At 41.7% G+C, this 144179-nt stretch overlaps 3 protein-coding genes and 16 non-coding genes across 19 annotated transcripts; 17 read left to right on the top strand and 2 right to left on the bottom strand.

Moving 5' to 3' along the window:
- Positions 1–53681: 53681 nt before the first annotated feature.
- On the bottom strand, positions 53682–53754 carry trnar-ucg (transfer RNA arginine (anticodon UCG)). Its single transcript has one exon. It is a non-coding gene; the product is annotated as a tRNA-Arg (tRNA).
- Positions 53755–53877: 123 nt separating this feature from the next.
- trnai-aau (transfer RNA isoleucine (anticodon AAU)) lies at positions 53878–53951 on the bottom strand. Its single transcript has one exon. It is a non-coding gene; the product is annotated as a tRNA-Ile (tRNA).
- Positions 53952–60845: 6894 nt separating this feature from the next.
- trnai-aau (transfer RNA isoleucine (anticodon AAU)) lies at positions 60846–60919 on the top strand. Its single transcript has one exon. It is a non-coding gene; the product is annotated as a tRNA-Ile (tRNA).
- A 360-nt stretch (positions 60920–61279) lies between these two features.
- Positions 61280–61353, top strand: trnai-aau (transfer RNA isoleucine (anticodon AAU)). The gene has a single exon. It is a non-coding gene; the product is annotated as a tRNA-Ile (tRNA).
- A 364-nt stretch (positions 61354–61717) lies between these two features.
- Positions 61718–61791, top strand: trnai-aau (transfer RNA isoleucine (anticodon AAU)). The gene has a single exon. It is a non-coding gene; the product is annotated as a tRNA-Ile (tRNA).
- A 367-nt stretch (positions 61792–62158) lies between these two features.
- trnai-aau (transfer RNA isoleucine (anticodon AAU)) lies at positions 62159–62232 on the top strand. The gene has a single exon. It is a non-coding gene; the product is annotated as a tRNA-Ile (tRNA).
- Positions 62233–62798: 566 nt separating this feature from the next.
- trnar-ucg (transfer RNA arginine (anticodon UCG)) lies at positions 62799–62871 on the top strand. Its single transcript has one exon. It is a non-coding gene; the product is annotated as a tRNA-Arg (tRNA).
- A 380-nt stretch (positions 62872–63251) lies between these two features.
- Positions 63252–63324, top strand: trnar-ucg (transfer RNA arginine (anticodon UCG)). The gene has a single exon. It is a non-coding gene; the product is annotated as a tRNA-Arg (tRNA).
- A 170-nt stretch (positions 63325–63494) lies between these two features.
- On the top strand, positions 63495–63568 carry trnai-aau (transfer RNA isoleucine (anticodon AAU)). The gene has a single exon. It is a non-coding gene; the product is annotated as a tRNA-Ile (tRNA).
- A 366-nt stretch (positions 63569–63934) lies between these two features.
- trnai-aau (transfer RNA isoleucine (anticodon AAU)) lies at positions 63935–64008 on the top strand. The gene has a single exon. It is a non-coding gene; the product is annotated as a tRNA-Ile (tRNA).
- Positions 64009–64367: 359 nt separating this feature from the next.
- trnai-aau (transfer RNA isoleucine (anticodon AAU)) lies at positions 64368–64441 on the top strand. The gene has a single exon. It is a non-coding gene; the product is annotated as a tRNA-Ile (tRNA).
- A 356-nt stretch (positions 64442–64797) lies between these two features.
- Positions 64798–64871, top strand: trnai-aau (transfer RNA isoleucine (anticodon AAU)). Its single transcript has one exon. It is a non-coding gene; the product is annotated as a tRNA-Ile (tRNA).
- Positions 64872–65238: 367 nt separating this feature from the next.
- trnai-aau (transfer RNA isoleucine (anticodon AAU)) lies at positions 65239–65312 on the top strand. The gene has a single exon. It is a non-coding gene; the product is annotated as a tRNA-Ile (tRNA).
- Positions 65313–65878: 566 nt separating this feature from the next.
- trnar-ucg (transfer RNA arginine (anticodon UCG)) lies at positions 65879–65951 on the top strand. The gene has a single exon. It is a non-coding gene; the product is annotated as a tRNA-Arg (tRNA).
- A 170-nt stretch (positions 65952–66121) lies between these two features.
- On the top strand, positions 66122–66195 carry trnai-aau (transfer RNA isoleucine (anticodon AAU)). The gene has a single exon. It is a non-coding gene; the product is annotated as a tRNA-Ile (tRNA).
- Positions 66196–66560: 365 nt separating this feature from the next.
- Positions 66561–66634, top strand: trnai-aau (transfer RNA isoleucine (anticodon AAU)). Its single transcript has one exon. It is a non-coding gene; the product is annotated as a tRNA-Ile (tRNA).
- A 6991-nt stretch (positions 66635–73625) lies between these two features.
- Positions 73626–95408, top strand: LOC138213968 (ubiquitin-conjugating enzyme E2 E2-like). Its single transcript, XM_069175310.1, is given in 7 exon segments — positions 73626–73810; positions 75340–75433; positions 75435–75524; positions 76326–76376; positions 88751–88883; positions 92358–92505; positions 95047–95408. Coding segments are annotated over 6 exon segments (606 nt in total). The 5' UTR covers positions 73626–73810; positions 75340–75347; the 3' UTR covers positions 95145–95408.
- A 2681-nt stretch (positions 95409–98089) lies between these two features.
- LOC138213969 (ubiquitin-conjugating enzyme E2 E1) lies at positions 98090–106005 on the top strand. The gene is made up of 6 exons (XM_069175311.1): positions 98090–98285; positions 99456–99643; positions 100142–100192; positions 103300–103432; positions 104596–104743; positions 105728–106005. Exons 2-6 carry the CDS (start codon positions 99489–99491, stop codon positions 105823–105825), a joined length of 585 nt encoding a protein of 194 aa, XP_069031412.1. The 5' UTR covers positions 98090–98285; positions 99456–99488; the 3' UTR covers positions 105826–106005.
- A 3452-nt stretch (positions 106006–109457) lies between these two features.
- On the top strand, positions 109458–115493 carry nr1d2a (nuclear receptor subfamily 1, group D, member 2a). Its single transcript, XM_069175352.1, has 8 exons — positions 109458–109815; positions 111652–111888; positions 112000–112088; positions 112181–112325; positions 112450–113189; positions 113281–113466; positions 113791–114001; positions 114130–115493. The coding sequence occupies exons 1-8, from the start codon at positions 109785–109787 to the stop codon at positions 114327–114329; spliced, it is 1839 nt and encodes a 612-aa protein (XP_069031453.1). The 5' UTR covers positions 109458–109784; the 3' UTR covers positions 114330–115493.
- Positions 115494–144179: the final 28686 nt, after the last annotated feature.

Raw genomic sequence — 144179 nt, 5'->3', positions numbered from 1 at the left:
ATTTAGTCACCATTTTTGGCGATTTGCACGTGTTGTATTTTAATTATTATTATATGATTATTATTGTAGAGTTTTGTAGTTGCAGAAGTGGTCTATGTCCAGTAGGACGCGCCGATTCCTTATGGGGGGGTTACACCAGGCTGCCGGGTTTAAGGATTTTTCCAGGTTTTTGTATCTTTTTTTCGTAACGCTTTATCATTTTTCACATCCAACATTTCCCTGAATTGCGCACGAGGAAACGTGGAAAGTTCCCAAAACCGTTGATACTTGAGTAACCAGTTGTACCCTACTTACACTGAAAAACATCCTGCGACTTGGATGTTCAGGACAGCAGTCGCCTTCACTCCAACTTGCTTTGCAATCTCTGGGTTTTCTTGTTTCTGCTCCGAGTTCTCTCCTCGCTAACAATCACAGCGTCCATCCAGCACTCTGTAACTCCTGCTATCTGTTTCCAATTACTTCATCGGGAAGAAGTGTGTGTGTGTGTGTGTGTGTGTGTGTGTGTGTGGGTGGGTGGGTGGAGGGGTGGGTGGAGGGGGCGGGGTGGGGTGGGGTGGGGGGGGGTTGGTGCTGGTGCTGGTGGTGGATGTTGAAAAGTGTTGCGAGGACACTTTGATCCTCTCTGCTGAGAAACTCTAAGGCAAAGAGGAAGAGAAGAAAAAAAACAAAAAACAGGATGGAAGTCGGATCAACAGTTTGGCGAGCGGTGGAGCGTTGCAGAGTATGCAGCCGCAGCGTTTTCAGGTTGATTACCTGAAACCCCACTTTCTATTCCCATTTTCAATCTGCCGAACGTTACTTCTGAGGGTTTTTTTTTACGTGTCATTTTATTTCTTTACCGCTGCAGGCGGCCGTCCATTGAAGCACGACGTGCCAAAGATAGGAAGAAAAAAAAAAAAGGCTGACACTTTCAGTGTCATATAACATTGATGATATCCTCAAAAAGTAAAACTGTTCTCAAAGAGGGGTTTTTTTTTAGTGACTCATCGCCTCTAAGTGGAAACAGTTACGTGCTTTAACTTCGTGCCAGGTTGGTATTCAAAGCACTACCACTTGTTTGAGACGGTGTATATCGAGTTTCAAGAATAAAAAAAAGCTCCTTCCGACTGCTTTGCTTTTAAGCCGGTCTATCCTGCAGGTATACGAGCGGTTTATCTCCCGGCCTGTTCGCCGCTCACCTCGGTGATGCAAAACACATGGCGAGGAAATGGTGGGAAACCAGATTCAAATCCCGGGAGGCCTTCGTGGGAGGGAACGCAGGCCGCAAATTTGCCTTCAGCGTAACATGTAGGTGGGTTACGCAGCAAAAAGTCACATCAGACACGGCGGAGTTAGTAAACGCTCCGTCACCGTCACCGTTGGCGGCCGGCGGCGGCACGCTCGCTCTTCCAAGCCGGCGGTTCGAGTCGACGTGGTTCCACGACTCTCTCTCTCATCTGGTGTCGAGTTTCCACTTGTGCAGTTGTGATATTTCTCCCTGCGAATGACTCATAATCTCTAAGCAAATAACTGTCAAAAACGATTCAGCTTATTCATTTTTCCTTGTTTTATTTACTTCATTTTTTTTTTGCCGGCTCTCCGTTGTCATGACGTTTCTGTTTCGGCAGCTCTCAATAGGCGTGGCGGTAATCCTGTCGATGTTGCAACGTATTGCATTTACTCTGACGCGTCGAAGTAAATATTTATCTTGTTTTTTCTTCCCCATGAAAATAAGATTGATTGCCATTCATTTCTTATTAAACTTGATCTGTTCCTCACGTAGAAAACAGGGTGCCAAAAGTTCTCAATGTACTTCTTTCCTTTTTGTGTTGTAATCAATCACTCAAAATTACTAAATAAAGAAGATTACTGCACAAAAAACAAGTAAACAACCCTTAATGTTGTAATCCATAAGATTTCACTCACTGCTTGATTTGGCTTGTGGTTTATTTTTACAAAAAAATCCTTAGGAAGCCAACATTATATTTTGAATGACATCGTGGCAGCACAAGCAAGAACGTTTTATTTTACCGACTGAATCAAACAGGAAATGTAAGATTTTTGGGAAAACTGCTCTTTACAAATTTAAATTCACCATTTTTCATTACTTAAATTTTTGGTAAAGCTGTTTATCTAGTTAGTGAAAGTTAGTTGGAATGCAGTTATGTTGTCTGATAGCAAATGTATAAAAAGCCAAAACACAACATGTAAAAAAAAAGTCCTCGCTTCACTTCATCTCATTTTGTGCCTCCATAATTTGAATTAAGCAAAAAAAAAAAAAAAAAAAAGAAATGCAAAATTTTCTATAGTCTGGGACCTTTAAATATAAATGAATGCCAGTTACATTGAAGCCAAGCAAGTTCCCAGCGTATTGATTATCTTTCTGTATTTCACAGAAAACAGTGTTTCCTTTAATCTTGTGTCCGGTGAGACATTCCCGCTGCCAAGATGTCAGCGTACTGAGCATGCTCTGTGGACACAGCATGAACACCAGACAGCTGGCCAACTCCTGGTTCAGCTCTATGCTAACTGGGAATGGAAAAAAAAAAAAAAAAAAAAAAATCTCATCTAGCGGATATTTCCGGGCTTTCCAAATGTTATCGGGCCGAATGTATCAAATTCTGATTGTGAAATATGTCATTTTGCAAGAGCTCTGACACCTTTTTTTTATTGAATTTATCCGCCATTTATGAAATATTGTAGTTAGGTCACAGTGGAGCCGGTGATGCAAGCATGTGTCGACGGTATTTCTGTAATTACTGTCCCTGGCAGAAGAGGGAGGACCAAAAGCTGCAGTGGATTCACTGCAGGATTAAGTCATCCATCCTGTGGTTCTGGTCTGGTGTTAAAACCGAGTTGAGGGCAGGAATTGTTTTAGTTTATGTTGATAAATATTTTCTGTGTGAAGTGATTAACACTCAGAAAAACATGAGGGAAAAGCAGAATTACCATCGGACTACAACGAGGCTGACAAACCAACAATAACCTTCAATTATTTTCTTTCATAACGGATTGTTTGGGGAGTAAAATGTTGGACATAATTACAGTTATAGGAAAGTAACAAATAGTCATTTTTTTGACATTTTTGCTTCAAAATAAATACTTAAACCAAAATCAAAACATCATTTAACTTCCTCTCAAATGACGTATTAATTGATCCGACTTGTTCATTTCAGCTCTTGCGTTTGGTTTCAGGATTGCCGGTGGGGGGGGGTGGAAATAATGACTTCGCCGTGTCCAGTGGGGGGTAATTAGTGGCCCAATCACACATTTTGGCTCAAGGGGACCCTCAGCAGGTAAAACCGGCATGAACTGTTGCGAATTAAAGTCGAGTGCAGCTGCTGTCCTCCAGGAAGGAAACGTTTCAGAGTATTTATCAACCCCCCCAAAAAAACCGATTTTGTGTCAGCAGTTCAACCCTGTAACTCCACTGTAAATCCCCTTTTTTTTTTGCACATATTTAATATGTTCAATTAATCGTTGAGTTGTAACGACCGACGCGCCGTCTGCAGAGATGAAACGAAGTAAGAGAATCCTCTGAATAAATAAATGACGAGGAATGAAACAGACACTCTTCCCTCTGGTACAGACGAATGCTTTTTATCAGACTTCAATTATACTGAATGTTTTGGTGGTGAACCCTTCTTTTAAAAGCCTAATCTGTTCCAGGGATTCCTTATCAGACTTCATGTGGGTCGCCCTCCCTTGACAAGCTGCTAATCTTTAGAAAAGAAATTCGATTAGTCCGACTTTGAGAGGAGAATTGAGTCTGACTGATGTTTCGCGTTTTTATTTATTTATTTATTTAGTTTTTTACCCAAAACGTTCGGCGTTTGTTTTAATAAAAAGGAGGTGGCATTTATGACTAATAGGATAAACGTTTTTTATCTTTGAACATTTCTCGGTGACGTGCCATTTGATGGAGTAACAATAGTCCCGAAAGTCCGGTATCCTTGATCTGAAAACATCACACAGGCCAAGCAGAAAACATCAGGGAAGTCATGCTTCAGCAATAAAACCAATTCCAGATTTACTCGGCAGCTCGGCTGCTGTGATTCCCTCCACCTCTATTTCCCTTCTCTCCTTTCAATCTCCCTCTCTTCTTTTCACTTTATCTGTCTTTACAGCTTGTAAAGCCGAAGCAGCCGGAGAGAGACGAGCCGAGGTATTGATCTCTGGAGGGTGGGGGGGGGGGGGGGGGGGGGGGGGGATCGCTGCAGTCTAACGAACACAAATTGATGTCAAAGACTCATCGACGGGCTAAAAGACGAGTTTTGCCTCGGATAAATGTTTACCGCCGCTCAAAGGGAGACGCCACGGAAAAGACCAGATTAACCAAAGTTCTTTAGACGAAAGGAAAAAAAAAAAAAGCATCAAAGTTTAAAGATTATCAAGAGGAGGGGGGTAGGGGAGAGGGGGGGGGCTTAAGATCTAAACGCCGACTCGAGTGTTTTCATCTAAAACCACTTTCCTTCTTTCCTTACGTGTTTTGACATCATATTGACGTGCGAGGCTGTAATGAAGGACTCCGGCTAAGTGTGAGTCTTCTGGGATGAAGTCACGAGTTTTCCTCACGAGAGAGAGAGAGAGAGAGAGAGAGAGAGAGAGAGAGAGGCGAAGTCAAAACAATGGTTCGGCGAAATCTCAGTAAATTCGGTGGACGCCGGGATGATGTGATCTAAGACAACAGGCGTCCAAAATGAATTTTGTTGGTCTGCACTTCGACCGCCAGCGGCTGTCACTCCCCCAAAACTACAGCGGGGATTATTCACTCTCCACTCCCCCTTTTGACATGAGAGCAAGTAGGGGGGGGGGGGGGGGAAGAGAAGCAACGGTTGAACCTCTTCTTCTGCCAAACTCTACACGCAAGGTTCCCAGTTTTAACGGCATCTAATTGGATACCGATGTGTTCCCCGACGACCTCCTCCTTCGCGCTGCAGTCTTTTGAAAAAAAAAAAAAAAGAAAAAAAAAAGAAGCCATCGCCGGTATTAAATCAGGAAAATAGCAACGTGCGCAAGAGATGGCAACTATCTAAACATCTGTTTTTACAGGGAACAGAAAGAGTAAACTGTGGTTTGAGGGGTGAGGGGAGCGGGGGAGTGTGTGTGTGGGGGGGATATGCTGTTTGTAACTCCTGGAGATGCAAAAAACAGAAAAAAAAAAAAAAACGATTCGACAACCGGGACACCGTTTTGTTAAATTTGAGATAAAGAGCAGGCGTTAAAAAAAAAAACGCATCGAAGTAAGGCAAAGGTCTCGGCCGCAGCTGCAACATTATGAAATATTACTGTAGGCCTTGCGAGGCCCAAAAAACCCCTCATCTGACTCTGGTTATGTTGAAAGACGAGGAGGTATTAGCAGAGGAAGGCCGTCAGCAGCACAACCTTTAACACGCTCCGGTCCACCAAGGCTGTCGCGGCTCCGTCGAGTCTGATGGGTCAAAAAAACTTCAAAAAGGATTGTCCACGACACGGCTCTACATATCCTGCTTGATCTCTAACTGGGAGTCCCCCCCCACCCCCACCCCACACCTACTGCCTCCCACCCACCCCCTGTTGTTGTTGGCTGTCTCAGGGCTTAATTAAAGCTGCCAGGGACGGCGCGTCTCTGTGGGAATAAATCAGCGAGCTCGCCGAGTAACACGCAGACCTGTGGCACTAAAGCCGATCTGATGCGGCCGTATCGATTGCAGCCCTCGCGGCTCAAACGAGCCTTCACGCCGGCCGGGTCAATGCGGATCTGATTTGCATCAACGTCTCGGAAAAAAAAAAAGACCAAGTTGGAAGTCCCCCCACCCCCCTCCTCCTCCACCTCCTCCTCCTCCTCCTCCCCACCTTTTAAAATCTCCAGCTGCTTTGCTCAGTGTGTACCGAGGTCATTACAGGAAACTAGAACAAATAAAAGCCAAGACTTATCTCCTCTGCACTTAACGTTTGATTGCTCATCCATCCAGATAAAAAAAACAAAAAAAAGAAAAAACAGGGAAGTTGCTAAATATCAGCCAGATATCCTGAAATTCAGCTTGTTTGTTTGGTTGCTTGGTTGTGTTGTAAAACAGGCTTCTAGCCAATAGACAGTTTATCCTGGGTTTTTTGTATGTTTTCATGGAAAAAGATCATCGGACTAACTTACCAACACAACAAACTCTTGCAAGCTTCCATAAACTTCATTATGTAAATATTTCATTCCCCTTTTTTGTTTCTTTATTTTTGCTATTTTTTTTTGTGCTTTCATTTATCACTTTATCTGTGTTTTTTAGAAACTAATTAGAAGTAGCATTAGCAACGCAATGAGAACATCGTTTACCCTCCTAGTAATGAGGACGTTAAGGTCTTTTGGTTGCCTGTAAGTTAACGCTGATTTATTTTCTCAGTGCAAGTGTCCCATTTTTCAAAACTGTGGAAATCTCATTGCGGGACAAAAAAAAAAACTCCTCACGAGTCGTGAAAATCCAGAGTTTTAAAAGATCAATTTTCCTATCAAATCTGTCTTCATTAGTTCGTTTTTTCGAGAGCCGAGAATTTCCTTCACATCAGGAATGCACGGAGGCCTGAGTAAGCACTTCACGGCCCTATACAAGCATGTCATACATCCACTCTTGCCGTGCTTAAAATGCATTTTGTGAGCCGATCCAGAATTTTCTTGGCTGGCCAACAAAGGCTGCCTTTGTAAACCATCTGAGAAAATGTTTGCTGTATTTTCCAGCATCGCGCGGATTAAGTCGAGCCCGAGAGGAGCGAAGAGGAGCCGCTGAAAAATTAGAGCAGAAGGACGGGACGACAACGTGCTTCGGCGAACACATCAGTGAGACCTGTGCTTAATGAGTCATTTATTCCCCGTCAAAAAAGGGGCGAGTAGCGAGTGCATTTGTACAGCGGCCCCGACATCTCTTTGTCAAAACTGATATTTCAGCTACACCGAGTGTGAATGTTCAACTGCGCAATTATCATGCAAGGAGATGGTGTAATTTTCCTGTTTCTGCTGAGTCAGGAGAAATGACTACTTGTGCACACAAATGACAAACTTAAGTGCACAAATTATTCATGAATAGCCTTAAAATGACTTATTCCAATTATTCAGTGAACAAAATCAAGTTATTTTTAGTGGTAATGTATAAATTGTGTTTTTGAATGTTAAAGCAGAGAGAGAGAGATTTTTGCATTGAACTAAAAATTACCCGTCGAAAGAGTAAATTATTGATCACCACAAAGTCTACGGACTTGGACATACATTTTTTTTTTTTTTTTTAAGTTAGGTTTTGCTATCCTGAGTCGTGCGTGGTTACGTTCAGTCATCTTTCCCGGACCTCTAAGTTCCACTTTGTGCCGAAAACGTGTTCCTTTACTGTGACGTTTGACCATCTCCAGCAGAATTTCACCATAAAAAGGTTCAGTCCAATTTTTTTTTTTGGGGGGGGGGGGAATGGAAATAAAGTTGCACGCAGCAAAATCTGAAAATGAAGTTGTTGCTGCTGGGAAACGTTGCATGTTTTCAACGCGCCGTTGTCGTGTTGGAGAACCCTTGTCGCCATGGCGCCACGGTTCAGGCGGTTCGCAGCGAACGTTTTCCCCCTCGGACGCCTCAAAGGAACGTCACACAAAAGAAGTCGGTGTTGACGGTCTGACCCGCCGGGGGATGAACGTCAAAGAAAACCCACCTGCTTTCTCACCTCCCTTGATCTTCGTGAGTGAAGTTGAACCCTTTATTGAAATGCAAAATGTCACTCAAAAACAACCCGGCGCGGCTCGTTGCTTCACGGCTGCAGACGCTCTGAAAACATCTCAGTTCACCGCAGGCTGCTCAAGTGACAACATTTGGAATACGTACTCGTGACGGTTACAGCTTCCCGCTTCTCCCTCTTTCTGATCCACTCTCGTAGAGATTCAAGGAAACCCAGAAGTGGCACAAAAACAGCGTATATCAGGGCTACGACCATTACAGCCCCCACCCCAAAAAAGAAAAAAGAAAAAGAAAAAAGATTCTACTTGTGAATGATTTCAGATGCTTATTTTCCAGTCTGACCAAAAGTAAACACAAATCAGATGCCTGGAATAGCTTTCTGGTGTTTCTTCTGACACGATGTACAATGGTCCTCCGCCGCAGTAAATACAGCGAGCAGCCGAATGGCTTCAGACACTGCTTTTATTGCACGGGTGGCCGGCAATTACCGAATCCATTCTCTCATTCATTGCACCTGTCTTTGTACCTTAAGCCGTCTCTGACTCGTGGTTGTTGTTTTTTTCTGAGGGACTTTGGGTGGAAGTTGTTTCAGGACTCATCGCTTTCTTGATGTTGTCGATGTGACCAAATTTTGATTTTGGCATTAGATGAGTGGAAAACATTGGCAAAGATTTCACATCCTTTGTTTGATCTGCGCACTAATCACGTATCGTATAATGAGAAAGGATCGTACGCCGACGACATGCCGGTCTGCGTGCTCGTTGTTTGTGCCTAAAAACAAAACTCGAATGCATTCCCCCCGTCGTTCCTTCACGCTTCACCGGGAATCCATACTTGTGTATTCTTTTTTATATTCTCGTCCATACGGGCCTCCATCATAAATTCAACACAATGTATAACTCAATAAAAGACATAACCTCCGGGGTTATTTACAAGGGAGCCTCCGACCGGTATCATCTGGGCCCATAATGCACGGAAAGAATGTGCACCTTGTAACGGGATGGCACCCAAAGCCCAATAAATCCCGCCGCCACCACCGTACCGCAAGATAAATGGAAACCCTCCCCCCGCCCCGCTCCACCCGAAACTACCTGCTACCGCCACCCCCGCCCTCCCCTACCCGCCTGTCCACCAGCAGCTATTATCAAGGTTATCCAAAGCAGCGCACTTTGTGAGGGATCAGCACTCTTTATTTTCCATCATCGCGGCCCTGAGCTTCTGTACAGTGAAAAGGGGGAGGGGGGAGGCGTCGGTGTGTGTGTGTGTGTGTGGGGGGGGGGGGAGGTGGGATATCAAAGCATTACGTCTGGGAGACAGCTGAGCGAACTGACAGCTGCCCTCCAGGAATCGCAGCAGAAGAAAAAGAAGAAGAAGAAGAAAGCTATTTATTTATTCAAGTTCCCGTTTAATTAATATCATGCCAGAGGTTAGAAGCTATCCGTCTCCGAGATAGTAACGAACGATCCGTCGCACCTCTGCCGCCTCCCTCGGCTGTCAAATCCAGCGCTTCTCGCGCCCTCTGATATGACCAAACTCCCCAAGTCTATTTAATCTTCGCCGTTTCCATCGTTTAATTTCATCGTCAACTAAAATATTTTAAATCAAGGCATCCGCTGACAATAAAAATCAGCCTTTCATTCATTTGTTTTTCATTCCCTCGTCACGCACAATGTCGCAGCCGCAGATTGGAGTTTTTCTTATACAAACACAAGCTGCATTGGGAGCAGAAACAATCGTATTGGTTGGTTAAACCTCAGCAGATGGAGCCAACAAACCGATGTTATTTTTTTCACCAAAACCCCAAGAAAGCAAAATATCAACCGACGGAAGAGGAACGCTGATTAAAGTTCAAATAAAAAGGCGACATAAGAGCTCGGTTTTGGGAAATATACGAATAGGGGAGCACCTTATCGTGTCATTTACATTCATAGTGTTATAATTTTGGATGGATCGTTCGTCCTTATTTCCCGTTTTTAGCTGCGCTTAGTTGCAATACCTTAATCTTGTCAGAAGGTGGCGGTAAAGCACCTGAAAGCTGTTTTGTCAAACCATCATTAAATAACATAAGAAAAAGAAAAACATGTTGCTACTAGGCAGCAAAACAATGACTAAAATTACAAGATAGAAACTTACCAGCGAACAGAAATGGAACTTCTGTGGTCTCCGCCTGGAAATGGAAATGGTTGGAAAGCGATAACATCAGATGTAGAGAACGCTGATAACAGTTAGTTTGTGTATTGTAGTCGTGTGTTTTATGCTTCAAATACTGCTTCTTGAACAATAATAATTAAAAAAAAGACACCTAACGAACTGTGCAATTTAAAAAGAAAAATAAATATATTTTCTAATTTCTTCTGAGCTATAGCTAGAGTTAAGTCAGACAACGAGTTATTAAGGCTGCAGTTTCCACTTCAAAAACGTTTCTCTTATTTTCTACAGTTCTTTGCCAGACAAGATTCAGACAATCTGCAGCTAATTTTTGCTTTGATTAAAAATAACAGGAGCAACGGCTGCTGTGTTGTGAACCTTTCAAAATGTACCACCTATCGCTCAGCTCTGCTTTGAAGTCCTTTCACGGAAGGAGACAAAAAAACAAAACAAAAAAAAGAAAAATGAAAGATACTTCTTTCTCTTGAAGTCCCAACCCAGACGAAGGCAGCGGCTAAATAACCTGTAGCAGGATGCTCATTTGCTGCTTACTCGTGTCGCCTTCACAGATGGGAATCGTTGCTCGCCGTGTTGAACTTTTCCGGAGGTGTGCATAATGACCTCAACGCGTGTAACTTGCGGTTCGTTGTCTTGCCATTTAATAAGCCCGAAGCTGGACTCGCATATTTTAACTATTTTGCCCGTATCAACATATCTGTAGTGCTTCCCTCCCCTTTAATATGTCAAAACATGTCTATAGAGGTTAATAACTGACTGTCTCATTCACATTGATGGCTGCTATACTTTAATATCCTGTTTTAAGATTTTTTTTTTTTTTTTTTTTACAGAAATCAGGGGTAGTGCTGCTGTGTCAGCTGGTTTTTATTACTTGTTACGTAGGATGTATAATGTGTAGTGTTGGGCCTTTACGTAATAGACAAAATAAAATCCTAAAAAAAACTGAAGTAAAATATTACCCCTCAAATTGATGCCATATGGATCCCGTTAAGCAAAATTAAATTGACCTTGTGAGTTACAGTAGAGATTTCAAGCTCTGACTTGGTAATATGGGTGAAGGGAAGAGAGGCTGAAGGACTTGGATAATAGCTTTGTTTATTCAAAGAAAGATAAATAATAATTTGATAATTCCCTAATACAAGGATTTAATAATACGAGCCTCAGTGAAGTAAGAAGTTGCCCACCGCTGGCTCCGTCAAACGCAACGAGCCGCCAAGGCCGACTCAGCACAAATCGAGGGGAAAAAACCTCACCGGACCCGACCGAGAGGCAAATTATCAAAAGCGCTTACGACATAATGAGAGCGAACAACAAATTAGCAGCAAAGTTCATTAAAAATCTTTCAGTTGGTCAATAAAAGCTTGTGGTTAGCACGACTCCGGCCGAATAAACGTCAAGTTTACACCAATAACAGGTTTCACAGAAGTTAAAAAAGTACAGAGCTGTGATCAACAAAGTGAGCATTAAAGTGGTTAAGTATGTGTCTTACAAGGCTTTTAAACCACCATTTGATTTTCTGCCTGGTTTTGTGACTCAGATTTCAGCTACATTGAACTCTTAACATGCAGACTTCCACGACGGCAGCGACAATTTTATCGTACAAAAAAAAAGTTAACTTTGATTGACATCCTTTGTTTTCCTGCTATTATTTGATTATCTCAAGAAGGACAGAAAATATAAAAAAGATAAGGTTGCAGTTTTGATTCTGCCCAAAGTACTCTGTTGTCTATTTGAGCATTAAGGCACTACACGTGTGAAGTTATTTTTCTTTACATGCTTTATTTCAATTTGAAGGAATAATATGATATTTTGAGAAATTTACTGGCCTCAAGTCTGGCATTTTTATCCATCACCGTCTTGTTTGTTTTGGAGCCAGAAGTGACCGTGTTTGGACGAACTTGGGTACTACAACCGCCCACCTATCGCAGAAACCTGACTGCACCACAGGCCTGTCAATCAAACCAGACACGCCCCCCCCCCAAACCTACTGCATTTTTGAGGCCTTATAGCTTATTAATAGTGGACTTATTTTCCGATGAACCACCAGAAACACTCATCAAAATTGAGCTAATGACACCATAATGACTCGTCTATTGGAGCCGGATGTTTTCTGGGGCCAGCCCCTAGTGGCCCTCGGTGGTACTGCACTTTAAAGCACTTCTGCATTGGCTTCACTTTTCAGACCTACAGACTAGATCCATTATTATTTGTATTGTGTTTCTGGTACAGAGTTAGATAGTTCAACATGTATCCTGACCTTTCAATGCAACTAGCAGTTTTCAGTTAGCGTAGTTTAGCACAACCCTGGCACTGTCCTGTAGTAAAATGAACGGCCAACAGCAAATGTAAAGGTTATGAATTAACACGTTATATCTCATTTGTTGTCAATTTGGTGTTTATTTGCTGTTTTACAAAGAGCTATTTATTGTCTGGGACTAGTTCCTTTTTGGGGAGATTACTGCGCAGGATCACATAACTCGACATAAAACAGCTAATTAATGTTCTTTTTCACAGATTAAACGGCCGGTTTAGTTTATTTCCTTTTGTTCTCTTTGCTAAGCACATTTTTCAGAGATTCAATTGGTCTTAAAACAAACTAGTTAAATTCACTATTACCGTTTACTACACATTGTTAGAAGCATTATTCGTGTCTTCTTTTGTTTTGTGAAACCTGCAACTTCCTAATTACATGTAAACTAAAATTTAAAGATCATTTACGGATCATTTTTAGAGATAAAACCACCAAAATAAGGAGTAAAAACTTTGAGCCATACAGAAGTTGGACTTTATAACAGAAGATTAAACTGGAAAATGTAATAAGCTGTTGGAAAAAATACAACTTTGTCATATTTCATTTGCATGCGAAAAGTCAGCCATATTTTAGACCAAACAAATTGCAAGTGGCATCAAGAGAAAGATAGAGCAGCTGTGCTGAAAATACTTTTTCCTCTTTCTAATCCTCCGTGTCCTCCTCTTGACATCAGCCAATTCATCCAACGCAATGAGACAAATACAGACTCGAAAGACAACAACTAGACCCAGAAACAGGCAAAAAAGTACGTCTCATTCAACAGCTGCTTCACGCCGTGTTGTGTGCTCACCTCGTCTATATCTGCTTTCCTGCAGTGAAGCATTCAAACCGGAGCCCTGTGAGCACCGTTATGGTGATTTTCAGGTGAAAAAGATGCCGCTGAATGTTTTGCTAAAAAAAAAAAAAAAAAAAAAAAAAAAAAAATCTTCCTGAGGCTTAAGACTTCTTTTCACCTCTCATTAAAATAGTCTTTTGCGTTGGTTGCGGCTGGCTGAGAGACCAGCAGAAGAGATGAAACACAGGAAGGCAAGAGGATGAGGGCCGATACAATCAAGAGTAAATGGAAGAAGATAGGATGCTCTCTATAGATGCTGCACGGCCTGGAAACAAGGAAACTAAAGAAAGCCGTCAGTGGCTTTGTTTATTCCTTTTTTTTTTTTTTTTTTTTTTTTTTTTGAGGTCGTTTAGAGGGTGGAAACCTGCGGTGTCTGTTTTCAACAAGACATCAAGTGTTATGGACTATCATTAGTGTAAAAATAAAAAGCTATCACCATCAGATTAAGAGCAGAAAGACACCAAATGAAAACGAAGACATAAAAAGAAGAAGGCTTAAATGAGGCCGCCGCCGAGGTGAGACTGAAAGGAAGAAGCTCAACTCAGCTCTTTTTGTTAAAAAAAGATCTTTTTTTTTCTTTTTTTCCCTGAGATACCAGCAGGGCGACAGCGAGACACCATCTTATTTCACCCTCCTGTAAAAGTGATGAACGCAGCATTTCCTTGAAGCCTTATCTGCAGCGCTCCGGCTCAATATCTGAAATGTGACAAGTCGCTTGTAGACCCGACTGCGCTCCAGCCATCATCACACCGACAGTGGGGTAATGTGTTAAAACACCGCTGCTGCCCTTTTATTTTGGAGGGGCGGGGGGGGGGGATTCCTTCCTGTTTCATCAGATGTCATCAAAAAAACACCTGATAGTTGAGTTAAAAGTCTCACAATGCGCTCGTTTTACATACACAGGAGCCCACAAATCAGAGCCGACGGCACGAGACGCCCGTTCATTTATTATCAGCGGAGGGACAAAAAAACAACAACAATAAAACACTTCTTTTTGCATGCAGATGGCAAAGCCTTATGGGGGAGTCGCTCGCCAAAGGAGGCACATCTGCGGCAAACCAAATCAGAAATTAGCGGTGCAGTCTGCAAGTTTCAAGCTTGGTTTATTTTTCTACATCTCAGAAAGCAGATGCAGTAAAAAAAAAGGAAAAATTCGGGAGCTCTTAACAGATTTTAAATTCCTCGTATTTTTAAAAAACGATTTGGAGTAAAAAAGCGACATCAGGCGAGGAGGAAAAACAAAAATAAAAAAAGAGAGAGAGAGAGAGAGGCATCTGGTCTGTTTCAAAGAGTTTTGATAAATTGCCACTCTATTAGACACATTCTGCTCTGGGAGTTTAGCATCACATTTTCCTGATAGGTGTAACGTAATCTCAGAGAACATCTTCGTCGAGTTTGCCCCCCCCCCCCCTCCTCTTCCATCCGTTTTTTCCCAGCACGGCCAAACAGTCTGCTTTTTTTGTTTTTTGTTTTTTTGCTGCTCTTATGAGCGCCGCCGCTTCGTCGCGGTAGCGGGAAAAACAAAGCATTATTAATTTATTTTTCCTTCTAACCGCATTTCCCCCTCAGCCGGTCCGGGAACGCCGCGACATCGCTCCGATCTCTCCCGCCTGATCTCTCAACCGCCGCTTGTTTCGCTCGTTCCCGAAAATACGTGCGCTGAATCGCATTTAGCATTAAAAAAAATATATATATATATTTATTTTTAGCTCAGTGTGCATTTGTGAAAACTGACTCTCCTCAGGCTATACGCAGATCATTTGCAAAGTTACAGGACTATCTGCGGGAAAAGATAAAAAAATAAATAAAAAAAAGCTCCATTTGCTGATATAATATATGTAGCGGTTAGAAATGAATCATTAAATGGATGAATTAATGGTAATTAACATCAAATACGAGGGGGGTTTAATGAGCAACGAGAGCCGTTGTGCTGTTTTAACATTAGCGACGCTGCTAGAAGATAAAAGTTTTGATTAACCGAAAGGACCTTTTTATGTTTTTTTTTCTATTCATAGAGCTTCGGAGCAGTAAAAGTGTCTTTCTGGCTCCGATTTCAGGGGAGAGGACAAAAAAAAGAAGATAACAACAGGCTCATTTCACAGCGTGGACGCACTTATATTGCCTTGTAGAGGTGGATTCTTTTTAAAACACAATACCAACAACAACAACAAAAGTAGACAGCCCAATCCATTACAGCACCTCTAGGATTACATTTTGCTCAGATACCGTGGAGCTTTGGGTGACCCGATATACTGTGTTCCTGGAGATGGAAACAATTTAGCCGGGCTTGGCTAATACTCTCAGACTATGTACTGTACGTACTGACAGCAAAAGATGATGCAACACACTCACACTCACATGATCAATTTATTGGACATAACTGGACATAGCTGCCCCTCAACGCAGACATGAAAACACCTGGCCTTCCCGCACAGCTGATGAGCGAATTTTAACCTCCAGTCTGACATCGTGCTGCAATTTCTACGTCAGCGCGTCGAGCAAATAAAAAGGGGGAAGAAGAGTCGCGTTTCAGTTACAGAGGAAAAAAAACAACAGAGAGCGAGAGAAGAAAATTAATTTAAGGGAACAGATGGCTCCCCTTGAGAGTGGCTGAAGGGTGCGATTCAAATTACAACAAAATTAATTACATGAGCTTTTTGTTTTTGACTGAATTGTACCCGAGTGACTGTTAAAAAAAAAAAAATATATATATATATAAAAAAAATGAAATGGGAAAAAAAGCCTCGTCTGAAGTGCGGATGTGGATTTTTGATTTACGACTTCTCCTCCTTGAGCTGCTCCGGAGGTGAAGAACATAACGGAGAGAGAGAGGACGCCGCCGGGGCTTCGTCGCAGCAGCTGTTTTTTTTTTTTTTTTGCTTTGATGACATCAGCACAAAAGACGTCGGGGCGGTCTACGGAGCTGTGACGTGATCCGGAAGAAAAAAAAAGAAGCAAGCGAGCTAATTCTAATGCATTACTAACGTTATCTACGAGAACAGAGGAGCGAGCGAGGAAAGAAAAAGCTGCAAATCAGCGGTCTGGAGGGAGACGTTATTGCTACTGTATGTCATTTAATGCAATTTCCTCATCCCTGCTGCAAAGAATTGATAATATGTTTACACTTTGAAAGACCCACAGGATCTATCAACCCAACTGGAGCACTTTATCTAACTGGGAAAACAACACAGCATTATAGCAGCTTCATGGCTGCTGCTTATACCATGTCAGACTTTTTTCAGTTTGATCCAACCAAAAAAAGAGGCGGTCTCGAGCCACGACCAAATTGAACCATAGTTTTGGCTCTTTTATTGTCGTTAAGTTTATTTTTTTAGACCGAATATATTCATCTCATAAGCAGAGGAGATGATCTGTGCCAGATTAAGCTACCAACTCTGCAGGATGAAAACACTTTTGGTTTTGGATGGTTTGGACTTTTGGGACCAATTACAGGCAGCGGAGGCAAGCTATCATCACCCAAGGAACAAGAAAATAAAAGAAGAAAAACAACCGCAAACCAATCAATGTCAAGTAGGAAGCAGCAAACAACATCTTTTATAAAGACAGCACATAGACGCTGTCATGCAAAGTTCTTTAGTTAACTCTGGAATTGCAATATGAAACCAAAACTACCTGGATTAAATGTGCCACGACACGACAAAAACATGAGCCTGAAAGCATACGTTAGTTTAGCTCTAATAAATACTTATCTTAAACTTAATATCTTATCAGATATTTGGTCCTAAATGGAGTTAAATGGTTAATGACCTGATATCGGTGCTACGGGAACGTCTATTCATCAAATCCATCCAATAGCTGTGGACACGTTTCGCTCAAAACACCAAATGCGATCGTCACGGTGACGCTAAAAGAAAAGTCAGAGGATCGGCAAAATGATCGGGATGCATCACCGAGGTTTCGTGAAAACTTTGACCTACTGTGGGCGGCTGGAGTAAAGGCCAAGAGGTCAAGAGGTCACCAAATGTCCTAAAGGGCCAGTATTGCCTGCGTTACAAGCTTATGGGAATCCATATGAAGGTTTTGGAGATTTCCTGCATTTCTAAAAAATGAGGCTCATTGGTTCTGCTTTATATGAAAGAAATTTGAGTTTTGTTTCCTTTTTTTAATTTGCTTAAAGTCTCGTTTTTATCCAAATAGTTTTTTTCAATATCTCGTCAGTCTATAAATCACCACAGTTAACACACTCTGTCATCGTTCATCGCTAGTCATCGTGTTTGGGTTTTTTACAGTTTCTAATTGGTCACTGCTGTTTCTGGTTTAATAAATTATAGTAACATAACCAACTATAATGGAGTCTTTGATGCTCTAATGGCAGAGAAGCCGCACAAAGTACTTACAGATTTGGAGCATAACAATAAGAAAATGAAATACTTCATGCACAATAAAAAAGGTTTTCCCACCAGAGGAGGACTTTGCAGCGTCAACTAAAGGCTTTAAATTCCTGAAGACAACCTTCACTGCCGGTCTTTGGTTTTCCCGTGGTTGGATTTTTTTTTTATATTTAAAGTTTTGTTGATTGATTTTTGACCACAAGAATACAAACTAGCTTTAAAACATAAGCATTTTGCTGGACTTACTTTTTTTCTCGCCACCTTTTAAAGGTGACTCATAATTCACTGGTGTTGATGGGACCAACGTTGAAGAAAAATAACCTAGTTGTGGGCTTTTCACTATTTTTACATCATGCTTGTCAAATATACGTGATAAAACAAAATTGCAAACACCTGCAGACTGCAGTGTTGACTTTAGCACCTTTAAGATTGCGGGTAACTCTTAATAAAGGAAGCTTTCACTCGTCTCGCTATATTCTGTCAAAAGCGTGAATTACTTCGTTTTTTTCAGTCTAAAATGAGCTGTTAGCCAATAAACACGTATTAAACAGAAGAAAAGTGTAAGTCTAATTCATGCAATTATCACATCCAGCCAAGTTCATAGAGAAACGTAACGTTTGTCTTATTCCATCTGTGCTGTGACTTTATATTAACTCCACATTCATTTTATTCGAATAGGGATTTGTGTAAAAACAAAGACCTCTTTTTTTAACACAATCCCTGCATGTGCCAAATGTGTTCATATGAATATTAAAGGTGTTGCAGTCACTTCAGTTTCTTCTGTTTGACGTCTAAAGGAGGAGAAAAAAAAAAGGTGAGAAATAAATGCAATTTCCTGTCAATCTCCCTGAAGTGTTATGACGCTAATTTAGCATTCCTCTAAAGTTGGAGATTCCAACCACTTAACGGGGTTAGACACATGAAGCCACTCAAGCGAGACGAATATAGAGTTTGATCCCAATAATTCATTCATCCTGTACGAGGGTGGATCAAAGAGTTCCCAGACTGCCCGTTTCCAATGAACACACCGTGACATGCACGGAGCAAAGTAAAGCTAAAACCTTCGTGAGGAAGTAGAAGTCAGAGTCAGCACCTGCGTTGCAGTATCTCCACTACCGCACTATTTACTACGCCAGAAAAATACTTAGTATGTTAAACGCCAAAAGCACCTGGTGGCGCTGATGCTCCGCCCACAAAAGGAAGAAGGAAGAGAAGAAGAAGAAGAGGCAGTGATAGGGAAGCCTCGGTCCAGATCGCATCCTTTTTCTTTGTACTACAAATGTCCAGGTGGGTTTTTTTTTCCGACGTTGGCGGGGTCGTGTCACCGTAAAATTCGTCCCCCCCGAAGGGTCAGACTGCCAACACCGAGTTCCACTGTGACGTTCTCAGGACAAAGCATTCGCCGTGAACCACCCGATCCGTGCACCGTCGCACTTTGGTTCTCCGACACGATCCTTCGCCTGCCACCGTGTCGAAAAGCTTCTCATAGCCCCCCCCCCCCACCCCCCATTTGTCTAAATAGCATTGTAGAATAAACCGCTTGAGAGAGCGCTAATAAAACTTGGTTACGCTCATAGTCGAAACAGTGTAAATGGTGGTCGAGCATCACGCTGCGTTTAGAGCTGGGAAGCTTTCCAGAGCCAGCAGGAGATCCCATGTACAGAAATGAGTAGCGGTGGTAGTGGTGGTGAAGGAAGTGGAGGGGGGAGGGGGAAGGGGGAGGGAGGGGGGGAGGGAGTACAAGAGACGCCATTTCCTGTGTTCCTAACCAGCACTGCATTCACCAGAGCCTCGAGCTTGTCAAAGTGACAGCTCCATTTGACAGCACGCTGTAGTGACAACATTGAACCGAAGGCGAATAATAACAGAGTCAAACTGAGAAATCGGCTGCTCCAGTTGTCCTTTTGTCAGCGAATCCATTAATATTCAGAGAGAAATAGCTGGCTGAAAGACTTGTGTGCAATTACTTGTGTGGATGCTGCAAACTGCAAAGCGGAAATGAAAAAGTTCTAACATGATAAAAATCTGTGCAGTTCAGCAGCTCAGGTCAGAATTTATTGTCATTTTTTTTAAACATAAAGTTTGCCTTTTTTATGTCAAAGTGCAGCGATACTCAGAACAAATTTGCAACCGAGCTGCACTTTTTTTTTTGGACCTCTAATCCATATATACGTGGCTAAAATCCCCCCCCCCCCCCTCACCCCCCAGTATAAACCTTGTGGATGCTATGTGTTTTCCCTCCCTCCTCTCCACGGGGTCACATCGTCTCACTTCTTGAGTTCCAGCGCACCGCGGCCACGGGGGTTATTTATCATCCCTCATTTCTTCTTTGATCCCGCTGCTTTTGGAGGCTGAGCCGGTTCAAGCCATCCCCGTCACCCCTGGTTTTTTTTGTAATTAATAACAGGCTCCTTTCAGGGGAATTCTCTACTCATTTGTTTTCTTCTTCTTCTTCTTTTTTTTTTTTTTTCCACCCCACAACCATCCAGCCGTGTCTGCACGAGTCCCACAATAATCGCTTTTTCTGGCATTCACCGGCGCGCGGCAGCGAGGAAATGCATTTAAATGCAGTTTGAGGGAGGGAAAAGAACGAGGGGGGCGGAGCGGCTGTTGTATGTTTGCGCCAGTGGGCAGGGGGAGGATTGTTCTGCTTGCTTTACGGGCCCACCTTGGACCTGCGATGATGTAATTTTCTATTAAAAATAATTGGTCCTGATAGGAACCATGAGGGCTTTGATATTCTCTTCATCCAAAAAGTATGAAACTAATTATTATTTGGAATCAAGCGCGCCTGCTTAGTTGGAAAAATTCAAAAGGATATTGCTTCCTGCGGGGATAAATACTCTGTTATTGTTCACTTATCTCTCGCTTAATAATTAGAAACAAAGTTTTAATCAGTAAGAAGGTATTATTTAGAAAAAGAAATTGAGCTCACAGAACACCAGGAGCAAGAAAAACATTAGCTGCAAGTGCTGTGTTTTGCCTGGGAAGCACGCCAGCTTGTGTAAACTGGGACTTTTGTTCTGTGCGCAGCATGTGGTGTTCAGTTGTGTCCAGGCTTCCCTTTTCCAGCATTGGACTCGCGTAAGAAAAAAAAAAAAAAAAGGCAAGAAAATTAGAATTAAAATTACAGCCTACTTAAGATAATGTTTTAGGTGAATCAGCTGATGACAACAAGGTCGCAGTAAAAATGATTAATAAACCAATTTTCAGCTGCCGTGGAGTCTGCACCGTGTTCCAGTAATCTTAAGGTGCAAATGAGTTAAACACTTGGAGACCTTGAAATGTTTCAGAGCCAGAAGAGGCCCGCACGGAAAAAAAAAAAAAAAAAAATGTCACACTTGGATTTGGACCTAAAACCTGGAGGCCGGGGGGGAAGGCAAACAAACTGGAGCGCGGCCGAGTCCAAGTTTGATGAGCTCACACGTGTAGTGAAGATAGGAAGTCGTGCCCAAAGTTTGGAGTTTGGTGGCCAAACGGCGCCGTCACAGTCCGTCACTGTTGGGGAAAGAACACGCTGAGGTTGGCATTTTGCGTTGTCATTGTAGGAATAGCAAAAGTAATGCATTTCACAGTGGGGAGGGTTTGCTTCTTGCACATGTTGGTACAACAGACTTTATATAAAAGTGGATGTAGCGTCCAGATCTGAAAAATTAGGCCATTTGGTATTGCCTTAATCTGCAATACCACCGAGAGCCACTAGGGGCTGGCTCCAAAAGAAAAACTTCTGCTCTCCATAGACACCCACTCAAAAAAAGTACAGTCACTCCTTAAAAATAATCCCGTCATTAATTCGATATTAGACCTCAAAAAGTGGTATGTTTGGACGGTGTGTCTGTTTGATTGACAAGCCTGTGGTGCAGTCAGGTTTTTGCTGCAAGTGGGCGGGGCATATAAATAATCAGGTTTCCAATCAATCCGGACCGTTCTGCTGTTCACTGTTCAGGCTCTTTGGGGCCATTAATGGAACTCAGCCATCATTAATACACCTGTGCATCATCTACTGTGAAAAAGGACAAATTTATAAGGTAAAAAGGTCGTGTGTAGAATATGAATGAATATATCCATTTGGAGAACTAGTGCAACCGATGACTGAAAGCCAAACCTGAACTATAAGATGAATGGTTTTGTGATATATGTACATTTCTTCTATCGACTACGGCCTTATCACACTTCGGTCCCGCAAATATTTACTCCCAAACTTTTATTCACAATCTTCCCGCTGACAGCAACAAATTCATAAATCAGACTTCTGTCCGGGTTCTGCCGAAGCAGACGCCTTCAATATCTGCATCGTGTTTGTTTCCTTTCAGATTATCTACAAGTGGAGTTGAATCCCCGACTTCCTTCTCATCTCGGCGTGACTCAAACATTTTGACTCGTCACGCCAGGAAAAAGCGTAGGTGATCCAAAACATTTTTTTTTTTTTTTGTTAACCACGGCTTGAGTGTCCCAGGAAGCGTTGCCAGTCAGCCAGCAGGTACAAAAGACCGCTTCCACTCGTCACGTCGGGGAAAGAAAAAAAAAAAAAAAAAAAAAACGGTCGCAATTTATGATACTCACAAAGGCTCAGTTCCATTTAGTGCCAGCGTGAACAATCCCAGAGCCCCGAAACTGGCTCCCCTGAATGGGACACGGCCATTGTTACTGTAATTACAGCTGTAAGCTTCCTGCTTGGGCTCGTCAAAAATGCGCTGCTGTCAAAAGGGTTCTGTAGCAACAGCAGCAGCAGCAGCAGCCTGGAACTGGCTCGCCTCAAAGCAACGCTGGGCTTTTTTAAAAAAATTTTTTTTTATGCTTTTAATGATGTCAATTACACCTGTGCTTTTCCCGGCTACGACAGGTAAAAAAAAAAAAAAGGACCCGTTGTGAAAAATCACTGTGAAATGTGTTTTTTTTTGTTGGTGAACCGAGACAGGAGGATTAAACTTCATCATATTATAGAGAATTTATGAGCGTTTGAAGCATATGTAGCATATAGATGGATTTTTAAAATGCAATAAAAAAAAATGAGCTGGAAACAACCATTGTTCTCTACAACGAATAAAACTACAAACTTTTTACCATCTCTTTAAACCCACAGGGGATTTTCGGGTTTTTTTGTGTGCATTCATTAGAGATACATTGGAGGGAAGAGAGAATCGGTTTATGTGTTGGCCCCTTAACATCATTACATTTACAAGATCTGATATAAAGTTGAGCCCAGAAGTAAAAAAAAACAAAAACATAAAAAAAAACCTCAACAACAGGACAAAAAAAAAAAAAAAAAAAAAAAAAAAAAGGGATCATGTAAATCTGGACTTCTTCTTCCAATAGAAAAAGGCTGAAGAACATTTGCGCAACATTGAACGCACCGCGGCACAAAAACAAATGTCAGCAGCGAAGACAATCACAGAGCAGCCTGCAGCAGACTTTTCAAATCAAATAACCGACGAAGGCACGGAAAAAAGAAACCCTGTTAGTGTTCCTTGATCGTTATTATATAAAAGATGCAGAAACGAAGGAGGGAGAAACAGCGAAGTCCTCTCGCTGCAGCCTGCGTGATTAGCAGAACTGAAGGAGGTGAATTAGATCCAAAGATATGACGGATGTGATGAAGCTAATATTTCCTCCGGCTCATCCACGTGTTTCTTTGAATAATACCTTTTTGTTGTTCGGATGGCAGGAAATGAATCTGCACACGTTTTGTTTCACATCTATTCTGATTGGTCGGGTTCAAAAATGTCCCTAAAATCACGAACGAGGCCGCGCGTTCACCAAAGTGTTTTTGTTTTCGGCTGAAAACGCCCAGCCGGGAGGCGCTTGTGAGCGAATTGGAGGGGAAGCATTTTTCTCTCTCGCTTCGGTTGCTATGATACCAAATATCTGCGGAATAAATAAATAAGTCAATAAATTCGTAAATGCAACAACCGTTCTTCTTTAGTTCCCGTTTTTAAACAGCGTCTGGTCGGAGTGCGTTTACTCCCGACAGAAGGGGGCGGTAGTGCGCCTGAAAGCTGTTTGCCAGACGCCATTAAACAACAAAAAGGAAAAAGAGGAGAACACGTCGCTCCCGGTCTCCAGAGGTTTGCGGGTAACAAACAAAAAAGATAAGGCGCAGAGCAAACTGGGTATCAGCATTGAACCCTCGATGTTCCTGTGAGTGAATTACGGAGCTTTGAGCGACATACGTGTTGAAACGAGCGGAGCTCTTGACGTCACGCCGCCCTGTTTAAGCTCGTTACATGAAAACATGTCACGAACAGCTCCACCTTTCGCTCCCGTAGTGTTCTTCGGCTCGTAACCGTCCGAGAACAAGACGACGAAGACCATCGATTGAAATCCTGCCACCTTCAATCGCCTCGGCCATTACTCAAACCTCAGATAAGGATCGTCGGTCGGGATGAGCTCGGATAAAAATGGAGTACGCCATTATTCAACAGTGTGAATAATTGAAGAGAGCTCGGGAGCAGTCAATTTCCGGAAGAGAGGACTCCAGCGACCGTCCTTATCGGCGGCGGGAGCAGGTCGCCGCCGCCCCCCCCCCCCCCCCCCCCCCCCCGACGGAGGCGAGTCTGCCTCGCCGACGCGCTTGCGCGGGGGGGGGGGGATGAAAGAGGACGGGTGGGGCGTCCATCATCCGTGCAGAAAGGACAGCAGAGAACCTTTAAGTCAGCGAGATCCATTGTTCAATGAAGGTCAGCGGGGAGGCAGAAATGAAACGGCGGGGCGACGCCGCGGCGAGCGAGATCGGCGCGTGACGGCGGAGGTTTGTGACTCGCCGCCGCGCTCCTCCTCCGTCACCGAAAGCAAGGAGTCCACTTCAACTTGAGCAAGGTCGCGCTCGTCCGAAGTGGCGGCGCACGGGTCTTTGAAAAGTAACGTGGAGGTCGGCGGAGGATGAATCAGAGGCGACTTCACTCACAGCGTGGGGGTGGGGAGGTGGTGGTGGTGGGGGGGCTCGTGAGTTGACGGTAAATGTACACAAACAATAAACCATTTTTTTAATTTATAAAACCACTTCGACACGCTGAGTTTTCCACCGTCGGACTTCGACGTCTTCCTGCCGTGCTTCCAGTCGAGGCTTCTCTCGTCAGGCCGCTCTCGTTCGGGAAATATATTCATTTAACGGTCATAAGCTCAGACGGGGACGACAGGAGGTCGGACGCGCCTTTTATATTTTGGCAGCGGGGTAAATAAAGACGTTTAAGACAAATTGTGAAATATGCGTGTCATTCACATCTGCGTCCGATTAACCAAACATTACAGACACAGAGTATTTTTTTAAAAGAGGCCAAATTTGAACCGATGAAATGTGTTTGATTCGTCTATAAAATGACAAGTCGCGATATCCCAAAGCCGAACGTATCACGACGACAAGTTATATTTTTGTAATAAATTAAAAGTGGTAGGAACTGTCAATTCTGTTTTAATTGACTTGTCAGTAAATGGTCTTGGCGCCATATTTGACATATTTAACTTATAGGAGGTCGAAAAAGATGTAGGAACGTGTGCTCGTCTTGTGACATACAGAGACAACGGGGTGTGATCTGCATGTCCGCCGCATTTCATGCACGTCAGGTAAATGTATTCTGCAGTTCAGGGGGCGCTAGCGAGCCATTTGGCCACGCCCACTTGCAAAGTCTTACAGAGACAGGAGCTAAAAGGAGTTGAAACGGCTTGTTTCAGACAGAGGATCAACAAGTAAGAAGATAGTTTTGAACTCTGGTGAAGCCCCTGAATATACTGTACAACCCCTCCAAAAAATAAAAGGGAACACTTAAACAACACGTCCTAGATCTCAATGAATGAACTATTCCAGTTGAAAATCTTTATTCATTACATAGTGGAATGTGTTGAGAACAAAATAACAGAAGAATGATCAATGGAAATCAAAATCATTATCCATGGAGGTCTGGATTCAGAATCATACTCAAAATAAAAGTGGAAAAATCAGATCACAGGCTGATCCAACTTCTGTGGAAATTCCTGAAGACAAGTCAAAATGAGTCTCAGTAGTGTGTGTGTCCTCCACGTGTCTGTATCACTCCCGACAACGCCTGGGCATGCTCCTGATGAGACGACGGATGTTCTCCTGAAGGATCTCCTCCCAGACCTGGATCAAAGCAGCAGTCGACTCCTGGACAGTCTGCGGTGGACGTGGCGTCGGCGGACGGAGCGAGACGCGATGTCCCAGATGTGCTGGATTGGATTCAGGTCTGGGGAACGGGCGGGCCGGTCCGTAGCATCGATGCCTTCATCGTGCAGGAACTGCTGACACACTCCAGCCACACGAGGCCGAGCATTGTCCTGCATCAGAAGGAACCCAGGGCCCACTGCACCAGCAGATGGTCTTCAACGGGTCTGAGGATCTCATCCCGGGACCTAATGGCAGTCAGGGTACCTCTGGCTAGCACACGGAGGGCTGCGCTGCCCTCCGAAGAAACGCCTCCCCAGACCGTCGCTGACCCGCCGCCGACCCGGTCCCGCTGGAGGATGTTGCAGGCAGCAGAACGTTCTCCACGGCGTCTCCAGACTCCGTCACGTCTGTCACATGCTCAGTGTGAACCTGCTCTCGTCCGTGAAGAGCACAGGGCGCCGACGGAGAAGCTGCCGATCTCGGTGTTCTCCAGCAAAGTCCGATCGCCCCGCACGGTGTTGGGCTGTGAGCACAAACCCCACTTGTGGACGTCGGGTCCTCGTACCGCCCTCACGGAGTCTGTTTCTGACAGTTTGAGCAGAAACATGCACATTAGTGGCCTGCTGGAGGTCATTTTGTAGAGCTCTGGCAGCGCTCCTCCTGTTCCTCCTCGCACAAAGGAGCAGATAGCGGTCCCGCTGCTGGGATGTTGTCCTCCTACGGCCCCCTCCACGTCTCCTGGTGGACCGGCCCGTCTCCCGGTATGTCCTCCGTCCTCTTGACACTGTGCTGACAGACACAGCAAACCTTCTCGCCACAGCGTGTATTGATGTGTCATCCTGGACGAGCTGCACTACCTGAACAACTTCTGTGGGTTGGAGACACCTCATGCTCCCTCTAGTGGTGAGGACACTGGCAAAATGCAAAAGGGACCAAAAATCATCCAGAAAGGACGAGGACAGAGAAACGGTCTGTGGTCACCACCTGCAGAACCGTTCCTTTATAGGGTTGTCTTGATAATTGCCTCATTTCCACCTGTTGTCTGTTCCATTTGTACAACAGCAGGTGAAACTGATCCACAACCAGTGTTGATCCTAACTGGACAGCTTGATCTCCCAGAAGTGTGATTGATTGGAGTTACACTGTGTTGTTTAAGTGTTCCCTTTATTTTTTTGGAGCAGCGTAAAACAAAAAATTAGCACTTTAAGATCGCTAACCTGAGTATTTAACCTTCAGCATGGGAGATGATTTCTTTACTTTTTATCTCTTTGAAAAAAACTCTCTTTTCACTTTTTCTCCAGCGGTTTCTACTCCTACTTTTTACACTCTCTTATTCCAAGATTGCAGCAATAAATTATTCATACTTATGAGGTATGAGTTATTCATACAATATGGAGGTCAGGAAAATGCCTTTAAATGAGTTCATGGGTACAAAAAAAAAAAAAAAAAAAAAAGAAGCTTATGAGCCTCATTTAAATGTCGTTACTCTAAACCCGCACGCTCATCGAACAACAGTGACAATCAGGGAAAAGACATTCACTCGATTATTTCAAGGGTTTCGACAACGAGCCTCAATCAGGCCGACGTCGCTCCCACGACTGCTCGCGAAGCCGCTCGAGGAAACGCTTGAAAGTCGTCTTGACGAACATCGAGCTCAGCTTCCTGTGAAAAAGACCTTTTTTTGGCTCCCGTGAAAGGTGAAGACTCGGTGATTCATAAAGATTTTGAAGGCACATTATCCACCAAAAATGAGAGCCATTCTTCAACGTGACAAGACGAGAGGCCTTTTTCTTTTTTCTTTTTTTTTTTTTCAGGTCCTGTTCCCAACGAATGTTGACAAGAAAGAGCAACGCCCGAGTCTCATAAAGAGAGCACATTCCCGAGCTGTCAACACACCACCGGCTCTGACGCACACACACACACACACACACACACACACACACACACACACACACACACACACAAACAAATCATTATGCTTGCAGGGACGGACGCTCGAGCTCACACAAGCAAAAATCGAATGTATTGTCCCGTCAGAACTTCCATTGTCTGCGCGCACTTTTAAAAAAATTTTTTTATTTATTTAAAAAAAAAAAAAAAGTTATTTTCAAAACGAGTCTGTCATCTGTCCTCCCGAAGAAGATAAAATCGCCGATAAAAAAAAAAAAAAATTAAAACGTAAACCCATTTAATTAAACCACGGCCATAATCAATAACCCTCTTGTGCGAAGACGGCGGATCGCAATCGGGCCACAAATGGGTGGACACGACTCGGCGCAAATCATTTCATTTTTGAACCGGTATTTATTGAGGACAGAAAAAAACAAAAAAAAACAACAACAAAAACAAAACAATCAAAGGCTCTCGAAAGACTTCCCAGAAGCCCCGGGAGCTGGCATCCATTAGATTCGGTAGATTCTGCTCTGTGATACTGGCAATGCCCCGAGACAGAGCGAGAGAGAGAGGGAGGCGGAGATTCCATCTCCAGCCTCGTGACTAATCTCTGACAACGATCTGTTCTTTATAAGGGATTATATAAATGTGCCATCATTAGTCATGTTCCATGAGCCATATGTTGAGCTAACTGACAATAATGGCAACAATCGGACCCAAGTGGAAAAGCTGTGGAAAGTAGCACACCGACCAGAAACACGTGTTTTTTTTGTTTTTTTTTAGGAAATTCAAATCCCCTTTTCCTTAAAACAAAAAAAAACAACAAAAAAAACAACAACAACAACACATCATTTAGTTTTTTTCCACTTCAGTCGGACTTCTGTGTGATTTTCTGAACCCCCCCCCCCCCCACCACCACCACCAAAAAAAAAATAACAGCCTCTTCAACGGTTTCGGGGTCGAGCTCAGGACATCGTGTGCTGCTTTGTGCGCCGTCCGATGAGGCAGAACTGTTTTTTAAGTGTCGGTTAATAATACTGGAAAAAAAATATTCTCCACCGGAGGAGGAGTCTTCAGGAGAAACGGAGGACGGTTAAGAGAGTGCAGCTTATCAGGAATAAATGATGTTATTCTGAAAAAAGACGAATTGAGAGATTTAATTTCAACATTTTTTCCCCTCTGATATACCGATTACATTTTTTTTTTCCCCTAAAAAATAACATCGTCGGCGTTACTTAGCAGAAATTCTGCTGTCTACCGGATCATATTAATCATTGAGGTATGTTACGACCACAAGTCTCCAAAGTTCAGTCAGTATTTTGTGATTGTTGTGATAAAAAAAAATGTGTCATTCTCCTAAAGATTTGCAAAAATTGTGGGAATTAGCAAAGAAATTTCAAATCTGAGGCGAAACAAAGAGCTGAAAATTAAAATTGACACATCAAAGCAACGATTCATCAAAAGACTCACGATCACCTTGAGTTTAAACTTAAATGAGAGATGGATCCCGACAGGAGGATTTACTTTTGTCCACGTGGTGGAAGCTCCTGTAAATCACAGAATCGGATTATTTTCTCAATGTGATTGCAGTTTTCATTTTTAATTAGTCTTGTGTCGATGGTTTGAATCTGACGAGCTTCATATTTACCGACAGCTTCTAGAAATAATTAGTGAGGGTGAGGAGGGGGGGAGGAGCGGGGGGGGGGGGGGGGGGCTCTCAAAGCTCTGAAGTTTTCCTGGGGAAAGTCCACTGGGGTGAATTTCGTGATCAGTAATAAACATCAGAACAAGTTGTTGTTTTTTGTTGTAGATTTTTTGTTGTTGTTGTTTTTCTCCTTGTAGGAAAACAAACATCAACATTGTCTCAGAAAGCGAGATCTGAGTGGCGCGGCAGCAAAGTGACGAAGAAATTTGAATGATGGAGGCAGAAGCTAATCGGAGCAGATGTAACTTCCCCAGAGGAAAATGTCCCCCCCCCCCCCCCCCCCCACCACCTCCACCTCCACCTCCACCCTCCCCATCCCATCATCCCTCACTCACCAATGCAGAGATGAATGTTTCCAAGGCTGCTGGTTGGAGAGCCAGCGATCTGTTTTGATCATCACATTTCTGACAGCACTACTGATTGTAGATCACATAGCATGTTTGCAGCTCCAGTACCTCCCTCCTCCTCCTCCTCCTCCTCCATCTCCTCCTCTTCCTCCCCCTCCTCCACCTCCTCCTCTTCCACCTCCTCCTCCAGCTGCTCCTCCTCCTCCTCTTGATTTGTCATGCTTGCAGATTTTCCTCCATATGCAGCACTTTTTCTGGATGTCATGCATCTCCTGATGAATTGGGAGGGGGGGACCTTTGGCCCCCCCCTCCCGCAGCATCGTCCGAATACAAGCGTAAGCCGCGCGAAGCTGCCGGCGATACGAGCGGCGTGCGAGAATTCACCAGCGACGTCAAAAACACTCTTTTGAAGAAAAAGCATCGTCTTCACGTCGAAAATAAATTGATGCTAATGATCAACATCAGCTGCTTTGTATTTCCTTCAGTGTTTCACTACCTCATAATATAAAGAAACAAAACCAGAAGAAGTCCTGCAGCCAGTGTGCTCACTCTCCCAGGGTTTTTTGGTGTTTTGGGGGGGATTTTTTTGCCCCGGGGCTATAAAAATCAAATCTTGGACCGTATTCTGTTTGTATTATTCCAAGCTCGAGAAACACCACGCCAGGTTTACTCAACCCGAACAATTAGAGGCGACCCGTAGTCACGGCATCGCCGCCGGTTCGGCCCCCCCGAGCTTCGGCACGGGGGGGGCCGGGAACGGAGGGAGTTAAGGAGCGCCGGGACAGTTTGGGGGCTTTCCATCACCTCAGCGAAGTTCAGGGCTCTGAGGATCCATGTGGGACCCATATGGACCGGCCGCCATCAGCCCGAGTGGGTCCGGTCACGGGCAGGTTGTCGGGGGCACAGAAGGCTTTGACGGAGCAGCCTTTTTTTTTTTTTCCGGTTTTAACGGCACCATCGCCGGGAATCGGTCGGGCGAGCGCCCCCCCTCCCTCCCCACTCCCCCCCTCCCCCCTCTTTTTTTTTTTTTTTTTTTTTTTTTTTTCCTGGACCATCTGAGGTATGCGGAGGGACTTCGTGCCGTGTTTTTTTTATTTTGTGGAGCGTTTGATTTAAGACATTGTGTTTCTGTTGTCTTCTTGGAAAATCTTCACCTGATGATAAGCGCCAAAAAGGTTTTTTTTGATTTTGTTATGTTTGAACATTTTTGCTGCATAGAAAATCTGATTTATGCCGCCGTCGTGCTGCCGTGACCGTTTTGTTTCTTTGACGTGGAAAAAAAGAAAATAAAAAAACGCTTTCCACCTCGTAGCCTCGCGGCGCTATAACTCTTAAAAAAAAAAATAAATAAAAAAAAAAAAAGGAGTTCACGAGCGGCAGAAATGGGCTAATTGAGTGGAAACGTGTTGACATTTCACCAACACGTCTCTGCAGTCCAACGGTAGCATGACACGCGTCCAATCAATTATTCAGACGATCTGGGCGCGAGCAAGACGAGCATGCACTCACCGGACACACACACACACACACACACACACACACACACACACACACACACACACACTGCTTGGAAAAACTAATGGTTCATTTAGGGAGCATCTGCTGCATCAGCCTGGCGTGCCGCACAAAAAAAAAAAAACCCTCCTCGTGCATCACCTGGAACTCGGAGAGAGAAAATCTTTCTACTCAGGAAAAGAAAACACTCACTACGATCCGGGAAGCCCTTTTATGTTCACATGCTAATCACGTTAGCTCCACGCTGGTACACGGCCGGGATTACGACAGAAAATATCTCCCTGTTACCGCAAGATGGGAGTGTTGGGGGGGGGGGGGGAAGAGGAGGAGGAGAGAGGAGGGGGGAGGGGGGGTTTAAAGGTACAAAAACCATACAATAAATATAAAAATCCAGAAAAAAAAAAAAAGTCCAGTTTGGTGAAAATGGATTTTAAAAGAGCTCATCAGACCAAAAAAAAAAAAAAAAAAGAAGTTGCACGAGAGTTTTGTTGGCACCGGTCGGTGTTCAGCTCCTCCAGCCAGCGGAGAGATAACGTCGCTGCTGGAAATCCTCCCGACTTCACCGTTTGTATGATACGATGGAAACAAGGCCAACCGGAGATAGAAGAACAAAATCATTTCATTCATGCTGCCACCCCCCCCCCTTCCCCCCCGCCGCTCTTCTCTCGATAACCTGAAAAAAAAGAAAAAGGAAAGTGTCTGATTTCAAAAGCCTGATACGAAGCCTCACATTTCCAACCATCTCTAACCCCCCCCCCCCCCCCCCTCCTCCTCCCCCCTCCTCCCCCTGCCTCCCCACCTCTTTCGCCCGTCCTTGGACAGTCTGATAAGTTCCTCACAAATCCAATTTATCACGACGATGATGCCTTTCCTGCGAGCGGCCTTCCAGCCCATCATTCAAATGAGGACGCGTGCCGGAGAACCGAATCGGGCGAAGTCGGCGGCGAGAGAAAAAAAAACACCAAAAAAAACCCGATCTTTTACGTTTGTGTGTGTGTGTGTGTGTGTGTGCGTGTGTGTGCGTGTGTGTGCGTGTGTGTGCGTGTGCGTGTGTGTGTGTGTGTGTGTGAAGGGATGCTGATGGGAGGGGTCATGTACAGGATACGGCGTGGCAGGTCGGGTGGAGGAAGGGGGCGGCGGGAGGGGGGTGGGGTGAAGGGGTGACGTTCATTACACGCACCGGTGCACACATAACCCCCGGCTCAGACACACAGCCATCACTCACACACACACACACACACACACACACACACACACACACACACACACACACACACACACACACTCCTGCAGGCAGCCCGTCACACGGACCAACACCAATACAATTACCTGCCTTCTCACAGAGCTGCACCTGTACAACAGCATCCACTCCTTCCCCTTTCACGTCTCTTTCTTCTTTCACGTCCCCCTTCTCGTCTCCTCGACTCCTGTTTTTTTTTTGTCTCCGGTTACAGTCATACGACATAAAAAGGTCAACAGAGTCAACGCTACAACCAAAAACTAATCAGTCACGTCGCCTCACTAAAAAGCTCTCCGGAGCGGTTACCTCACTCGGTTAGCTTAGCAGCTCGTAAAAAAAAAATGAAAAAAACCAACTTCTGAGAGCAAGTCGGGGCCTTTAAAACACACACAAATGTCCCTCTTAGGGTTTTTTTTTGTTTTTTTAAAGAGAAAGTGGTGGTCTGGTGGGGTTTTTTTTGGTGTCTGACGCGCATTAAAGTAAAACAAACAAAGCTGGAGAAGTTAATGAAGTCGGATGTGAACCGGTGGGTCTTTATGAGTCGCTTAAGAAACAAAAAGAATTCACACGGGAAATATCCGGACGTGTGAGTTTCCTTACGCCGTGTGAGATTGTTTTCACGTCATCTGTGGTATGATATACAGCTATCATATAAATCCATATAAAAACCACACCAGGGAATGCAAATTGTGTTTTATGTGTCATTCACAAACTTTCCGTTTAAAGAAAATCACTGAATTTGGTCGTTTATTTGATCTTGATTTGAACTATTTTAAAAGCTCCAAAAATAAAAAATAAAATAAAAAAAATCCATTTTGCAGCAGTGTAAAGTCCAGAACATGAAGACTGGCAAATACCTTCACACACACACACACACACACACACACACACACACATACACACACTATTCATTGAATCGGCAATTAACTGTACGTGCACATATTCTACTGCTGCTGTCAGTCACTTTTATATTGTCGATTAAACTCTTATTTAAATGTCATTCACTTGCAATAAAACACAATGCTCTTCATGACCTACAGTTCAGTCACTCCAGGATCGCTGCTTTCTGCACAATACTGTACATTTATATTCAACCCATTTCTGTTCTTACTCTTTTATTCTTTTATATTTGTTTAAAGTATGTAGATTTCATTTTTTAAGATACATTTTAAATTATTATTGCAGGTGAAAGGTAGAATTACAATCTCATTGTACAAGTGTAGCCGCTTTTGTTTTTACTATGCATGTGACAATAAAAACCTCTGATAAAAATAACACAAAAGTTTATGTGAACAAGATCCTAAAAACACAATCGGTACCAAACAAACTGCTATTATTAGTTGTTTTTTTTATTATTATTTGGACTACGATTATTAGATGGACCACGATGCATAATCATGAGCTTAAATGTAGTGTTTCTGCACTTTTCATGATGTTTTTAAGAGCCTCGTCTTCAGTATAAACTACAGCGATAACGAGAGCCTTCTTGCGGCAGACAAAAATAACTTTCAGGTGGACTTCAAAAAATGAATTTGAAGTGAAAACAGTGAAACATCTTTCTTTCGCCCCGCGATCGTTAAGTTAATCCATCCCGCGAAGGCCCGCAGCCGCGGCTGCCGTCTTGAAAACTATCGACCGCCGAAGGTGCGGGCGAATCTTCGTAGCTTTCCATCACCGCGACTCGACTCCATCCCATTACAGCAGATTCAGGTCAGGGAACTTGACAAACGACTGGCCGAGTCTCGGTGACCCCGCGGCCCAATCGTCGCGGGACGTGGGGATGAAATTGCGGGGCAGATAATGTCGCTGGCAGAGTATTCATTAATTACTGCCCTTCTATCAATATCTAATTATACCGGCTGTCTGGCGGGAGCACGAAAGGAAGATGAACCTCATACTGGAAGTCTTTATATCGGCGATACAGCCACCGAAGCCGCCAGGTCGCCGGTCTGAAAGCAGCTGCTGCGCGGCCAGGTCATCGCTGCCCTCACAACGCTGCCAAATTTCATTTTAGCCGTTGAAGAGGCTGTTTTACTCTCGGGATGCAATGCAACCGCAATTAATTTCCATTAACCACCTGGCGGGGAAGATAAAACAGCAGCGGTGGTGGATTGACAAACACAGCTTGAAAATAAACCCTCTCACTCACAGCTCGTATGTCTATATTAATCCAATTAATGTTGGACTCGTTTTCCCCTGATATTTTTAACCACTTGACAACTTTCACCTGAAAAACAAGATTTATTTATTTATTTATTTATTACTTTTAAATGGAGGTTGTTTCTCCATGTGCAGGCTGTTGTCTGTCACAGTTTACTACAACAACAAACAAAAAGAGAAAATTCAGAAACTGGGGCTGAAAGGAGGCCATAGACGAGACGTTATTCCCCGAGGAGGACGCCAAGGAATTTCTTTTTGACTTGCAAGCAACCAAACTCTGTGCATTTTTTCTACGAATTTAAGAAAATCACTTTTTTTCTTTTTTTTACAGTTAAATTGTATTTTCTGGGAATGTTATCTTTAAATAATGCAGTTTGGCACCACATGTGAAATTCATCCTGTCATTTGATTGCACTTTGTTGGAATAAAATATCAAACTGATCTTACCAAGACAAGGACCTCGATGTCCCCATAAAAAAGAACAGTAAAAAAAAACAAAAAACTTTTACTATAAAAATGTAGATATGTATTGCACCATATTGCACAATGCTAATTTGCATCTGTCGTCTCTCAGCATGATATGCATACATACATAACAAATAAAAATGATAATTTAAAGATGATTCATACACCGACATACAACAGCACAGCTTAAAAATAGGTCCATTTAACATATAATGTTGATAATTGACAGATGCTCTGAAAATATCATGGTTTGTTGATCCAAGTGTTTAATTGTAAGGAGTAAGAAAAGTAACATCAGCTGACTGCCAGTGATTTCCACGGACGACATCTCCAAAAAATCTTCAAAAGTTATGATATAGGTTATTTTATTTTTTTTATCAAAAAAAGATGTTTTTTTTGTTACACAACGTCTCAGAAATGAAACTCTACGTCGATAAAACAGCTGAGGAGAAAAGGCAGCGGCAGATGAAAGTTTGGACCTGTAACAAAAAGCCCATTATGGTTTTAATCAGCGTGCAACGGGCAGAGACACAGTGCATTAATCGAGCTACGTAGCGCGGAGCGGGCTAGTTATTTTGGCAGTTAGATCATTGTTCGCATTAATGTGTTTCCCTCAAGAGGACGGTGCAGCTGTCCTTGAGCGAAGCACTTAACTGCTATTGCTTCGGTAAACACTCGGCTGTCGAGCGGTTCAAACGGGGAGATAAAGCTCTGCAGATGGACGAGGACCTGCTGTTTCGTATAGCGGAGGAGAGGGAGAGAGAGAGGGAGAGAGAGAGAGAGAGAGAGAGAGAGAGAGAGAGAGAGAGAAAGAGAGAGAGAGAGAGAGAGAGGAGAGAGAGAGAAAGAGAGAGAGAGAGAGAGGAGGGAGAGAGAGAGGAGAAAGAGAGAGAGAGAGAGAGAGAGAGAGAGAGTCGGGGGTCAAAGGACGCGGCGGCATTTTAATAACGCGCGACTCACCTGAATCCAGACTGTACGAACGAACGAGCAAACAAACTGGGGAAAAAAAAACAACAACCCTCAACTCGTTATCCGCCTCGAGATCCTCCGCCGGCGAAGAAAAGAAGCCCGTAAGCTTCGGTAAACAACAAACATGCCGTTTAACGTCAGAACAAACAAACACCAGACTTCCACAATATGGTGCGAAGTCAAACTGAACTATGTTCAACTCATATTTAAAGATATTTTGATCTCAACTTTATAAAGCGACGCTACCAGCAGGAAGTAAAACACGTCTACAGGACTACAGGGGATGTATACAACACGTATTCACATATATATTTATGATATTAATTAAACTAAATATATATTTTTGGGTCATCGGTAAACGGTTTGACTTCCAGGGCTGAGAATTTTTTTTGATTTAAGTAACTATCAGTGTTAAGACTGTTACACTACAGAGAAACACGAAACAGCAACAATGAGCCTTTTAAAATACAACTTTTAATGAGTACATGAACAAAGCGAACAACAAAAGCAGTAAGAATGAAAAACGTCTTCATAGAGCTGCAGTTACGTCCAGTAACCACTTTCTATTTCATCAGTTCCCCTGCACCCCGTTTCATTTCAGTCACTAATGGTTCTTTTTTTCCCCACCCCGTCACTTACGACGGCGCTAATTTGCCTGTTTCTCACAGGTGAACGTTACTCGAGTTTTATGACAACGGACACTCGTTACGTGACTGTAAAAAAAACAAAAAACCCCGCTGAGTTAAGCTATTAATGGACAAACCTTAACCTCAAAACTGCTGAAAATCAGACCAAAATATCGACTGCTAGTTATTAATAGTCGACTATTTAGTGGCAGCACTGATGTAATGAATACGTAAACATGTTAAGAGTAATTTCAGTTATACAGATAAGGGACTGAAAGTGAGCGTCAGCATGTGATAGCGCTCACTAATGACATAACACTAACATGACCTTCTTGATATTTTTGTTTTAACCAGAAGCTTGAGCCGAGATGAGACGAGTTGTTTTGTTCTTCTGAGATAAGCCCAGAGTCACATAAAGTGGCAAAGACACGTTTTCTGATCATAAAAACATGTTGTTTTTTTTTTTCCAGAATAGCGGTAAGCGCTCGGCGGTGGAGGTGCGCGAGGTGAAATGTGTGGGTGTGCACAGGTCTGTTGAAACATCAACGTAGAGATCGGGGGGGGGGGGGGTTTGTGTTCGATGCCGACAGTCGAGGACAAAGGTCGCACTCTTTGCACAACATCCAACGATCATAAAAGGCAGAAATCCACCGCATCCAAGCAGATTTTGATTGGAACTCCAGCAGCTGGTTTACATCTAGGAAACGTGGAATGAGATTTTGTTTCTGCCAATCACCAGCAAATTGGGAGAAAGCTGGTCGTCCCAGCAGCACCATGAGAATCAGATGTGGTTGCCGCCTCCTTGCTGTCTTACCGTCCTGCATAAGTGCTAAAAAAAAAAAAACCTCAGGCACATGCAGTTCAATTAAGTTCAGTGAAGCCGGGAGCACAGATTCTTTCACAGACGACGTCTGGGAGTGATAATCAATGCTCCCGGCTGTCGGCGGAGTTATTAAACAAGACCAGCAGAATATGTGGAGGGCTTTTTAAGAAAAAAAAAAAAAAAGACTTATTCAAACTATTCTCCTTCCTCAAACATCACATTTTCCAGTGAGGCTCCAACCAAAGAAAAAAGAACAAAAACAAATTCAATTCTTGTGTGCAAGAGATGTCTGCGACCGTTATTATTATTATTATTTTTTTTTTTTACAAACAAACAATGTTTACGTGAGATTCACTACAATAAGACTCAAAATGACTTGTCTGCAGGAAACTGGGTCATTGTGGCAGCAAAGACAGCGAAAGTTAAGGATGCGTTTAAAAGCCACTGTGATGCTGAGAAAAGTTTCATGGTGACGTTATCCGACGAGACTGCACACTGCAAACGTTTACCGAAAATGAAAAACTTGATGAATCGGTATTGGGCCTGTGTCTTTGTTGTGCAGTTATCCGGATACAAACTGGAGGGTTATAAAGATCTCTACGTAAACAAACTCACTTCGTCTGATCTTATTCAATTTAATTCAATTTAAAAAATCTTCCTTTCTAAGATAACACTCACACGAGTCTGGAGGAAAATAAAGCCGTGCAGTGAAATACTAAAAACAATTATCCCTCATCTATAAACGCAGTTAAAACAGGGCCGCAGGTAACGATTAGTCTGATAATCAATTATCCCGCCAATTCGTTTTCTAGACTAACTGAATAATTGTTTGGTCTGTAAAAACTCTGTCGTCATTGCATGGTAACTAAGTTTTCACTTGCAGGCGGCCAAAACAAGCTGAGAACAACAACAAAAAAAAAGCTGGTCTCAAATAGTCAGACTGATTTCCACCGAGCAGTGTCGGGGCACAAAAGCAGGTCTGGCTGGACCCATGAATCCTTCTTCTATAGGGGATCGTTTTTTTTACTTATTTAAACCAATCGCAGTCATATTGGGTGGCGCTAATAGTGTAATACACACACCCTTCCACCAGGGGGAAGCGTGCCTTTGACAAATAAAACAAAGTGGCTCCTTATAAGGAGGTCGGACCGCTGGGAAGACCGAGTTCGAGCCTGGGACGTTTTTTTTCTCCCTGACCATTACCAGCACGAGGTTTTCCCGAGCGCGAACCAAGGTTCGTCTTCGACTTTAACTACGTCGCTTTTCACCGTCGTTGCGCGGCCTCGAGCCTCGAGCCCTCGCAAAACGCCAAACATAACCGAGCAGCCCTCGGGATCACAAAAACAAATAACACTCGCTTCAAATAGTTGGCCAACGGCGGGTTTCTACCGACATCCATCCGGTGACTCAGACTAAAACAAAACTGGCATATTTACACCTTTTTAAGTTGTCACAGTTGATGCAGACCAGCTGTCTATTAACACGAGCGTCAGTTCACGCAGCATCTTTCATCCCTTATCTGGGGGCTCGTCTGTCCCGCCGAACAAATTCAAGCTCTTCTTTTCGCACAGCGTTCGACTCTTTTAGCCACTAAACGCTCCCATTATTCTCACTGTCGAGCCTCCGTCCGTGTCTGTCTGCTGTTTTGGAGCCGAGCAGGTAACATCAAGTGGATTTATTAGAGCTTGTGGGCCTGCTGCGATGCTGAGTGCAGTCACAGCGAACCAAAAAACAGTAAAGTCTCAGGGCAGGCAGAAAAAGCAGCGAAGCTGAAAACTTCAACATCCGGGTCTAGTTCTCCAGTTGTGGATTACGAGCGACTACGAGCGACTCCTCTCCCGTTGTCATTCGATCCATTATGTTGATTTACATCTGCTTAATGGGGTTTTGGCAAAAGTTTGGTTTGGAGGAAGAGTGTGATTCCGGTTCATAAAAACACAAACGTTAATTTGACACCTCGGACAGGTCGCCCAGTCCATCACAGGGACAAACACAGAAAGAGATGCACCACCTACGGCCATTTTAATTTAACATGCATGTCTTTTTATGGTGGGATGAAGCTGGAGGAAAAACCCAAGCAGGCACAGAGGAGGACGTGAAAACTCCCCAGCGGAGGTTCGAACCCAGAACCTTCTTGTTTGTGAAGCGGCCGAAAGGGAAAAAATACTCAAGCTGACAGCTTTATAAAGCCGGTTTTCACTGATCAACAGTCACAAACCCAGATATTTCCCCGACAGACAGGAGTCATCATTAGCAATTAGCCGGGTTGAAGTAAAACATAACGTGTTGAAGCATTTGAGCAAAACAAAAAGCTGTCTTCTTTCATGTGGTTTTGAAAAAAACTAGTTGGGGGCGACAAATGCTCCCATTTCAGAAGCTTTAACCAGCAGATGTTTCACACATTAACAAAAAAAACGTCCAGTTGATTTTTCTAATTATTCTCCTAATGTACTTAGCCGGCATGTTTTTTTTTTTTTTTCGGGTCTGTTCCATACCGCTTACAAATCCAGCTCAAACCGAATCCATGCCTGCAGACGATTAGCCGACCTCTCAGCTGAGAGTGCTCTGTAAATAATATAAACTCTTTTAAGGGTTTAAAAATGGCGGCGCTGATGCCGAGCGAGAGGGACGGAGGGAATCTGTGATGTTTTAATTCTACTAAAATCCTCCACATTCACACTAACCGGTAATCTACAGATTTTTTTTTTTTTTTTCTGTCCAAGGATCAAAAATGACAAAAATGTGAAGCAGGACAAATTGAGAGCTGCGGCTGCAGGCGACTGAGCAGAGGATTAAGGTTCATTGTATTCCACTCGCTGCTGTGTTGAGGGAGAAAAAAAAAACAAAAACAAAAAAAAAATGTTGAGAAATGAGAAGCAAGAAGAGCGGCGTTTCCTCGTCGGCGGGATTATCTCGGCCCGGCCGTGTTGTATGAAGCACTCAGACTTCCTCGTGCTCCTGCAGACACTTGACCTTCGGAGGGGGGGTGGGGGTGGGACACTTGACATCTTCGAAATCCACGTCTTTGACGAGCTCCATCTCATGCAGTTTGTTTTATGGATTGTGGCTCCGGTGAGGATTGTCGTGTGAAAAATCGCCGAAAGACCACGGCAGGGAGGAAACACCGGGACGGGGTGATGACATCGTTATGTCCGTCAGCGCTCAGTGAGTGATAACGCCATCGACCCGAACCGACGGGATCCGTCGCTTTTTCGCTTCCAGGGCTTCAAATAATGCCGATTTGCGCTGCACAAGGTGACTTTTGGCGTATCTGTATAAAAGCAGGCGCATCTTCCCGGGACTGAAAACTGAGGCTGAACGCGGGAAGTGCTTTAAACTGCAATACCACCGAGGGCCACCAGGGGGTCGGCTCCAAAAAAAGCCTCCGGCTCCATAGACTCCCATTCAACTACTCTTGTGAAATTTCTCTACTTTTTTGTAGTTTTTCTGGAAGTCCATTTGAAAATAATCCCGTCATTAATTCAAAAATAAACCTTCAAAAAAATTGTTTTTTTGTGTCTGTGTGATTGACAGGTTTGGGGAGCAGTCAGGTTTCTGGTGTCGGCGGGCGGGGTACAGTGTCCTCGGTTTCACAACGTAACGACACAAAACGTTGGAATAAACTGACAATCTTTCATTCCTAATGCTAATTATTGTTCCACATTGAATGCACTGGACAACAGCTGAGAGGACAAACTTCATAAAAAAAAAAAGAGGTTAAATGATAAATCTGTATTCGCCCTTTCATAATAAAAGCCTTCGACGATAAAAATTAAAAGCGTTAACTACTTAATTGTCCTTTGTGTGTGAGTTTGGTATCAATCTAATCGCATCCAGCACTTTACAACAGTTCAGAGTGTGCAAGTACTAGTTATTAACAGACTTCTGGGATTATTTATTTCCTGTCACATTCATTGTCACTCATTACGTCACCTTTCCACATCGCTTCAACCCCATTAACAGTTACAGTCTTCCGCGGCGGCGGCTTTTTTTTTAATGCGACCATTTATTTCCGTCGCTGGAGAAATGTTTGGGTCCCGTCTGTGGACGTCCTCTGAATGTAAAGCTGCTCCGGAGACCCCCGGACGTGTCTCCGGGTCTCTCGATGCCCCGAGTCACCGGGCCCCAAGGACGAACCGGCACAAGAGACACATAAAGCCCTGAGCATTAATTATTCAGGAAGGGAGATGGATGTCGAGGGGGGGGGGGGGGATAAATGTGTTTTACAATTCCACTCTTGCTTCTCGCTGCAATTGAAGCCGGAGGGAGAGAAGGAAACGAGGAGGCGCGGTGGTCCATTATTGTGCACTTTATCTCCTCAAAATGAACAAACCTCCTTGAAACTAAATGCAGTTCGGTGAATTAAAGCGGAGGCAGACGGCCGCGGGAACATTTCGTTGTTTTTTCTGGGGTCAGGTGTACTTTCCACCGCGTGGTCAGACTATTATATTGAGACCAAAAAAAAAAGAAAACAAGCAATATAATTGGAAGCGCAATATTACATTGCAGCCTGTTTGTTTTTTTTACGGCTGCCGGACTCAATACTGGACCAATTGTTTGTTTTTTTTAAATTGTTGTTCCCATTGGTCAATTAGACCTAACATGACGGGAAAATAGGGTCCAGGGTTGAAATAATTATCCTTTCAATTGTGCCGAGTCCTTTAATTTGAATACACTACTACACCCTACAGTTGCTTTACATGATAATCCAGTGTTTGACTGTTAGTTATGAGTACCACACTTTCAACACTTTAGAGGCACCAACCGAAGCAGCAGATTTCTGGAGGGGAAATATTCTTAGTTAAACAATGAGTTGGATTTGGGGAGTTTATTTTCTCAGTTAGACTCTTTGGTGGAGTAATATTTTTGGCGAGTGTTGAGGAAGCACGATTCAAACACGACTCCCGGTGTTTTACTGCTGCAGCTTTGTTGCCGTATTAGCATTTCCCAGCATGCCTTAGTTATTTATTCGTAACCTTTGAGACTTACGCAACCAAATTAAAATCAAAATGATTGGGCAGAAATTATATTTATATATTTGTTTATATATTTGTATATATTATACTGTTAAATATAAATGTGATGAATATTCTGTTATCTTGTCGTCAGTCTCACCTAAAACCTTTTCTGGTGTGATGAAATTTGAGCACTATGAATGTCTAATAATACACAATTCTTTAGGTGTTGACTGTTAACATTGTGAAAGAGTTTCACATAAAAGTGGTAAAAGATCAACTTGTAGAAAAAGAGTAACTTTCACTGCTTGAGAGTGAATTCAACGGTCAACTCACAGAGAGTTTATTTCAAACTTCTTTGGGTACCAAACTTCAACAGCGTACCTACATCCAAGCATTTGCCAACTTTTGTGTTACATTTACACGAGTAGATCTCATCAGCATCAACGAGCCGCAGCATTTCGCACACAGAGCCTCTTTTATTTTTTTACTTTTAAATCCGACACCTACATTTTAACACGTACCTGTAATAGCATGCGAGGCGTTTAGGGAACATCTGTTAATTGCAGCTACAGAAAACAACCCCGGTTCACACTCCCCTCCCTCTCTCCCCTCTAAAGTGCATGCAAACTAAAAGATTTGTACAGTGATCGATTTTTTTGTTGTTGTTGTTGCTGTTGTTAAAATACTTTTTTTTTATTAGAATTGGTATCGAGGAGAATAACAAGCATCATTCACGGCATTGAATTCAAGGTTTGGCTGCCGATGCTTAAAAAAAATGTCTGACTGGCATTCAGTGGATGAATGAAGAGGTTCACTGACCCCCAAAATCTGAAAACAACAGTCTTCTTGCCTCCTTCAAATATTTTAGAGGACCCCCCCACCCCCTGACAACAGTGATGTGGAAATTACAGAAGTGTCTGAATATGTATGCAAGCATGTGCATGCCCCTGAGTGTCGGAGATGTGTGTGTGTGTGTGTGTGTGTGTGTGTGCGTGTGTGTGCGTGTGTGTGCGTGTGTGTGTGTGTGTGTGTGTGTGTGTGTGTGCGTGTGTGTGCGTGTGTGTGCGTGTGTGTGCGTGTGTGTGCGTGTGCGCGGGCACAGTTGAAGATCTCGGCGGTCGCTGCACGCTCTGTCACAAACGCTCCACCTAAACGCCGCTACGACTTATCTCCCCCCTCTTCCTCCCTCCCTCCCTCCTCCCCACCAGAAGATTACAAAGCGTCGCAAATAAACGCAGAGCAGCGTAACTGACAACAGTCACATCATTGTAAGCACGACTGGCGATAAGGCTGCTCGGCGTGCACCGCGGGGTACGTGGCTTTTTTTTTTTTTTTTTTTTTTGTGCAACACACAGCGAATATGAGAATCTTTTGCTGTATGAAGTTGCTGTGATGCGACGGTTGCCGCTCCTCTTCACAACTAGCTCGCCAACAGCTTCTTCGCCCAAACAGAAGACGAAGAGCGTCCCCCCCCGCCCCACCGACCTCCTCCTTACTTAAAAAAACCAAAAACCAAAGTACAAACAGGTTTGTCCGCCAGCTGCTGCTCTTCTCTACAAGACAACACAATTAACCCCGAGGTCTCTCCCTGTTCACTTCACCGCCCTCACCTCATCACTTTACTCCCAAAACACGGAGGAAGCTTCTTATATAACCTTTTTATTTTATGTTTTTTTTTGTAGTTGTTGATTTGAATTCATCTTGCAGGTTAAATGTTCCTTCATCTGACAGATGAAACGGTTTAACTAGAAGCTGAGCTGTGGTTACGATCTCATCTTCTTCTTCGTTCTGTAAATGACTCGCCGTCGTTGTAAACGAGGAGTCACCCTCGATGATTTCTCGAGTATAAATGAAGGTTGACTGAATGAATGACTGCGCCTCCGGCCGCGAGTACGAAGGACGCCCTCACTGAAAGGCGTTTCCAAAGTTAGACTCCCTCAGCAGGGAGAGAATTCACAGAGGACTTTACGTGAGGTTAAATCGAGCACACGGTCGTGTGCTCGGGTGACGATTTGCATTTTCGCACAGCCGAAGGGCGCCTTTTTTTTTTTTTTTTTTTTAAATGCTTAAGATTTTATTTTTTTTTGCCTCTCTTCGTCCTGAGCACTTTCGAGTCGGCTTTCTGCGAGACGCTCTCCGAACCGGGTGATGCACGAGAGGCCTTTTCGCCCGAGATTTAACGAAGTAATGCTTTTTGTCTGCCGAGTTACCGTACCGCTGCCGCTGCCGTTGGAGAGAGGCAAAAATAACAAGCCCAGCTTCTCCAGAGTCCAACGATGGGAACCTGTGAGCGCGAAAAAGCTGGAGAGCAACGTGCGCGCTCAGCAGAAACCTCGGCTGTGTTTGGATTAAGGTCCATAAAAACCTCACAGCCTCCCAGAGCGAAAGTTAACAAGGAGGCTTGTTTCTTGTGCTGATGGTTTTTCTACCAATTATATCAGATCATATGCCCTTGAACGCCATCGCACCCCCCCCCCCCCCCCCTAGAAAAAACTAGGCAACTAAAACTTGGCAGTTGCCATGGCGTCCAAGTTAACTCCATGGAAACGTTAGATTGTGATTTTCTTTTTTACTTTTATTGAGCCAATGAACCTGCCATAAAAACATTTTTTTTTTAAAAGCCTGCTCCATATGTGCACACAGTGTACAAGAAAGGACCTAATTTTGATGTCGCAGTTTTAAACCCATGGGGGGGAAGAAGTCAGCAATTTCTCTGCTTTCCTTTTAGTTGGCAAAGTGGGAGAAACACAGCTGGAGTAGCAGCAGCAGCAGCAGGGTGGTGGTGGTGGTGGTGGTGGGGGGGGGGGGGGGGTTGAGGGTGGGAGGGTGGAGGGGGGGGGGGGTTTGCTCCCCTCAGCATTTCGAATCTCAGAAGACCTTATTGGGATTGTGCACAACTGTGAAAGAAATGTTCTCTATTTTGATTTGAGATGGATTTTTTTTTTTTTTTTTTTTTTTCTGTCTCCACAGGTAAAATCTGCTGATCGCTTATTTTCTTGCAATCCAGACAAAACTAGTGGGAGTTGCAGGTTCGAGCAGAAAGAGGCGGCGGGGAGGGGAGGGGAGGAGTAAAAAAGCGCAGACAGCCGTGAGCTTTTGCTGAAAACGGTGGCAGAGCAGAAGCTGAGTGCCTTTTTTTTTTTTTTTTTTCTGGGAACAGCTCATCAAAGCTGTATTTACAGAAGGCTCGGAAATGAAGTACTAATTTACAGCATTGTCCTCCCCCCTCTTCCTTCTTTCTGTTGTGTTAATGCTCACACACACACACACACACACATGCGCACTAGTGCTGTCACCTGCAGGGCGAACGCGGCACTGCAAGCCCTCCCACTCCACTTGTGTCCCCCCCCCCCCTCCGATTTGTTTTCCCTTTTAGCCGGAAAAAGTCAACATCATTAAAAATGGATGGGGCGTGGTGGTGGTGGGGGGGAGGCAGGGGGGACACACAAGTAAATAGAGCAAACAGCTTCTCCGCTGTCGTGAATTATGTTTGTACGGGTTTTTCTCTCCGCAAATAACATCCAGTGTGGGTTTGTTAATGACGACTCAGCACAAAAAAAAAAAAAATTCGAGCTGCCCCTGCTGGGTTTTATTTTTGTGTTGGTTTTTTTTTCTCCAGAAAACAAATTAACCGCAAAGAGAAACAGGGAAGTACGGCTTTCAAGTTTTCAGACGTTAATCAAGGCAATTAGGACGCATGTAGGGAAAACAAATACTCTGCCTGATCAGAATGAGTCAGTGTCATGTGAAGGACCCGCGGTACAGGACAGAAGTTTGTTTAAACATCTGTAACCGGCTGGCGTCGACAGCCGCCGCTCCTCCTGCTGCCGCCGCTGATGAAACACATCTCGAATCCCGACACAGAGACAGTTTACTTGACAGTGAATGTAAAAAAACAACAACAAAAAAACACTAAATGTTTTAGTATGCAGATGACATCGCCATAACGTGATAAGAAGAAGAGGAAGAAGAAGAAGAAGATATGTCAGGCGGAGAGAGACGCGATTGCACCTGATTGTATCAGTATTGTTTTGTAAGTTTCTACTCCAGACTTTCTTTTTTTTTATTTATTTTTTTTTTTATAAACACTTTCCACTTTTGAAAACAAAAGTTACAGCCCCGTTCTTCGGCTCGGTTCTAAAACGAGATTCGCGATTACGACTTATCATCCGCTTCAAAACCTCGGACTCCAATTAAACGATGTTTTGATGATGAAATAATGATTTCTTTTTGAAATGTTGACTGATGAATTTTAGATAGCAGAAATGAAAACCTTTCACTCTTTTCCCAAACACAATTTATTCCGCGATCTGCTGTTTCATAACACCGATAAGCCGAGTAATTAACATGTAAAGCAAAGCCAAGGCCTTTTCTTTTTCTTTTTTTTTTTTTGCAGGATATTTTTTTCATTCATCAACTGATATAATTATGTTTGAGTTCAAAAGGGGATTATGATCATGTTGTTGGACTTCAAAGGCTGACGTCAATCTGTCCTCGGTGGGGGGGGGGGGGGGGGGGGGAACTGATGTGGGAGCCCACCAGCTTTCAGCGATGAATAAACAAACATTTTCCACGTTTTCTCCTGCCAAACATCTTGCTTGGCAACAAAAATAACATCGTTTTCAAAGATGCTGAAGCAGCTTCTGCTCACCTACTGGGGCCAGAGCGAAGAGTCCAAGACCGCGGGGGACCGAAGCGCCAGCACCGAAATCTGAAATTAGTCACAGCTTCTCCAAACATTAAAATAAAAAATAAATAAAAAAAAAAAATCCTCATTAAAAACCCATCATTTTTTGAGGCAGCAAATATGTCGTTATAATCCAAATATTTGATAAGGGGCCGTATGCTCTGTGAAAACCGCTCCTTTTTATTTATTTATTTTTAGACGTCAGATCAATTGAAGCTGTGTCCAGCCATTTCTACAACAATCAAACATCCACACCCACTTTTACACATAATTCGAAAACACAGAAGGAAACAAGATGGAGATAAAAACAGGTTTTTGGTTCCTATCATCTTAGAGATGGGTACCGAGCTTCAGAACGATCTACTATCAAAAAAAAATAAAAATAAGCATCATCATTTGGTACTTAATTTCGATGCCATGTCTACATCCACACTAAGATGTTTACAACACATAACACAGGAGTAGATCTCCTCGTAAGCTCTTTTCGGGCAGCCCGCCCAGGCAGATAAAAAAAAATCACCCAGGTAAATCTGACCCCCTTATTTCACTCTTTACAAACATATTTTTTGGCCACATATCTGTCGGACCTTCGTGCGCTGGAGTAACTTTTGGTGGGTTCTCTGTGCTTGACTTTGCAGTGAGGCGTTTAAGGAACATCTGTAAACTGCAGCACTTACCGATAGCCTGCGTGTGAGGCATTTTGGGAAACGTTTGCAAATTGCAGTGTCGAGCAATAACTTGCATTGGAGGAGACAACAGGAAACAACCTGGGTTTACACTCTCCCCCTCTAAACTGCATGAAAATTAAAGAATTGTATTATAATGTTTGATGTAATTAGATTTTTTTTTTTTTTTTACAAAATCTGCACCTAAAATAGAATCATTCAAGGATTATATATTAAAGTCAAGGTAACGGTAACCAGTGACCAAACGTTTTTGAACAATAGTTCATTTTTACCTGTATGTATGAAACTCACCTCAAGAGCTGAAACTACCACTGCTGCAACTGTAGTTCGAAAAAAAAAAAACACGACTCCAACATCACCCCGCTGAGCCACAAATACCAGTCAGCGATTGGTCCAATGATATTTCCAGACTATAATCACAGAAAAAAATAAATAAATAAAAAAATCCGAAGCTGCGAGTGATTTTCAGCTCACATTTCAGGAATGAGTTGCTGAGAACAATTTATGTTTTCATTTTTATTCCCCGAGGGACGACTTTATTATGTTCTGCATCCCAGCTTGTTTAGTTTTTAGTCTCCACTGCTGTCCAGAGGTCAGAAACTATAAACACACACAAACAAACAAACAAAAAATACTGCAAAACAAACATAAAGTATAACATCACGACAGTAAATGTTTTCCTATCTGTAGGAAGTGTGTACCCCCCCCCCCTTACATGCTCTGCAGTGTGTGTTGCTTAGGACGGCACGACGATGAACAGCATGGGGGTTAGGGGGGTTGTTTGCAAACAAACCATTAATCTCTTCCTGCCGTGCTCAAAAACAACCCACATCGAGAACCTTTTCTTTTTCTTTTTTATTCCTAAATACTTTCTCCTGCGTATTTAGACCAACAACACGACCGCAAAGCAACACGACCGCAAAACAACAACACGACTGCAAAGCAACACGACCACAAAACAACACGACCGCAAAACAACAACACGACCGCAAAACAACACGACCGCAAAGCAACACGACCGCAAAGCAACACGACCGCAAAGCAACACGACCGCAAAACAACAACACGACTGCAAAGCAACACGACTGCAAAACAACACGACCGCAAAACAACAACACGACTGCAAAGCAACACGACCGCAAAACAACACGACCGCAAAACAACACGACCGCAAAACAACAACACGACTGCAAAGCAACACGACCGCAAAACAACACGACTGCAAAGCAACAACACGACCGCAAAACAACAACACGACCGCAAAACAACAACACAACCGCAGCGCCTTTGCTTTTAAACTGGAACTGCAAACAAAGCAGTTTATGAATATTTCACCGCGGAGAGAGAGAGAGAGAGAAAGAGAGAGAGAGAGAGAGAGAGAGAGGAAGTCTGGAGTCGGTTGTCTGGCTGGTTTAAAAAAGTGTGTGTGTGTGTGTGTGTGTGTGTGCATGCGCGCGCAGTATGAATAAATAACTAGAAATAGCAGCAGCACTTTGTCTCGCTCACCCTCGATTATGGTCATTTTCTTTGCTGGCCCTGTAAAAGAGCACCTGCGCTGCCAAAAGCATATATGGAAGAGAAAATAATAATCAATAAATTAAGGTGGGGGAGGGGGAGGGAGGAAGGAGAGGGGATGGGGATGGAGGGGGGGGGGTTCTCTGAGTCACGGAGTAGAAATCAGGTCTGTTACATATCAAGGCGCCCGATGGGAAACTGACCGACACACACATGATGAGCAATCAGATGTGATTGTGTCGGTAATTGGAAAAGTTTTTTTATTTTTTTTTTTTTTGATGCGGCCAGGCGGGCCCTCCGGCGCACAACCTAGTTGATTGCGTTTGAATAGCAGCTGATTGATTGTGCCCCCCCCCCCTCCACCACCACCACCACCACTACCCCCAACGGCTGCAGCCAAGCTGTGCACACCGCCAGTCCCGTAAAAAAATGGTTTCCCAGAAAATAAAGACTCTCTAGGCCGTTAAGACGCAGCGCTGAAATGACTCCAATGAAGAGTCAGTGTCGAAAATGCATTTTTCAAGAGGAGGGGGAGAGAGGGGAGGGGGTGGTTATAATAAAAAATGAAGCAAGCCAGGGTTAAGACGAGGCACCACGCTGCGTCAGCAATCACAGAGCCTCCAAACCTCACCGAGCGTTGCTCAACTTTTTGTCAACAGCTGCTCATTAGGGGAGATATTTATTTTTCTGTCTATAAAAAGGAACTTTTTCTTGTCATTTTCTCGGTTCGACATCCAGTTGCTCATTCGGCGTCCCGAAACGTGAGGAACCGCTCTCTGATAATCTCACTGCAACGACACTTCCAGCTTCAGAGACGCCGTTAAAAGATTTCAGGAAAACGTCTGAAAGAAATACCAGTAAATACCAGTTTGCGTGCATGTATAGATATATAGCCTGTAAATAGATGTGAATGTATTGACGGGTTCACTGTTTTAAGGTTTTCGCCCATAATTTTATCGTTTTACTCCCACAAATAAATACAAAAAAATGGAGCTTTTATATTACAGGAAATTCCAACACACATTTGCAGCGATGTCTCGTGAGTTTTTCTAAAAAGCAGCGAATTCAAGCAAATTGGCTCGAAACGCATTAAAAAATATTTGTGGCTCGGACTTAAAAAAAAAAAAAACAACGAATGAGCCGCTTGATTCGTAAAATGCTGCAAAACGTCAAGTTTAAGTTGCCAGTAAGGAACAAAGTGATGCAGATGAGCGGATAAAGAGACGACAAATTACAGCACAGTATGAAGTTCAGAAAGAAAATCCTGATACCAAGATAAGAAAAAAGAACTGAAACTCGGCACACAAAATGAGATTAAAACTGAATTCGTACATAAACTGAGGAACCGATATCTCGCACTCATTTCACAGTTTGGAGAGAAGTTTGATTGTTTCGTTTCTTTGACCAAGTTATAAAGTGGAAATAAATGGAGTACATTGAAAAAAAGAGTGAAGAGGGAGGCGTGAGGAAGGCAGACTGAAGGACTGATGACCAACTTTGAAAGACAAGAGACAGAACTATGAATAGAGTTCAGAGCAATGAAATGCAATCTGAGGTAAGAACAGGACAAGTACGACCAGGAAGTCAACCCACATAAATCCCCCTTTTTTTTATGAGAAGCATTCATTCCCTCCCAGTTTGAACAAAATTAATTTCAGCCACTGCCAACTGGCTTGAATTCCACCTTCACAGTTTGAGACGACAAACCTACTCGTAAATCAGTTTCCTCTCCTCCTCCTCCTCCTCCTCTTCCTCCTCCTCCTCCCTCCCCCTTCGTTGTTTTTTTTTTGGGTCCATTTCAGTGAAGACATTTTTTTACGATTTCAAAATCAACATTCAGTTTGGTGCCGACAGGAAAGGAAACAAACAATCACAGCTGCATGTGAGAGTGCAACAAAAATTGTCTTGTTGTTCGACCCAGATAATAATGTGTCCGTGGGCACCGACTGTGTGTGGATGTCAACGCTGCCAGAGCGTGTCAACAGAAATACAAATACAAATGTATAAGAAACTGCCACAGAGGACTCTTATGTAGCTGCTAGAGATTTCTTTTAAAAATTAAAATAGAACTTAAAAAAAATACTCTACGTGATAATAAATGAAATTTCGGTATATTTAAATGGAAAATGACTTCTCTGTCATCATTACTTGCCTTGAACCAAATCACAGCCTTTCACACGTTCGAGTATCAAATGAAACATGTGAACATTTTTATGATTTCCCTAAAAGAGCATTTTAAAATAAATGTACGACCCCCTGGATGCTTCTAACCGCTGTCCTTACTTGAGTTTGTATAATTCTTGAAAGGGTCAGCGACTTAAACACACAAATCTTATGTACTCTGAATCTGAGTTGCATGCTTTAAGAATAAAAAATATGCATATAAATCACTTTAAACTGGTGCTGGGAAACGATTTCCAGCTAAGACATCAATATTAAACAAAGTATTAAAATGGTCTCGAGACGGGCGATAAAGCTTTAAAATTCAGGTTAATCTTGCAACAACTATGTTTTTGACGGTATGACAAAATCCTGAAAAATATTTTATTAATCATTTTTAGGAGCATAAAACTGCAACGAAATATGTGTCATAATTTTATGCCAACGTAAACTTAAATTTACCTTCAAATATTCAGCAAAAACGAAACAAAATTGTCTTTCCGTTGTTTAGATTGTAAACAACAACAGTAGCTCAGTCAGATCCCCAAACAGCAGCTTGTGATTTGCAAAGTAACGTTTGTTTACACGAGTACTGATGTCATATTGTTCGGCAGTGTAAAGGTATGACGTAAGGTATGACGTAAGGTATGACGTAAGAATGTCAACAGGTGGAATATTGCCACTGCGTCGCGCGCTACCTGGCTAGCCTCTTTGCTAATCGATTCTTACTGAGCAAACTTGTTCATGTAAAATGTTTAGCGGCTGTTTGGCAAAACTATTATACCAACCGAATAGCTTCATAAGATCTGGAGGAATGAAGATTTTTTTTGTTTTTGTTTTTGTTTTTGTACTCACTCGGAGTCTCTTTTTTGTTTTCTTCTCTGTGGGAAAAGTCGTTTCCACCTGGAAGCAGGTCGGTGGTGTTTGCAGGCACGTTGCGGTTTTTCTGCAAGTCTTTAAGGCCGCACCTTGTAGTTCCTGTTTTATTTTGAAATGATCACATGTTTTTGTCGTTTGTGTTTCTTTACTTCCTGGCCTCGTGCAGCGCAGCCTTCAGAGCTCTGTCGTAAGCCACACTGACTTTATATAGCCTGCACATCTCATAACTAAAAATGGCCCCTTGATGGAGAACACCAAAATTGTGGTTTCAATCCTGAGTAGAACACACTGAACTCCTGGAATCGAATGAGTACTCCAGTAAGACTACCCTTCACCATATCAACCACGAAGAGAGTCGAACACTCAGACTTCTGATCGGAAGTCAAACGCCTTGTTCGTTAGGCCACGTGGTCACATGCTTTATGGGCATGTTGTGACCAAGACCTCGACAAATAATCAGCAGTGTAGTCATCAAATACATTGAAAATATCAATCAAGATTGTTGAGAAAAAACTGGTGTCTACTTTGGATAGTAGATATACGTGTTTTCAAGGGGGTCTGCAGTGATATTAAATATCTTCCTGTAATATGTAGTGTATGCAAAACTTTTTCAATTTCTCCAAATGTTTCAACTTCACTAAAAGTTGAATCACCATCAACAGGCCGAGGTGGAATTTGAACCATTAATAGCAACCTTGGTGAAGTAGAATATTTTACCTGTTGAGTTAACCAGACTGTCGGCTAAGTCACTGGAAGCTCTGAGTGAACTCCGTGAAACCCTTTCTCCTGTTGCGCCTCATTCTCCACCGTCGAAGATAGTCCAGTGGTCTACAACGCCGACGCCCTGCTGGAAGCTACCTCATGAAGACACGGGTTCGAGCCCCGCCGAGGTAACACACAAGGTTCACGGTTTACCCGCCGAGGTATCACACAAGGTTCACGGTTTACCCGCCGAGGTAACACTCACGGTTTACCCGCCGAGGTAACACACAAGGTTCATGGTTTACCCGCCGAGGTATCACACAAGGTTCATGGTTTACCCGCCGAGGTATCACACAAGGTTCAAGGTTCACGGAGGGCGAGACCTCCTAAGGCGAATCCCTGTAAGGGTAAGCCACATGGTTTTGGGTTTGTACGTGCAGTCATACTAATACCAAACCAAAGGTCAACAACAATACAAAACAAAAAGAAGTCCAAGAGACTTTTTTTTTCCATTGTGCACTGGTTAGAGCAGTTGTCTCAGTGAGAAGTAACTTGAGACATGCATGTAAGTTCAGAAAAAAGTCATACTCCGAAAAGTGATTTAAAAAAAGTCATCTAAAATATTCAAAGTATGTTGTCCAAAATATGATTAAAAAAATTATTAGGATAACTCTCTGACCATCTGAGCTAACCGGCCTTCTTATTTAAAGTTTCTACAACATTTTTATGGCAGAAGTAGCCTGTATCTGAAACCTAAAATTGACACATTGGGGAGGGTTTAATCAAAGGAAGTTCCAGTTCATTTTCAGCACAGTGTGAGATGTACTCATACCTTCACCTTGTATTTGGACCAGCAAAGCATCAAGTGCTCCTTCCATTCTTATCCTGCAATAAATCCTATTGTACATCAACCACGAAGGGATTTGAACCCTCAATCTTCTGATCCGAAGTCAGACGCCTTATCCATTAGGCCACGTGGTCATATGCTGTTGTGACATGTTGTGACCAAAGCCCGTACAAATAATCAGCAGGTGACGTCATCAAATAAATTAAAAAATATCAATCAAGATTGTTGAGAAAAAACTAGTTTGGTTTGTTGGAATTTGGCCAGTATGGGGACTGAACCCATGACCTTGGCATTATTAGCACCACGCTCTGACCATCTGAGCTAACCGGCCTTCATATCTAATGTTTCTACAACATTTTAATGAAAGATGTGTCTGAAATCTAAAATTGGCACATCAGGGAGGACTTAATTAAAGGAATTTCCAATATATTTTCAGCCCACAGTATGGGATGTACTCACACCCTCACCTTACCTGCCCTTCTGAGCTAACTGGCCTTTATTTGGACATTTTTATTCCAGAAGTAGCTTGTGCAAGGTACCTAAAATAGGGTTTACACAAACACAGCTCCAGCTCTAGGTAATGGGGCAATATTTTGAAGACCTTTTGGAGATGATGGTCGGCATGTTTTTTTTCGAGGAACCAGCGAGGAAATCTCTGTTTGAAGATCACCGCATGGATCTGAGCAGTCGGCCGAACAGGACTTTGAGCTGAAGTGTTATGCGTTGAGGAAGCGGTGATGTGACAGCTGAAAGCCGTAAAGAGACATTTTAAAAGTCTGTGAGCGACAGTCTAATGTTGAACACCAAAAGCTGATCCTCAAGCTCCGGAGGTGACAGCACAGGGAATTTGAAAACGTATGTTAAGAGCATTCAAATTATAAAATAAAAAAAATCTCTCTGGATGAACATTTTGTTTGGCAAAACATTTTTATTTTGTAGGTTGCAGAGGTGACAAATTTTCTGTGATGTGACACGGAAGATGTTTTTTGCTGGACCGGGACATCAAAGAAAGGGTCACTGCTTTGAATCCAACAAATAGCTTCTCGCCGGAGAACTCCTACATGGATAATAATCCCAAACCTGCTCTCTACGAGGTATCTTATTCGAAAGAGTTTGCACTGCACCTCATCTTCATTTATGTTTTGAAGGACTTTTCAATGGCTGTAGTTGTGTTCCTATTGTTCTCACTGTGACATTTAATCTCACACAGCACTACGCAGATTTACTCGCAAAACTCTAGACACTTGGAGCAACGCTTTTTTTTCTCCTCCTTGTGTTGTTTAATGGCAGTTGACAAACAGTTTTTATGCACATTACCGCCACCTTCTGACGGAAGTGACACATTACAACCACGTGCCGGTAAAAACTAGCCCGGTTGCGTCGATTGTTGCTGGTAACTCGTCCCGTATTTGCCTTTGCACAGCCACGCTGAAGGCCGGACCAATCAGCAACCAGTGTCGGTGTTTAATCGCGTTCGTCCCGCCCCTCCTTCACCGCGATTGGACGGCTGGTGAGAGTGACAAGCGCAACTCTCGGTGAACTTTCGATGAACTCTCGATGATCGGAAAACAAAGGATAAGCATCTCGTCACGCTGCTGTAACGTAAACATTACGCTGTGCTCGGGGGAGAAAAACACTTCGGTGGACTAGTAGCAGCGACCGCCAGCTTCAGCGCAAAGCTGATTGGTTAAAATAAACCCAAGGTCTACACCAAGTAGAATGGAATGTCTGCAAGCGATTATCTGTGGAGAGCGACCAGACCCACAGTCACGCACCAGGCGAGGTAAAAACAGGGGAAATGAGGAAGAACAATAGCCACATATACTAATCGAATTTGTATATTACAATACCGAAGACCATTCGAATATATTTGAAAATCGCGTCCCATCCCTACCCTTTAAACGCATTGAGTTGAAAAAACACACGAGAAAAAAAAACAGCGTTTGTTTTCCAGCAAATAGAGCTGCAGGGAAAAGAGGGGAAATTAAAAAAAAACACACAACACAATCCTCCTTAATTCCAATACAGGAAGTGTTTTGCTCATGCTGTCAACAGTCTTCAGCTCTGACTCAGAGCCGACTGGAATCCATCCAGTGTGAGTGAGTTGCACATGGCTGACCCTCAAATAGAACATGACAGCCATAAAGACCTCCCTTGCATCCTTGCATGAGATCTGTTCTGGTGCCGTTGTGTGCGGGTGGGTTCGCGGTGGGGGTGAGCGGCTAGGGGGGGGATCATATTTATCCAGTTGTGATGATTTGATTTGTTATTCTGAAGTGACAGTTTTAACATTTATGTCTGTTTTAGGGGCCCAGAAATGTCAGAACGGAGAATGAAATATCAAACAGGGCCTGACTTTACTACAAGTTTTTTTTTCATCCGACTGTAAAGACAGACAAGCTTCCCTCTTCTCTCCCCCCCCCCCTCCACCCTGCACAAAATTCACTTTCATACCAACGTATGGCTGATTTTAAAGACTCGGCACTATCAAAGAAAAACTTTCAAAAGGGACCAAATGTCTCGCTGTGACATTTCAAGAGGGCGATTACACCTGGTAAAACAGTTTTAAAGCCTTGAAGGACCATTGAGCATCAAACGATTCTGGGCCAGGAGTTCATTTTTCCATGCTTAAGGGAAATATAACGGATGGCTTATAAGAGAAAATAAAAAAAAACACCTCGTCCTTCCCATGCTTTGGCTGGGAAGCCCCGTCCCACTTTGAATAGGAAGATGACGGCTTTGAGTGACCTTGACGTGCTTTGGTTTGCCTCATCACAAGAGCTGCAGTCCCGTCCAAATCAAGCGCTGCCACGCCTGAGCAGGAGAGAGAACGAGACCTCCGGGAAATGCACACACACACACACACACACACACACACACACACACACACACACACACACACACACAAACATCTCCCAGCCCGGTCACGCCTTCCTCACTTCAACAGCGTGACATTAAGATGACAGCAGCACCGAGAGGAGACGAGAAAACATGGGGAAAGAGAGGCCTGGTGATTAGCACAAGTCTCACAGCCCCACCTTGTGTTCAGAGGCAGGAAGTGACACACAAACACACAAACAGACGCACACACATATATCAAGCTGGATACAGGGAAAGAGAGAAATTCTATCAACACAGAGCCGAAGAAAAGATTTAAAATGCCGACAACAGTGAGTCCTTATTTACGAGGTAGTAAAGCAGAATCTCGTACACACATATAAACACACATAAACAGACACATAAACAGACACATAAACACACAAATAAAAACATAAACACACACAGACTCCGGAACAGATGTTTATTATTGAATTAAACTGATCTGAACCTAAATGAGGTTGGAGAGTGCAGTAATAGTTATTCTACCATCACACTTGTTGCATCCTTCCTGCAGCTGAGAGCCGTTTTATACACAAATAATTTCATATTTAGCCAAAGTCACGTGACTCTAGGAATGACAATTTCTGTCCAAAACGGAAATATGTAGCGTAACTCAAATCTTTTAAGTGCACTTACATTTTCTTCAGAGGTCCATGTTCCCCCAAAGGATGAAGTCTCAACAAAATTATAGTAAATACCGTAAAATGTCATCTATATTATCTGCAGATTGAATTTAGCTGTTATAAATGGCATACTTGTGTACTTACACTCATTATTTTGAGTGCATTAAGTGTGTCATGTGCAGAAACATTGTTCAGATGTCCATTTTTCCCCAAAGGATGAAATCTCAGAAACAATTTGTAGGAATTACCTTCAAATGTCATATACGTTATTTGCAGATTGAATTTTTAATCACTTGATTTCTTAACGTTTCATTCTGTCATGATTAGGTCTTCAATCTAATTTGTCTAATACTTTGGTTTATACTTACAGAAATGTATCCATGGCCTCACAGAGGCTTTTGTTTTTTCTGCCGCCTGCTCCTGAAGCGGATCATATCCTCGCATTATTTTTTTTTTTTGTAAACGTGCACCATTGAACAAGCGAACTGTCGTTATTTTTTCGCGTCGTAGCCTGGAAACCCGACTGAATGATCTCACGGCGAATCAGCGGAAACAAGCGCGAGCTACAACGAATCCCGCTGCTGGCACGAAAAACATCGCGGCTGGCCAACTGACGTGGAACAGATTTGACTTGTTTTACACGTGGCGAGTTTACGTATAGAGCAGAGTAGAGTTGTAGTACGTTCGGTGTCTACAGTCATAATTCTCGGAGTGACAATATAAAGAAAAAAACCCTCCTCAGGGGGATTCACAACATTTTTGACAACATTTCTCCCCACTGCTGCTCTCAAAATGAGTCATCTTGGCAACACGTAGATTCGCTGGCTTATCAACAATTACATGCTTATTGTTTTGTTACCGTTGGCTTCGTTTCAGCACGTTAACTGCAGATTATTACAGATGGGTTTCATTCTCTCTCTGCTTCTCCTCCAACCCCCACCCAACCCCCCATCCCTCCTTTTTTTTTTCCTCGCACTGATGCAACATCTGTGTCAAATCTAAAGAACACAATCAAACCCCACTTAAGCACACTTAACATTTATCCATCCAATCTGCAGGTCCAATATGACAGGGGATCTCGCAGTTTATTACTGCAGGATTGGAGCAGGGGTGACCGGAGGAGGAGGAGGAGGAGGAAGAGGAGGAGGGAGAACGAGGGGAACATGGAGGGCCAGGTTCTGGATTGTTCTCGGGGTTAAACCTTATCCGCGGGATTTCCATCACAAAGGCGTCCTCAGCAGTGAGCAGACGTGACCTTGGTGCCTGCCAGGGACAAACTGAGGAAGTGAGTTCGCTGAAGCGTCCCCCCATTCACGTGTCGGCCCTAATAGGTCGCTGTCGATCACCGCCGAGTGCTCGACACCCCTCCCCCCTCGCCACACCTCCTCCTCCTCCTTTTACACCAGCCAGAGTCCCTTTATTATGCTGATCTAATGACTGTGGAGGGTAGATCCAAAAAGACCTTCGTTAGAATGAGGGTGGCGTGTGACGCATCCGGGACAGATCTGAACTGACACTGGGTCCCGGACCTGACAATTTGGGTGAGCAGCTGTATATAGTAGCAGAAACTCTCTTTTTTTTTTTTTTTTTTTTTTATATTTGCAAATGATTAATTCATGTATTGTTATGTCTTTATCACCCCATTGAAATATAAAAAGTAAGTACCCACAACTGCCTATATGTGATGTGAGGAAAAACATGTTGTTTGCTGTGTTTTACCTGATTTTTAGGTTAGAAACATGAAGTTGGTCAGAAAATGTATTGTTTTCTGGTATTTTCCAGTTTCTGAAAAGTGTCTCTTTAAAGTCAAATCAAAGAAACGTGGGAATAAAAGATACAATAAAGCCTAATGGGCTGCCTCACCAACACAGCTCACATCAAGGCTGCAGGCCCCCCAGGACCCCGTATTCATTGTGAATCAGTTAGTTTATCAAAAATGCACTATTATATTCCATGAACCAACTGACCATTAAATTATCAGCACAAATGATACATCTCTGTGATGAAGGCTTCTACATTCTTTGCATTTTGCAAATTACCCCAAACCAATTATGTTTTGTTCAAATTACCACCACCAGGTGCCCAGAGAAAATATTTACTCCAGGGCCCCATTGTGGGTTAATCCAGCCGTGTTCATAGGTCACGTAAAATGAGATGTTCTTTGGTAGAAAAGTCCCAGTTTAGCAGGCAGGATGTCCATAATGCTGTTTCTATGAGCGTTATTCACTTCCCTCAGGCACCACTTGAGTGAATAAATTTGTTGTTCTGCAGAATCGAGAGCTCCTCTGAGACAAACAGACGAGTGAAAAGAAGTTACACTCCAAACTCCTTTAAAGTACAAGAGACTCCAGCATTTCCTCAGGACTTTCTTGGTGTCTAAACACCGACACACTTGTTCTCCAGGCAGTTAGGATGGCTTGTTGTTGTTTACTTGTAAATTAAGTGATGAAGGAATTTGATTTCGCTTTAATTTTACTCTCATTTTAATTTACGTTGAGTGGTGTCCTTGATTTATGTGTGGTTATCTGCCACTGGTAACCACTCAAGTTGTAGTTTACGTGTATATCTGTCCAAAGACATAGATATTGAACTCACAGTGACTTTTGATCTTCAAAATCTAAACAGTTCATTACTGGGCCAAAGTCAACATTTGAGACAAGTTTGAAAAAAGTTCCCTCCAGGCATTTCTGATGAATTGCGTTCACAGGTATGGGTTAATGTGAGGTGACAGTGACATTGACCTTTGACCTTTAAACACCAAAATCCGATGAGGTCATTGTTGGCACTAAGTGAATGCTTCTGCCAAATTTGAACAAATTCCCTCAAGGCGTTCTTGATATATTTCAGGATGGACTTCAAATGTGAAGTCACACGGACTGTGAACTTTGACCTTTGACCACCAAACTCTAGTCAGCTCATCCTTGAGGCCGAGTGAGTGATTGTGCCACATTTGAAGAAATTCCATCTAGGCGTTCCTGAGATATCATGTTCACGCGAATGTGGCCATTTTGGGTCGCAGTAACCTTGACCTTTGACCATTGCAACACAAAATCTAATCAGTTCATCCTTGGTATCAAGTGAAGGTTTTTGCCAGGTTTGACCCAATTTCCTCAAAGCAATCTTGAGATATTGTGTTAACGGGATACAGATGGACAGACAACCTGAAAACATCATGCATGCACAATGCAAAGGTTCGTGTCAACCCTCACGAACGAGCCCATTTTAGGTTTCACAAACAGGGAACTTCTGAAATTATAAATGGAGTAAAAACTTAACAAAACAAGGCCGGTTAGCTCAGATGGTTAGAGCGTACTGCTAATAACACCAAGGTCATGGGTTCTATTCCCATACTGGCCAGAATCCAGCAAAATACTACCACTTCTTTTTAACAAGAGATTTAAAATGTTATTTATCTTTCCACTGACAATAGTTTGTGTGCGGTGAACTGCAAGATAAATGAAAAAGAGAGTGTTGTATGGGACCATTTGGCCAAATGGATAAGGGCTCTAATTTCAGATCAGAAAATTGAGGGTTCGAGTCCCTTTGTGGTTGATGTAACAACATGGAGGGGGCATATGATGTCCTGCTGATTTCCTTCCATGTCATGAAACCTCACAAATATTGAGCTACAAGTAAACATGAAACTATTTTACTTACTTATTTTAGGTTTCAAACACAGGCTACTTCTTGAATAAAAATGGCGTAAGATCTCAATGATGTCAGGCCGGTTAGCTCAGATGGCTAGAGCATGGTGCTAATAACACCAAGGTCATGGGTTCAATCCCCATACTGGCCAAAATACTTCACTTTTTTTAAACAAAAAATGTTGAGATTTCATGTTATTTATTTTTCCAGTGTCAATAGTTTGTATGTGGTGAACTCCAAGATAACTGAAAAAGATGCTGTTGTATGGGACCATGTAGCCTAATTGACAAGGGCTCTAACTTAGGATCAGAAGATTGAGGGTTGGAGTCCCTTCGTGGTTGATGCAACAACATGGAGGGGGAATATGATGCCCTGCTGGTTTCCTTCAAAGACACGAAAACTGGCAAATATTGAGCTACAAATAATGAAGGAAGTCTTTAACTTACTTATTTTAGGTTTGAAACACAGGCTATTTCTTGAATAAAAATGGCGTAAGATCTCAATGATACAAGGCCGGTTAGCTCAGATGGTTAGAGCATGGTGCTAATAATGCCAAGGTCATGGGTTCAATCCCCATACTGGCCATAATTCAACACTTTTCTTTTTTAACAAAAAATGTTGAGATTTAAAATGTTATTTATCTTTCCACTGCCAATAGTTTGTATGTGGTGAACTGCAAGATAACTGAAAAAGAGCAAGCTGTATGTGACCATGTGGCCGAATGGATAAGGCGTCTGACTTCGGATCAGAAGATTGAGTTTTTGAGTCCCTTCATGGTTAATGTAACAACATGGTGGGGAATATGATGCCCTGCTGGTTTCCTTCAAAGACATGAAAACCGGCAAATATTGAGCTGCAAGTATACGTGGAATTCTTTAACTTACTTATTTTAGGTTTCAAACACTGGCTACTTCTTGAATAAAAATGGCATAAGATCTCAATGATGCAAGGCCGGTTAGCTCAGATGGTTAGAGCATGGTGCTAATAACACCAAGGTCATGGGTTCAATCCCCATACTGGCCAATATACTACACTTTTTTTTTAACAAAAAATGTTGAGATTTAATGTTATTTATCTTTCCACTGCCAATAGTTTGTATGTGGTGAACTCCAAGATAACTGAAAAAGATGCTGGTGTATATAGCCTGTTGTATATACCCTAATGGATAAGTGCTCTAACTTCGGATCAGAAGAGTGAGGGTTCGAGTGCCTTCGTGGTTAATGTAACAACATGGAGGGGGAACATGATGCCCTCCTGGTTTCCTTCAAAGACATGAAAACTGGCAAATATTGAGCTGAAAGTATACGTGGAATTCTTTAACTTACTTATTTTAGGTTTCAAACACTGGCTACTTCTTGAATAAAAATGGCGTAAGATCTCAATGATGTCAGGCCGGTTAGCTCAGATGGTTAGAGCATGGTGCTAATAACACCAAGGTCATGGGTTCAATCCCCATACTGGCCAGAATACAGCAAAATACTTACCCTTTTTTCCCAAAAAATGTTATTTGTCTTTCCACTGCCAATAGTTTGTATGTGGTGAACTGCAAGATAACTGAAAAAGAGCAAGTTGTGTGTGACTATGTGACCTAATGGATAAGGCGTTTGACTTCGGATCAGAAGATTGAGGGTTGGAGTCCCTTCATGGTTGATGCAACAACATGGAGGGGGAATATGATGCCCTGCTGGTTTCCTTCAAAGACACGAAAACTGGCAAATATTGAGCTACAAATAATGAAGGAAGTCTTTAACTTACTTATTTTAGGTTTGAAACACAGGCTATTTCTTGAATAAAAATGGCGTAAGATCTCAATGATGCAAGGCTGGTTAGCTCAGATTGTTAGAGCATGGTGCTAATAATGCCAAGGTCATGTGTTCAATCCCCATACTGGCCAGAATACAGCAAAGTACAACACATTTTTTTTTTTTTTAACAAAAAATGTTGAGATTTAAAATGTTATTTATCTTTCCACTGCCAATAGTTTGTATGTGGTGAACTCCAAGATAACTGAAAAAGAGCAAGTTATGTGTAACCATATGGCCTAATGGATAAGGCGTCTGACTTCGGATCAGAAGATTGAGGGTTCAAGTCCCTTTGTGGTTAATGTAATAACATGTCGGGGGAATATGATGCCCTGCCGGTTTCCTTCAAAGACATGAAAACTGGCAAATTTTGTGCTACAAATAATGAAGGAACTCTTTAACTTACTTATTTTAGGTTTGAAACACAGGCTATTTCTTGAATAAAAATGGCGTAAGATCTCAATGATGCAAGGCTGGTTAGCTCAGATTGTTAGAGCATGGTGCTAATAATGCCAAGGTCATGTGTTCAATCCCCATACTGGCCAGAATACAGCAAAGTACAACACATTTTTTTTTTTTTTAACAAAAAATGTTGAGATTTAAAATGTTATTTATCTTTCCACTGCCAATAGTTTGTATGTGGTGAACTCCAAGATAACTGAAAAAGAGCAAGTTATGTGTGACCATATGGCCTAATGGATAAGGCGTCTGACTTCGGATCAGAAGATTGAGGGTTCAAGTCCCTTTGTGGTTAATGTAATAACATGTCGGGGGAATATGATGCCCTGCCGGTTTCCTTCAAAGACATGAAAACTGGCAAATTTTGTGCTACAAATAATGAAGGAACTCTTTAACTTACTTATTTTAGGTTTGAAACACAGGCTATTTCTTGAATAAAAATGGCGTAAGATCTCATTGATACAAGGCCGGTTAGCTCAGATGGTTAGAGCATGGTGCTAATAACGCCAAGGTCATGGGTTCAAACCCCATACTGGCCATAATTCAACACTTTTCTTTTTTAACAAAAAATGTTGAGATTTAAGATGTTATTTATCTTTCCACTGCCAATAGTTTGTATGTGGTGAACTGCAAGATAACAGAAAAAGAGCAAGTTGTATGTGACCATGTGGCCGAATGGATAAGGCGTCTGACTTCGGATCAGAAGATTGAGTTTTTGAGTCCCTTCGTGGTTAATGTAACAACATGGTGGGGGAATATGATGCCCTGCTGGTTTCCTTCAAAGACATGAAAACCGGCAAATAGTGAGCTGCAAGTATACGTGGAATTCTTTAACTTACTTATTTTAGGTTTGAAACACAGGCTATTTCTTGAATAAAAAATGGCGTAAGATCTCAATGATACAAGGCCAGTTAGCTCAGATGGTTAGAGCATGGTGCTAATAACGCCGAGGTCATGTGTTCAATCCCCATACTGGCCAAAATAATACACTTTTTTTAAACAAAAAATGTTGAGATTTAATGTTATTTATCTTTCCAGTGCCAATAGTTTGTATGTGGTGAACTCCAAGATAACTGAAAAAGATGCTGTTGTATGGGACCATGTAGCCTAATGGATAAGAGCTCTAACTTAGGATCAGAAGATTGAGGGTTGGAGTCCCTTCGTGGTTGATGTGACAACATGGAGGGGGCATGTGGTGTCCTGCTGATTTCTTCCATGTCATGAAACATCACAAATATTGAGCTACAAATAAACATGAAAGCATTTTACTTACTTATTATAGGTTTCAAACACAGGCTACTTCTTGAATAAAAATGGCGTAACATCTCAATGATGTCAGGCCGGTTAGCTCAGATGGCTAGAGCATGGTGCTAATAATGCCAAGGTCATGGGTTCCATCCCCATACTGGCCAGAATACAACAAAATACTTACCCTTTTTTCCCAAAAAATGTTATTTGTCTTTCCACTGCCAATAGTTTGTATGTGGTGAACTGCAAGATAACTGAAAAAGAGCAAGCTGTATGTGACCATGTGGCCGAATGGATAAGGCGTCTGACTTCGGACCAGAAGATTGAGTTTTTGAGTCCCTTCATGGTTAATGTAACAACATGGTGGGGGAATATGATGCCCTGCTGGTTTCCTTCAAAGACATGAAAACCGGCAAATATTGAGCTGCAAGTATACGTGGAATTCTTTAACTTACTTATTTTAGGTTTCAAACACTGGCTACTTCTTGAATAAAAACGGCATAAGATCTCAATGATGCAAGGCCGGTTAGCTCAGATGGTTAGAGCATGGTGCTAATAACACCAAGGTCATGGGTTCAATCCCCATACTGGCCAATATACTACACTTTTTTTTTAACAAAAAATGTTGAGATTTAATGTTATTTATCTTTCCACTGCCAATAGTTTGTATGTGGTGAACTCCAAGATAACTGAAAAAGATGCTGGTGTATATAGCCTGTTGTATATACCCTAATGGATAAGTGCTCTAACTTCGGATCAGAAGAGTGAGGGTTCGAGTCCCTTCGTGGTTAATGTAACAACATGGAGGGGGAACATGATGCCCTCCTGGTTTCCTTCAAAGACATGAAAACTGGCAAATATTGAGCTGAAAGTATACGTGGAATTCTTTAACTTACTTATTTTAGGTTTCAAACACTGGCTACTTCTTGAATAAAAATGGCGTAAGATCTCAATGATACAAGGCCGGTTAGCTCAGATGGTTAGAGCATGGTGCTAATAACGCCAAGGTCATGGGTTCAATCCCCATACTGGCCAGAATACAACAAAATACTTACCCTTTTTTCCCAAAAAATGTTATTTGTCTTTCCACTGCCAATAGTTTGTATGTGGTGAACTGCAAGATAACTGAAAAAGAGCAAGTTGTGTGTGACTATGTGACCTAATGGATAAGGCGTTTGACTTCGGATCAGAAGATTGAGGGTTGGAGTCCCTTCATGGTTGGTGCAACAACATGGAGGGGGAATATGATGCCCTGCTGGTTTCCTTCAAAGACACGAAAACTGGCAAATATTGAGCTACAAATAATGAAGGAAGTCTTTAACTTACTTATTTTAGGTTTGAAACACAGGCTATTTCTTGAATAAAAATGGCGTAAGATCTCAATGATGCAAGGCTGGTTAGCTCAGATTGTTAGAGCATGGTGCTAATAATGCCAAGGTCATGTGTTCAATCCCCATACTGGCCAGAATACAGCAAAGTACAACACATTTTTTTTTTTTTTAACAAAAAATGTTGAGATTTAAAATGTTATTTATCTTTCCACTGCCAATAGTTTGTATGTGGTGAACTCCAAGATAACTGAAAAAGAGCAAGTTATGTGTGACCATATGGCCTAATGGATAAGGCGTCTGACTTCGGATCAGAAGGTTGAGGGTTCAAGTCCCTTTGTGGTTAATGTAATAACATGGCGGGGGAATATGATGCCCTGCCGGTTTCCTTCAAAGACATGAAAACTGGCAAATTTTGAGCTACAAATAATGAAGGAACTCTTTAACTTACTTATTTTAGGTTTGAAACACAGGCTATTTCTTGAATAAAAATGGCGTAAGATCTCATTGATACAAGGCTGGTTAGCTCAGATGGTTAGAGCATGGTGCTAATAACGCCAAGGTCATGGGTTCAATCCCCATACTGGCCATAATTCAACACTTTTCTTTTTTAACAAAAAATGTTGAGATTTAAGATGTTATTTATCTTTCCACTGCCAATAGTTTGTATGTGGTGAACTGCAAGATAACTGAAAAAGAGCAAGTTGTATGTGACCATGTGGCCGAATGGATAAGGCGTCTGACTTCGGATCAGAAGATTGAGTTTTTGAGTCCCTTCGTGGTTAATGTAACAACATGGTGGGGGAATATGATGCCCTGCTGGTTTCCTTCAAAGACATGAAAACCGGCAAATAGTGAGCTGCAAGTATACGTGGAATTCTTTAACTTACTTATTTTAGGTTTCAAACACTGGCTACTTCTTGAATAAAAACGGCGTAAGATCTCAATGATGCAAGGCCGGTTAGCTCAGATGGTTAGAGCATGGTGCTAATAACGCCAAGGTCATGGGTTCAATCCCCATACTGGCCAATATACTACACTTTTTTTTTAACAAAAAATGTTGAGATTTAATGTTATTTATTTTTCCAGTGCCAATAGTTTGTATGTGGTGAACTCCAAGATAACTGAAAAAGAGCAAGTTGTATGTGACCATGTGGCAGAATGGATAAGGCGTCTGACTTTGGATCAGAAGATTGAGTTTTTGAGTCCCTTCGTGTTGATGTAACAACATGGACAAGGCACATGATGCCTTGCTGATTTCATTCCAAGGCATGAAACCTGACAAATATTGAGCTACAAATAATGAAGGAAGTCTTTAACTTACTTATTTTAGGTTTGAAACACAGGCTATTTCTTGAATAAAAAATGGCGTAAGATCTCAATGATGCAAGGCTGGTTAGCTTAGATTGTTAGAGCATGGTGCTAATAATGCCAAGGTCATGGGTTCAATCCCCATACTGACCAAAATAATACACTTTTTTTAAACAAAAAATGTTGAGATTTAATGTTATTTATCTTTCCAGCGCCAATAGTTTGGATGTGGTGAACTCCAAGATAACTGAAAAAGATGCTGTTGCATGGGACCATGTAGCCTAATGGATAAGTGCTCTAACTTTGGATCAGAAAATTGAGAGTTCAAGTCACTTCGTGGTTAATGTAACAACATGGATGGGGCATGTGATACTCTGCTGATTTCCTTCCAATGGGTGGTACCTAATAAATATTGCGCTGCAAGTAAACATGAACATTTTTTACTTACTTATTTTAGGTTTCAAACACAGGCTACTTCTGGAATAAAAATGGCATAAGATCTCAACAAGACAAGGTCGGTTTGCTGAGATGGTTAGAGCATGGTGCTAATAATGCCAAGGTCATAGGTTCAATCCCCATACTGGCCAATTTCTGACCACTTTTTTTTGTTGTTGACATTTTTACTTTTATTCATTCCTCCACTGCTGATGTTTTTTAGGAGTTGCATTCCAAGATGACTGAATAATAACAATCAGATTTTTCTATTCAAAATCAAAATCATAACTTTGACCTGATGTGGAATACAGATCCTTTTTGCAAACGTCAAAAATTATTTGTTGTTGAGACACACCCTTTACAGCCTCACATACTGTACACTGATGTAAAACCTGTTCAGCACACCTTAAGATCACATGTCGAATTCCCAGCCAATAAATTTCACTTGGAAAATAAAACCTCATCTGCACAATAAATGTCCACGGAAACAAAATATGAATCGCGTGCAACCTCAGACGGAGCTTTTATGGCCTTTATTGATTCTCAAATAATCATCCCACAGACATGTGAGACTCTGTGAAGCACATTGGATAATCACGATTTATTACTTTGCTTTATTTGAGTAAATTATGCCAAAATATGCACGACTATAATTAACTGACATTTCACTAAGGAGGCGTAACTTTCACATGAAGTGCTGGTTTGGAGCCAGTTATCGAACTACAGTGTTTGGTCCTCAAAGTTTACGACCGAGCTCGGCCTTAGGCGCTACTGCAGATATCAGAGATGAGCTTAGGGGCTATCAATCCAAACAATAAAGACTTTAGAGCATAGAAACATTATATTTATCCGTTTTATGTACGGTCATCAAAGGTCAAAGGTTAAGGTCGCTGTCACCTTACGTTTGTTCCATTTGTCTGTCCCTTCTTCTTGTGAACGCGATATCTCGGGACCGCCTTGTGGGAATTTCTCAAAATTTGGTACAACCATTCACTTGGAGTCAAGGATGAACTTGATAGGTTTTTATTGCCAAAGGTCAAAGGTCAATGTGGTTTTACATCTGCGCCATTCATCTGTCCCGTTCTTAGGAATGTGGTATTTCAGGGAACGTCTGGAGACAATTTAGTGAAATTTGGCACAGAAATGAATTTGGACTCAACGATGAACTGATTAGATTTTGGGTGGACAAAGGTCAAAGGTCACTGTGATCTTGCGAAACAGACTCAATGGTCACAACTCAAAAACACTCATTCTAATTTTGACTAAATTTCACAGAAAATGTCAAACAGGATAAAATTAAGATGTGATGACATTTTACATCCTCAAAGGTCATAGGTCAACTTCACTGTGACATCATAATCTTCTAACACCTTTCTGGCCAGTATTCGACATCAAAACTGAGGAACAGAAGGTGAGATTATGACAATCAATCAAAACTTTATTACAGACTCAGGTTCCAGATAAAAGACAAAACTTCATATAGAATAAAAAGGATAAATCAAAAACTGATCGAGATCAATCAATACAAAAACACAAAAGGTGTTGTGTTCTCCCGGTTTCCTTTTTCTGTCTTATAACCTGAACTACAAAAATATAACACATGACAGATGACCTTAACATTCCCGTGCCGCCGCATAAAGAGGACTTGATTTGAATTGGCAGTCAGGTGGTTGCAGTTACCTGATTTAAGCTGTTTTGTATTAGACATAATGAAGGCCTTTAAATGTGAGCCACCACTCGCGAGGGCCTCCGCTGAGGACTTTTCACATGTGACACGGTAACAATTACATGTAAATCAGGCCGGTAGGAATGTCAAAAAAAGGCTGGAAACAAGCGTACTGGAAGAGATCAAATGAAACTTTAAAGATCGCTGTGGGGGAGTTTGCAGCAGCATCTGAAGCTCTAAGATAAATACAGGACAACAACATGAAAGAATACGTTTACCAGATCAGATGAATAACTGAAGCACATGTGCAGATGTTTACTCTTCTGCACATTTATAGTAAGGTTTATTAATGTGCACTGCCCCTGTAAATAAACCAGAGATTATGCTTATGGTTAAATATTAACAAAGTAAACACATTACTCCCTCAGCTTGGCAGCTAAAGCACTGTAATAAACATTTGGCCACATATGGCTCAAAAAAAAAAAAAAAAAGGTAACACCATCAGGTAGCTGTGCAAAGCTGTGATTTTATTCATGATAATGAATGATAATGAATCCCTTTCTGAGGAGCGTAATTATTACACATCATTATACAGTAAGTTTATGGCTGTTTAAATGCAGCAATTGACAAGAGTAATGCTCCACTCTAAGTTTCTTTTTTTTTTTTTTACTTGATCATTCGGCAGATTTCTAACCTGAAGCAGTACCGGCTCTGGTGATGGAGATAGAAGAAGTGTTTTAGTACTCCGTGGGTGCTCGGCTGAGTGGATGGCAGAGTTTGCAGTTTTTTTGTTTTTTTTTTGCAGCGAGCGAGACTCCACTCACTTTAAATATCCTATGAAAGTGCTGCGGCAGCGCAATCGCTGTTTGAACTGAAAGAATCGCTGAACAAAGTGCTTAATTCATGCATTGACTTTTCCACCGCAGTTAAAACATCACACGGCTATCTTCTTGGTTCGTGGATGTTTCGGCTCAGCAGCCCCTTCCTCTGTTCGGTCGATTGAAAGAAAGAGAGCCTCGGGTCGCGTCCACATTTGTTTCTCCCAAACAGACAGTGCATGACTGTGTTGCCGGTGCTGCGTTGGTATTGATGGGAAACATAGATTATTGCAAAGTGCAGTGAAACTATCACAAACTGCTCGGTCAAGACGCAGAGTTGGTGTGATAATCAAACTTTAGGTGAAGGCCTCGTGAGTGACTCCCCCTCTCTGTTTCCGGCTCAGTATGAGAGTCTCTGCTGCATTTATGTCCTCTGACCTCTGTGCGTCTCACTCAGGGGCGGAGCTCCACCTCTAAAATAAATAGATGCTGAAATGGATTGACAGCGTCGTGCCTATTCATTACCCCGCTTTTGTGGAGGCACCTTTAAACTTGTCCAGAGGTTTTCAGCGTCTGAATAAGCATATATTGCTTTTCTCAAATTGATTTGACAGCTGGATTTTTTTTCTTCTTTTTTTTTTTCCTCTCTTCAGTTCATGTTTATCAGCCACAAACAGCCAGTAAATGTCACATTTGCTTTAGCCTTAAACTACCCAGTAGATCATTCGTGGGTCTCTGGGAACAGTGCGTGTAACAAAATAATTGCAAGCTCAAATATCCACTTAGTAGCTCTTCAGATCTTCCATTTCACACTCTCCTTTACCCACTTTCATGTTTTTGAAAGCTCCATAGGAGGGCTAGTAACCGGATCTATAAGCTTAAATTATATTTGTTCAACTTCAATACTGGTTGTTTTCCCCTTAACTCACTTTTTCACTTTAAAGCAACTGCAAAGAATTTTAATGTAGCCCGTCTTTAGTTGATGATTGAAGGATGCTAACGACACCGATATTTACATTTCTTTCGACCTCTAGCAGTCGTAGTTATTTGGACAAGAGAAACAAACGAAGTATGAGGTGAAGGACTATAAAGAGTGACTTTGTAGTTTGTGAGAGAGGTTGATGCTTTTTGATTGTGACTCCTGAGGTTTTTTTGGAGGGGGAGCAGCCCCTAGTGGTCATCAGTGGTATTGTTTTCATTTTATTTTACTTATGCACTGGCTTCACATACAGACTCAGAGACTATGACTATTTTCAAATACAGTCCAAATTCCTGTTTAAAACCCAAAATTCAACATTGACTTAACTAATGTATTTTACGTACATAACATAATAAACATATAATGTGGCAACTTTGCAGCAAACACGGTTATTTTAACTCGAATCATGATTTCTTTTTTCCTAAACCTAATCAGGTAGTTGTTGTGCCTAAACCAAACGTATTGTTACCGTGACAACGAAGGTAATGCACGCCTGTTGCTGGTGCTCTATAGCACCGACTCTGCCGGCGAGGTCCGTTAAAACTCTCATACATTATGTGGTGTTTTGGGGTCGGTGGAAATCGACCTGTTGCGTCGCTTCAGTATGAGGGTGTTGTCCAATCAGCATTTGTGCTTTCACTGGAATACAACATGCAGCCAAAAGTTCTCCTTACAGCAGTTTTGATTTTGTATGTTGTGACATTTTCACTCTATATATATCAGATATTTAAAATACACTGCTTTAAAATACACAGTTTTGTCTTAACATGCCAGTTTCATGTAAAAACCACACACTTGATATTCTCCAGGCTTTTTTTTTTACAGTAAGCCCTGAGCTAATTTAATGAAACACCTCTCAGTTCTGAAAATCAGCATAATTTGGAAGTCACCATCCACCGCCATCGCAGGCTTATAGCAGCACGTGTGTTTATATTTAACGTGGAAAAAAAAAAAAAAAACTCCTTCCATGTAGTTTTATGATGTGGAATTACACTGTCATCGCTTGTTGTAACGTCACAGAGCCGTGCATTGTGCAGGTACTCCCGCGAGCAAAGCCGGCAAACTTGCGTACCTCATGGAAAGTGTGCATAAAAGGGAATAAAAAAATAAAATAAAATTCAACCGCAGAGCCCTTGAGCGCTTGGACAAGTACTACTACCCCCCCCCCCCCCCCACACACACACACACAGACGTGCATGTGTCTTTGAGTGCACGAACGAACCAGGGCCCTCGAGGGCAGCTTTCAGCCAAGTGACCCCTTCTCAATGTCAAGGCAATACCTCATTCTGACTGGAACGGGTTTGCACTAAATAAATGATGTCAGAGGTTTAAAAAGTTCAAGAAAGAGGATGTTTAAAATGTATATAATCATGATGAAGTAACTAAGAGGACCCCTCCCTCTGTTTGCGGCATTTCAACCGGGCCTCTTCCTGCACGAGCAGTAAAGGAGAGTCTTTAAGGTCATGCGATGGGGCCTCCACCAAGGCTATAAACACGAACGTTAGTAATGTTTAAAATTAAACGTGAAAATTAGATTTCTTTTAGTCCATCATTTTCTAAATTGTAATAAACTCAGAAGAATACAAACCACAGGTCCTGAACATACCTTTAAAGGTGCAGCGTGTAAGAATTAAGTTCCATCCTGTAATAAAACTTTGTCCATGAGGAGGCGATCGTGAGTGACTGTAGCATCGAGGGGTTTAGTTTGGGCAAATTTAGCTTATTCCTGCATAACTGTTGGCTAGAAGGCGGCTTTTTTTTTTTTTTTTTCTTTTTTTTAAATAACTGATGATTGTAAATTTAGATTGTGTGGAACATTTAGCGTGACCATATTTGGATGAGATGTGGTTGGAGCGAGAGGTGGATCTGAGACTAAGCCCCGCCCACCGATAGCGGGAACCTGAGTGCACCAAAGGCCTGTCAATCAAACAGACACGCCCCCCCCAATTATTTTCTGCTGTGCTGCCAGAAAATCAATAAGGTGCGACTTTAGTGAATGATTATGACTAGACTTTGTATTTCACGAGAGAAGTTGAATGGGAGTCGTAGCCTTTTTTTTTTTTAGAGACAACCCCTAGTGGCTCTCAGTGGTATTGCAGGTAACACAGCTTCATTGCCGTCGACTTCCTAAAGCATTTCAAGGGTCTGTTGCCGGATATCTCGAGTTTGACAGAAAAATTCGATGTGCACTCTCTGCTCAAGTCCACAGTGAAAATGCAAATGGCCCAAACCAGTGGTCACAAAAAAAAAAGTGTGTTACTCGAGTGCTGACGTCGATTAAGTGACAAAACTTGAGACACCTACTCACGAAGGGGGTTTAGCTTTTTTTTTCCAGCTTAATGCACGTCACGCTGCAGTTTTAAGTTTACGTGCAACAGGACCAGTCTTAGTTTTTGATTATCTTATTGAGTACCTGAAAAAAAAAAAAAACTGACTTGGATGCCTCGCCTGAAAGGCTGTAAAGTGTTTAAAGCCACGTGTAATGCAGAAAAATAACTATACGAAAGTGGGCTTTAAATACCCCTTGGCTGCGTGCGCGTTTAAACGGTGTGGGAGGCAGAAAATGTAAGGGGGGGTTGGGTGGGGGTTGTGGAGGAGGGAGGGGGGGGGGGGTTTCCTGCACACACGGATTAAAAGGTCATAAAGATGTTTTATGGACAATGTCAATTTACTTATTACACGATTGACGTGTTTGTATTTCTTTGAACTAGTTCCCAAAAGGCCTGTCGGGTTGGCCTCGCGCAGGCTACTTCTTCTCTCACCAATGCAGCCCCGCGTGCACGAGCGGTGCGCGCAAGGGGGGCCGGGAGCGCGCGCGTGGAGGCGGTCCGGGGCTGCCTCAGTTTTTCTGTAATCGCTTTTCTGCTCGCTGCTACCTTCCAGTTAAATAGCAAGGACACGGGAGCGAGCGAGACGGCCGTGCGGTGAGGATATACTTTTCTCGGTACCGTGGGATTACGACGCGGAATTTGCAGCATCGACGGCCAAGCCGCCAGGTAAGGTCGACACACGCGCTCGGCCGCCCCTCGTAGATCCGCGAAAAGTAAGTAAATGTCCCGTGAAAAGTGTCGTTTTTTTGCCAGTGAAGAAGAAGAGGAAGAAGAAGGAGGAGGAGGAGGAGGGAGAGAGGGAGAGAGAGGGAGAGGGAGGGGTGGGGGGGAGGAGGTGGTAGTGGATGTGTGGGACGAGCCTCCCTTTGTGCCGAGGCAGGGTCACTTGCTCTTCAACGCACAATGTGGACACTCCAGAAACGGCGAGGATCCGCACATTTGCCCCCCCCCCCCCCAACCCCCACCTCACCTCCTCACCGACCGACCGACCGACCAACCTACCCGCCCGCCCGCGCGCTGCTCCCTCCGCTGGCCCTGCCTGCCGCGGACACGTCCTCCATCAAGCCCCGCCGTCGGCTTCTTTTTTTTGGAGGCGTCCGTCAGAAACGCCTTCCTCTCTCTCTGCGTTATTTCCATTGAGTTTAAAACACAGAGGCCTGTTTAAGAGGAGGAGGGGGGGGGGGGGTCATTCGTTCTTTATTTATTTATTTTTTAAATACCCCCTTTAGCGGTAACGTAACGCACCCTACTCCCCCCCCACCCCCCCTCCCCCCTCCCGGCCTTACGTGTAATGTTTACGCTTGCTTTTTTGTAGGACAGGCTCGGTTTCAGTGCCTCGCCCCCCCCCCCTCCCCCAGCCAGCCAGCCAGCCGACCCCCCCTATTGTTGAGTTTCATCCCCAACAAATGTTGACCAACCTGCTTTGACCGAGCAAATTAAGTGACATCTTAACTTGTCCCCTGTTGTTGTTATTTTCTTTTTTTTCGGTGGGAGGGGGGGGGGGGGCTCTAATATACCCCACATCGACCCTGGCATCTCCATCGGCTATTGAACCGGCTACATTTCAGCAGCCGTTAATGTCCCCTATCGGTACCACGAAACGTCCCCCCCCCACCCTCCTTCACCCCCCGCGGGGAAAAGGCGACCTGTCCGTCACTTTTGCCTCATCGTCTTCTTTTCTCCATTAACTTCTAAAACACAGCTCACTTTGTCATCTTTCAACGTTTGCCCCCCACCACCCCCCCCACCCCTTTTTCTTTTTTGATCTGTCATCGATTATTATTGGTGTTACTGGCTATTGGGAGCCGTTTCTAAGTATGAAGTGTGTGATATTAATCCTTTAATTTGTGTAAAGAAACAAGGAGAAAGCATGACACCAGAAAGGTCAAGATAAAAGAACCTTTCTTTCTTTTCTTTTGTTTTTGTTCGGTCTACAAATCTCGGCCAGTCGAAGGCACTCGGGTGGATTCAATCTGATTTTATTTTGGGTGAAATCACAACACGAGTAATCTTTAACATGGTAAAGTCCTTAAGAGGAAGCCAACAATTCCCACATGGGTGGGGGTGGGGGTGGGGAGGGGGGGGGGTCCTATACATCTGTAACTTGCAGCACTTATAGGCTTTGACTGTTTTAACAAACACTTTCTCAAAGGTAAAACCTGTTTTTTGTTGTTGTTGTTGTTGTTGTTTTGCAGGGCCCACGATGTCCAGCGAAGTGCAGCGACCGGACGACAGCCCCAGCACCAGCGGGGGGAGCTCGGATATCGAACAGAGGGAATCGGTACCGCCCCGAACAGGATCGGGAGCAAGCACAGCCCAAAAAGAAGGAGACCAAGATCTCCAGTAAAACCGCTGCTAAACTTTCAACTAGTGCCAAGAGGTAAAGGACAAAACAAACAAACAAACAAACAAACAGACAGACAACAAGAGATCATGAATCTTGGTTTAGTTGTTTGTTAAAAACTGGAGGCCTCCCCCTCCCTCCCTCTCCCCCCCCCATCCCCCCATGCCCAAGGGGGTGTGAAGTTATATAAAAATCCCACAGGCATCGTCATTTCAAACATCCACACTGGAGTGTCACCGCTGCTATTTGAAAGAGATATCCTCCTCACCCCTCCTCCCCCTCCACCCCCCCCCCCCCCCCGTTTGTTTTGAAGGGTTGGTGCTGAACACTTACTCCCAAAAATACAAAAACAAACTACAATGAGAGAATTATGCAACAAGCTGAGCGAAGAGTTGGCCGACGAGTTTTATTTTTTTCTGATGTTGTGAGCACCCCCCCCCCACCCCCCCCCCCACCCCCTACCCCAACCATCCTTTTTTATTTGTACGTCTGTCTGTAACTTTAAAAGCAAAGACTCGAAGCCTTCGGCACATCGAGACTGACAGACTTCAGGGTCGATTTAGGGGTTAATTTTATTTGGGGGAGGGGGGTTAAGTGAGTTTTAGCAGCAAGATTATAAAATCTGTTGCATTTACCTCCTGCTTGATTTGACTTATATTACATAGTAAATAAAGACTTTCTGATCTGCACTGTTGGAAGTCGGGTTGTTCTGCAGGTTTTTTTTCTGAGACAGGACCAAATTTAAAACAAAACTCAGACAAACTTACAATCCTAACAATGCCATCTTTTTTTTTTATGTTTTTTTTCTTCTTCTTTTTTTTTTTCTCTCTTTTCCAGGATTCAGAAAGAGCTCGCAGAAATAACACTAGACCCGCCTCCAAACTGCAGGTAAGGAGACGTCCTCCTCTAATGAACCGTAATGTCTCCAGAAGCTGTAATGGATGCAGACAGCGAGAGACGTGCTCCCTTTTTCTTTCACCGCATCTCGAATACCAAACGAGAAAAAAAAGAAAAAGAAAAAGGGGGCCACGCTGCAATGCCCCCTCGCTTTTGTCTCTATTCCCATAATGCCGTTGTGTTTTTTTTGTTTTTGTTTTGTTGTTGTTTGAGATGGTAATCTCAGGTGAATTCGAGCGACCGGAGCCCATTTCTGGCATCGTTGTCGTCGTCGTCGTCGTTGTTGTTGTTGTTGTTGTTTCTGCTGCTGCACGCGGCGAGCCTTTTTTTTTTTTTTTTAAGATGACAGTATTATGGTTGGAAAAATTAGTGGCGGTGTGACTTTAAAACCTGTTTGGGTTCTCGTGTGGTGCACACCCCCCCCCCCCCCTTCTCCCCTCCTCCCTCTCCCACCCTCCCCCTCCTGCTGTGTTGGGGATTTACCACAGACAATGGTTATTGTGTGCGCCTGCCTCGGCTCCGAACCCCCCCCCCCCCCTTTGAGGAAGAGATACGTTTTTTTTGTGTTTTTTTTTGCGGGGCCCACGTGTGCGATCGGGTCTCTGCGGACGCGACAAAAAGGCGCGTACCTTCGGGATGTTGGCTCTGTTTATTTTACTTTTTTTTGTTTCTCTTATGAACCTCAAATAACAACAGATGCGACACCGTTCATTGATCGCGCGGCTCTCTCGCCGCTCTGCACGATAATTGACGGGTCTGAATTAAGAAAAGAAAATGGAAGCCGGTCTTTTGTTGAGAACACTTGTGGGAGACGCTGATGTTTTTCGAAAGCGTTTTTTTTTTATTATTATTATTTTTTTTTTGGATATCCACCTGCTTAAAATGATTAAGGCAAACAGCTTTGCATGACTCATCTGGCGATTTTTGAAATTACTACACCCGAGACGGCCTTGTTTATTGCCTGAATTAATCACCCCTGCTGGGTCTCATCAGAAGCCCGTCGTCATTAACGATAAACATTGAGCTAACCTTTTCATTTCAGCCCACAGCCCGGTTTTGTTATTGTACTGGAGGCTGAAAGAGATGTTGTGTTTTTTTTTTTTTCCTCGAGGACTCTAATCTATTTCAAACCCCCCCCCCCTCCCCCTTCCCTCTTTCCACCCTCCTCCAAAAAAAAAAAAAAACCAAAAAAACTAGGTTGGCTCACATGAAGGATTTAGCTTGAGGACACAAGTAAGTCATTTGAAAGTAAAATAATTGCTAGCGGAAATTTCACAGTCATCGTCTTAGTGGTGTGTGTGGGGGGGGGGGGGGGGGGGTGTGGGGGGAGGACTAGTTGCCTGGGAAACAATTAAGCTTCTTCAGAATAATCCTTGTGTGTTCCCTTTTTCTGTACTCTTAACGGGAAAAAAAATGATATGAGAATCTAATAAAGCGTTGGTTTTTTTTTGGTTTATTTTCTGTGATGCACTCAAATTGATGAGCCCCCCCCCCCCCGTCCCACCCCCTCACACACACCCTGTTAACAGTGACGGGAGGGGAGGGGGTCAGCTCAAAAACTAATTTTCTCATTGAAACGATCACAGCGGCATTTACACTCTCACATGAACGGTCGCACACGCACACACACACGCACGCACACACACACACACACACGCACACACACACACACACACACGCACCGCGGCGCAGGCGTGTTGTCATTTGTATGCCGGCGTGCTCGTCGCTCCTGGGCAGGTTAGGCCTGAAAGGTTATTCATTTCGCTCCGCTGCTACAAATGGAGTCACAGACCCCCCCCCCCCTTCCCCCCCCCCCACACACACCAACACTACCCCCCCCCCCCAGCGAGTTGTGTTTAAGAGATCCACTTCGGTGCTTTCCACGAAAATGCGGCGCCGTTCGTAGGGGACCCGGTTTGATGTGCGTCACCTCGGGCCGAGGAGTCCGACTCTTCTTCATCGTGGAGTTACGATCTGCAGTCTCACCTACAGTCTCCTCAAACCTTTAGAGCGGGGTGACGTTAACTTGCGAGTTGGAGAGCTTCGTCTGATCTCGTTTAAAATATACTGCCTGTCCAAAGACCAAAGACAAGAACGTGGAATCTCCCACATCTTCCTCCTCTGTCATAAAAAAAAATACTCCTCAGTCTGTATTTCTTAATCCATCACTTCTTGTCTTCAATATTTCTTAGATTGAATCACAGGGATTTGTTGCAGCTTCTTGCTTCTAACCGTTGCGAGTTGTCACTATTCATTCCTGGCGGTATCGATTAGAAATCCCAAACAGACGCTTTTAAAAACGCTGTAAAAAAAACAAACAGAGCTGTGGAGCCGTTTCTGTTTCTCCTCCTCAGATGGACAAACAAGATGCTTCCTTTGCAGCTGCAGAACAATGCTTACAGAGTACTAAATGTCAGATTCAAAGGAAAAAAGGTGCATTTTTGTTGTATTTTATTAATTCTTTTTAAAGCTGCTTTTGTTCGGGGGCGGATGTTCAGCAAAATCACAGCAGAATAATCCGTCGCTGCAAGAGGTAGAGAGATAAACCAATTGCTCCTCCTGAAGCAACTCCCCAAAAAAAAAAAAAGAAGATTAAATGCAACGCAGCCGCAACCCCGCGGTGAGCTTTGAGTAACAAGTGCAGCTCCCTTCTCTTGTCAGGTTGCGACTAATCATTCCAGGGGAAGAAATATAAGAAAAAAACCCACTTTACTGGAGTGGAAGTAGATAAGGGCTGAGGGGAGGGGAGGGGGGGAGGGAGGGGGTTGATGCAGCGAACAAGTCATTTACCAAACTTAATCACAGAGTTGCTCCTGTGGTGAGTTGAGCGTTACGAAACTGGGAGCGTTTAACGGCGAAATAAAGGAACAGAATCAGATCTGTGTTCGGGCTGATTGACTGGTTGCCGAGTCTCTCAGTCGCTTGTTACCTCGAACCTCGTTATAATTATTACGTAAAAAAAGCCTGATCGCAATTTGTGTATAAAAAAAACCAACAAAAAAAACAGCTCAATGAAACGAATCAAAATGTCACATTTCCACCATCTTCTTCTTCTTCTTCTTCTTCTTCTTCTTCTTCTTCTTCTTCTTCTTCTTCTCTAGTTTAAAGGGACAGGAAGTGGAGAATTTGCACCACCCACCGGTTTATCTCGAGGCGCTTAACTTCTAATATTTGACCGAGCTACGTTTCGTTTGAGCCTCCCGTCGATATTGCCGTCAACATCAGAACGCCGCTGTCGGCACTTTTCGGGGTTTCAAGCTGAATGAGAAAGTGGACCTCGATAACTCGTGGAGGATTTGCAGCAGAAAAGATGGCGGTCAAAGTTAAAGGAACAAAGACAAAAGAAAGTTTAATTGCTAATTGCAATTCTTTGGCTGACAATTAATCGACGACTGCGCATTTCACAATCGCGAAGTCCCTCGTTGCTACCAGTGAATTTTTTTAATAACTTATCAAACATAATTGTCATATGCAGATTTCTAATGCTAACGTTAGCTCAGTCAATTAATTGAAAAAAAAAAAAAAAAAAAAAAATCGATGACAGTAATCCTCGCTTGCAGCCTCATTGTGAACGTATTGTTTACCGTTGGACGGACGCATCAGCTGACTCGTGTTTTTGTACTGCAACTGTGTTACATCAATGACCGCTTGGAACAAAACGCTCTTCTATTGGTTCCACTGAATTGTTCCCCGTCGTGACCTCATGATGCACCAAAAAAAAAAAAAAAAACGAGCCTGATGATGTCATGCGAGCTGAAGGGGAGAAACAGTGTTTTTCACACAGCGTCACGTGCTCGCTGACTTCCAGTGAATACGTATCTCCATCATCATCATCGTCGTCATCATCAAGACTGTGAAATACGAGGCTTGTCTTCTGTCGTAGGTTCTGACCTCTAATTCTCTTCTCGTTGACGGGATCATCTTGGCGTCTGCAGTATTAGTCCTGTGCCTGCGTCCCCCGGGGGGAGGGGGTTGGGGGGGGGGGAGATTATGTGTGAGTGACACAGCCTGCATCGTTTTTCACAGCGTTACCGTTAAGCACTGCGGGGGGAGGGTTATCAATATTCATGAAGGGGAGGGGGGGGGGAGGCGGAGGAAGAGGGGGACGGGGGGGGGGGGGGGGTTAGCTCCAGGAATACCTCCCGGGTGTTCAAGTAGATCACCGTATTGGGCTTCAGTGGCATCAATTAATTATTATGGTGAGGATTTTTTCTTTTGGGGGTGGTGGAGGGGAGGGGTGGGGTGGGGGGGGGTTATGAAATGTTAACACTCTTCTGTTGTGAGTGGTGAAATGAATAATAACCAGTGAATGACATCCCCAAACAAACACTCTGATTTGTTGAACTGGCGATCGCAATAATTGTCGCAAATTTTAAAAGTCACGCAATTTTTCTGACCCCTCCCCCCCAAAAAAAATGGCGTCGACAGAAGCCGTGCTGATGAAGTATTTTTATTAACAAAAAATAACTCATTTACTATCAGTTATACAAAAATAACAAGCAGAAAAACAGGATGTGGTTTCAGGAAATGTGGCCTTCACAATAAGAGTTTCGACTTGCATGCTCATTATCGGTGGAAGTGATTACATATTACTGTTTGTTAGAATAATTTTATACACGTCAAGTTGTAAGAGACTACACTTAGTTTTTGTGCACACGACAGGAACATGTGCTGAATTAACATGAATTAAACAAACTAAATCTCTTATTTTGAAAGGCTACACAGCCTTTAATATTTAATCTAAGATTAAACTACTCCGAACTAAAATATTTATATTGTGATGTGCAGCATGATCATTATCACAGGAAGTCATTACATATATCAGGGAGGGCTTAAAAGAAGTTGCGTTTTTCTTTTCTCGACTTGCAAATTTTTCAAATTCCCGCGATTTTACTTAAAAAATTAAAAATTAAAAAAACTCCGCAAATTACATCAAAACAATCACATAAAAAAAAACTGCGAAATCATGGCTACGTCGTGCGTGGCCGATCTGCCAGCTCAGCTCGTTCTGACCGCTGACCTTTTTCGGTTAATTCGTCCGTTTCCCCCTCAGCCACCAGACGGAGGCTTGAAGAGACCCGTCTCTAATTATGGCTTTAATACACTCCAAAAAAAAAAAAAAAAAATATGAACTCTTAGCTAATTTGGTTCATAAATTTTGCGAGAGGCTGCAGTTTTGTCTCGGAGGGAGATTTCTGTTTTCAGTCAGTGTTCCTGTAAAATCGCCGGCTTGCGAAACCAAATCTGTACGTCAGCATAATTGTTTTCATTCAAGCAAAGCGAATGTTTTTAATTACCCCAATGACACACACACACACACACTTTTTTTTTTTTTTTTTACTTCTATGTCATTATAGACATAACAAAAAAGCTATTGTCCACATCAATTATGATTGCGTTCTCAGAGTCCCTCCAGTTTTTGGTCTTTTCTGCTGGACTGCACATCTTTGTGGGTCAAGCCGTCCTCATTCATGGCTGTTTGTTTTTCTACTATTGTTTTCTTGTGTCATCCGTTCACCCTGCAGTACACAGAGCCTCGCTCTGTCGGCTAAGTAACATTTTTATGACTCGTGGTGTTTGCGCTGTTTTCCCTTTTTATGAAAAGCCTGTGTATCATGCGAATTATATATTCTCTGCATTATTAATTCTTAGCCGCGGGCGACCGTTTGCTTTTGCATCAGACGCTGGCAGCGTGCAGCAGCAGCAGATGCGAAGAAGAAGAATGAGAAGAAGAAAATAAAATGCTTACCGCACCAAAAAAGAAGAAGAAATCTGTCGTACCTCAGAAGCATCCTGCGAGGAGTTTGAGCGGAAACGATATTAAACGTATCCTCTGCTTTATTTACAGCTTTGCTGGCACAACTTTAAAACCCCAGTAAACTTCCTGTTCTTCAAAAACCTTCTTGTTTTTCAAAGTGTACTTCCTCCGTTCGATGCCCACGGCTGGTTTAGATTGATTGCGTCCAGCGTGCGACGGTTTTGCCTCCTTCTGGGAGTGAAATTATATCATTTGGACGTGGAAAAGCATGCGTCCACCTACTCAAACCCCCTCACCCCCAGATTACAGATTAACAATAAAAAAGGCTAGATTTAAAAACAAACAAACAAACATGTCATTTGAGACGGTAAAGACCAGATAACAGGGGTGGTGTCGCCTCGGCTGCCGAGCTGCGCAGTAATTGGTCCTGGGACTCTTTCACGGTCGGAGGGAAAGAAGATTGCTTCATTAAAGTTCCTCTTCTGATAACCGCTTGATAGAAAAGAAGATCTTAGCTTAGATCTTAGTTTAGATCTTGGGGGGGAGGGAAACCTGCCTGGGGGGGGAAATGAACTGGAATGCGTTGAAATAATGCAGATAATGGCTTTATTTGTGCTCAGCGGAATTCACGAGCTCCAAAAACACACCGATTCACATTCAATTACTGGTTTGCTTTTCTGTTTTATTCATCAGCCCCTTCGGTGCAGCTTTTGGCTCCGGCAGCTATTTACCTGCTGCTGTAAACAGCTCGCTGTGTGACCGCCTGCTTTAAGGATCACACTTAAAACACACGCGTGCACACAAGCGCGCACACACTCACACAACCTCGTAGTTTGAGCATCAAACACTCACATCGGTTGCTGCGTAGCGCCTCGTTTCATTGAGCGTTCCTGCTGTGGTTGGAGCCGTTCCAACTACATTGGCTTCCTGTTGTGACCAGTTTTTACAGTGGTTAATAAAAAAAAAACATGGAAACCTTTTGTACGATTCCTGCAGCACTTCACTCTCAGTATGTATGCCAGGTAGGAAAATACGGTCATGTCTTTACAGGAAAATTGGGGGATACAACGAGGAGCATTTTTGTAAAATTTGTGTAGAAACATCCTATAAAGTGTTTGAATGTTTCTCGAGTGAAGAGGTGGAAGATCATCTAGTTGACATTGTGGTTGTCTCACAGAGGCCAGACATTTTTACGAATTACCAATTAACATCAGTGGCGCTTCGTGGAGCCGACCTCTAGTGGCACTCGGTGGTATTGCAGCTTAAGGCACTTCCGCATCGGCCTCATATTTAGGAGGCCGAATCTACGTCTACTTTTTAAACACAGTCAGTGATGATAACAGAACCACAAAAAAAAAAAAAAAGATTTCTTTCTTTAGTTCTGCACGATGAAATCTGCTTTCATTCGACTGCTGCCAATCCACCGGACAGTCCGGCTCTAACATGGCGAGTAACCAGAAGAGGAGGCCACTAAAAGAAGTGGACTTCTCTAGCCTGACCGGTGGACTCTGTGGTCCTCGTTTCCCTGAAGGAAGGAGGGAGAGGTGGAGGTGGGGGAGGGAATCTGTCCGCCGTCTGTCGAAACAGACTCCATCACCAGCAGTGTTACTGAGCACGCAGGGACGGTTTGTTTCCTGCCGTTTCCCTGCAGCCGTGGGTGTGACTCCTGCATTCTTTTAGTGGCGGTTTGCTGGCGGTGTTTGGTTCTCATGTAAGAACATGGAAGTTTAATTAGAAATCGGTTTAGACGTCTGAAGATCGTTTTAACAAACAAAAGCCTTTGAAAATGATCCGAGAATTCCCCTTTCGCCTGGCGTCTCTCCGCCTCTCCGTCATCGACCTCACCTGCTCCCTCGTGTCTCGTTGGGATTTTGTCCGTGGGTGACGATGAGGACGAGGATGGGTTAAGCGATGTTGCGCAGATTAGCCCGGCTGTCGTGCTCGCAGGATAAAGGTTATCATTTGGCGTTGGCACCAATCTGCAGATTGCCTCATATGATGAAATGAGGCAGTGTGGATGATGAAATGGCCAAAAAAAAAAGGGGACACTCGCATACTGGCGCTGTGTCACGGGAAGGAAAGGTCATGCAATATATATGGTAATTATTAACACCTTCTGCGATCGTCGGCAAAGGCCTGGATAGTTTTCAGGAAGTGAGAATGAAAGGTAGGAAGTGGTACAGTGTCCTTTTAAGAAAAAAAAAATACGACGAGGAAGGCTGTTTTTCTTAACCGTCCTACTGTTGTGTCTTGGCAACCAGCAGTGACGTCACCCGTCGGTTTGTCAACGACCGTTATGAAGCCTCGAGTTCGGCATCTGGCCGGCGCCATCTTCCGAGCAGTTTAGAATCGACAGTGACCATATTTGGGCGAGCTGGGGGGGAGGAGCCTGCGATGCATCTGACTCAATCTGATTGGAAACCCGACGATACTACGTCCCCGCCCCCCCCGATAGCCATAACCTGACTGCACCACGGGCCCGTCAATCAAACAGAACAAACAAAACAACGCGTCTTTTTGAAGCTCTTTTTATAATTAAAGACGGGATCATTTTCAGATCGACCTCCAGTGAGTGAATTTAGCGAATGACAAACAGGAAACTTATGGACAAATTTTATTGACTGGGAATTTCACGAGAGAAGTTGAATGGGAATCTATGGAAACCGGCGGTTTTTTTTTTTTGGGAGCTGCCCTCTAGCGGCGATCGGCGGTATTGCAGTTCCCGCGTCGGCCTCATTTTTCCGAGCCACGTCCACTTTTCTCCATCTGTTGTGCACACCGACGAGTTTTTTTTTGTCTCCCTTGCTTCTGAACTCCGTCAAAAAAAAATATATATGTAAGGAAGCGTCAGATAAGAACAAAGGGAAGCAGTGTTTAAATCTGTGGTCGGACGCTGTTTTCGGTGCTGTGCTGTGGAGGAAGCGGCGCAGCTGTCAAAGTGGGCTCCTGCATGAGCGTAATCTCCGAGGACAGGGCAGCGGCAGGATTCTCACGGACACCCGCGCACTAATGTCTCCCAGACCCCCGAAAAACAAATGACCTAAATACTCAGTGAATCAAGGCATTTGGCCGCAGTGCGCCGCAGATGTAGTGTTATTTACACAGAGGTTATTGTTACTTCAGAAGCCCTTAAATAGCTCCGTTTCAACGGCGCCGTGTTCGTGCCGATCTGTCCGTTTGAGGAGAAGATTGTTTTATTTTTTTTTATTTTTTTTTCATGAAGCGATAGAAAGGCAGATGTGACGGGTTGATATTTATCTGGCCGTCGCTCTCTTATTTCGGGGCTGCGTGACGAGACCAAAATCGGGCCTGTTGTTGCCCTTTGCAGAGCTGAAATTTATTTAATGCCTTGATTAACCAGTTAATTACCGAGAATTTAATGTGTCAGCCGGGAGAGCGTAATATATTTTTGCATAGCTATTACCCGTGGTGAAGGTGGGGGTCAAGGAATCACAGAGCATTTAAACTCCTGACATTACCGCGCATTAATTACAGCTGGGTTGATTGTAATCTCCTGCAAACACTCGGCGCTATAAATCTGGCCTCGCGACGGGCCACGCCGCTCAACACCTTCCACCAAAAATAAAAACAACTAATGGCTGAGCGAGAGGCCGTCAGATCCTGAAAGAGCTGGCCCTCGACCAGCTGCAACAAAGCACCACAGGAACGCCCGAGTTGGCGGCGGAGGGGACGTGGGGGGAGGGTGATGTGGGGGGGGGGGGGGTCTCCCGGCAACAGCCAGCGGTGGCATGCACATTCAGCTATTGACTTAGCCTTTATCCACAGCCCTTGTGCGGTTGTCAGGCCCCCCCCCCCCCCCCCATCCTCCATCCACGTTTTAAAGTTATTATCGCCGCTGCAAACTCACCCGCCTCAAAAAAAAAAAAAAACGAGGGAAGGGAAATAAGCTGTTTCTGTGGTTTATTTCAGCACTAGGAAATGTAGAAGTTAATGTAGAGGTGGACAGCGGTCGAGATCAGCCACATTCGATGGAGATCTACGGTATTTTATTGATCAGTCAGATTCACACCCTGTGATTACCAGCAACAACAAAAAAAGGAGGGGGCTTGTAATGAAAAGCCCACATTGATGGAAGTAAAAACAGGGTGTAGGCTCCAATATGAACTCGTTGGGACCACAGACTGGACGTAAAAGTGTGGACGTTGCTTCCAGGTCTGAAAAAGTGAGGCCAGTGAAGAAGTGCTTTAAACTGCAATACCACTTAGGGGCCAGTAGGGGGTTCTCTCTGGCTCCATAGACTCCCATTCAACTTCTCTCATGAAATACAAAGGCAATACAGTTTTTCTGCAATTTTTTTATGGTCTCATTGGCTGAAGTCATTCCTTCTTACTAGTTTTTTGCTCGTACATCTGAAAATAATCCCATCCTTCAGCAGTAGTTTACTTTTGAGACTGACAGCCCTGTAGTGAGGTCACGTTTCAGCTATAGGTGGGCGGGGCTTAGTGTCCTCGGGTTCACAATCAGATTGGGTCAGATTCACCGCTCCTCCAAATATGGTCACTTCTGGCTCCAAAAAAAAACCAAGATGGCTACCCGAGGCTTTCAGAACGGCAGTTTATAAACAAATTGGTGACGTCATGGTCGGTTTGCATCTGAAGCTTGTTGACAGGATGATAATAGATAAAGACAGGGACACGGAAACCGAGCTGATTATGAATATTATCCGAGCGTGACGACTTGATTGGACCGAGTCGGACAGAGTCTCTTCCGGACGGTTGTGTGATATGTAAAACTTCTAATCGTCAGATCTTCACGCAGATGTTTAGGGAGGTTATTTATTTGACGTTTAGCAGCTGGGCAACGAATCATGACGTAAACCCTTGAATCTAATTCAACTACTGTTGAATAACACAGCGGAAGAATGAAGGAACATTTGTTCATAATGCAGTTGAGCTTCACTTTTTATTGTTATGACAGACACAAACTGCTGGATATCAGATGTTAACATCTTTTCCCTGGGTGCCAGTAAATCCTTCAATTTTGAGGTCATTTCCTTTGAGTTGGTTCAGATGTTGCTTTCTGTCTGAAACAGTTTGTTTGAAGGAGAACCCCCCCCCCCCCAAAAAAAAAGGGGGTTATTTTGAGCCTTTTTTGTCTGCCAAAACAAACAAAACCAGTGTTTTTAATATCCAATAATTCAAATAAAGCTTCCTAACATGTACATTTAAAGATACAAATGACCACTATGCCCCCCCCCCCCCACCTCCTACCCCCTGCACCTTGCAAACCTTTAGCTTTAACAGACACCAGTAAAGTCCCCTGCACATCCTTTCCTTTTTCCTTTTCTTTTCTTTTTTTTTTTTGTTATTTCCATTATTATGGCAACAACAACAACAAAAAAACCTCTGAGATGTTCTTTGTGCCTGAAACAACAGAAGTCCCGATTGCAGGATTTTCTTATCGACAGCGTTGTGATGTAATTCCCCCGAGAAGAAGTAATCATAATTACCTAATTAAAGAAGGCTTAAGAGAGGGGCAGTGTGAAACAGTGGCAAAGTAGATTAGTGGAAATTTGTGTGTGTATGTTGACACTGAAGGGGGGGGGGGAATGTCTACTGTCTTAATTTTCTATTTCCTGGGAATGATCTATTGTCGGTGGGTGGAGGGGGGGGGGCACACTGCTTTTAAACGGTTTGTCGTTGTTTGAGGCTATTACACACTCGCGTCGCAGGAAATATCTGTCTGGCATTATTGGTTTGAATAAAAGTGAACAGTGATATCACAGCCTTGAGTGAGAAAGCAACACTCGTGTGTGTGTGTGTGTGTGTGTGTGTGTGTGTGTGTGTGTGTGTGTGTGTGTGTGTGTGTGTGTTTAGTTCACATTTCTAAGCACATCTGCCAGCAGCTAAAGGTTTTGAACACCGTCCCCCGTAATTACACGGAAATCGGAGGGCTTGTTCATTGTCCCAGGCTTTTTTGTTTTGTTTTGTTTTTTTAGTGATCTGGACATTGTCCCCCGGTTCTTCTTCCTGGCTCCGTGCCAGATCAGGGTCCTACCACAAAACAGCAGTGGAGGGGAGGGTGGGGGGGACGTTAATATGGAAATAGCATTAATTACTTGGCCTATACAACAGATGTGACCTTCACTCTCCACTCAGCATAAATTCTCATCTCATGGAATAAAACAAAAACAAAAACGGGCTCAAATATGAAATAATTTTGTCTTTTAAATACACTTTTTTTTTTTTTAAAGACGGCATTGTCGTCTTTATTAAAATCGGGCATTATGTGGGATCGATAGTTGTGTGTGTCAGAAAACGCTTCAGTTCCAGCAGGAAAAATCCTTTTTTCTAATCAAAACTCTGAACGATCATGTAAAAATAAAAATAAAATAAAAAAGAAAGCCTCGGGAAAAAACAAACAAACAAAAAAACACCTCAAACCTCCACGGCTTCCCCCCAAAATCTCCATCATTAACTTGTCAGAAGCCAGCATTTACCGCCCCAGCTGCTTTCTCCCCGCCGCCCCGAATCTCCCATCAGGCCCCCCCCCCCCCCGCCGGCGGCTTTTTCGAGCACCAGGATGTCGAGTCCAATGCGCCGCGCTGATTAACATATTAACCAGTCTTTTGTTTACATTTTTCCAGCGCCGGCCCCAAAGGAGACAACATCTACGAGTGGAGGTCGACCATCCTGGGACCGCCGGGCTCCGTGTACGAGGGAGGGGTCTTCTTCCTGGACATCGCCTTCACGCCCGACTACCCCTTCAAACCCCCCAAGGTCAGCAGACAGAAGCTTGTTAGAAAACGTGCACTTTTGAGTGGCGGCGCGAAATATTCGCACATTGCGGCGCGCAGGTGTCTCGAGAGGAGAAATAAATCTGGTTCATTTCCATTTCATCGCAGACACAATAATATTATTATTTTTTTTTGTATTTAGTGCTGAATCACTTGCAGCTGCACAATCACGTCGAAAGACGCTAAAACGCCGTTTGGAGCCTTTCACATCATCACATAATCAACTGCTGCCGAGCCGTCAGATTTCGATTTTTAAATTCGAATGATTTCACGTTAAAACGTATTAAAAGCTTGCGAAAAAAAGAAAAGTTGAAATCAGAGAAATTGCACTTTTAGCTGAAGAGGACAGTTTGTCAGAAACTGTTTTTTTGGGGTTTTTTTTCGCCTTCCATTCAAAGTCTTCTCAGTTAATTCAATTCTATTTTATATATGAAGCGCCAAATCACAACACGGGTTATTTCATGGCACTTTAACACATCGAAGTCCTTACAGCAGAAGCTTTACAGCATTGTACAGAGAAATTCAACAATTCCCACATAAGATAAGACGGGGGAAAAACCTCCGACAGAACCAGGCTCAGAGGTGGGCGGAGCTATCTGCCGCCACCGGTTGGGGAGAGCAGAGAGAGAAAAGGACAGCATAGAGATGCAAGACATGAACTGTTGGTGGCGGCCGACCATCGCAGAGCAAATAGGAAAGTTTTGAGTCCGAGCCTTAAAGCTAGAGAGGGTTTCTATCGACAAGTTTGACGGTTTGCAGACTGGAAGATGAAGTTAAAAACATTCGCACGCCGGGTTTTCTCGTCCCGTCGTAACGCTCACGTGGCTTAAGAATCATCGTAGAGAGCGTGAAAAGGAACTAAATTGCACCTCTTAAAATGCAAGCTTTTTCTTTCAGCTATTTGAGGTGTTTAAAAAAAAAAAAAAAAATGAATAAATTTGAATCATGTTCTCCAGCTTTTTCCACAATTTTTGGGGAAAATGTTTCTCAAATATGGAAACTTAAATCTTTAAAACATCTTCCACAAACCTGGGGAAAAACGGTGAGGTTTACAACCCTCTAGTGGCACTCGGCGGTATTGCAGCTTGAGGAGAACTTCTCAACGCCCATCGAGCACTACGAGGTGAGAGTTGTGCAGTGTGACATCCTTCACCGGCGTCTCGTTACATCGGCAACTTTGATCTTTGCTCAAAGCCACGAGTTCGTGGCTGCGACACGTGACCGCCACCTTCTCCCTGCCGGTACGACCTGCGCCTCGGTAGCTGGATGGAAAATGTTGTGATTTGAGTGGAGCTCTTAATTGACCCCGATCAGTGCTCGTGTGGTGAAGGACTCCCCCCCCCCTCCCCTCCCTCACCACCCCCTTTTGTTTGGCGAGGTGTTTTCCGCCGAGTCCTCCAACGACGCCGAGTGGGACGTCGTCACCGAACTGTCGGGGACAATCTCCGATTATCCTTTCACTTCATTTTTTCTCTCTCTCTCTCTCTCTCTCTCTCTCTCTCTGTGTCATGGACACCCCTCCCCACGCTCGCTCGCCCTCCTCTCCTTCTCCCTCTCTTCCCTCGCTCTTTTGTGCTGTGTAACCACCAGCTCTGTGTTTGACAGCAGACTCAAACAAATCCACAGGCTCTGGCCCAGCTTTCTGTGACCAGAGGGGGCTCAAGTGCCACCCCCCCCCCCCCCTCAGTACCTCCTACCCCCTCCAACACACTGTGATCTGCAGCCAACCCCTCACACACACACACACACACACACACACACACACACACACACACACACACACACACACACACACACGAAAGCCTTCGGCCGATACACTCTCTCACTATAGAAATGCTCCAGTGAAGCTCGGTTTGCTGAAAGCACTCAAGATCTGAGGCTTGGAGGGGAACGAGTTTTGGATCCAGAACCCGACTCTGCTTTTTTTTTTTTGTTTTTAAAAGTCTTGAGGACTCTGGAAAAAAAAAAAGGGGAAACAAGAGTTCTCACTCGGACTGACAAGTTGGCCAGGTGGATGTGTTTCTGTTTTGTGAACCCGGAGCCTTGAGAGGAGCGCCGGGTCTGCAGGGGCAGGGCTCGTTTACAGATTTCCTCTGGAGGGTCGGGGTCATCTTGGCCAGATGTTGGCGATCCGAGCGGCAAACAGAGGTGTCAAATGTCGGGAGCAAACAGATGTCAAGCTCAAATCTGAGCCGGTGGATGTTGTTGAGGAGTATTTCGTTCTACATGTATTGGGGGGTCACCGTTGTGGAGACCTAGCCGGTCTGATTAACACGCGTGTGCTGGTGTCCACATGTTCAAAGTGACAACAACAACCGTCGTCGCTGCGGTGCTTTTATTTGATTTTACTGGTCGGTTAAAAAAAACAACAACAAAAAAAACACTTTTAAATCTATCAAAAATCAAAAATTGTGATTAAAAACCCCAGATGATATTGTTCAATGCAATGAAATACTTTCCGTTAGATATACGGCGCGTTCGAGGCTACGCGCTCCTCCAGCAACGGTGACAAATGGTTGTAAAACGGCCCTCGACGGAGCAATCAGGCAGATCCATTATACCGCTACTGATGCTGATACATCAGCGTTAATGTGAGTAAAGGAGAAAAAGGGGAGGCGGAAGCCCACAGCAGCTTCTGTCTCACCTATTATTACTTTCAATTATAACAAATTCCTCAAAGTGGCAGACAGCAGAGCAGGAAGAAGTGTTTAAACCCCCTTGAAACGGCCATAAATCACAATCGGGTTTTTTTTGTTTTTTTTTGTATTTCACTCCGTCTGCCGCTGTTTTAACTGATCATTTGTTTTCATCTTTTTTTTTTTTTTTATCTCTTTTCTTTTTGTATAACAAGTGTGAACAGGAATTTTTAAAGCAGTTGCTTTGATTATTATTGGTTGTTTAAATGTTAGCGGTTATGGAATAAGAGCCACTTTGTGTGGTTTTTTTTATTGTAAATTGCTCAAAGGGAAAACAGCGAATAACCAAAATTAGAAGGCACTTCTTTTTTTTTAAGATCACATAACCAGAACAAACAGCAGCCGTTATGATTGGTTTCCACTGGCAAAACGGGAAAAAGATTTTACAATACATCACTGGTTCTCAAATATTCTTAATTTATAATGAATTCGTAAATATTATGAGGGATAATTATTGTAGTTTCAAGAACAGGAGTTACTGCATTTACAATATAATTTTCCGCCTCTGTTACCATTACATTTTCTATTACAAACCCTCTCTTTATAACATCCCAAAAACAAATAAAAGTACAATCGAAAGCAACCCAACAACATTAACCCAAACATCGACACGCCAGTGACTCCATCTTCTGGTCTTTGAAAAATGGATTTTAAATCATTTCATCGAATCATTTTAAACCGTTAAATCCAAAGTCTTGAACTCTGTTTTCTAAACTGTGTGTTTGTTTTGTGGTGTTGTTGTTGTTGTTGTGTGTCTGCAGGTAACTTTCCGTACGAGGATCTACCACTGCAACATCAACAGTCAGGGTGTGATCTGTCTGGACATCCTGAAGGACAACTGGAGCCCCGCCCTCACCATCTCCAAGGTGCTGCTGTCCATCTGCTCCCTGCTCACAGACTGCAACCCAGGTAAGACGGAGAGAGAGAGAGCACCTGAACGCACCGACGTCTTGTTTGAGTCTAATTCATCGGGAGACTTTGGTGAATGAAGTGTTTATTTATTTTTATTTTTTAACTGGAGGCTAAATTTCAGGCGGCTGAAGTGACGTTTCCAGACCGTTAAGGGGAGTAATAAGATGTAAAGCCGTGACCACTTCAAACGCTCATTGTTCCCCCCCCCCCCCCCACCCCCCCCACCCCGCCTCGAGGCCGCCCGGCACCGACAGATCCTTGGCACGGCTGCTGGTCATAGAAAAGCGAAAGCCACGTTTTCACAGCAGAAAAGAGGAAGTGACCAATTCAATGAAAACAAATATTGTCATGTGAAAGATACTAGAAAGAGTAACAGATTTATCATTTGCTTCTTTTGGCTTTTGCTGTTGAAGCGCCGTCTTCCCCCCCCCCCCCCCCCCCCCCCCCCAAAAAAAAAAAAACCCGAAATAAACTGAGCTGCTGAAAGTGTGAACGGGTGGGAGGGGAGTTGTTGGGGTCCATTTATCTGCCTTTGAGATGATGGACGTTTTTGTGCCATCAAACACGGAGTGAGCTGAAGTTCACCGTGATGAACGTGAGCGTGATGGAAGTCAGCCAAGTGCAAGAATAAACTTTTGTTTCTTCAGCTCCTCTAACCTCAATTTCAGTCAAATCCTCTCTGCTGTGCTCTATTGTGTTTAATGAATTCATTTTGAGACAATGTGAGTTTACTCATAATAAAATGAAAACTATATTTGTACCCAGGTGAAACTCTTTGTGCCTTATGGAAGCAACTTGTTTATTTTTGAGTTTGTATTTTTATAGTTTCATCATCTTGATTGGTTTCCACGTTGTGACCACAGACTGTAGATAGAACTAGATGTAGCTTCCAGGTCTGAAGCATTAAGCCGATGCAGAAGTGTCTTAAGCTGCAATACCGTCGAAACCCACTAGGGGCTGCCTCCACAAAGGTTCCGGCTCCATAGACTCCCATTCAACTTCTCTCATCAAATCCAAAGTGAATAAAACGTGTCCATCAGTTATCTCGGTGTTGTTAGCTAAAGTCACTCCTTCTTATTCGTTTTCTGGAGGTCCATCTGAAAATAATCCCGTCATTGATTTGATTTTTGGCCTCAGAAAGTTGTTTTGTTTGGGGGTGGGGGTGGGGGGGATTTGATTGACAGGAATGTGGTGCAGTCATGTTTCCATAAAGGTGGGCGGGGCGTCATCCACCACTCTCTCCTCCCCCAGCTCGTCCAAATATGGTCACTTCATGCTCCAAAAACAAAACCATGTCAGCCGAAATCCCGAACTCGAAGCTTCATAAACCAAAGAGTGACGTCACGGTTCTGATCTCAGTGTCCATATCAGTTAACTGTCACTGATTTATCTGAAATTTTTTATTTTATTTTTTTTAAATCACATTTATTAACTGAAGAGGTGAAGTCAGGTGACATTTTCTCCACGCTGGGTGGTTTGTTTAGTTTTGTTTTCTTCTGAGTGGAGGGACGGCGTATTAAACATTGTATTAATTACACCTTCAACGAAGTCGGGTCACGGCGGCCGACGTGACTTGTACTCCAGTCGTGATGTTTTCATTCACACCTGCGTTAACGCGCGTCGCTTCTTCACCCAGATGGCTCGTTATTGCTCGGCGTGAACGTCGTCTGTATCTGGATATCGTACCTCGGAAAAAAGAGGAAACCATATTGTGCTCAGCCTGACCTTCTCCTCCCGCTGTGATCTGCCGCTGCTGTTCATGAATAACAGAAAGTCATTTATTACTGCTACCTGTGGTATCGGTAGCTAATGGGCTAAGGCGTATTTTCATTCCTTTTTCATGTTTACGGTTCAATTTCTTCTTTATTCTGTTCACACTTTCATACCTTCCGTCGTCCTTTTAATTACTTTTACATCCTTTTATTGCTCTTCTATTCTATCGCATCTTTTTTTTTTTTTTTTCATCTTTTTAATGCATTTCATTGTCCTCATTTAGATTTTAATTTTGTTGTTGTTTGTAGTTCTTATTTCATTCTATTTTACCACTCTTATTGTTATTTTAGCTTTTAATCTACCAAAACATTCCTATTAACTCTTATCGTCTTGGTCTTAAAGCGTGTTTTTTTTAAAATTTATTTTCCTTTTAATTTGTTTTAAAATTTTGTCTTTAAATTGTTCTTAGATTAAATTATTCTAGTTTACAACTCTGTCATATCATTGGCCCGTCAGTCGTCCGTTAAACTCTTCGAACTGCACCGAGATGTACAAAAAGTGCGTAAATAAAGGTTTGATTGATATTCAACGATTAGCTGAGGGTACATTGTTGTAGATTTCATGTTTTGAAGGAGTCACACATTTGACTTCTGGACTTTACTCATTTTGAATGCAGGTCTTTTTTTAAAAATTTTTTTTACTTGTAATCCATTATTTTTGAAACTGTGGTACCTTTATTTGTGTAAAAGAAAATGTTTACAGACCTTCTGCTTTACCGCCATTTTAGTTTTACACGTTGTGTTTTCTGTCTTTTGTGCGTTTCAGCCGACCCCCTGGTGGGAAGCATCGCCACACAGTACCTGACCAACAGAACGGAGCATGACAGAATAGCCAAACAATGGACCAAGAGATACGCCACATAGACTCCCCGCCGTGAACCTCCTCTTCCTCCTCCTCCTCGTCCTCCCCCTCCTCCTCCTCCTCCACTGAACCTCTCTCTACCTCTCTCACCTTTAGTCTGTCAAAGCACACTCACTAAGTGCAACGGTATACCTGCCCTCCTCCTCTTCCTCTTCCTCCTCCTCCTCTTCCTCCTCCCCATTTTATCTACCTTTTTCTGTGTAAAAAAACGCCGGAAAAAAAAAAATCCAACAAAACAAAAACAACAACAACAACAAAAAAAGTCCTTTTGTTCCTTGTTGACTTGAAAGCTTCTTTTTTTTATACAAAGAGTAGATTGGGATTTTTATTTTCCAATATCTGATTGTTTGGAAGTATTGTATTGGAGAAAAAAACCCTAAAAAAACACAGAATATTATAATTTTCATACCCATCGTCCTCCAGCTACACAGTACGTATTCTCATTTCTTAGTGGCACCTGGAACAAAACATGCAGCTTTTACTTTTGTTTTTCTTGTTTGTTTCTTGTTTTTATTTTTTTGTAATTTGTCATCGATATGTTACCTGCATGGAAAACGGGAAGGTTTTGCGTTAATGGATCCTTTCATTGCTTTTTTTTTCAAAACTTCCTCTGATTTTGTTTGTACTGTATGTATTTTTTCAAAGGCTTTTGAGGCAGACCACAAAAGTATAGGTCTGCCTGTGAAAGAGACAGGACTTGTATATTTACTGGCTACCCGCCACCTCTGCAATTGCCGAGTGGTTTGTCGTGCACTTGTATTACTGAAGCACCCAATAAAACACACTGTGGTCGGCTTGTGAGAAAAAAACAACAAAAAAAAACGCTGCCTGCGATTTGTGTCAAAAGTACGGCCTCCACATCCATCCGCTCTGTCACATAAACAAACACGATTATAAAACATCAGCTCAAACTTCTTATCAGGATCTCGTGGCTTTTATTGACTCCCTCCGGGGAGGTGCGATGTTTTTATCTGTTTATCCTTTCGGGTCTGGCGAGATATCTCCAGAAACTCATGAATGGACCTCCATAAAAGTTTGAGATTGACCTTTGACCCAGAAACTGGATGTCTTCTGCCAAGGAGGTTTATCGCAGTTCTCAGGTCACGTTTACGGGCTCAAGGACGATAAATTTAGAGAGTGGGAGTAATAATCGGAAAGGTGGGAAAGTAACTAGCTGAAGTTTTCCTCGTTATGTTCCTTTTTTTTAATTAATTTTTTTTATGTCGTTCGCGTACATTTGATTTGGTAATCTAAAAGCTACAACCTTCACGAGTAGATATCCCAAGTTACATCGCCTGATTAAAATCAGCACCCGAGTAGTCGTGATTTCACCTGAAACTTGAGCAAGAGAAACGTCACATTTTTGTGGGGGAACAGAAAGTTTGCAGGGAATCAAATCCGATTGTATTAATGGAAATGTGAATAAGAGTGTGTGAGCTTTGGTACAGAAATATTTAAGGTGGTGTTCAAAACAACAACAACAAAGAATGGCTCTGCTTCTAAACAAAAAAGTGTTTGTACCACTTCACTGAACCCAATATGTTTTGGCGGTGTGCCATTTTTTTTTTGCATCATAAATTAGTCATACAACTAAAAAGCCTTTTTCAGCTGAACAGGCGCTGATTTGGTCCTTTGCTGTTCGGATCCTGATGAGTGGCCGGCGGTATGCATAAATAATATCGCCCGTGAGATAGAAGGCTTCTGGCCAAACTGGCTAAATTCTCCATGTCTGTATTAATTGTTGCTGAAATAATGGCAGCGGATGTAGAGGAAGGGATTAGGCTGGTGTGTTGCAGTAAAAAAATAAAATAAATAAAAGTCTGAATTAAAAATCCTGAAAATTAGTCTCTGGTGGATCTTAAAACCACATCAGGCTGTTGTTATGGTGTCTTTGTGCGAGACCATATTAGAGGATAATAATGTGATTCCACTGTGATCATGTTGGGTTTACATTTTTTCACTCATTGTGTGCTTTATGCAACTTTATGTAAGCGTTGGAACAATCAGACAGTGTCAAAAGTTTCTTTTTTTTTACTTTAATGTAAAAAAGAAAACCTGATGAAAACTATAAAGCAAGATTTAAAAAATGGGTTAAATATACATATTTTACTGTCAAAACACATCAGCGTTCACAATTTGACAAAGAAATGACCCAATTAACCCTTTAAACTTTTGCACCTTTTTTGCACAGCGAATTTGGGCTATTAAACTGCTGCAGGGCACCACATCCACCTTATTAACTATTAATATGTGATTTATTAGTAATTGTACCAGATACAGCGCAAGTAATGAGGTTTTGAAATGTTGCTTGCACATAATGGAGGCAGAAAAGTGCTGAGAATTGATGCCCTTTTAATTCAAAACTACCAATATCCCCATTAACCTTTGGAAAGAGTGAAAATTTGCTCTCTGTCTCTCTGAGGCTGCTGCACCGGCAATAAATAGTTTCCAGTCACGGCTGTAATAATACCTCATGAGTAATTCTTTGATGACATGTGGTCAGTTTAACTGGAGGTGTCTCTCTTTCTGCGGTCAGTGACGCAGCAACTTAGTCATAGCTGAAGATCTATTAAATAAAAATACATCTCCCTGGGTATGTATGGTCAACAACAGATTATCTCCTTCAATATTGGGACAACCCACTGTAATTATGTGTCCCACTTTATAGCAATTACCTCATCAAGTTGGGATGTTTTGAAATGTAGAACCACTGGCTCGTTAGATTTAGCAGTTTATTTATGATATGTTTGGTTTCAGTATCATTAAAATGAAATATTAAAAAAAAAAAAAAATCCTGTCAAATCAAGAGTTTTATAAGCTCAACCTCCTGTTGCAGTCTGTAAATTGTCATATTATGATGTTGAGCTTCACAGGAAGCGTTAATGTCATTGAATTAAAAAAAATATAAATAAATAAAATGTTTATAAGTGATTTATTTTTGTGTAGAAACCGGCTCGGTGCGGAGCCGTCCTGTTTCCAGAGCAGCACCGGCGCCGTCTCAGCCGCAGCCGCGCTGCGCTACTTCCGTTCCGCAGAGGGGCGACGAGGCACCAGCCAGCCTCGACGGTGGCGGAGGTCCGGAGGTCCGGAGGTCCGGAGGTCCAGAGGTCCAGAGGTCCGGAGGTCCAGACACAATAGAGCGGGTAAGTTCTTCGAACCGAAACAGGCGCTCCACGGCGGCGGATTTCTCCGTGTTTGTTTGGCAGAGCGCCGGACTCCCCTCTCCGCCCTGCGTGCGCGTGTGTGTGCGTTCCCGGCCGAAAGGCTTCAGTTTCGGACGCACGCTGCAAGGAAGCAAACAACCAGAAACAACAACAACAACAACAACAACAACAAAAAGTGAGACGGTTTAGTTGGTCGCACGCGGAAAAATGGGCTCCGACTACGTGCTGGAAGCGGGAAGCTGTTCCCGGTTATCGTCTGGAGCCGTTTCACGCTTGTTCCGTTTCAGAGGTTCGGTTCCACCCGGTTAACGTGAGTTACCGGCACGAGCGGCGACGAGATGAACATTACCGCACGTCTCGTGCCAGAAAGTCGGTGGGCCTGAAGTCTCTGTAGGGGGTGGAGGAGGGGGGTTAGCAGGTAGCAGTAGCCCTGCGCGAGGAGGAGGAGGAGGGGGAGGAGGGGGGGGGGGTCCTCCCCATCAAAGGTAAACTAACCTTTAATTTGATAAATCAAAATAAACGGCAGGTTGAAGATGAGCGTCATGAAATGGTTCAACTTCGGTGTGCGCGTGCGAACGGTGCGATTTAAAAATAAATTAAAAATAAATAAATAAATAAAAGCTAAGGCTAGCGAAGTAACCGGCAGTTTGTTTTAAAACCGTCACACACAAAAAAAAAAAAAAAAAAAAAATAACGTTAAAAAATAAATAAAAACGAACTCGTCCCTCTCCATCACACCTACCTACTGCTGCACCCGTTAACTGGTTATAAATAGACTCTTTAAAATGACATCTAATGTTGACATTTAGGCTCGATGGTTCCTCATAATTACTTTAACTTCCTTTTTTAAATAATCAAGTCAAATAAGCAGGTTGGAGTCCTTTGGACAAAAACAAGAATCCAAATTTAAAATCAGGATGATAACCAGCAGATTTTAAAAAAACACAATAGGTTTTAAATGTGATGTCTTTTTGTTTTTGTTTTTGTTGAAACTATTCTGAACAAGCTGTAATTTCCTTTTATAGACTTTTTTTGTTTGTTTGTTTGTTGGTAAACCAGTAAAAAAAAGGTAGTCACAACACATGGTAGTTTAAAGAGCAAGATTATCATCTGTTGGATAATCAATTACAAATCTCTTTCCCCCGTCAGGGTCCGGCTCTTCTTCCAAATCCAAAAACCGGTATGTCGGATGAGGATTCCCGTGCCAGCACCAGCTCTTCCTCGTCGCCACCTTCCTCCAGCCAAACCAGACAGAGGGACACGCTTTGCAAGAAGAAACGGGAGAGCAAAGCCAGCATGAGCAAGACCTCCAAGCTGCTTTCCACCAGCGCCAAAAGGTACGAATTCAATTTAAAAATAAATAAAAAAATCGAACTCGCGATCGTGTCTCGGAGTAGGAAGACCTCGGACGTCTTTGGTGCAGTATGATGCGGTTTTTATGTCATAAATCGGATAAGAAGGGAAAAAAAGTTAAATTTTTTATCACGAAGTTGGTTATTTTTCCGGATGGAAAGCGTTCGGTGCACGCGGTTAGTTCAAGAACCCTCTGAAATGTGGAAATCATTTCAATTTCTTTACCATTAAAAAGGTGTAAAATGTGATTTGCTGGCGGGTTGTAGGGTTCGGGCGGATAATCTGATTCCTCTCTCCGGCTGTAAATTTGGATCGACTCAATTTTATTCGTTTTTACCAACAAATCACAACATAAGCCACCCTCGGAGGGATTTTGCGTTATTGTGAAGTGATTTGGATAAATAAAGCTCTTGCGTTGTTTTGTTTTGAGTTCTTGGGGATGTGATTGTGCCGCAGCTGATTTTTGGTTCTCTTGTGTGCAGGATTCAGAAAGAGCTGGCCGACATCACGCTGGACCCCCCGCCAAACTGCAGGTGAGTTTCATTGTGATTTAAAAGCTGTTAAGTTTGTTTGTTGAAAGCTTTTAGATTTCTATCCAGTCGTGTTCTTCGTCAGTAATCGGACCGTTTTTATTATTTATTTTTTTTTATGGCGGATGTTGTTAAAACCTGAACTCCATCCGAACTCCACATTTCTTGATCCTTCAGTGTCGATAACTTCACTTTATTTAACAATACATGGAGATATTTCTACAACATTAGATGTGAATCGATGAGATACAGTAAGTCTTTGTACATCACTACGACTCGGGTCTATTAATAATTCTGCAATTGTTTTGCTTTTTAGTCCATCCAAAACTATCTTGCACCTGAGAAATTGCAAACACGTTCAGCCCGTGGACCTTTTTAAAATATATAATGCTTATTTTTTATTTTTTTTTTCCATTTGAAGTAGCTGTAAGTTTGTGTAAGATGGATGGATCCAAAACCAAAAGTATAAATTACAACGGAAAGGCTATTTGGAGCTGATAGACAGAATATTAAAATGGATTTGTTAATACAAATAAGAATATTTAGTTGTTTTAAAGCACAAAAGCAAACATTTGATTCTCAAATAATGACATTTTTCAGATTTAAATTCATTTAAAGGGAGATAAACTGAATATTTTGGATTTTGAAAATTTCATAAAATAATTGGCTGAGAACGTAATGATGAAAATAAATGATCAATCTGCACCTGTTTTACTGTGATTTATTTTGTTAAAAAAAAAAAAAAAATCAACACCGTCTGGGTATCTGCTGATAAATGAAAGAAAAACAAGTTGATATTTATTCTCAGTCACAGCCTTAAAACTACAATATGTTTCTACATGTTGTTGTCACTGCTGCCACTTTGCTTCAGACTTTTTTCCTCATGCATTAAACAACAGGCATCGTTCAGGGGGAGGAAAGCTGTTGAATTTTCAGTTTGCTGGCTGCCGCCTTTCATAAACATGAAATGAAGCTTTTATTTTTGCTGCAGGGAAGCAAAAGTGTTCAAAACAAAAAAAACAAAAACAGTTTTGCTTTTATTAATACAGTAATCAGTTATCTTTTTCTCTGTGGGCTGATATTCAACTATGTTCTTATGCAGAAACAGTAAACAATTTTAACAGTCAAAACTTGACAAACGCCAACAAATAAAGAGGTGGAAAGGAAACACAAACAACAGACTCAACTGAAAAAGGACTAAGTGACTGAACAGGTGATTTGTGTCTCTGACTGAAGCATGATGAAGTTGTCGGGTTAATTTAATGGCCTAAATCATGGATTAAAGATGCATGACTGCAGCTGAAAAGCTCCGACAATGAAGGACAAAACACAAGTGATGAATTTACAAATAGGTCAGGACGGTTAGTTCATAATGGACTAATTACAACAGCGCTGTGTGACAGCTTAAAATACAACCTGCCTTAAAACCATGTTTAATTCAGTGCCTGCTGTTTTATGATAATCTGTTTAATGTAATACACAAATGTCCACAAGGGGGCGATATATTCAAGTTAATTTTTAGTGCCAAATTCAGTACTGCTTAATCTGCCACTTATTTTTCCAGATTAAAGTATGAAGTGACATGTTAACACCATGTTGGTTTTTTTTTTGTCTGAGCAACAGATCTTAAAAAAAAAATCACAAACATTTATTATTTAGAGAAAGAAACCGCAAATCTTCACACAGAGATGCTGAAATCCCAAAACTCAACTCTGGTTTATTTCTATTACCACCTTTCATACAAGGATTCAGCCCACAGAGCTTCACATGAGAACAAAAGCACACACACACACACACACACACACACACACACACACAAAAGCAAACAAACAGAACAATAAGTTTAACAATAATAAAATACAGATGAAAGGAAACGAGAGACATAAAATGACTATAACAAAATGACTTGTTAAAAATCAATAGGTACAAATCAGTAAAATATAATAAACACAGCAAATAAAGACAACAATTAAAACTTAAAAACCAAGATGATAAACGTTACGCCAAACTAAAAACCGAACATAAAATTTTGCACCTTAAATGTGCAAAATAGTTGCTTATAAATTAGTTGTTGATGAATTTACTCCTAATCTTTCCACCTCTATATGAACTAAATCCACTTTATCAAATAATGAGAACATATGAATTCCTTGCGGAGCTGTAATCATCTCTGCTGCTCAGTTTAAACATTAAAGACGGTTTTTGAAATCTTCTGTACAAATGTCTTGTACTCACGAACCCTCAAGAGGCTCAAGACTGCGTGTAAGAGGGATAAAAGCTGCGCCGCTTTGAGGAAGAAAAAAAAAAAAATCAATGCAGATTACAGATCATGACGCGTCGGCACGTCGCCGGGGATTTTATCCTTGAACTTAATCATCTTCTGAATGATGCACAAGGGGAAACTTTGACCGCTCCACATTTTGAAGGAGGGATATATTGAAACTATTTGCACGATCAGAAAACCTGCCAAATTATTCTTTTCTTTTTTCTTTTTTTTTTTAAATTGAAAGAAATCCATCATAAAGCAGCGCACTTCAAAAGAAGTCCCTGATGGGATTTTCTTGGTCTTGATTCCCAGAGCTTCAAAAATACTGGAAATGTTTCTTACAGTATCAACTTCACCACAAGTGCTCTTTACATTTTTCTTTTGGTGGGAACTTCCCTTTAATGAAATATATCAGGCAGATCTTGAATTGGGGGATTCTGTGTACTGTGATTCATCACGTTACACACACACACACACACACACACACACACACACACACACACATGAATGACCCTCATACTGTAGTTCACACTGCATTCATTACTGCCATTGATGCCGATCTCAATCTGATACTCGGTGTGGGTGTCTTTTTTAAAAAAAAATTTTTTTTTTAAATCCCTCTTTGATTTGATTTATTCATGAATGTGTGTTTTTGCTGTGTGCGTTTCATGTGTGTGTGTGTGTAGATGAGATGAACTTTGTAACGGCACATTGTTGTTGTTGTTTGTGTTTGTGTTTTTTCCTCTTCTGGATTATTGATGAAGACAAAAAAATTAAATCAATAAATGATCCGAACGTATTTTACCGCGTTGAGATGATTTGTGGCGTGTTTTCTGCCCCGCAGCGCCGGCCCCAAAGGAGACAACATCTACGAGTGGAGGTCGACCATCCTGGGACCGCCGGGCTCCGTGTACGAGGGAGGGGTCTTCTTCCTGGACATCGCCTTCACGCCCGACTACCCCTTCAAACCCCCCAAGGTACCCCCCCCCCCCAAATAAAAAGACGGGTGCTGCATTCAATTTTGTAATTTTCTTAAATTTCTTCTTCTTTAGTTTGTTTATAATGTCTTTTTTAAATTTAGAATTTTTTTCCTTGAATTATTCTTAAATCATTTCGAAACGTGTCTTTTTTCTTAATGCTGCGTTCAAGAGCAGCTGGGGAGTCGGGAAAGTTTTGAGCATCCGAAGCAGGATAATACACCTTAAAGGCTCGTCGAGGTGGGAATATCCTCCCCTGTGGAATTGTGGGAGTTTTTTTTTTTTGTTGTTTTTTTCCAAAGCTCTGAGACGTAGGTTTGGCGTAATGTTGACGTGGCAGCGTTTGTGGTTAAGGGAAGAAAATATGCCCCAAAAAAATACGCTACTTGGTAATTAGCCTCGTCTGCCTGGTTTTTCTAGCTGCGTTAAATGTTGAAAACGTCCGTTCATTGAAATGTAGCGTACGAATTTCAATTTCCAGCAGCCTGAACGCACGTTTTATCCAACATTACTCAAACAAGAATACATTACGCTGTATTTTTTGTGTGTTTGGGGACTTTTATGCTCCTGAGTTTCAGCACTTGTGTTGACGGTGGATCTGTGTACTGATAAGCAAAAAGGGATTTTCCTTTCGTGATCATGTTTCCTTGCAGCTGTAGTACCTGTATTCGGCCAGCAGAGGGTGGTTTTTGTTGTTGTGTTTTTTGGGGGTCTCCAGACAAATACAAGCAAGTTCGGTCTCTGCGGTCCAATACTAAACTGAATAGTCCTCAATTCTTCCAATTTTCTGAAATGTGTGACTGCTTGCTTTAAAATCATAGAATCAACTGTCGATAAAAAGTCTCACGGTAAATTCATTTTCAGGGGTTGCATGTCCTCTTTTAATAACTGCTTTATAGATAGATAGATAGATAGATAGATAGATAGATAGATAGATAGATAGATAGATAGATAGATAGATAAGACTTTATTAATCCCACAGTGGGGAAATTTTGTCATCACAGCAGCATAGAAACACAGTTTGGGAAAAAGAAAGGTGCACACTGAGAGAAGAAAATGACAAATACGTATCCAATGAAATAAGATGGATAAAAAAAATTCTTAAAAAAAAAAAGTAAGACCAATGAATAAATAAACATGTTGTTGTTGTTGTGTGTCTGCAGGTAACTTTCCGTACGAGGATCTACCACTGCAACATCAACAGTCAGGGTGTGATCTGTCTGGACATCCTGAAGGACAACTGGAGCCCCGCCCTCACCATCTCCAAGGTGCTGCTGTCCATCTGCTCCCTGCTCACAGACTGCAACCCAGGTAAGACGGAGAGAGACGCGTCGACATTGAAAAAACTAAAAGAGCGAAGCAGCTCATCCATCTTCCAGCTGCGCAAAGTTTTCCCCCTTTTTTTAATTTTTTAATTTCTTTACAGCGCCATCTTTTCTGGTTTGTTTGTTTGTTGTTTTTTTTCCCAATGAGTTGTTGACGTCAAACTGTGAGAACTTGATCCTAAACTTCTGACACAGTCTGAGTTTTGCCGCCGGCTGTTTTTGGTCACCAAAGATCCACATTGTTTGGAGCTTTGACAGCCAGCGTTGAAGGGCCTTTAGCGGTTGTTTGTTGTTGTTTTTTTTTATTACGTGCTCAGTTTGCTGCAACAAACAGGGAGACGGAATCGTTTCAGTTTTCGCTCGTTCCTCTGGCTGCTTTTTTTTTGCAGCTTGAAACTGGATCAGAAGTAAAAACACTCGAGTGAACAAGAGTGTTTCAGAGGAGCTGGTTCAGAAAAGTGATTTTTAAATCCCCTTTGAAGCCCCTAAAACAACACTTTCTATGGTTTTACAAATCAACACAAACCTGAAACTCAAGTCTTGTAAATGTTTTGACAGGAAACCCGCTGTGTTTTCTCTGACGTCCTATTCTGGTTTATAAATGGACTTTGCTGCTCGGAGCAAAGGCCACCGGGGAGTGTTTTTTTTTATTTATTTACATTTTACCAGCCTCTTGGAGCCGCAGATGGAGACTCGTTCAGTCCCACAGTCGACGCGCTGCTTTCAGTAAAGATTTGAGACTCTGCTCAAATATTTTACTATTTAATGTAAAATTTAAAAAAAAAAAAACACGCTCTTATTTTGAAACAGGTAAATTAAAGTAGTATTAAAAACGGGGAACTTGTTTAAAAACTCTTTCGATCGCCTCCGATTTGGTTTTGAGTTTTTTTGGACTATTCGTACTTTTACGTGCAGATGAAGTTAACGTGAAACATGTATATATATATTTATTTATTTTTTCCCGCCTCAGCTGATCCCCTGGTGGGAAGCATCGCCACCCAGTACACGACTAACAGAGCGGAGCATGACCGCACAGCCAAACAGTGGACGAAGCGATACGCCACATAAACCCAGCGAGGAAGAGGAGGAGGACGAAGAGGAGGAGGAGGAGGGTGGGATCTGGGTCGTTTGTGTCGGAGGGGTTATTTCTATCTCAGATTTTTAGTACTTTATTGTCTGGTATATTTTTTGCTTCCTGATTAAGTTATCTCCACAAATATGGTAATAAAGGAACACAATGGAAAGGAAGTCGTGTCCGCCTCCTTGTTTTTATTTTAGAGGTCACTGACAGAAATACAAAAAAATGTAGCTTATTAGCAGCCTGTTTTTAATCAGGAAAGTTTTTGTTTTTGTTTTTTATGTCTGCTCAGCACAACCGTATCCTGTTTTCCTGTTCATTATAGGTCATGAAATTTCCGCTTTTTAGTCAGTGAAAGTCCGGGAGTTTGACATCGACTCTTGTCGTGTTTAATGTTCATATATGCGGCTTATAGACGCTAAAAGTGACCATGATGTTTCTGATTTCACTGCAGAGCCCCCCAGTGGCCAACATGTTTATTACAACACGATCATGACAAGTTTTTGAACTCTCTGGGCGAAAAAGAAAGCTATCACCTTAACAAGCAACCAGTTATTACGGCAACGCCTCTTATTTTCAGACTGTTTTTAAAACGCATGACGATAATAATCCCTCTTTGTGTTGGAGTTGATACGGAAGCAAGTCGGCACGATTTTAGTTCCTTTCACAGCTTTGTTGAGCCCGAGCTGCACCGACCGTGAAGATAATGCTTTTAGCGTGCCAAAGATGGAAATACCGCTGCTCATTAAATACAAGTGCGCTGCGGGGGTCAAAGTATATGAAGTATGTCGATCACGGAGGTCCTGTGACCTCAAGACGTCAAAGTCAGGTGGACGGCGTGCATCGCGTCGTCTGCAACGGACACAAATAATGAAAACTCATTTTCGTAAGGACGACAGGCGCCTCAAAGAAATCAATTTCTGTTGATGAAGGACAATTAATCGATGATTCGGCACATCGGTGTGAAGTCCACACACAAGGAAGTCAAAGGAGACCCGTCGAAAAAAACATAAACTCCTCAGTTCTTCTTTTCTCTCCGTCTGAACCATTAACATGCATTCATGCACAAAATCTAATAATATCTGCTCAGCTTTTCTTTTTCTTTTTCTTTTTCTGCAACACCCAGATGTATTTTGTTTTAATCCAAGAACAGGAAGCATTTACTGCATTGTGTACTTTTACTTTTGATACATTAAGTATAGATCATACGTATATATACTTATACTTCAGTAAGGTTTTGAATGCAGGACTTTTACTTGTAGTGGAGTATTTTCACAGTGCAGTATTAGTACTTTTACCTTTGATACTTTTGAGTATTTGTTTCTTCTAAAACTTTTATTTAAGTACAGTTTAGATTACAGTACTTTTACTCGTAGTGGAGTATTTTCACAGTATGGTATTAGTGCTTTTACCTTCGATACTTTCGAGTATTTTGTTCTTGTAATACTTGTATTCAAGTACAGTTTTGAATGTAGTACTTTTACGTGTAGGCCTTTATATATTTGATCCTTTTATTTCCCAAAAGTTGATAGTTGACTTATTTTGAAAACACACGTGCAGCGTCAAATCCCAAACATGATTTAAACAAGATTCATTCGGTTATCTGTCGTGGAAAAGTTCATTATTTTTACATTCCCATCAGCCAGTGTGCAGCTGAGCGTAAAAAAAAATAAAAAAGCCGCGATTTACGAGGCAGTAATCATAATAAACATCATTATGTGCAAGCTAACATGTCGAATTTCTGCCGAGGACATCATGTTCTGACCACATTATGTTCTTCAGCTGCCAGGTGTTGGACACACGGAGACGTCCTGATGACGTGGTTTCACACGCGATCCGTTCGGCACAGCGTCACAGAGCGGTGGTGGAATGTAACCAAGTACATTTACTCGAGTACTGTATGAAAAAAAAACACAAATCTGAGGTATTTGTACTTCCACTTAATGCATACCTCATACTCCTGCTGTTCTAAAACTCAGAGGTAAAACATCGAACGTTTTACTCCTCTACGTTTGTCTGACAGCTTTGGTTACTTCTAAGACGACAGTTGTTCTTTCTGTCCAGTAAAAAAACAAAAAAACATGTCTCTCGAAATTGGGTGGTTTTGAGAGGATTGTTCTGATGAACAGAAGGACTCTATGTTCCTTCACGGGCCGAGAAAATTCAATTACTTTTCAGGGGAAATAAACCGTTTCACTCGGATTCGCTGGAAAATGTGTTTTTTTTAAGAAACTTTTTGGAGATATGTGGTTCTTACAGAACGGAAACGATCCAAACACACGACGATCTTTCAGAGTAGTAAAAGAATATATACTTTTGAGTATTTGTTTGTTCTAATACTTGCATTCAAGTACTGTTTTGAATGTAGTACTTTTACTTATAGGAGAGTAGTTTCACAATGTGGTATTAATACTTTCACCTTTGATACTTTGAGTATTTCTTTCTTCTAATACTTGTATTTAAGTACAGTTTGGATTACAGTACTTTTACTTGTAGTGCAGTATTTTCACAGTATGGTATTAGTACTTTTACCTTTGATTCTTTGAGTATTTTTTTCTACTAATACTTGTATTCAAGTACAGTTTTGAATGCAGTACTTTTACTTGTAGTAAAGAAGTTTCACTGTGGAATCAGTACTTTTACCTTTGATACATACTCTATTATTTTCTTCTAATACTTGTATTCAAGTACAGTTTTGAATGGAGTACTTGTAGTAGAGTATTTTCACAGTTTGGCATTAGTACATTTACCTTTGATTCTATTTTTTTCTACAAATACTTGTATTCAAGTACAGTTTTTAATGTAGTACTTTTTACTCGTAGTGGAGTATTTTTACAGTTTGTCATTCGTACTTTTACCTTTGATACTTTTGATTATTATTTTCGTCTAATACTTATATTTAAGTACAGCTTCTCATACTCTTATTCAAGTACAGTTTTGAATGTAGTACTTTTACTTGTAGTAAAGAAGTTTCACTGTGGAATCAATACTTTTACCTTTGATACATACTCTATTATTTTCTTCAAATACTTGTATTCAAGTACAGTTTTGAATGGAGTACTTGTAGTAGCGTATTTTCACAGTTTGGCATTAGTACATTTACTTTTGATTCTATTATTTTCTTCAAATACTTGTATTCAAGTACAGTTTTGAATGTAGTACTTGTAGTAGAGTATTTTCACAGTTTGTCATTCGTACATTTACCTTCGATACTTTTGATTATTATTTTCGTCTAATACTTATATTTAAGCACAGCTTCTAATACTCTTATTCAAGTACAGTTTTGAACGCAGGACTTTTACGCGTAGTAAAGTAGCTCCACTGTGTATTGTTTGTACTTTTACTGCGGTGAAGGGCCTGAAAACGTGCTCCTCCTCCTCCTCCTCCTGCTCCTCCTCCGGCTGCGTTGTGCAGAAATGCCTCCAAGCGGAAGGCTCTCCGGTTCACCTCGTGAACGCACGCAGCTTCGCCGTGCCGGCCCGTACTTGCTCTCCACTTCACGTTGCGTCTGCAACGTGACCGCTGTGTTACCGTTCCTCTCTTACGTCGCCGCGGCGCTTTGGCTCCGCCCCCTCCGGCGTCCTGAAAGTGTGTCACTGGGTTAAAGCGGCTCGAGCGGCCGGGCGGAGGGGCGTGGCCGACAAACGGGTCACATGGGCGCGCCCCGCTATTGAGAACATTTAGTTCTCCTGACGAACCCGCAGTCGCACAACAAGGGGGGAGTTCCTCCGAGCCGGCCGTTCGTTCCCGACCCGATCTCTCGCAGGAGGACCCCGCAGACTCGTTCCCCGAAACGGATCCCTGATATGAGCTCCGTCTTTTTACTCGCTCGCCATCGACTTTAATCTCCGTCGTTGTTTTTTGGGGGTTTTTTTTGGGGGTTTTTTTTCGTGACAAGTTGAGTTCAGTTTGTTGGGAGATTCTTTTTTTTTTCCTTCCTCGGACGAAGATGCCAGAGGACGTGGAGACAGCCAAGCCCGGTAAGAAGACGGATCTTTGACGGGAAATGTCCTGTTTCAAGAGAAACCAATACGAGTGTGTGTGTGTGTGTGTGTGTGTGTGTGCGCGCGCGCAGACACTTTGCTGCAGTGTCGGTGACATTCATTCATCACCGAGCCCGGCTGTATTATTGCAGCAGTTTTATTATTTTTTTTATTTTACCTTCCGTCAATATTTTATTTTGGTTTGTTTGCGCATATTTGTGCCATTGAACGCATCACAGTGAGTGTTTCTAAAAACAGATCGAGGTGATAATGGTGGATCAGAAGGAGGAACGTAAAAGTCTTCCGTCCCAGTCATTGGAAGTTTTGTTTGTTTTTCTCTTCTCGCTGTATTGCAGCATTTATAATCGTCGATTAAGCGTCGGAAATTGTTGACGCGCGTTTTAAAATCGCACTGTTGCGTTGTCGTGAGCTCGAAGTGTGATAATAAACCTCGTTCTGGCTCTTTTTGTTTTGTTTTCCCCGTGTTTTCAAATCGGTGAGAGGAGTCGGGCAGTTCGGCGTTTCTATCTGACACAACAGCCGTGTTCCGCTTCCTCCGGCCGCTCTCACATGGACAGCGTAGACTAGCCATGTGTCCGTGTGTACAGGCTTTCCGGAACGCTCCTCCGATTGGTCGAGGGGCGTTCCTATCAGCGCGCACGCTTCGACTGGAACGCTTCTCCCATTGGTCGGAGCGCAGCCCGTGACGTATGACATTGAATAATCCACGTTGTACGCAGGACTCCTGGCGAGAGGCTCGACTGCGAGATACACGTGAGACGGGGTGGAGACAGCCAGCGCGCTGACCTAGATCTGTCCCCCCCCCCCCTTCTCCTCCGCCTCCTCCTCCTCCTCCTCCTCCTCGTGCTTCGCTTTCACAGAAATTCATGACAGGTCCACGTGTGGGTGGCGCGTGAAAGAGAAGCCCATTTAAAAAATTTTTTTTTTTATTATTCTTTCAAGAGCTGTAGAATAATAATAATAAAAAAATTCCATTAAAGCTGCAAAGTTTTAATGTTTTGTGTGCAAACGTGAGTGTTTGTTTTGTTTGTGTTTTTCCGCACCGCCCTACTTCAGTTCATTCACTTTAAACATTCCAGAGAGGGACGGTGTTAAATCTCAGTGCCTTGCCCGAGGGCACGTATGTGACATATATTGGAAAATATACAAAAACCTGCATCTGTTGACTCTTTAAATTATTCTTATTCTTATTATTTGTTTTAAAAGGGGCGGAGTTATTTCCTGAACACAGGGGCACACATGTCATTACGTAACCCGCAGGCGGTTGTTTTCCTGTGAGTGTGTTTGGTTGCACGGGTTGCCCCGGTGCTTCGGTGACCCTGTCTGCACAGAGACCCGGGCCTGTTATGTAACACCTGTTATCCAACCAGCAAAAAGCACTGGAGGTGATAAACAGGTCAAATCTTAGTGCTGACTAAACCAACCAGGAAACACACGCATACAAAAACACACATACACCCACAGCAGTACTCCTTGGGTGTGTCACAGACACATACTTCTGTACGGATTTATTTGCACTGTTTATTTGGCAGACAGAGCAAGTCTATTTTTCACATTTATTTTTTTTATTACTGCTTGTGTTTTAACTCGTGCTCCAACCTCAGGCTAAAAAAAAACAAACCCACATATCTCGATGTGCTTCGCACGTGTTCTCACAAAATTCGGTTTATATGAAAGTAAAATAGTTTCCACGTTAGAACGATGACAGTACGTGTCTGAATTTGAACTTTTCCGCCTTTTTTTTTTTTTTTTTTTATACTTTTGATACGCGTGGAGCGATGTCTAAAGAGTCTTCGCCTTCCTCTTCGACAGGAGGCGTCATTGCCTACATTTCCTCCGGCTCCGCCTCCAGCCCGGAGTCCTGTATGAGCAGCAGCCCCGGCGGCGGCTACCTGTCGACGTCTCCGCCCCCGTCCCGCCCCTCGCTGCCCAGCAGGGCCGTGGGCATGGTGGTGGACATCGCTCCGCCGGCCAAGACGGGCCACCAGCGCGGCCACGGCACCGAGAAGGCCGGCCGGTCGTCCACGTCGGCCAAGAGCAGCATCACGAGTGAGCACGGACACGTTGAAGAAAAAAAAAAACAAGCGCGTCGAGCCGTTCCCGGTCCGGTGCCCGTGACTCACCGTTCCTCTTTTTGTTTGTTTTTTTGTCTCTTTGCAGAAATCAACGGCATGGTGCTGTTGTGCAAGGTGTGTGGCGACGTGGCCTCGGGCTTCCACTACGGCGTCCACGCCTGCGAAGGCTGCAAGGTGAGACGGGCTCCCGGACGCGTTTTTCCTCTCTGCCCGCTTTGATCTGTGTCCTCTTTGCTCATCACGGGGATGTCGTTGTGCTTCTTTAGGGCTTCTTCAGGAGAAGCATCCAGCAGAACATCCAGTACAAGAAGTGTCTTAAGATGGAGAACTGCACCATCATGAGGATCAACAGGAACCGCTGCCAGCAGTGCCGCTTCAAGAAGTGTCTGTCCGTCGGCATGTCCAGAGACGGTGAGGTTTTTTCTTCTTTTTTTTTTTTTCTGCATTTCAAACAGAAAAAAACAACCTGTTGATTCTTTTCGTGCTCCTTAATTCGTCAAACTAACATCTGTCGTTTTTTTTTTCTCTCTCTCAGCTGTCAGGTTTGGTCGCATCCCGAAGAGAGAGAAGCAGAGGATGCTGCTGGAGATGCAGAACGCCATGAACAACATGATGAGCAACAACAGCCAGCTGCACAGCATGCTGCACGGCCACCAGAGCCCCCCCCTGCCCATGGAGGCCATGACCGGCGACGCCAGCGCCTCGCCGTCCTCTTCCTCCTCCTCCTCCTCCTCCTCCTCCTCCTCCTCCGCCGCTTCCGAGTCTCCGTCCTGCTCCAACCCCTCCTCCCCGCAGTGCGCCCAGGACTCTGAGTCGGTGGTTTCCATGGACACCAACTCCAGCTCGGCGTCGTCCTGCGGGTCGGACAGCGGCGAGGACGAGGCGGTCGTGGCGGTGAGCAGGCAGCACCAAGGCGCCTTCGCGTTCGGCCAGCAGAGGTCGGCGCGCCGGGGCCAGGCCACGCCCTCGCCGGTCGCCCCGGAGACGGGTGCCGAAGGCCGCACGGAGGAGGAGCAGCGGCAGGAGAGCTGGAACTGCTGGAACAACAACAACGCGGCGGCGGGCGGCTACCGGCACAAAGTTTACAGCGGTGGCCAGCACGTCACCAACTCTGCTTACAGGGAGGACAGAGGAGTCTACCAGCAGCAGCAGCTCAGCAGCGCCCCCAGCTGTGAACCGTCAGAAGACAGCCAAAGACAGCATGACTTCAATACACAAACTGCCTCATGTGGTTACCGTGGACCAACCGGCTGCGTGAGCAGCAGAGCACACCTGGTGAGTCGTTGGTTTCTTCGTCTCGCAGCAGAACACCAGACCGCTTTCCGATTACCTTGAAATGAACTCTCAGGTCCTCCGTGTTCTCCAGGTCTGCCCGATGAACACTTCACCTTACGTGGACCCCCGCAAGCCCAGCCAGGAGATCTGGGAGGAGTTCTCCATGAGCTTCACCCCCGCCGTGCGGGAGGTGGTCGAGTTCGCCAAGAGGATCCCGGGCTTCCGCGACCTCCCCGAGCACGACCAAGTGAGCCTGCTGAAGGCCGGGACCTTCGAGGTGAGAGGCCGAGCGTCGACGCGCCGTGTTGGTTTTTTGCGCGAGCCGACCGCGGCTTCCTCAAACAGAGCCGACTAATATTTGTTCCGATAACAGAATGGAAATGAAAAGAGACTTCACAAAATCCGTGACGTCGTTTCAGATATTTTAGTTGTAGTTCAATCAGGTGCTCCCGAAACGCTGACTAACCTTCAGCTTTTAGTGTGACATCATAACGTCCACTGAAAAGCTGAACGGACAAAAAAACGGCATCAGAATTATTCAGTCTTCAGTGTGCTGCAAACAAATGACAAACTCTTCTTCTTCTCTCTCTCGACCCGCCAGGTGCTGATGGTCCGGTTCGCCTCTCTGTTCAACGTGGCCGAGCGCACGGTGACCTTCCTGAGCGGCAAACGCTACAGCCTGGACACGCTGCGGTCGCTGGGCGCCGGCGAGCTGCTCAACTCCATGTGCGAGTTCAGCGAGAAGCTGGCGGCTCTGCGGCTCGACGCCGACGAGATGAGCCTCTTCACCGCCGTGGTGCTCGTCTCAGCCGGTAAGAACGCGTATATATATCTATATATATATATCTATATATATATATATAAAGATTTTTTTTTTTTCGATCTGCTGTTGCGTCTCCGGTGTTAACGTGTCCTCCTCTCCGTCTCGTCTCCGTCTCAGACCGCTCGGGGATCCAGGACCTGAACCCGGTGGAGGCCCTGCAGGACAGACTGATCCGGGCGCTGCGAAACCTGGTGATGCAGAACCACGGCGACGAGTCGGCCACCACCTTCACCAAGCTGCTGCTCAAACTGCCCGAGCTGCGTTCACTCAACAACGTGCACTCGGAGGAACTGCTCTCGTTCAAAGTGCACCCTTAAAGGCTTCTTCCCGGGGGGGGGGGGGGGGGCTCCCTCCTCCTCCTCCTCACCCCTCGTATTCAACCAACCCAGTTTTGTTTCTAGATTGTATGAAAAGTTATTTTTTATTCTATTTTTGTTAAGTAGGCCACGTGGGGTCAGAAGAGAGAGCGAGATATAAGACGTACTGTATTTATAGAAGAGACCGCTTACGCTTGTTGCACACAAACACACGGCAGTACACGTGTGTCAGAGGTTTTTGTTGTTGTTTTTTTACTTTTTATTCTCCAGAGAAAGACGAGTACTTAACTGGCTTTACGACCTTATGACAAAGTAGAATCTGATTAGTCGGGAAGATTCGGATTAGAATGTTGTTGTTGTTGTTGTTGTTGTTGTTGTTTTCCTCCAAAAAAGCCATTTAATTCCAAAGTGTATTCTGTGACGAGCAGGTGAATGTGAGAGACGATATGTACTGTACTTTACATACATGTGTGCGTGGTCCAATACTTAAAGACTGCTACGTGTGTGACGAGGAAGGCAAGCTATCAGAAAAAAACGTATCGAAGAACGTGTGACGATGACGCTGCTAATGCATGGCTGTACTTAAAGTGGACAAATATTACTCGGATTACTCCCCTCGCCTCGGAAAGCATCTGCTCCTCGTCTCGGTGTGTGTGTATATATATATATATATATATATATATATATATATATATATATATATATATAGAGCGTCGTATGTTTAATTTGCATTTTGTTTACGTGTCCATGTGCACGGGAACCTCCCGCATGGTGATTTCCGGGGGGAGTCGATGACGCCATTTACAAAAAGCAAAACACTACATTTGCACAAGTTCTGGAGCAGAAAAATGATGTGACACAAAACCCACGAGTAGTGCGACACGGCATCATGTACATGTAATCACAACACGTGTTTCTTTTTGTCATTTTCCCACTTTCTGGATTTTACTTTTTTCTTTTTTTTCTTTTTTAAATCAAACTGTGTTTGCAGCACAGCACTGAATTTTGACACTTGTTTTTGTCATTTTGTTGAAATATCGGTTTCTTTTACTGGCATCAAGGCCATATGTAAATAACTATATAAATATATATATATATGTATAAATATCTGATGAAAATAGAATATAAATATGATATAGTATGAATAAAAAAAAGTGAAGAATACTGTGTGGTCTGTGTGGTTATTGATGTCTAAGTATATTTAATATTATAAATGATTAAATTCAAATATTAAATCCTCTGAACAGCAGTGATTACTGTTCACCACTAGGTGGAGCTCCATCCCTATGAAAACCAAGTGTTCAGCAGAACAGCAGATTGTGCTGCTTTCTGTCTCAACTGCAGTTTATATCACATTAGATTTAATTAATCTAACAACTTGTAAAATTTCACAGTATTATTATCAGCAGATTTAGTTTTCTATTGGGCGGTGAATTAATGATAATTTTATTTTAGATTTACAAATATAAGAGTTGTGTGTAAAGTACAATAGGGTTAAAAGCTGTGAAAAGAAGCTTCATGTAAAGCCTATATTAAACCCCCCCCCCCAAAAAAAAAGACTGGACAGAATAAATAGAGAAATAAATAAAGCAGAACATTTCAACATTTCAACCAAACTCTTTTCGAAACAGCTGTTACCAAACACTAATAAACACAGGTGTGCGTCATGAGGCGTGTACTCAAAGCGAGTGCAACATACCCAGGCTTTCTCTGGCTGAGCTGGCTAAAAAAGGAGAAACCCACAGTTAAAGAAAATCAGTTCCACAACTGTGGTTATCATCAAAATGTCATACTGTAGTACGTCATCCAAAATTTACCCCCAAAAAATACATATGATAGTATGTCAAAAAAAAAAGTCAAACAAATGTCATAGTGTGTAGTCAAAAAAGTAAAAAAAAATTGTCATAGTAGTATGTCTTTCAAAGTGTCAAAAAAATATTGTCCTATGGTATTTGGTCTGGACTTTTGGTATATGACTTGGCTGAAGAAGTTCATTGTGTTCCCGCCTGCCACACAGGGGTCCTAAGGTCAAACCCCTGATGGGAAGAGAACAAATCTTTAACACAAAATGTTTGTGTGATCAGCAAAGTATATCGATCTATATATTGTCGGAAATGTCAAAAACGTTTAGTAGAAAATTTGATAAGAGTCATGCCATAGTATGTCGTCCAAAATGTCCACAAAATGTTATACATTTATGTATGTCGTCAATAAAAGTCAAAGAAATGTCACTATAGTATGTGGTCCAGAATGTCAGTAAAATGTAATGGTGTTTGATATTTTACAAAAGGCTCATTGTAGTACAGGGTTGAGCGTCCCTGCCTGCCAAAAAGGAGACCGAAGTTCAATCCCCTGATGGGAAGAGAACAAATATTTTTTTAAAAATGGGCTTGTGTGATCAATAAAGTATATCTATCTATATATTGCCGGAAATGTCCAAAAAATGTCGTTGGAAAATTGATAAAGTCATGCTATAGAATGTCATCAAGAAAGTCTAAAAAAAGACACCCCCACAAAAAGTCATACGACAGTATGTCTTCAGAGATGTCCAAAAAATGTCATTCTTTAGTATGTCGTCAAAAAAATGTCATACTTTAGTATTGCTTTAAAAAAAATGTCTTACCAATGCCGTCCAAAATGTCCAAAAAATGTCATCTATAGTAGGTTGTCAAAAATGCTCTAAAAATGTCATACAATCCTATGTCACCAAAAAAAGGTCATAATATAGTATGTCTTAATAAAAATGAGTTTGGCAAAGTTCGTCCCACCAGAGAGGGCAGCAAAACACGACATCTCTGTCTGAAGTTTAGTTACTCATAAAATGTACAAGATACTTCATGTAATTCTTCACAAGAGTGCCATATCATCTAATTCGCTTTATTCATTTTTTCCAGAGCAAGATTCATTTTGCACAATTTTGAAAAGACAAATATTACAAAGATGAAAAAAAGATACAATACAGAGCAGAGAAAGGCAAAAAAGTAAATGAGCCTCTTGAAAGCCTCCACCCAGGTAATTTTTAAAGTTCACAAAGTTACAGAAAACACAAAGGATATACAGTACAGAAATATTATGACTACATACAACTAATGAAAATCAAATAAAAACAAAATGTTCATGACAACAACATCAAAAACAATAATATTAACAGAAAAGCAAAACAAAAATGTGAGTTTGATGATGGATGAGAGTGTATGTTCATATGTGCATGTGATGTGTATGTTACAGTTACAAAACAGCAGTTACAAGTTTTTTTTTAAGCACATTTTAAAGCATTTTATAGAGAAACAGCTTCTTGCCAAATGGGAAAAGCCAAGTTGGTACCCTGATTATATCATATCTGAGTCAAGTCAGCAATTGAGGTTAAGATAAGTTAAGATGACAACATGTTTTGTTTTACAGTATTATTTACTGGAATTGGATATCAAAAGCATCTATCTACATTAATCATAGTTCCATGTATTCTACCTTTATAGCTTGTAAATCATACCCATCACCCAGGATGTCTTCATCCATTGGCTTCATCATTCTCTTCCCCTTGTTTTCTTTTTTGGGTTGAATCTTCCACCTGAGTTTGAAGTCATTCAGTAGTCTTGTTGGTTATCACTGCACCTAGCTGGAGGAAATAAAAGTGACAGTACTGTTAAAGTCAGAGGTCTCCAACCTGTACCTTGTGAACTACCAGTAGCCCACGACCCAGTTCTGAGTAGATTGTGGAAGGTTGAAACAACATGCAGTGTATCTCGTATATAGACTTTCTTGAACGGGTCACCCAGGTATATTGACGGCCGGCCAAGTATCTTCGATCAAATTCAGCGTTTCTTTATTCATTTATTTATAATCTGTCCGGGAGAATGACGCTATCAAGACGATGATTTGAACATCAAAGTCATCTATCTACATTAATCATAGTTTCATGTATTCTACGTTTATAGCTTGTAAATATTACCCATCACACGGGATGTCTTCATCCATTGGTTTCATCATTGTCTGCTCCTTGTTTTCTTTTTTGGGTTGATTCTTCCACCTCAGTTTGAAGTCATTCAGTAGAGTCTTGTTGGTTATCAATTCACCGAGCTGAGAGGGAATAAAAATGACACAAGTGAACACTAACTTCATAAAGCAGAAACTAATTAAAGGAGTAATGTAACATAATGTACAATTAATACATTGTTTATGTCCTTTTAGATTTTGCTGTTAACCCAATTCGAACCATTATCATTAAAAGGATATCTCAGAAACGTCTGAATTGAACTTTTTCAAATATAGCACAACTACTCACTTGACATCAAAGCTCAGGATCACTGTGACTTCACATCTTCCTCATTCTTGTGAATGTAATATTTCAGGAATCCTTAAAGGGCTTTTTTCAAGGTTGGCACAAACATTCACTGAGACTCTAGGATGAACTGATACGATTTTGGGGGTCAAAGGTCAAGGCCGCAGTCATCTCACACGGACTCATACTCATGAGCGAAGGTAACTGTGACCTCATTAAACACCCCTGTGACCAAAACTCAATAATTCATACCCTTGTTATGACAACACTTCAATCACATTCCTAACAAGAGGAAATTATTACTATTCTTATTTGTCTATTATTGAGCACCAAAACGAGGAGCAGAAGAGCAGAACAGAAGTCTGATGTCTGATATTGAAGTCCGATATCTGAACCTTGATGACTACAGTATGAAGAGTAAACATGACGCCTGAAACCTTCAAACTGAATCCTATCATCTGATGTGGAAGTCTGGAGGATGGTCCAGAATTGTTTCTGTGCTTTTGCATGAGAGAACCAGAGAATATGGGAGTGAGATTTACCTTCTGTAGGATCTGAGACTGAATAAATGGATCTGAAAGATCAGCAGTAGAGTGAATCTTCATCCTCACCATTGTCTTCTTCACTCTTAGATCTGGACAGTCAAACAAACACATGATCACAAACCAAGGATAGAGTAATTGTAGCATTTTTTTTTTTTAAATGAGAGAAATGTATTTATAAGGTTTAAATTTATTTTCACCTTTATAGCACCAGATGGAGTATTCATTGTTACAGTTGTCATCATGCCAACCATGGTCTAAATTCTCAGCTGCACAGTGCTGGTTACCGTAATTATTTGGCTGTCCACTAATCCAGTTTCTGAAGGAGCTGTTGGTCTTGTCCGACCACCTCCACGGTACCCGGTACAAACCAATCCACACATGATATGTTGACTTAACTGACATCACCTGTGTGTTTTCCTGATCATTCTCAATCATAGCCAGGTCTGTGTGGTGTGTTCTGCAGTACGTCTGGGCATCCTCCCATGTCACTCCATTGGTAATTAGAGTATATGTTTTCTGGCCCGAAGGATTTACATCTGCAACAGAAGAAAAGTAAAGCTGGTGTGAGATGAACCATAGCAGTAGTTGTGTGAAGTTGTTGGTGTTTGAAAACATACATTTGGGTTATCTGGAGATGAGTGGTTATGAAATAATGTTTTCACATTAATAGAACATACATATGTACTTAAGTACAGACAGCCTGATCACCAGTGTGCAGCCATAAAAAGTAAACAAAGAGGACTTTTGACAGTGTTACTTCTTGTCTTTAAAGAATCAGCAATAATCAACTAGATGTTTAGTTGGTGGCTACAATCATCTGTAAACAACATCTCACCTTACTGTAGTCATGTTGAAATTAAGTATAATGTGTCATTACACTGTGATATCATTGAGGGTGTTATATACCACTCACTTTGACCAGATCCAAACAGTCTCAAAACTTTCAGCAACAGAGAGCAGTTTCATAGAAACACAATATAAATGCAAAATGTTTCTTACCTTGGTAACAAACAAAATATATTGTGTTCTTGCAATTAACATCATTCCATGTTCCACCGCCATACATTACGACACATACTTCATTTCCACCGTAATTATTCGGCTCTCCTGGACTCCATTTGTGGTAACCAGTTGTACTTGTTTTACCAGTCCCCGACCATCTCCAGGAGTTTGCATCATTGCCCATAACTCCTCTCCAGGATTTTGGGTCATCAGTGAGTCCGATCCATGCAGATCCGGTCTCATCACTAGGCCTGTTTAACCTGTTAATGTCATCCATGCTTTCAAAGGTCGCTAGGTCGGTGTGTTTCACTCTGCAGTAATGCTGTGCGTCTGTCCATTTCATCTTTGAGTTGACATGGTGGTATTCACGAAAGTTGTCAGGAGAGCAGGAAGTGAGGCCAAATCCTGGAGGTTGATGATAGAGAGAATATTTAACTGAAACACTGAAAATCGTATTCTGAATGGTTCGTCTGAATAATTTTGAAATCCCTTTATTTCACAATGATAACACATTTTTTATTTATTACTTTACTGTTTGAGGTATTTCCAAGTACACAACCCCGTGCAACGCTATCATTTGCTGTGTTCCAAGTCAAGTACTCTAATGAGTACACTCATGTATAGTACTCTTACATGCCGACAGTGTAGCTTTGTCTCTAATCGCATGTTGATCTGCACTTACTGGAAATGACCGTAACATTTGAATGTAGCAGAAACAGGTTTTGTGCACTCAAAACTCTTATTGAACAATAATATCAACAACTACCCATATACAGTCAAATCTGATAATCCAAACGTGATTCTTTCCCTTCATTACTTCATTTTAAGGCTCCTTTTTTCCAGAATGAATTTACATCATTTCACACATCTACATTTTAGGATTATGTGGTTTTACTTAAAGTGTTTTTTCTTTTTTTGCTTTTGTATAACTTCATTTCTTTGACAGTTTGGTGCAAAAAAAAAAAATCATTTCACAAGTCAATTGTGTCCTGTTTTTTATTCTACAATTCTTTGTTTAGAAAAATGTGCTGTTGCATAATTCTGAGGAATTTTTTAACTTGATATGTTAAATGATTTTGGTGACAGGAAACTGAAAAATACCAAAGTTATTGAATTCTTTTCCAATTAACGAATCCTGTTAAGTGTGCAAAATCCTATTTTTTTATTAAAGATATGTCTACTTTTACCATATATCATCAGGATACTCATCCTTTACTGCATGTTTTTTTTTACGTGACAGTATGATCACAATTATACTCTCAAATTACTTAAGTGGCTACCTGGTATGTGATTTGGAACACAGCAAATGTCTCCTTGGAGAGATTTTTTTGAAAATGAGAGCCACTATCCCAGTTTTAAAATGATATTACGCCTCCCTTTCTTCAAGGCTACCTCTCCTTCTCTGTTCCAGTGTGGCTGGATAAGATTTTCTAATCATATATCATAAAGTAGTTCTAAAACACCATAATTTGGTCCTTAGACCATGGCTGGATTAACATAAGGAGGCTTTGGGCAAAAATGTTTTACTGACCTCCCACTTGCGACCGTTTGAATATATACCCGACTGCCACCAAGTTCTCACTGTGACCTGCTAACAGACTTCCCAAGCTATAAAAATACTTAATATGTTGTAGTTTGTGGTAATTAAAATAAACAAAACTTTAAGTGAGAATATGTTTACAAACAATTTCACACGCCGTATCTCTACGAGTCTGGTATGGATGTGATGAATTTTGTTTTTCTAAACTTAAGACACTTCAAATTAATTTTTTTTTTTAAGAGTTTCTGTCTATCCTGTTCCTACTATTGATACTAATTTATAACATTTTCCATCTGTATAAAGTTAAAGGACAACAAGGTCGGTCAAAAGGCTTCAGATGAGTTCACTGCCACTTTGTAAATTAACTCTCTGACATGCCTGTAATTCTCAACTCAATGATTCCAAGGAAGATAATAAACTGTTCTGTGGTGAATATGAACGAACAATCACGCCAATTAAATTCTGTAGAAGCAGTCATGACTCTTACCCAAGATGACAAAAATCCAATGCATTGTATCCATTTGTGATTTCACTGAAAACCCCAATAATAAATGAATTTGAAAAGCTGCATAGCACCAGAACAGCAGATAGTACAGCAAAAATCCACCTTCAGACAATCTGAAACAGCCAGACTGTGGCTTCAGACTTGAACTAGTGTTTATAGCTCTCAGATATGGCTTTGAGCTGATATGAATTTCAAATAAATGTAAATCAATTTCCTGGAGATATTGAAAAGCAAGTATGAAAATCAGCAGGTAAAACAGATGATTCATGCAGGGAAATTTTCGGAAGTTTGAGTCCACAATGTCAAACTAAAATGGAACAAAGTAGATTATTGAATTTGATAAAGTGATTTGAAAAAAAACTACAACTGATTGCAGTTTTTTTTCAATAATATTTGTTTAGCTGATGATCGCTATCCAAGGCATTTGATATCGACGATCTCCTGATACCACGTCTCGATCCAATCCTTTTTTTTTTTTTAAATCCCAATTGTCCCATACATTTTTAAATTCAAGATAATGTGACAACTGAATAGGTCTGTACTGTAATATGGAAAACATTTCGACTTCCAAACTGTTCTGAAAAGTTTTTTATATTTTCGACTCTGATTGTTTTAATTTAATAAAAAGTTGTCCAACATTTTTATTGAGGACAATTCCCCTTTGTGCAGCACTTATTTTCATTGTTGTTTTCTTTTTGAAGTTTAGGGTTCTCCAGAGCAACTAATCTCTGTACTTTTATTTGAATTACAGTGTTTTTGTAGCTGTAAATAATTTGTAGCATTATGAATAAGGATATTGATAGTGAAGGTCGAGACTTTGGAGCTCCCCAAGGGTGCTTTAAAAGAATATCCAGGTGTCTTATGCAAAGTGATGCTGTGAACTGGAGACAGGAGGTCTCCTTTGGCTTTGTCCATTTCTTACATCTTTTTCTGGAGCAGTTCTGTCGTTTAAAAGAGTCGGTATCTCTTCTAATAAGCAGAAAAAAAAGACTAATTATTGTTACTTCTGCTCTAAAACTACCCACTCGCAACTTGATAAGCTGAGCCTCATGTGACACAATTATCTGGCTTGAGTTGAGCTTATGATTATGATGATTATTATCATTGATGATTTTTAGTGGAAGATATACTCAAATGTATATAATCCAGGATTTAAAATCTTTGCGGTCGCAAATTAATCAACGTTGGAGTCATATCTGCAAAGACATGTCTGCTGACCACAGAAGCATCTAGTACTGGGCTGAATCATTTTTTGCATGGTTATATGTACATGTAAATGTATATCCAAATAGCTGGTCTGACAAAGGTCACCTTGGTTTTTACAATGTTTGGTTCATCAACAAGTTATGTTTTATCCCACTTTGAGATTACACTGGGAATTTTACGTGGCCAGCAGAATTAAATACAATGAGTTGTAAAGCAATACCAAATCATATGTGCAAAAACCTCAACGTGATGCCAGGGAAACACAAGGAATAACGCAATGAATTGACCTAAAACCTTTGAACAAAGTACCTTAAAAATGTGCTGAAAGTTTTTCAAAGTGACAATGAAAAATATTTATTCACAGAAAGTTCCTTACAGCAGCACTGTGCAGTTAAGAGTTCAGACCACAGCTGATGTGCTAGTAACTACATGTGATGCGCAATAAACTACATTTGCAAGAAAAATATAACTGAAATAAATGGACAATTCCGTGTTGCCAGGAAATTGATTTAATTGAATTGCTACCGTCGAAAAACACCAAAAGAATGTACAGTAATACACTTTAACACGCCCTTAAATTATAACTGTAGTTGCTATATCATATATATGTGTCATTGTTTTACTGAGTCTCTACTTTAGTCACTCATCATTGAATAATAAAAACACATGTAAGACAGGAGACCATGTAGATATTCACTCATTGTATAAGGTTCTCTGAATCTGCTGATGTGCTGACGATCCGGCTGCAGTAACATAAAGGCAAGAAACAGGTCATCATTTTCCAATAGTTATTAAACCAAAAGAAATGGAATAATTTCTCATCTTGTGTTGCACCTGTTGTTTTTAACGGCTTCAAAAGTGGCAGCAATGCACCGAAAAGCTATTTGCTTTTACCGTCATTAACCGGCAAAAGAAGAAGATAACGTTACTGCCGGGTGAGATTAGATGCTACGGTACAAACAGGGAAAACATACAAAGAAAACTCAATCTGTCAAAAAGTTATTTGTTGAACTAAAGAAGAGTAAATGAAAAAGAGGTGCAGTGCAAACTGTACCAGGTAAATCTAGCACATCATAACTCCACCACAGTCATTTGAGAAGGAAGCAATGAGCAAACAGTCTCTCCATAGATCAACAATGAGTGTCTTGATTTGTCAATAAATTAAATAAGTTTTATGTTGGACGTGTAGAGAAAACAATAGTCTTCATCTTAAAGTTAAAAGCTAAAAACAGGCTTCTCATCAGATTTGTAATTGTGATTTTTTTGTGTTTCTGTGAACAACATTTGATTTTGAGTCAAGTATGCAGATAAGGCACAAGTGAAGATCACATGTTTTGTTTTACAGCATCTAAATCAGTTAATAAAGTCATTTGGCTAGATTAATTAAAGTTTAATGTATTCTACCTTTGTAGCTTGCAAATATTATCAGTTACACAGGATGTCATCATCCATTGGCTTCATCATTCTCTTCTCGTTGTTTTATCTTTTGGGTTGAATCTTCCTCCTCAGTTTGAAGCCAATACAGCAGAATAAACACACAAAAAAAGCACAGTTTCCAGCTACAGTCACACAACATCTGATGAATAGGCAGTATTACACTATAAGGTGCCCTGAAATAAAACAAAGTGATTAGTCAGAGGTGGAAAAAGATTCCCTTCCTATTATTAAATATCTACTGTGATCACACACAAACAAGAAAATCTGTCATTAATTGATCATAATTTTAAAACAGAGCAAAGACAGGTAAGCGTATGTTTTCAGTCATTGTATGAGTTTCTCTGAAGCTCATCGTTATATACTACTTGCACATAAGAACGTGGAAACAGATATCTTGAAAAAGTGACTGAACACCTCCTGAAAACTTGCTGACCTGCTGATTTCTCCCTGCAGTGAAGTGTAGGCCCATTTCAGACCTCACTCAGCAGTGATGCTGGATGAGGTCAGAGGTGAAAAAACCTTATCAAGCAGAGAGTGCAGCAAAACTACTTTTCACTCTGTTGTTTCATCAAGCTTAATATGTGAAGGATAATGCAGTTGTCTGCTAGAGTATTTAATTAACTTCATTTAGAACACATTATTATCAGGTACACGGGATGTCTTCATCCATTGGCTTCATCACTGTCTGCTCCTGGTTTTCTTTTTTATGTTGAATCTTCCAACTTAGTTTGAAGTCATTCAGTAGAGTCTTGTTGGTTATCAATGCACCTAGCTGAAAAGAAACAGAAATCACACCTGGTGCTTTACTAATCTAAGTTCATAAAGCATAATATAATTAAAGTATTAATGTGGCATCATGCACTGTTAAAACGAGATTAACTCCACGTGTTACTTTGCTGTTGGAGCACAGTTTGACTTAAAGAATGGGAGTTATCACAATGAATAGCTCTGAGATCTGCTGTGTTCTAGTATCCCCACCACCATTCTATTCAGTAGACCAGAAAAATATATAGTATGTCGCAATACATATACATGTTAAATGTAGTATGCAAAGTACCAGAAGTTGGTGGTGCTATAGCTCCAACCAGTTGCAGTACGTAAAAAGGAAGGAGATCCATTGAAAGGAAGTATACTCGTTCCAAAATCCATTCTTTTTCCTTATTACATAAAATGTTGTGTTACATATCAAGCCGGAAATCTGATCGAAAGTGTGCTCGCTAAGATCTAAAGACTAATGTGTGATGTCTGAAATCTGAACCTTAAGGTGAGAAGTCTTGGAAATGTGGACTGATTCCTACGCTTTGATCCTAAAGTCTGATTTTGAGGTGTGATGCCTAAAGTTGGCCCAAAATTGTTTCTGGGAGAACCAGAGAATATGGGAGTGAACTTTACCTGCTGAAGGATCTGAGCCTGAATAAATGGATCTGAAAGATCAGCAGTAGAGTGCATCTTCATCCTCACCATTGTCGTCTTCACTCTTACATCTGGACAGTCAAACAAACACATGATCACAAACCAAGGACAGAAACATTATTGCAATGCAAGAAAAAAAGAAAAATGCATTGAAAAGGTTTATATTTCTTTTCACCTTTATAGCACCAGAAGGAGTGTTCCTTGTTACAGTTCTCATCATGCCAACTATGGTCTGAATCCTCCACTGCACAGTACTCTAAACCACCGTAGTTATTTGGCTGTCCACTCTTCCAGTTTCTGAAGGAGCTGTTGGTCTTGTCCGACCACCTCCACGGTACCCGGTACAAACCAATCCACACTTCATGTGTTAACATAAGTGACAACACCTGTGTGTTTTCCTGATCATTTTCAATCATAGCCAGGTCTGTGTGGTGTGTTCTGCAGTACGTCTGGGCATCCTCCCATGTCACTACATTGGTAATTAGAGTATATGTTTTCTGGCCCAAAGAATTTACAGCTGCAACAAAAGAAAAGTAAAGCTAGTGTGAGATGAACCATAGCAGTAGTTGTGTGAAGTTGTTGGTGTTTGAAAACACACATGTGGGTTATCTGGAGGTGAGTGGTTATGAAATAATGTTTTCACATTAAGAACATACAGAGGTACTTAACTACAGACAGCTTGATCACCAGTGTGCAGCCATAAAAAGTAAACAAAGAGGACTTTTGACTTCGTGTTACTTCTTGTCTTTATAGAATCAGCCATTATCAACTATATGTTGTATGCTTAACTTGAAATTAAGTATAATGTGTCATTACACCGTGATATCATTGAAGGTGCTATATACCACTCACTTTGACCAGATCCAAACAGTCTCAAAACTTTCAGCAACAGAGAGCAGTTTCATAGAAACACAATATAAACGCAAAATGTTTCTTACCTTGGTAACAAACAAAATATTTTGTTGCCTTGCATTCAGCATCACTCCATGTTCCATAGCTCAACATTTGGAAACAGGCTTCATTTCCATGATAATTATCTGGCTCTCCTGGTTTCCACTTGTGGTAACCAGTTGTAGTTGTTTTATCAGTCCCCGACCATCTCCAGGAGTTTGCATCATTGCCCATAAATCCTCTCCAGGATTTTGGGTCATCAGTCAGTCCGATCCATGCAGATCCGGTCTCACCACTAGGCCTGTTTAACCTGTTAATGTCATCCATGCTTTCAAAGGTCGCCAGGTCGGTGTGTTTCACTCTGCAGTAATGCTGTGCATCGTTCCAGTTCATTTTTAAGTTGACGTGGTGGTATTCACGAAAGTTGTCAGGAGAGCATGAAGTGAGGCCAAATCCTGGAGGTTGATGATAGAGATAATATTTAACTGCGAAACATTGATTTTGTATTCTGAATGGTTCGTCTGACTCATTTTTAAATCCTGTTCATTTAATAATACTAATAAGTTCATGATCTATTACTTTACTGTTTGAGGTATTTCCAAGTACACAACCCATTGCAACACTATCATTTGCTGTGTTCTAAGCCATGGTCTCCAATGAGTACACTCATTAAAATATATATTTTAATAAATTAAATATTTTTTTAACAAATCACTTTTTTTGCTTGTCTTCAGTGTTGCACTTTGTAGACGGTCTGTACACTCGCCTCACAGCCAGCTGTACATACAGACGAGTTTTATCTATTCAGCTCCGAGGGTGGCTGTTTTGTTTTATTTTGAAAGTTTAAAATTGCTGATTTATTACATATACGGAGGTTGTGTCTCCTCGTTCTCCTTCCAGATGAGTGTATTTGCTGTAATTTTACTATGTGCCACTCACGAGAAGCTCCACGACAGTTTTTGCTTCGGTGTTTAAGAATCCTGAAAACGTGATCACTCGTTGATAGAATTGTTTTGCTCTCATTTTCAGCTCAGTGCAAAGTTTAGATACATATTCATCTTTTTGTGAAACGTCCGTTGTGCAAAATAATATGATGTTAGTTTTTAAAGAGACCAGACAGAGAAATCACCTCCTCTCCTCAAAATCCTCAAAAAAAGACCTTTGCAGCAGCGGCGGTCCTATTTTAACAGCTGTGCACCGCCGCTACCAAATGGAAACATGGTAAACATTGTTTCTGACCAACAGCAGCATTGTGGTGAAAATCAGCCCTTTTTGTGGTTTTCCACAACAGCTACAGCTACAAGTAGTAGCAGCTACAATGTTAGTTTTTAAAGAGGTGAGACGGATGCGTCATCTCACCTCACACTATATATTTCTGGACCGTTCAAGTACACCATCAGGATACTCATCGTTTACTGCATGTTTTATATATCTGAAAGTTTGAACACACGTATGCATTCAAAATACTGAAGTGACTACCTGTAATGTGATTTGGAACACAGCAGATGTCTCCTTGGAGAGATGCTCTGAAAATATTAGCCATTATACAATTTTTAAAATGATACTACGCCTCCCTTTCTTCATGATGGGAACCTTTCCTTAACTGTTCCAGTGTGGCTGTACATGGTTTTTTAATCATGTATTACAAAGTAGTTCTAAAACACCATATTTTGGTCCTTAGACCATGGCTGGATTAACATGATAAAAAGACTTTACGATCGTCTGTATATATACTAGACTGCCACCAATTTCCCACTGTGAACTGCTAAAAGACCTCCGAAGCCATAACCAAACTTAACATGTAGTAGTTTGTGGTAATTTGAATAAACACAACTTCAAGTGAGAATATGTTCACAGACAACTTTCACACATATCTCTATGAGTCTGGTATGGATGTGATGACAAAATGTTTTTCTAAACTGAAGACACATTTAAATGTGAGCTGATTAAGGGTTTCTGTACGCATATGCTTTGTATCTATAATTAATGCTCCCAAGGTTTTAAATCAGCACTAAATTATGAATGAGGTTAATGGTTAGACTTTGGTTGAGTTCACTGCACTTCTGTAAATTAACTTTCTCCTCCGGGCCGGTCTTTTTCCGCTCTATAATTCAATAGAAATCTCTGAACTATATGATTTCTACAAACCAACAACCATCACCATAAAGTTTTGTGAAGGAACGTTGACTCTTACCCAAGAAGAGAAAAGTCAAATGCACTGATGACGTCACTGAAAACTAAAAGAAAGAACAACAGAACAACACATTTACCTGGACAGCAGCCATTCAATCAAAATCCACCTTAAAACTAATACATACGTGCAAGACTACATTTTGAATTCACTTGATCATGGTTGTAAACTTTTTCTATTATTCAAGAAGTTTCTGAGGTGATATGAGTTTGAAATAAAAGCAGTTGTTTTTTGGAAAAAGATAACAGTGAAATCAATAATAACAGAAGATATACTTACATGTGTAAAGTCTGTCATTTTAACTCATGGCAATGGCAAATCAGGTCAAGTTGGAGTCAGTTGTGTCGACGCAAACTGTCTGCTGATCTCAAATGTTTCCAGTATTTCACTGCAACATTTTTGCATTCTTGTATTTAAATATCCAAATCGCAATTTTTATGAAGGTAAGATGACATGTTCCTCCGTCCATGTTCACCATTACCAACAAACGTTAAATTCCGAGCTGCATATATCATAATTCATTGTCAAACTTAAACACATTTTTAAAAATCACGCACGGAGCCGTCATCTGTATTTTCATTTGAACTCCACTCGACAAACAAGCTCAATATAACATTAACTGTCCATCAGCTAACATTACAGGAAAATGATGAAATTCTACTTAATGTAAAATGATGTTAGAAGTTTGCATCTCCAGCAAAATGTAACAGAGCAGCACCTGTATTTATGTTCATCAAAATAACAAACAAGTTGGCCACACCATCTTGCGCTTTGTGAGCACCTGTGTTGTGCCCAAGGAGACTAAAAACCCTTTTGTACAAAGATACCTAAAGGTGTCTTGAAAAGACAGTTGAAACATTTTAGAAGCAACGAGCAAACAGTCTCTCCATAGATCAACAATGAGCATCTTGTTTTGAATGAATTAAATACGATTAATGTTGGACATGCAGAGAAAACAACGGCAGAGACAGATTTGTCAAAGGTCAGGATTTTTGGAGTTGGAAGATATTAGTAGTTGTGTTTTTTTTTTAATTATTTCCTGTCAGCAACGTTTTCAGTCAGGTATACAGAAAAGGCACAAGTGAAGATGACAACATGTTTTGTTGATCAGAAATTCATTTGGTTAACAAAGTTTTCTAACGACATTAATAATAGTTTTATGTGTTCGACCTTTGCAGCTTGTAAATATTACCAGTTACGAGATGTCTTCATCCATTGGCGTCATCATTGTCTGCTCCTTGTTTTCTTTTTGGGGTTGAAACTTCCACCTCAGTTTGAAGTCGTTCAGTAAAACCTTGTTGGTTAGCACTGCACTTAGCTGAGGAGGAATATAAATGGCAGTAGTGTTTGGGGAATCGAATTTCCTGAAGCAAAAAAAATTAGTATGAATTAAATATAACGTACAATATAAATGTTATTCATTTCATGGTGATATTGGCACTTTTGGTCAGTAGCCTGAAACCCAATCCTGCAATCTGACACTTGAAACTTAAAGACTCTGAAATCGAACCCTTGTCGCTCTGATACCTGAGGTGTAAACGTGAAGTCTGAGGCCTGTGGAACCAGAGAATATTGTAATGAGATTTACCTGCTTTAGGATCTGAGCTTTAGTAGCTGGATCTGAAAGGTCAGCAGAAGAGTGAATCTTCATCCTCATCATGGTCGTCTTCACTCTTAGATCTGGACGGTCAAACACGTGACCACAAACCAAGGAAAGAGTCATTATTGCATTGCAACAGAAAATGAGAGAAATGTATCTATAAGGTTTATATTTCTTTTCTCCTTTATAACACCAGAAGGAGTGTTCCTTGTTACAGTTCATATCAATCCAAACGTGGTCTGAATTCTCAGCTGCACAGTGCTGTAAACCACCGTTGTTATTTGGCTCTCCACTAATCCTGTTTCTGAAGGAGCTGTTGGTCTTGTCCGACCACCTCCACGGTACCCGGTACAAACCAATCCACACTTCATTTGTTGACATAACTGACATCACCTGTGTGTTTTCCTGATCATTCTCGATCAAAGCCATTTCTTTGTGGTGTGTTAATTAATGTTGGAGTCATATCTGCAAAGACATGTCTGCTGACCACAGAAGTATCTGGTACTGGGCTGAATATTTTTTGCATGGTTATATGTACATGTAAATGTATATCCAAATAGCTGGTCTGACAAAGGTCACCTTGGTTTTTACAATGTTTGGTTCATCAACAAGTTATGTTTTATCCCACTTTGAGATTACATTGGGAATTTTACATGGCCAGAATAATTAAATACAATGAGTTGTAAAGCAACAACAAATCATGTGTTCAAGAACCTCAACGTGATGCCAGGGAAACACAAGGAATAACACAATGAATTGACCTAAAACCTTTGAACAAAGTACCTTAAAAATGTGCTGAAAGTTTTTCAAAGTGACAATGAAAAATATTTATTCACAGAAAGTTCCTTACAGCAGCACTGTGCAGTTAAGAGTTCAGACCACAGCTGATGTGCTAGTAACTACATGTGATGCGCAATAAACTACATTTGCAAGAAAAATATAACTGAAATAAATGGACAATTCCGTGTTGCCAGGAAATTGATTTAATTGAATTGCTACCGTCGAAAAACACCAAAAGAATGTACAGTAATACACTTTAACACGCCCTTAAATTATAACTATAGTTGTTATATCATATATATGTGTCATTGTTTTACCAAGTCTCTACTTTAATCACTCATCATTGAATCATTAAAACACATGTAAGACAGGAGACCATGTACGTATTCACTCATTGTACAAGGTTCTCTGAATCTGCTGATGTGCTGACGATCCGGCTGCAGTAACATAAAGGCAAGAAACAGGTCATCATTTTCCAATAGTTATTAAACCAAAAGAAATGGAATAATTTCTCATCTTGTGTTGCACCTGTTGTTTTTACTGGCTTCAAAACGTGGCAGCAATGCACCGAAAAGTTTTTAGCTTTTACTGTCATTAACCGGCAAAAGAAGAAGATAACATTACTGCCAGGTGAGATTAGATGCTACGGTACAAACAGGGAAAACATACAAAGAAAACTCAATCCGTCAAAAAGTTATTTGTTGAACTAAAGAAGAGTAAATGAAAAAGAGGTGCAGTGCAAACTGTACCAGGTAAATCTAGCACATCATAACTCCACCACAGTCATTTGAGAAGGAAGCAACGAGCAAACAGTCTCTCCATAGATCATCAATGAGTGTCTTGATTTGTCAATAAATTAAACAAGTTTTATGTTGGACGTGTAGAGAAAACAACAGCCTTCATCTTAAAGTTAAAAGCTAAAAACAGGCTTCTCATCAGATTTGTAATTATGTTTTTTTTGTTTCTGTGAGCAACATTTGATTTTGAGTCAAGTATGCAGATAAGGCACAAGTGAAGATCACATGTTTTGTTTTACAGCATCTAAATCAGTTAATAAATTCATTTGGATAGATTAATTAAAGTTTAATGTATTCTACCTTTGTAGCTTGCAAATATTATCAGTTACACAGGATGTCATCATCCATTGGCTTCATCATTCTCTTCTCTTTGTTTTATCTTTTGGGTTGAATCTTCCTCCTCAGTTTGAAGCCAGTACAGCAGAATAAACACACAAAAAAAACACAGTTTCCAGCTACAGTCAAACAACATCTAATGAATAGACAGTATTACACTATAAGGTGCCCTGAAATAAAACAAAGTGATTAGTCAGAGGTGGAAAAAGATTCCCTTCCTATTATTAAATATGTACTGTGATCACACACAAACAAGAAAATCTGTCATTAATTGATCATAATTTTAAAACAGAGCAAAGACAGGTAAGCGTATGTTTTCATTCATTGTATGAGTTTCTCTGAAGCTCATCGTTATATACTACTTGCACATAAGAACGTGGAACAGATATCTTGAAAAAGTGACTGAACACCTCCTGAAAACTTGCTGACCTGCTGATTTCTCCCTGCAGTGAAGTGTAGGCCCATTTCAGACCTCACTCAGCAGTGATGCTGGATGAGGTCAGAGGTGAAAAAACCTTATCAAGCAGAGAGTGCAGCAAAACTACTTTTCACTCTGTTGTTTCATCAAGCTTAATATGTGAAGGATAATGCAGTTGTCTGCTAGAGTATTTAATTAACTTCATTTAGAACACATTATTATCAGGTACACGGGATGTCTTCATCCATTGGCTTCATCACTGTCTGCTCCTGGTTTTCTTTTTTAGGTTGAATCTTCCAACTTAGTTTGAAGTCATTCAGTAGAGTCTTGTTGGTTATCAATGCACCTAGCTGAAAAGAAACAGAAATCACACCTGGTGCTTTACTAATCTAAGTTCATAAAGCATAATATAATTAAAGTATTAATGTGGCATCATGCACTGTTAAAACAAGATGAATTCCATGTGTTACTTTGCTGTTGGAGCACAGTTTGACTTGAAGAATGGGAGTTATCACAATGAATAGCTCTGAGATCTGCTGTGTTCTAGTATCCCCACCACCATTCTATTCAGTAGACCAGAAAAATATATAGTATGTCGCAATGCATATACATGTTAAATGTAGTATGCAAAGTACCAGTAGTTGGTGGTGCTAAAGCTCCAACCAGTTGCAGTACGTAAAAAGGAAGGAGATCCATCGAAAGGAAATATACTCGTTCCAAAATCCATTCTTTTTCCTTATTACATAAAATGTTGTGTTACAGATCAAGCCGGAAATCTGATCGAAAGTGTGCTCGCTAAGATCTAAAGACTAATGTGTGATGTCTGAAATCTGAACCTTAAGGTGAGAAGTCTTGGACATGTGGACTTATTCCTACGCTTTGATCCTAAAGTCTGATTTTGAGGTGTGATGCCTAAAGTTGGCCCAAAATTGTTTCTGGGAGAACCAGAGAATATGGGAGTGAACTTTACCTTCTGAAGGATCTGAGCATTAATAAATGGATCTGAAAGATCAGCAGTATAGTGAATCTTCATCCTCACCATTGTCGTCTTCACTCTTACATCTGGACAGTCAAACAAACACATGATCACAAACCAAGGATAGAGTCATTATTGCAATGCAAGAAAAAAATAAAAATGCATTGAAAAGGTTTATATTTCTTTTCACCTTTATAGCACCAGAAGGAGTGTTCCTTGTTACAGTTCTCATCAAGCCAACCATGGTCTGAATCCTCAGTTACACAGTGCTGGTTACCGTAATTATTTGGCTGTCCACTAATCCAGTTTTGAAGGAGCTGTTGGTCTTGTCCGACCACCTCCACGGTACCCGGTACAAACCAATCCACACTTCATGTATAGAGTTAACTGACATCACCTGTGTGTTTTCTTCATCATTTTCAATCATAGCCAGCTCTGTGTGGTGTGTTCTGCAGTACGTCTGGGCATCCTCCCATGTCACTACATTGGTAATTAGAGTATATGTTTTCTGGCCTGAAGGATTTGCAGCTACAGTGACAGAAAAGTAAAGTTAGTGTCAGAAGAACCATAGCATTGGTTGTGTGAATATGGTGATGTTTCCAAACACACATTTAGTTTCAGAAGACAGAGTAGATCATGTTAGTCACGTTCATTTTTTCCCCATCTGTCGGTCCACAGTACAACAACCTGTTGATTCTTTTCGTGCTCCTTAATTCGTCAAACTAACATCTGTCTTTATTTTTTCTCTCTCTCAGCCGTCAGGTTTGGTCGCATCTCAAAGAGAGAGAAGCAGAGGATGCTGCTGGAGATGCAGAACACCATGAACAACATGATGAGCAACAACAGCCAGCTGCACAGCATGCTGCACGGCCACCAGAGCCCCCCGCTGCCCATGGAGGCCATGACCGGCGACGCCAGTGCCTCGCCGTCCCCTTCCTCCTCCTCCTCCTCCTCCTCCTCCTCACCCCTCGTATTCAACCAACCCAGTTTTGTTTCTAGATTGTATGAAAAGTTATTTTTTATTCTATTTTTGTTAAGTAGGCCACGTGGGGTCAGAAGAAAGAGCGAGATATAAGACGTACTGTATTTATAGAAGAGACCGCTTACGCTTGTTGCACACAAACACACGGCAGTACACGTGTGTCAGAGGTTTTTGTTGTTGTTTTTTTACTTTCTATTCTCCAGAGAAAGACGAGTACTTAACTGGTTTTACGAGCTTATGACAAAGTAGAATCTGATTAGTCGGGAAGATTTGGATTAGAATGTTGTTGTTGTTGTTGTTGCTGTTGTTCTTTTCCTCCAAAAAAGCCATTTAATTCCAAAATGTATTCTGTGACGAGCGGGTGAATGTGAGAGACGATATGTACTGTACTTTACATACATGTGTGCGTGGTCCAATACTTAAAGACTGCTACGTGTGTGACGAGGAAGGCAAGCTATCAGAAAAAAACACATCGAAGAACGTGTGACGATGACGCTGCTAATGCATGGCTGTACTTAAAGTGGACAAATATTACTCGGATCTTCTCCCCTCGCCTCGGAAAGCATCTGCTCCTCGTCTCGGTGTGTGTATGTATATATATATATACATATATACATATGTATATGTATATATATATATAGAGCGTCGTATGTTTAATTTGCATTTTGTTTACGTGTTCATGTGCACGGGAACCTCCCGCATGGTGATTTCCGGGGGGAGTCGATGACGCCATTTACAAAAAGCAAAACACTACATTTGCACAAGTTCTGGAGCAGAAAAACGATGTGACACAAAACCCACGAGTAGTGCGACACGGCATCATGTACATGTAATCACAACACGTGTTTCTTTTTGTCATTTTCCCACTTTCTGGATTTTACTTTTTTCTTTTTTTTCTTTTTTAAATCAAACTGTGTTTGCAGCACAGCACTGAATTTTGACACTTGTTTTTGTCATTTTGTTGAAATATCGGTTTCTTTTACTGGCATCAAGGCCATATGTAAATAACTATATAAAAAAATATATATGTATAAATATCTGATGAAAATAGAATATAAATATGATATAGTATGAATAAAAAAAAGTGAAGAATACTGTGTGGTCTGTGTGGTTATTGATGTCTAAGTATATGTAATATTAGAAATTATTAAATTCAAATATTAAATCCACTGAGCAGCAGTGATTACTGTTCACCACTAGGTGGAGATCCATCCCTATGAAAACCAAGTGTTCAGCAGAACAGCAGATTGTGCTGCTTTCTGTCTCAACTGCAGTTTATATCACATTAGATTTAATTAATCTAACAACTTGTAAAATTTCACAGTATTATTATCAGCAGATTTAGTTTTCTATTGGGCGTTGAATTAATGATAATTTTATTTTAGATTTACGAATATAAGACTTGTGTGTAAAGTACAATAGGGTTAAAAGCTGTGAAAAGAAGCTTCACGTAAAGCCTATATTAACCCCCCCCCCCCCCCAAAAAAAAAAAGACTGGACAGAATAAATAGAGAAATAAATAAAGCAGAACATTTCAACATTTCAATCAAACTCTTTTCGAAACAGCTGTTACCAAACACTAATAAACACAGGTGTGCGTCATGAGGCGTGTACTCAAAGCGAGTGCAACATACCCAGGCTTTCTCTGGCTGAGCTGGCTAAAAAAGGAGAAACCCACAGTTAAAGAAAATCAGTTCCACAACTGTGGTTATCATCAAAATGTCATACTGTAGTACGTCATCCAAAATTTACCCCCAAAAAATACATTTGATAGTATGTCAAAAAAAAAAGTCAAACAAATGTCATAGTGTGTAGTCAAAAAAGTAAAAAAAATTGTGATAGTAGTATGTCTTTCAAAGTGTCAAAAAAATATTGTCCTATGGTATTTGGTCTGGACTTTTGGTATATGACTTGGATGAAGAAGTTCATTGTGTTCCCGCCTGCCACACAGGGGTCCTAAGGTCAAACCCCTGATGGGAAGAGAACAAATCTTTAACACAAAATGTTTGTGTGATCAGCAAAGTATATCGATCTATATATTGTCGGAAATGTCAAAAACGTTTAGTAGAAAATTTGATAAGAGTCATGCCATAGTATGTCGTCCAAAATGTTATACACTCATTAATGTCGTCAATAAAAGTCAAAGAAATGTCACTATAGTATGTGGTCCAGAATGTCAGTAAAATGTAATGGTGTTTGATATTTTACAAAAGGCTCATTGTAGTACAGGGTTGAGCGTCCCTGCCTGCCAAAAAGGAGACTGAAGTTCAATCCCCTGATGGGAAGAGAACAAATGTTTAAAAAAAAAATGGGCTTGTGTGATCAATAAAGTATATCTATCTATATATTGCCGGAAATGTCCAAAAAAATTTCGTTGAAAAATTGATAAAGTCATGCTATAGAATGTCATCAAGAAAGTCTAAAAAAAGACACCCCCACAAAAAGTCATACGACAGTATGTCTTCAGAGATGTCCAAAAAATGTCATTCTTTAGTATGTCGTCAAAAAAATGTCATACTTTAGTATTGCTTGAAAAAAACAATGTCTTACAAATGCCGTCCAAAATGTCCAAAAAATGTCACACTTTAGCATTGCTTGAAAAAAAAAATGTCTTACAAATGCCGTCCAAAATGTCCAAAAAATGTCATACTATAGTAGGTTGTCAAAAATGTTCTAAAAATGTCATACAATACTATGTCACCAAAAAAAGGTTATAATATAGTATGTCTTAATAAAAATGAGTTTGTCAAAGGTCGTTCCACCAGAGAGGGCAGCAAAACACGACATCTCTGTCTGAAGTTTAGTTACTCATAAAATGTGCAAGATACTTCATGTAATTCTTCACAAGAGTGTCATATCATCTCGTTCGCTTTATTCATTTTTTTCCTGAGCAAGATTCATTTTGCACAATTTTGAAAAGACAAATATTACAAAGATGAAAAAAAGATACAATACAGTGTACACAAAGTCAAAAAAGTAAATTAGTCTCTTGAAAGCCTCCACCCAGGTAATTTTTAAAGTTCACAAAGTTACAGAAAACACAAAGGATATACAGTACAGAAATATTATGACTACATAAAACTAATGAAAAACAAATAAAAACAAAATGTTTATGACAACAACATCAAAAACAATAAAATCAATAGAAAAGCAAAAAATGTGAGTTTGATGATGGATGACAGTGTGTGTTCATATGTGCATGTGATGTGTATGTTACAGTTACAAAACAGCAGTTACAAGTTTTTTTTTAAGCACATTTTAAAGCATTTTATAGAGAAACAGCTTCTTGCCAAATGGGAAAAGCCAAGTTGGTACCCTGATTATATCATATCTGAGTCAAGTCAGCAATTGAGGTTAAGATAAGTTAAGATGACAACATGTTTTGTTTTACAGTATTATTTACTGGAATTTGATATCAAAAGCATCTATCTACATTAATCATAGTTCCATGTATTCTACCTTTATAGCTTGTAAATCATACCCATCACCCAGGATGTCTTCATCCATTGGCTTCATCATTCTCTTCCCCTTGTTTTCTTTTTTGGGTTGAATCTTCCACCTGAGTTTGAAGTCATTCAGTAGTCTTGTTGGTTATCAATTCACCTAGCTGGAGGAAATAAAAGTGACAGTACTGTTAAAGTCAGAGGTCTCCAACCTGTACCTTGTGAACTACCAGTAGCCCGCGACCCAGTTCTGAGTAGATTGTGGAAGGTTGAAACAACATGCAGTGTATCTCTTCTATAGACTTTTTTCAACGGGTCACCCAGGTATATTGACGGCCGGCCAAGTATCTTCGATCAAATTCAGCGTTTCTTTATTCATTTATTTATAATCTGTCAAGGAGAACGACGCTATCAAGATGATGATTTGAATATCAAAGTCATCTATCTACATTAATCATAGTTTCATGTATTCTATGTTTATAGCTTGTAAATATTACCCATCACACTGGATGTCTTCATCCATTGGTTTCATCATTGTCTGCTACTTGTTTTCTTTTTTGGGTTGATTCTTCCACCTCAGTTTGAAGTCATTCAGTAGAGTCTTGTTGGTTATCAATTCACCGAGCTGAGAGGGAATAAAAATGATAAAAGTGAACACTAACTTCATAAAGCAGAAACTAATTAAAGGAGTAATGTAACATAATGTACAATTAATACGTTGTTTATGTCCTTTTAGTTTTTGCTGTAAACCCAATTCGAACCATTATTATTAAAAGGATATCTCAGAAATGGCTGAATTGAACTTTTTCAAATATAACACAACTACTCACTTGGCATCAAAGCTCAGGATCACTGTAACTTCACATCTTCCTCATTCTTGTGAATGTAATATTTCAGGAATCCTTAAAGGGATTTTTTTTTCAAGGTTGGCACAAACATTCATTTAGACTCTAGGATGGACTGATACGATTTTGGGGGTCAAAGGTCAAGGCCGGAGTCACCTCACTGACTTATACTCATGAGCGAAGGTAACTGTGACCTCATTAAACACCCTTGTGACCAAAACTCAATAATTAATACCCTGGTTATGACAACATTTCAATCACATTCCTAACAGGAGGAAATTATTACTATTCTTATTTGTCTATTATTGAGCACCAAAACGAGGAGCAGAAGAGCAGAACAGAAGTCTGATGTCTGATATTGAAGTCCGATATCTGAAACTTGACGACTACAGTATGAAGTGTAAACATGACGCCTGAAACCTTCACACTGAATCCTATCATCTGATGTGGAAGTCTGGAGGATGGTCCAGAATTGTTTCTGTGCTTTTGCATGAGAGAACCAGAGAATATGGGAGTGAGATTTACCTTCTGTAGGATCTGAGCCTGAATAAATGGATCTGAAAGATCAGCAGTAGAGTGAATCTTCATCCTCACCATTGTCTTCTTCACTCTTACATCTGGACAGTCAAACAAACACATGATCACAAACCAAGGATAGAGTCATTATTGCATTTAAAAAAAAAATGAGACAAATGTATTTACAAGGTTTATATTTCTTTTCACCTTTATAGCACCAGAAGGAGTATTTGTTGTTACAGTTGTCATCATTCCAACTATGGTCTGAATTCTCAGTTACACAGTGCTGGTTTCCGTAATTATTTGGCTGTCCACTAATCCAGTTTCTGAAGGAGCTGTTGGTCTTGTCCGACCACCTCCACGGTACCCGGTACAAACCAATCCACACTTCATGTATAGAGTTAACTGACATCACCTGTGTGTTTTCTTCATCATTCTCAATCATAGCCAGGTCTGTGTGGTGTGTTCTGCAGTACGTCTGGGCATCCTCCCATGTCACTCCATTGGTAATTAGAGTATATGTTTTCTGGCCCGAAGAATTTACAGCTGCAACTGAAGAAAAGTAAAGCTGGTGTGAGATGAACCATAGCAGTAGTTGTGTGAAGTTGTTGGTGTTTGAAAACACACATGTGGGTTATCTGGAGGTGAGTGGTTCTGAAATAATGTTTTCACATCAACAACATGCAGATATAGTGAAGTCCGGACAGCCTGATCACCAGTGTGCAGGCATAAAATGTAAACAAAGAGGACTTCTTACTTTGTGTTACTTCCTGTCTTCTTACAATCAGCCATCATCAACTAGATGTTGTATACTTAACTTGAAATTAAGTACAATTTGTCTTTACACTTATTGAAGGTGCTATATACCACTCACTTTAACCAGATCCAAACAGTCTCAAAACTTTCAGCAACAGAGAGCAGTTTCATAAAACACAATATAAACGCAAAATTTGTCTTACCTTGGTAACAAACAAAATATTTAGTGTACTTGCAATTAATATCAGTCCATGTTCCACCGTCATACATTATGACACATACTTCATTTCCACCGTAATTATCTGGCTGTCCTGCAGTCCACTTGTGGTAACCAGTTGTACTTGTTTTACCAGTCCCCGACCATCTCCAGGAGTTTGCATCATTGCCCATAACTCCTCTCCAGGATTTTGGGTCATCTGTCAATCCGATCCATGCATATCCGGTCTCATCACTCGGCCTGTTTAACCTGTTAATGTCATCCATGCTTTCAAAGGTCGCCAGGTCGGCGTGTTTCACTCTGCAGTAATGCTGTGCGTCTGTCCATTTCATCTTTGAGTTGACATGGTGGTATTCACGAAAGTTGTCAGGAGAGCAGGAAGTGAGGCCAAATCCTGGAGGTTGATGATAGAGAGAATATTTAACTGTGAAACATTGAAAATCGTATTCTGAATGGTTCGTCTGAATAATTTTGAAATCCCTTTATTTAATAATGATAACACATTTTTTATTTATTACTTTACTGTTTGAGGTATTTCCAAGTACACAACCCCGTGCAACACTATCATTTGCTGTGTTCATAGTCAAGTACTCTAATGAGTACACTCACGTATAGTACTCTTACATGCCGACAGTGTAGCTTTGTCTCAAATCGCATGTTGATCTGCACTTACTGGAAATGACCGTAACATTTGAATGTAGCAGAAACAGGTTTTGTGCACTCAAAGCTCTTATTGAACAATAATATCAACAACTACCCACATACAGTCAAATCTGATAATCCAAACGTGATTCTTTCCCTTCAGTACTTCATTTTAAGGCTCCTTTTTTCCAGAATGAATTTACATCATTTCAAACATCTACATTTTAGGATTATGTGCTTTTACTTAATGTGGAGATTTTTTTTCTTTTGGATATCTTCATTTCTTTGACAGTTTGGTGTGAAAAAAAAAACTCATTTCACAAGTCAATTGTGTCCCGTTTTTTATTCTACAATTCTTTGTTTAGAAAAATGTGCTGTTGCTTAATTCTGAGGAATTTTTTAACTTGATATGTTAAATGATTTTGGTGACAGGAAACTGAAAAACACTAAAGTTATTGAATTCTTTTCCAATTAACGAATTCTGTAAAGTGTGCAAAATCCTATTTTTTTAAAAGATATGTCTACTTTTACCATATATCATCAGGATACTCATCCTTTACTGCATGTTGTTTTTTACTTGACAGTATGTTCACAATTATACTCTCAAATTAATTAAGTGACTACCTGGTACGTGATTAGGAACACAGCAAATGTCTCCTTGGAGAGATTTTTTGAAAATGAGAGCCACTATCCCAGTTTTAAAACGATATTACGCCTCCCTTTCTTCAAGGCTACCTCTCCTTCTCTGTTCCAGTGTGGCCAGACAAGATTTTCTAATCATGTATGACAAAGTAGTTCTAAAACACCATAATTTGGTCCTTAGACCATGGCTGGATTAACATAAGGAACCTTTGGGCAAAAATGTTTTACTGACCTCCCACTTGCAACCATCTGAATATATACCCGACTGCCTCCAAGTTCCCACTGTGACCTGCTAACAGACTTCCCAAGCTATAAAAATACTTAATATGTTGTAGTTTGTGGTAATTAAAATAAACAAAACTTTAAGTGAGAATATGTTTACAAACAATGTCACACGCCGTATCTCAACGACTCTGGTATGGATGTGATGATTTTTTTTTTTTTTTCTAAACTGAAGACATTTAAATGTGAGCTGGTTAAGGGTTTCTGAAGGCATATGCTTTGTATCTATAATTAATGCTCCCAAGGTTATAAATCGGGATTCAATTATGAAAGAGGGTAATGGAAAGTATTTGGTTGAGTTCACTGCACTTCTGTAAATTAACTTTCTCCTCCGGGCCGGTCTTTCTCAGCTCTATAATTAAAAGGAAGACTCTGAACTATATGATTTCTATAAACCAACAACCATAACCATAAAGTTTTGTGAAGGAACTTTGGCTCTTACCCAAGAAGAGAAAAGTCAAATGCACTGATGACGTCACTGAAAACTAAAAGAAAGAACAACAGAACAACACATTTACCTGGACAGCAGCCATTCAATCAAAATCCACCTTAAAACTAATACATACATGCAAGACTACATTTTGATTTCACCTGATCAAGGTTGTAAACTTTTTCTATTATTCAAGAAGTTTCTGAGGTGATATGAGTTTGAAATTGAAGTAGTTGTTTTTTGTAGTTATTGAAATTAAACTATCAAAATTCCTTTGTGAGGTTGAATGTTCACGCCAGAAAACTGGAGGTTTGCCAAAAGTTTGAATTACACAACTTCAAACTAAAATAAATGTCTATGAAAATTTGAGATTTGGTAAATTAATATCAATGAAATATATTAAACTTTGGATGTATTTGCTTGATAATATAAATGATGGTATATTTATTGTAACAGTAGGTAAAACAGGTCAGTTCCATTGCTGCTGCTACTACTATTAGTGCAAAAATTATGACTGCATTTCTATGACTAACAGAAATAATAACAATAATGATGATTTTAAAAGCAAGAAGATAACAGTTAAACCAATGCTAATAGAAGATATACTTACATGTATAAAGTTTGTCATTTTAACTGATAGCAGTGGCAAATCAGGCGAAGTTGGAGTCAGTCGTGTCGACGCAAACTGTCTGCTGATCTCAAAAGTTTCCAGCTTGACACTGCAGCATTTTTGCATGACTATATTTAAATATACAAATAGCCATTTTTATGAAGGTAAGATGAGATGTTCCTCCGTCCATGTTTACCATTACCAACAAGCATTAAATCCTGAGCTACATACATTATAATTCCTGGATACAGGTAAAAAAAAAAAAAAATCACTCATGCAGCCGTCATCTGTGTATTTTCCTTTGAACTCCACTCTGCAAACGAGCTCAATATAACATTAAATGTACATCAGCTAACATTACAGGAAAATGATGCAATTCTGCATCATGTCAAATTATGTTAGAGGTTTTCACCTCCAGCAAAATGTAGCAGAGTAGCACCTGTATTTGTGTTCATCAAAATACTTAACAAGTCTGCCACACCTTCTTGCATCTTGTGCGCACCTGTGTTGTGCAAAAGGAGATTAAAATAGGGCCCAACTAATTTGCCCAAAACCTTTTGTACAAAGAT

The sequence above is a fragment of the Embiotoca jacksoni genome, unplaced genomic scaffold (assembly GCF_022577435.1).
Source record: "Embiotoca jacksoni isolate LCO1_2020_lvr unplaced genomic scaffold, fEmbJac1.0.p SCAF_66, whole genome shotgun sequence".
NCBI classification, from domain to species: Eukaryota; Metazoa; Chordata; class Actinopteri; family Embiotocidae; genus Embiotoca; species Embiotoca jacksoni.
The sequence above is the reverse complement of the archived record's forward strand: the minus strand, read 5'-3'. Positions and strand labels throughout refer to the sequence as shown.

What these genes read in the sequence shown, in the direction of transcription:
- nr1d2a (XM_069175352.1), top strand. Translation starts at nt 109,785, where the DNA reads ATGCCAGAGGACGTGGAGACAGCCAAGCCCG. An exon ending in CGTCGGCATGTCCAGAGACG is followed by an intron (nt 112,326 to 112,449) that starts GTGAGGTTTTTT and finishes TCTCTCTCTCAG; the next exon opens with CTGTCAGGTTTGGTCGCATC. An exon ending in TGAGCAGCAGAGCACACCTG is followed by an intron (nt 113,190 to 113,280) that starts GTGAGTCGTTGG and finishes CGTGTTCTCCAG; the next exon opens with GTCTGCCCGATGAACACTTC.
- LOC138213969 (XM_069175311.1), top strand. Translation starts at nt 99,489, where the DNA reads ATGTCGGATGAGGATTCCCGTGCCAGCACCAGCTCTTCCTCGTCGCCA. An exon ending in CTTTCCACCAGCGCCAAAAG is followed by an intron (nt 99,644 to 100,141) that starts GTACGAATTCAA and finishes TCTTGTGTGCAG; the next exon opens with GATTCAGAAAGAGCTGGCCG. An exon ending in GCTCACAGACTGCAACCCAG is followed by an intron (nt 104,744 to 105,727) that starts GTAAGACGGAGA and finishes TTCCCGCCTCAG; the next exon opens with CTGATCCCCTGGTGGGAAGC.